This window comes from Canis lupus, chromosome 33 (assembly GCF_011100685.1).
Source record: "Canis lupus familiaris isolate Mischka breed German Shepherd chromosome 33, alternate assembly UU_Cfam_GSD_1.0, whole genome shotgun sequence".
Lineage (NCBI taxonomy): Eukaryota > Metazoa > Chordata > Mammalia > Carnivora > Canidae > Canis > Canis lupus.
Window position 1 is genome coordinate 30,285,181 of NC_049254.1, and position 135,244 is coordinate 30,420,424.

The 135,244-nt window shown below is 44.5% G+C and overlaps 3 protein-coding genes, 2 long non-coding RNA genes and 1 other non-coding gene across 15 annotated transcripts; 4 read left to right on the plus strand and 2 right to left on the minus strand.

Moving 5' to 3' along the window:
- Positions 1 to 28,063: 28,063 nt before the first annotated feature.
- On the minus strand, positions 28,064 to 41,411 carry WDR53 (WD repeat domain 53). Of its 8 annotated transcripts, none has more exons than XM_038583149.1 (3): positions 40,678 to 40,796; positions 33,861 to 34,356; positions 28,064 to 28,694 (listed from the first exon to the last, which is right to left on the minus strand). In XM_038583149.1, the coding sequence occupies exons 2-3, from the start codon at positions 34,338 to 34,340 to the stop codon at positions 28,098 to 28,100; spliced, it is 1,077 nt and encodes a 358-aa protein (XP_038439077.1). In that variant the 5' UTR covers positions 34,341 to 34,356; positions 40,678 to 40,796; the 3' UTR covers positions 28,064 to 28,097. The 8 variants fall into 8 exon arrangements, with proteins under 8 accessions (XP_038439077.1, XP_038439079.1, XP_038439080.1 ...); XM_038583151.1 differs by lacking the exon at positions 40,678 to 40,796 and adding an exon at positions 40,428 to 40,562; XM_038583152.1 differs by lacking the exon at positions 40,678 to 40,796 and adding an exon at positions 40,393 to 40,528.
- FBXO45 (F-box protein 45) lies at positions 41,089 to 55,340 on the plus strand. The gene is made up of 3 exons (XM_038583156.1): positions 41,089 to 41,391; positions 48,776 to 49,132; positions 52,169 to 55,340. The coding sequence occupies exons 1-3, from the start codon at positions 41,089 to 41,091 to the stop codon at positions 52,352 to 52,354; spliced, it is 846 nt and encodes a 281-aa protein (XP_038439084.1). The 3' UTR covers positions 52,355 to 55,340.
- Positions 55,341 to 60,285: 4,945 nt separating this feature from the next.
- LOC111093699 lies at positions 60,286 to 63,521 on the minus strand. Its single transcript, XR_005383088.1, has 3 exons — positions 63,353 to 63,521; positions 61,476 to 61,579; positions 60,286 to 61,284 (listed from the first exon to the last, which is right to left on the minus strand). It is a non-coding gene; the product is annotated as an uncharacterized LOC111093699 (long non-coding RNA).
- Positions 63,522 to 80,190: 16,669 nt separating this feature from the next.
- On the plus strand, positions 80,191 to 86,340 carry LOC119877840. Its single transcript, XR_005383422.1, has 2 exons — positions 80,191 to 85,054; positions 86,063 to 86,340. It is a non-coding gene; the product is annotated as an uncharacterized LOC119877840 (long non-coding RNA).
- On the plus strand, positions 85,250 to 85,394 carry MIR8789 (microRNA mir-8789). Its single transcript, NR_128729.1, has one exon. It is a non-coding gene; the product is annotated as a microRNA mir-8789 (primary transcript).
- Positions 86,341 to 88,989: 2,649 nt separating the features above from the next.
- On the plus strand, positions 88,990 to 112,676 carry NRROS (negative regulator of reactive oxygen species). Of its 3 annotated transcripts, none has more exons than XM_038583158.1 (3): positions 88,990 to 89,128; positions 108,175 to 108,295; positions 110,587 to 112,676. In XM_038583158.1, exons 1-3 carry the CDS (start codon positions 89,025 to 89,027, stop codon positions 112,534 to 112,536), a joined length of 2,175 nt encoding a protein of 724 aa, XP_038439086.1. In that variant the 5' UTR covers positions 88,990 to 89,024; the 3' UTR covers positions 112,537 to 112,676. The 3 variants fall into 3 exon arrangements, with proteins under 3 accessions (XP_038439086.1, XP_038439087.1, XP_038439088.1); XM_038583159.1 differs by lacking the exon at positions 88,990 to 89,128 and adding an exon at positions 92,996 to 96,474; XM_038583160.1 differs by lacking the exon at positions 88,990 to 89,128 and adding an exon at positions 104,847 to 105,012.
- The last annotated feature ends 22,568 nt before the right edge of the window (positions 112,677 to 135,244 follow it).

Below are 135,244 nucleotides of genomic sequence, written 5' to 3' on the forward strand. Positions count from 1 at the left end.
TTTGGCTCAGGGCGTGATCCCGGGTTCCCGGATTCGAGTCCCACATGGGGCTCCTAGCATGGACAAGGAGCCCGCTTCTCCTTCTTCCTATGTCTCTGCCTCTCTGTGTATGTGTGTCTCATGAATAAATAAATAAAAATAAAATCTTAAAAAAAAAAAAAGAGCCTACCAATTCCACCCGCCAGTGTTGTTTCCTCTAGGGGCTGCCTGCCTATGGAGATCCAGTGTTTGTTCCCTTCTCCCCGCTTGCACTTGTCTATGCAGACCTGAACAGTACCTGCTGATCACTCCATCTTTGATTGCCTGATTTCCTTTTCTCTGCCCAAACTCGTAATTTCTTGATCTCATCTGCCAGGCTCATCTTTCAGACCCTCCCCTGTCATACTGCCTTCCAAACTTTTTTTTTTTAATAGTGAACTTTATTTTTTAGAGCAGTTTTAGGTAAAAGTACAGAAGGTATATCCCTGCCCTCATAGAGGCCCCACCTCCCCAGCTACAGACATCCTGCACCACAGTGGTTACATTAGTTATTTCTGATAAACTACACTGTCTTGTCATTATCACCCAAAGTGCACAGTTTACGTTAGGGTTCACTCTTGGCTTTGTCCATGCTACGGGCTTTGACAAATGTATAATAACGTGTATCCACCATTGTAGTATCACACAGAAGAGTTTCACTGTCCTAAAAATCCTCTATGCTCTGTGGATTCATTTCCCCTGTCTGCCTCCCCCCACGCCCAACCTCTGGTAACCACTGATCATTTCACGGCCTCCATAGTCTTGCCTTCTCCAGAATGTCATATAGCTGGAACCATACAGTATGTAGGTTTCTCCGATTGCCTTCTTTCACTCATACTATGCATTTCAGTTTCCTCCATGTCTTTTCATGGTTTGATAGCTCAGTTCTTTTTAAGGCTGAATAATATTTCATTGTTCAGATGTACCAGTTTCTTTACTCACTCACCTACTGAAGGAATCTTGAATATTTCCAAGTTTTGGCAGTTATTAATGAACCTGCTATAAACATTGGAGTGCACATTTTTGTGGGGGCATAAATTTTTGGTCTATTTGAGCGAATAACAAGAAGCATGATTGTTGGATTGCATGGTAAGAGTATGTTTGTAAGAAACTGTCCAACTGTCTTCCAAAGTGGCTGGACCACTTCGCATTTCCACCAGCAGATAATGATAGTTTTTGTTGCTCTGCATCCTTGCCAGCATATTGGTGTTGTCACTGTTTTGGATTTTGGCCATTCAAATAGGTGTATATTGTATCTTATTGTTTTATTTTTTAAAAAATATTTTATTTATTTATTCATGAGAGAGAGAGAGACGCAGAGACACAGGCAGAGGGAGAAGAAGGCTCCACGCAGGGAGCCTGATGTGGGACTTGATCTCAGGTCTCCAGGATCACGCTCTGGGCTGAAGGCGGCGCTAAACCACTGAGCCACCCGGGCTGCCCTATCTTATTGTTTTAATTTGCATTTCCCCAATGACAAATTCATGGCTTACTTGCCATTGTATATCTTCTTTGGTGAAGTATCCGTCCAGCTGTTTTGCCCTTTTTATTTTATTTATTTATTTTTGTTGTTTTGCCCTTTTTAAAATCAGCTTGTTTTTTATTATTGAGTTTCAAGGGTTCTCTACATATTTATCTATTGTCGCTTTTTCAGGTTTTTTTTTTTTTTTTTTTTTTTTTTTTATTAATGAGAGACAGAGAGAGAGAGAGAGAGAGAGAGAGGCAGAGACACAGGCAGAGGGAGAAGCAGGCTCCATGCAGGGAGCCTGATGCGGGACTCCACCAGAACTGCAGGATCAGGCCCTGGGCTGAAAGCAGGTGCTAAACTGCTGAGTCACCTGGGCTGCCTGTTTTTTCAGGTTTTTAAAAAAGATTTTATTTATTTAGGGATCCCTGGGTGGCTCAGCGGTTTAGTGCCTGCCTTTGGCCCTGGGCGTGATCCTGGAGACCCAGGATCGGGTCCCGCATCGGGCTCCCTGCATGGAGCCTGCTTCTCCCTCTGCCTGTGTCTCTGCCTCTCTCTCTGTGTCTATCATGAATGAATAGATAAAATCTTAAAAAAAAAAAAAAAAGATTTTATTTATTTATTTGACAGAGAATAAGAGAGAGAGAGAGAACACAAGCAGGCCAAAGTGGCAGGCAGAGGGAGAAGAAGATACAGACTCCCCACTGAGGAGAAAGCCCAACATGGGGCTCTATTCCAAGACCCTGGGATGATGACTTGAGCTGAAGGCAGACACTTAACTGACTGAGCCATCCAGGCACCCCTGTTACCGATTTTTCAAATATTTTCTCCCATAAACCTTTCATAACAAAGCTGCAGCCTGGATTCCTGCCTGCTTTTTGTTGCAGGGTATTGATCTTTAAAAGAATGCTGTGCTCAAAAGCAGAACAGCGGTGCCAAGAAATAAATGGTACTCTGCTCTGCCGGAACAAACATCTAAAGCAGCAGATATTTGCATTTATTACAGAGCTGAATCAAGTACTAACAATGGAACACTTTGAGCACCATACTTTGAGTGCTGAATTCAAAATACAGGTACTAAGAGAGTAATATTATTTCCAGAGGCTTCTAACTCAGAGAAAAGATCCAGGAGTTTGTGCCAGAGATTACGTTATACACAGAGGGAATTTACTGCTTAATGGTACTCTGGCAGGTTCCTTCCTTTCTCTATCTCATTTTTCTACTTCTGTACTATATGTACTTCCTGGAATGACTTCAATTCTCATTTGCACAATTTTGGAAATTTGTGCAATTCTCATCTTAGGTCCTGCTCTAGGGTAAGCTAAATTAAGACTACACCCTTACTGTCTGTGTCACATTTCTTGTTCAAGTATTAATCTCAGAGAACCTTAGCAGATCCTACCGGATAGATCAGCTATTAATCCCAAAATTTGTGTTAGTTTCGATTTTATTTTACACATATAGGTATAGTCATAGGTAGTGGAGTTCTTATGGAAACTTCCATTAAGGAAATGCTAAACAAAAACAAAAACAAAAACATGCAAATGGCTTACCTACTTCAAATCCACTGAATTTTTAAAAATTAATAGGACATTTTGTTTTTATTTTTTAAAGATTTATTTATTTATTCTAGAAAGAGAGAAGGGAGGTGCAGACAGAGAGAAAATCCTGAAGCCGACTCCCCACTGAGTGTGGAGTCTGTGGACTCTATACCATGACCCTGAGATCATGACCAGAGCTGAAATCAAGAGACAGTTGCTTAACCTACTGAGCCACCCAAGCACTCAATTAATAAGACACTTTAAAAATTGAAGTATAACATATACACAGAAAGCTGTATATCATAAGCTTAATGACTATGATGTGATATAATAAGAGATTTATATTTGATCTTTGTCCCAGTTCTGCACACAGAGCTAATAAAACTCATGTCACTTCCTTTTTTTTTTTTTAAATCTTTTTTTTTTTAATTTTTTTTTTTAATTTTTATTTATGATAGGCACACAGTGAGAGAGAGAGAGGCAGAGACACAGGCAGAGGGAGAAGCAGGCTCCATGCACCGGGAGCCCGATGTGGGATTCGATCCCGGGTCTCCAGGATCGCGCCCTGGGCCAAAGGCAGGCGCTAAACCGCTGCGCCACCCAGGGATCCTTCATGTCACTTCCTAAGTGATAAGAACCATAAGAGCATCTATTACGATTTTATTTTTTGTCCCCAGCTCCTAAAACAGGCGAAAGAAGTAGATTTCATTAAAATATTTGGTTTTTATCTCTAGTTACTGAAATAGCTCCAGAGTGATAAAAGTGAAAGGAGTGCCTTATTGATAACAAGCCCCTTTCAACCACGTCTGAGTTTAGTAATGAGGTAATTTTTAGAAAGCCCCTAAAGATAAGGGCTGGTTGCAACAGGAACCACTAAGTGATTAAGAGAGTTGGAACCTTAACTCCTGGAGAGGGAAGAGGGCTGGAGTTTAAGTTAATCACTAATGGCCAACAATTTAATCAGTTAGCCTACTATAATGAAGCCTCCAAAGAAATCCTGACCAAAAGGATTTGGAGAACTTCTGGGTTGGTTAATAAGAAGACATTCATAAGTCAAGAAAGTGGTGTACCCCAAACTCCACAGGGACAGAAGCTCCTATGCTCAGGACCCTTCTGGACCTCACCTATGTATCTCTCATCTGGCTATTCATTTATATTCCTTAATATGTCTTTTGTAATAAATTAATGATAATAACTAAACTGTTTCTTGGGTTCTATGAACCATTCTAACAAATTATCAAGTTTGAGGAAGAGGTAATGGTAACCTCAGATTTATAGTCAGAAGTACATGCGACAACTTGGGAATTTTTATTGGTTTCTGAAATGGGGACAGTCTTGTGGGACTAAGTCCTTAGTTTGTAGGGTCTGTGCTAACTCTGGGGAATTAGTTTTAGAATTGTATTAAATTGTAGGACACTTAGCCAGAGTCTTCCAAGAATTGGTGAATTGCTTGGTGTGGAAAATCCCACACACATGGTGTCACAAGTATTGAGTATAGAGAGGAAATGGTGTTTTTCCTTTCAATGATTTATCACAAAGTGAATACCCTCATGTAACTTTAACCTAAATCAAGGTCCCAGAACTGGCTGGACCTCATGGCCCTCCCAATAATTGCTTTCCCTCTCTTCCCAAAAGATAATTATTATGTCTCATTATATATTAGTTTTGTCTATCTTTGACCTTTTTATAAATGGAATCATCAGTATGTTCTTAATAGCTTTATTGAGATATAATTCATATATCATACAATAGGCTCATTTTAAATGTGCAATTCAAGAGTTTTAGCATACTCATGGAGTTGTGCAACCCTCATATAACTCATGGTTGAACATTTACATCACCACAAAAAGAAACCCTATACCCTCCAGTAGTCACTCTTAATTCCTTCCTAATCCCTCCACCCCCTGTGCCAATACTAGCAACCATTTATTTACTTTTTGTCGCTATAGATTTGCTTGTTCTGGACATTTCATATAAATGGAATCATACAACATATAGTTTTTTGTGACTATTTCTCTTACTTAGCATAACGTGTCCAAGATTCATCCATATTATAGCATGTACCTGTATTTCATTTCTTTTTATTGCTGAATAATATCCCATTATGTGGTGCCATGAACTGAATTGTATCCCCCCAAATTCATATGCTGAAACTTTTACCCCCAGTGTGACTGTACTTGGAAATAAGGTAATGAGGTAATTACGGTTATATGAGGTCATAGAGTAGGGGCCTAGTCCAATATGACTAGTATCCTTACAAGAAAAGGAGGCACCAGGGATGTACATGCATAAGAGAAAAGGCCATATGAGGACACAATGAGAAGGCAGCCATTAGCAAGCCAAGGATTGAGATCTTGGGAGAAACCAAATCTACATAAACTTTGATATTGGACTTCCAGCCTCCAGAAACGTGACAAATGTATTTTTGTTTTTTAATCCATCCACTCTCTGGTATTCTGTTATGCCAGGCCTAACAAACTAATAAGAACAAATGGAAATTACAGAGCTGAAATTTAAGGAACATCTGAAATTAAAAATGCACTGGATAAATCAGGAGCTAGAGATGAAAAAATAATGAAGGATCTCTGGAAGAATGGCAGGCAGGGATAAGGAGCCCCCTGCCCTAAGAGGAAACCACCCTTAAAAGGATTTTATACTGCTCTGGAAGGAGCCCTCCACACTTTCCCATGTGAAAAGTAGAGGAGAAAAACCTGATTGGATGACAGGCTTATGGAGGGCTAAGCAGATTGAAACAGCCTGCCAATGAGCCCATAAAAGCCCCTATATTTAGAAACGCTGATGGCAACGCTCTTGGGTCTCTTCCCTCTTCCAGATCTTTGTACTATCACTAAACCTTGCTTGGCTGCCCGCCACTCTATCTGGTCTATATCTTCATTCTTCAAAGCAGTGTGGTCAAGAACCAGATGACCACAACCTATAGGCACTAAAGGAAAAGAAATTCTATAACAAAAAGATCAATGAATCTGAACACAGGGCAACAAAAACTCTTTAAACTGAAGCACAGCAAAGTAAGGCTGAAAAATAATTAACAGAACCTCAGCAAACTGTGAGACAATATCAAGAGTTCTTACATACATACATATATATTAGAGTTCTAGAAAGAGAGAGAAGGAAGTAGAAAAAAATATTTGATGAAGAAATGTTTCCAAATTTGATGACACATATAATTCCAAGAAGTTCAAAGAAGCCCAAGCAGCATACACCTAAGAAAAAGCAATGGCAAAGATGGCGGTAGTTGGTAACGCTGTATTGTGTAGTTGAAATTTGCTAAGAGAGTAGAAATTAAATGTTTTCACTGGAAAAAAAAAAAAGGATAAATATGATAAATATGTAAGGTGATGGATGTGATAATTAACTTGATGGGTGGAATCCTTTTACAATGCATGTATATATCAAATCATCACATTGTGCACTTTAAATATCTTAGAATTTTATTTGTCAATAAAGCTAAAAGAAAAAGAGAGAAGCACACCAAAACATTAAAATCAAATGGTTGAAAGATGATGATGAAGAGAACATCATAAAAGCATCAAAGAAAAAAAAGATGCATTAAATACGGGGAAACAAAAATAAACATTCCTTATCAGAAACAATACAAGCCAGAGGAAATTGTATTGTCATTTGAAAACAAGTAAATAAAACAAAAGCAAAAGGAAAAAATTACCAACCTGCCAATGTCTATTGAGCAAAAATATCCTTCAAAACTGAAGGTGAAATAAAAAGAGATTTGCAAATAAGAAAGATAAGATTGCAGTAGGGTGGATCATTAATCCAATATGACTAGTATTACCTTAGTCCTTTGAGGCAGCTATAAAAAAATACCACAGACCTGACAGCTTATAACCACAGGAATTTATTTCTCACAGTTTTTTTTTCTTTTTAAAGATTTTTATTTATTTATTCATGAAAGACACAGAGAGAAAGGCAGAGACACAGGCAGAGGGAGAAGCAGGCTCCATGCAGGGAGCTGGAGCCGGATGCGGGACTTGATCCCAGGGCCCCAGGATCACAACCTGAGCCAAAGGAAGGTGCTCAACCACTGAGCCACCCAGGTGTTCCTATCTCTTACAGTTCTTCACAGGGTGGAAGAGGCTGGGGATCTCTCTAGAGTATCTTTAGTAAGGCACTAATCCCGTTCACAAGGCCTCCACCCTCCTGACCTCAGCACATTACAAAGGATCCACCTCTTAATACCTTTTTTTTTTTTTTTCTAAGATTTATTTACTCATGAGAGACACAGAGAGAGAGAGAGGCAGAGAAGAGGCAGAGGGAGAAGCAGGCTCCATGTGGGGAGCCTGATGCGGGACTCCATCGGGATTGGGGATCATGGCCTGAGCCAAAGGCAGATGCTCAACCGCTGAGCCACCCAGGCGTCCCCTTTGGGGTTACATTTAGGAGGATACATTCAGACTAAAAGTGCCTTTATGAGAAGAGATGAGACTCAGACATATACAAGGGCAGACTGTCATATGATGTAATGCAAATTGTAATCCTAAAAGCTGTAAACTATGGAATGCCAAGGATTGCAAACTAGGAAGATATAAGGAAGGATCTTCCCCTACAGGCTTCAGACCTTGATGATACCTTGTTTGCAGACTTCTAGTCTCCAGAAAATCCTTAAGACATATTCTTTTATGCCTTAAGCCACTCAGTTTATGGGACTTTGTTATGGCAGTCCTAAGAAAGTAATAGGCCATGGTCCCTCAAGAAATGAAAATGTATATCCACAAGTATATTTGTATATGAATATTTGTAGCAGCTTTATTTATAATCGCTTGATCTGGAAGCAAGCTAGGTTTTCATCAATAAGTGGATCGATTGACAAAATGTGGTATATTCATACAATAGAATATTACTTCAGCATTAAAATTGAATATACCATGGATAAATACAACAAAATTTACAAATTTCAAAAATACTTTGCTAGGGATTCTATTTTCTTGAAGCTTGAAAATAGGTTTAACTAATCCATCATGAGAGAATAGTTCTATGATAGTTACGCAGGTAAATAGTTGCAAACATTTGTTAAACTCATTGAGCTATGTACTTAAATTTTTAATTATGTAAATTATACTCAAGATGGTTGATCAAAAATACATACTATAAAAGTTTGTAATAAATGTTCATAGCAGCATTATACATAATAACCAAAACGTTTTAACAACCCAAATGTTGCCAATCAATTGATGAATAGGTAAATAAAATGTGGTTTAGCCAGATATGTTCGTCTTCTGTGGCTACTGATGTGAATTTTTAGAGTATCGTTGGTGTTGGGGCCAGGCGGGAAGGGAAACTCCTCAAGATGGCGGATATGCCAAAATGGCTGAAGTTCCTGTCACCACCTCCACTTGGGATGACAGCTTGAGCAGACCCTTACACCTCTCCTTTGGACTTCCTCAACCGAACCCAATGCCCTTCAAACCCCAGAGGAGGAAGTCACCTTTGACTGGTCGAATTGCAATCCTTCCTATGCATAGTGAGGGTCACTCTGACTGGTTGGATTGCAATCCTTCCTTTGCATATGAGCCAACCAATAGGAAACCGTTCTGCCTTACAACGTTATGTAAACCCCCTACCACCTTGTCTTGGGGCGACTTCTTCGACTCACTCTCTTTCCCCCGTGAGTCGTGGAACCTCGCCCGAGGGTGCCTGCAATAAAATCTGTTCCTGGACCCTCGCTTGCCTTGGCGGTCTCATTTCCGTCTAGTTACTAAAAAAACTTAACAGTTGGGGTCTGGAGGCAAAGCCAAGAAATAATTATTGAGACATCTTGGGTGCAAAAAGGTGGTTTTATTAAATCATGGGGGCTGGACCTGTGGGCAGAAAGAGCTACGGCCACCTCAGGGATTGTGAGGGGTAACTGAATTATATACTTTGGGGTTGGGAAAAGCAAAGATAAGGAAGTTCCAAAAGGACTTTCATATGCTAACAAAGACTACCAGGATCCTGGAGGCCTTGCTTTGTCAAGCTAAGATTGTTTTTCCCTACAGCAAAGAGGGAGTTTCCTGGAGGAATGTTGCATTTTGCCTATCTCAAGTATTTGTCAATAGGATGGAGAAAATACACATAGGCTGGGTGGTATTTCATTTTCTCATAGTTTTGGAGACTGGAAGGCCAAGATCAAGGTGTCCCAGATTGGATTTCTCCTGAAATCTTTCTCTCTATGGCTTGCGGATGTCTATCTGCCTTCTCACTCTGTCCTCCCATAGCTTTTTCTCTTGTATAGCACCTCCCTGGTGTCTCTTCTTATAAGAACTGAAGTCATGGGACACCTGGGTGGCAGTTGAGCATTCGCCTTTGGCCCAGGGCGTGATCCTGGAGTCCCAGGTTTGAGTCCCACATTGGGCTCCTGCAGGGAGCCTGCTTCTCCCTCTGCCTGTGTCTCTGCCTCTCTGTGTGTCTCTCATGAATAAATAAATCTTAAAAAAAAAAAAAAAAAAAAAAAAACAGTAGTCCTATTGGATTAGGGCCCCGCCCTTGTGATTTCACTCAACTTTTATTACGTCTTTAAAGTCTCCACTTCCACATACAGTCACATTGCAAGTTAAGGCTTCCCCATATGAATTTGTGAATGTTGGGGGAACAATTCAATTCATTACAAGTTTTTTTTATTTTTTTTATTTTTTATTTTTTTATTTTTTTTTTAATTTTTTTTTTAATTTTATTTATTTATGATAGTCACATAGAGAGAGAGAGAGAGAGAGGCAGAGACACAGGCAGAGGGAGAAGCAGGCTCCATGCACCAGGAGCCCGACGTGGGACTCGATCCCGGGTCTCCAGGATCTCGCCCTGGGCCAAAGGCAGGCGCCAAACCGCTGCGCCACCCAGGGATCCCTACAAGTTTTTTTTAAATAGTTTTCATTTGTGTACTTACTTGTTCATGTTTTCCTTAAATCCTTGACAACATTTATTTCTATTTTTTAAAAAGGTTTTATTTATTTATTTATGAGAGAGACAGATAGAAGCAGAGACATAAGCAGAGGGAGAAGCAGGCTCCCCACGGGGAGCTGGATGTGAGACTTGACCCAGGACCCCAGGATCATGACCTGAGCTAAAGGCAGAAGCTCAACCCCTGAGCCACAGAGGCACCCCCTTGACGACATTTATAACAGCTCTTTTAAAAACAGTAGGATAGCTGAGTGGTCTAAGGCGCTTGATTCAGGGGAAAAAATGTTGAGTTTTATTTTGGTATGTTGTTTAGTCTGATTAGAGTGGTCCTTTTCAGGCTCGTTAAGTTTTGTGATGATGGCCCTAGAGTACACTTTACAGCAGATCTAACTTAGTTTTACTGAATGAATCAGGTCAACAAAGTCTCTCAACATGTTTCTCCACAAGAACTCTTTTTTTTTTTTTTTTTAATTTTTATTTATTTATGATAGTCACAGAGAGAGAGAGAGAGAGAGAGAGGCGCAGAGACCAGGCAGAGGGAGAAGCAGGCTCCATGCACCGGGAGCCCGATGTGGGATTCGATCCCGAGTCTCCAGGATCGCGCCCTGGGCCAAAGGCAGGCGCCAAACCGCTGCGCCACCCAGGGATCCCTCCACAAGAACTCTTAACACCAAGGTTTCTCTGATGGTTATTCAGCTTACAGTTTTCCAGATTTTCTTTGCTTAGCCTCATGGGGTCTCATCCTGCATTCCCTGCTTTGTATTTGGCCAAAGACACAAGGAAATTCCTATGCAGATTTCTGGATCTCATTCTCTGCATAGTTCCCATCTCTCTGGTGTTCTGCTCTATGGCTTTTAGCTGCTTCAGTTTCTACAGGCTCTGACTTTTCTTTTTCCTCAGCTCTAGTCTGCTATGCCTTACTTGGGATCCTACTTTTTTTTTTTTTTTTTTTTTTTAAGATTTATCTATTGATTTGAGGGGGGAGTGCACACAAGCAAGGAAAGGGAGAGGCAGAGGGAAAGGGAGAGAATCTCAAGCAGCCTCCATGCTGAGTGTGGCATCAACCCTGATGCGAGGCTTCAGTCCAGTACCCTGAGATCAGGACTTGAGTGGAAACCAAGACCCCAACACTTGACTGACTGAGCCACACAGATATCCTGGGATCCTCCTTCTTATGCTGATATTTGGTAAATGTTACCAGCAAGAACACTAGGGAAATTGTAGAGCTCACTATATTTTTCTTCCTTTTCTCATAATTATTGTCCTGTGCTGCCTGTGGTCCAATGACTGAATAACTATTCACATTTGTTGTACAGTTATCTAGTTGTGTATGACAGGAGGTTTAGTCTGATACTAGTTACTCTGTCATGGCTGGATGTATGTATTATTGTCATTATTTTTTGGATGTATGTATTATTTTTTGACTGATTCCTTTTTATCCCATATTATGTTTGTGAGATGCATGCTTTTTTTAATTTAAAAACATATTTTTAAAATTAATTTATTTTTAAGAATTCTCTACCCCCAACATGGTCTTGAACTCACAACCCCAAGACTAAGAATCACATGCTTTACTAAGCCAGCCAGGCACCCCTCATGCTTATTGAATGAAATATTTAGCTCACTTTTTATTTTTTTTTTAAGTTTTTATTTTTTTAAATTTTATTTATTAATGAGAGAGAGACACACACACAGAAGCAGAGACACAGGCAGAGGGAGAAGCAGACTCCATGCAGGGAGCCCGACGTGGGACTCGATCCCAGGTCTCCAGGATCACACCCTGGGCTGAAGGCAGGCGCTAAACCGCTGAGCCACCAGGGCTGCCCTCACTTTTTATTTCTGTATTGTATTCTATAACTGAATATATCACAATTTATTTATACAATCAATCTATTGTTGACATTTGAGTAGTTTCCATTTTAGAGTTATTATAAATAATACTGCTATAAACATTCTTGTACATGTCTTTTGGTATATGAATTACTGTTGGGTATATATCTAGAAATGGAACTGCTGGATAGGTTATGCAGATAGTCGGGTTTACACATACTGCCAATTAGTTAAGCAAAATAGTTATAGCAGTTTTCATGCAGTGAGTCCCAGTGACTCCATGCTTCCTCAACAGTTGGTATTGCCAACTTTTATATGTTAGCCATTCTGGGGAGTGTGTTTTAGCTTGTACTTTCTGGTTTCTAATGCAGTCGATCATTTTTTCATATGCTTATTGCCCTTTTGTATGTCTATTGGCCTATTCATATTTTTGTCCATTTTTCTATTGCATTGTCTGACTTTTTCCTTTTATTAATTGATCAGTTAAACAATTGAGTTATTTTTTCATTCTGGATTTCAGTCCTTTGTCAGTTATACATACTGCACCTATCTTATTCCACTCTGTGGCTTGCCTTTTTACCTTCTTAACAGTGTGTTTTGATGAACAGAGTTTCTTTTTTTTAAATTTTTATTTATTTATGATAGTCACAGAGAGGGAGAGAGAGAGAGAGAGAGGCAGAGGGAGAAGCAGGCTCCATGCACCGGGAGCCTGATGTGGGATTCGATCCCGGGTCTCCAGGATCGCGCCCTGGGCCAAAGGCAGGCGCCAAACCGCTGCGCCACCCAGGGATCCCGAACAGAGGTTCTTAATTTTAATGTAGTCCAATTTATCAGTTTCATTTCATTCATATAGTTTCTTTTTTTTTAAGATTTTATTTATTTATTCATGAGAGACACATAGAGAGAGGCAGAGACACAGGCAGAGGGAGAAGCAAGCTCCATGCAGGAAGCCCGACGTGAGACTTGATCCAGGGTCTCCAGGATCACACCCTGGGCTGAAGGTGGCGCTAAACCGCTGAGCCACCGGGGCTGCCCTATAATTTTATTTTGATGTCTATTTGAAATCTTTCCTACCTCAAGGTTATGAAATATTCTTTTTAAAAATTTATTTAGAAGGTTTATTACTTTATATATATTACATATAGATCCAAAGCACACCTAGAAATAATTTTTGGATTAGTGTAAAGAAAGAATCAATACTCATTTCTTTTCCATATGGATATACAACTGACCAAATCCCATTTATTGCAAAGACAGTCCTTTTCTTTTTCTTTTTTTTTTAAGACTTTATTTATTCATGAGAGACACAGAGAGAGAGGCAGAAACATAGGCAGAGGGAGAAGCAGGCTCCATGCATGGGGCCCCATGTGGGACTTGATCCCAGGACTCCAGGATCACGTCCTGGGCCAAAGGCAGATGCTCAACAGCTCAGCCACCCAGGTGTCCCAGTTATTGTAGCTTTATAATAACTATTATATAGTATGAGTCCTCCACTTCTGTTCTTCAAGTTTATCTGGGATATTATAGACCATTTATATTTCCTTTTTTGTTTTAATATCCATTTATTTATTTGAGAGAAAGAGAGAGAGCAGTAGGAGGGGCAGAGAGAGGGAGAGAGAGAACCCTCAAGCAGGCTCCCTTGGGATGGAGATGTCAGCAGGGAGCTTGTTAGAGGACTTGATCCCAGGACCTTGAGATCATGACCTGAATAGAACAAGAGCTGGCTACTAGACCTTCTGAACCACCAAGGCATCCCTAGACCATTTGCATTTTCTTATATAATATAATAAGCTGCCTTATTTTTACTTAAAAAAAAAAAAAAAAGGCAAAAAAACCCCCTCCTGACAAGACTAATAAAAGAGAGTATTATAAAAAAAACTCGGGCAGCCCCGGTGGCTCAGCGGTTTAGCGCTGCCTTCAGCCCAGGGCCTGATCCTGGAGACTAGGGATCAAGTCCCACGTTCGGGTCCCTGCATGGAGCCTGCTTCTCCCTCTGCCTGTGTCTCTGCCTCTCTCTCTCTCTCTGTGTCTCTCATGCATAAAAAAATAAAATTAAAAAAAGAAAAACTCATGACAATAATTTGAAAATGTAGTTTGCTGTCTGTGTATCAATAACTTGTTCCTTTTTATTCTGAATGGTATTCCACAGTATGGATATGTCACAGATTGTTTAGCCATTCACCTCTTTAAGGAAACTGAGCTAGTTCCAGTTTGGGGCCATCCATGAATAAAGTTGCTATAAACATTCATGTGCAAGTTTTTATGTGAACATATGTTTATTTTTTTAAATAAATTCCTTTTTTAAAAAATATTTTATTTATTTATTCATGAGAGACACAAAGAGAGAGAGAGGCGGAGACAGATAGAGGGAGAAGCAGGCTCCACACAGGGAGTCCAATGTGGGACTCAATCCCAGGTCTCCAGGATCACATCCTGGGCTAAAGGCAGCGCTAAACCACTGAGCCACCCGGGCTGCCCACGAACATGTTTAAATGCCCAGGAGAGCAATTGCTAGGTCATATGGTTCTGGCATATTTTTTGGTAGGAAAATGCCAAACCGTTTTCTACAATAGCTATACCATTTTACATTCCCACCAGTAACAGATGAGATATCTAGTTTCTTCCACATTCTTTACCAGCATTTGGTGTTGTCATTATTTTTTATTTTAGCCATTGTGATAGGTGTGCAAATCAATTTAAAAATATTTCATTCATATTATTTAGTATTTAAATTTTTTAAAAAGATTTTATTTATTTATTCATAGAGAGACAGAGAGAGAGAGGGGCAGAGGCACAGGCAGAGGGAGAAGCAGGCTCCATGCAGGGAGCCCGACGTGGGACTTGATCCAGAGTCCCTAGGATCAAACCCTGGGCTGCAGGCAGTGCTAAACTGCTGCGCCACCGGGGCTGCCCTAAATTTTTTTTTTAAGATTTTTATTTATTTGAGAGAGAGAGAAAAACATGAGCAGGGGTGAGGGGATGGGAGAGAAGGAGTTTCCCTGCTGAGCAGAGGCTCCATCCCAGGACCCCGGGATCAGAACCTGAGCTAAAGGCAAATACTTAACTAACTGAGTTACTCAGGCACCCTGATTATTTAGTATTTTTAAATGATTTTTAGTAATCTCTACACCTGATGTGGGGCTTGAATTCACAACCCTGAGATCAAGAGTCACATGTTCTACTGACTGAAGGAGCCAGCCAGGCAACCCCACATTATTTAGTATTTTTGAAGGGTTAAGCTGATCTGCAACATATTGAACTTCTAATCGGTACTGAGTTGGGTTTTTGAGGGATAGGACTCAGGCATCTAGATATTTTTAAAATCTTCATTGGTGAATCTGATTTGCAGCTACGATTATGGAGACATCTTGGTCTCATAGAAAACAACTTTGAAGGAAAAGTCATCCTTTGAAGATACAGCCATGTCAAATAATGGGAATGTCACAGTGAAAATATGTGATAGGATAGTAGAGCTGAATGACATTTCATAAATACAAACAAGGACTCTGTAACCCTGGAAAATAATATTTTGTGCGAATAATTTTTTGAATTTTTGGGATCCGTGGGTGGCTCAGCGGTTTGGCGCCTGCCTTTGGCCCAAGGTGCGATCCTGCAGTCACGGGATTGAGTCCCGCGTCGGGCTCCTGGCATGGAGCCTGCCTCTCTATGTCTATCATAAATAAATAAATCTTAAAAAAAAAAAAAACAACTTTTGAAAACTTAAAAGACTAATTTTATTTTAATTTCTCTCCATCTCCAAAATGGATTAAAGAGGTCTACTTAGCCCAAAAAATAATTTTAAATATTGGAATCTAAATAATACTTAGAGCCACGAAGAATTCCTTAATAATAAAGAAAAAAAGAAAATTAGCTGATAAGATGTGTAAGTGTCCAACTCACGTAGAAAAGAAAAAAAATAGAAAAAAAGTCAGGTAGGGACTATCGTTATTTGACTAATTTGAGGCCATCAAAATCTGTGAAAGGGATGCCTGGGTGGCTGAGTGGTTGAGTGTCTGCCTTGGGCCCAGGGCGTGATCCTGGAGCCCCAGGATCCAGTCCCACGTCGGGCTCCCTGCATGGAGCCCGCTTCTCTCTCTGCCTGTGTCTCTGCCTCTGTGTGTGTGTGTGTCTCATGAAAAAAAAGTATAAAAAAATATATATTTTTTAATTTATTTATTCATGAGCATACACAGAGAAGAGAGAGAGAGGCAGAGACACAGGCAGAGGGAGAAGCAGGCTCCATGCAGGGAGACTGATGTGGGACTCGATTCCAGGTTTCCAGGATCATGCCCTGGGCTGAAGGCGGCGCTAAACCGCTGAGCCACCTGGGCTGCCCAAAAGCATAAAAATCTTTAAAAAAAAAAAAAAAAAAAAAAATCTGTGAAAACCAGGTAAGTTGTGAATTATGTCTCTAGGGGGCGCTGAACCTCTACAGAGCAATGCAGGAAAAGAAAGCACTGAAAATTCTAAGAACAACAAAAAAAAAGTAATGCCTCATGAATAGCATCAGTTAGCAAATTAGAGTATATTATTAAGAAAGGAGCAAGTCTAAGAGTAAGAGGTTTAAGGGAAATAAAGAGAAAGAGAAATGACTGCCTCGTCCCCAGTCTGGCTTAGTACAGTAAGACTCCAAGTCTCCCCTGCCTCTCCAGTGCAGCCAGACTCCTGACTAATAACAGCTCTGTCCCATTTGGAGAGCTGATGGTAATGACACCAGAACGGTGAGGACCAGTCAGGGCACATACGGTAGGTCTAAGTAGTCAAACCTGCCTGGCCTCTTATGCTTCCTGTCTGGATTTATGGCCCTAGGATCCACCCCATCACTTGAAACCAAAAACCTGGGCTTCATTTTTTAAAAAATTTTATTTATTTATTTATTTATGAGGGGGGGGCGGGGCAGAGACACAGAGAGGAGAAGCAGGCTCCATGCAGGGACTCCAGGATTATGCCCTGAGCCAAAGGCAGGTGCCAAACCGCTGAGCCACCCAGGCTGCCCCTCGGGGCTTCATTCTTGACTCTAATACCTCCTACTGATAAATGTGACTAGTTTTTCTATCTGGCTATTTTAGAATTTATTCTGAACAATCTGTTTCTCCAAAATAGCCTCTTCCACAGCAAACTATTGGTTCCAGCCTTGCTATTTCCCCGCATTTCCCAGGAGCATCACTTTGTCCTAGTCTCACAGGGAGATGCTAATAATAAAATATTTAATAAATAAATAAACCGGACATGTGTTCAACAGAAACATTTTGATTCGCTATTGAGAAACCGGAGCCAATAGAGTCACTATATAAGTGTCAATAAACCTCTTCTCCAATGTTGCATTATCAGCTTTCCACTAACAGCAGTAGCAGAAGTTAACAGGAAGGATTTATCATGTCATAGAGAATCTTTGGCTTGAAAAACTAATAAAATGTAAAAATGTTTTAGGGGTACCTGGCTGGCTCAGTCAGAAGAGTATGCAATTCTTGACCTTAGGGTTGGGAGTTCGAGCCCCATGTGGGGTATAGAGATTGCTTATATATTTTTTTTTTGAGATTGCTTATAAATAAACAAACAAACAAATAAATAAAATGTTTTAAATTAAAAGCTGGTATCAATGTTTAAGTTTTTTGGTTTTTTTTTTTTTTTTACAAAATTCTCTAAATCTAAAATTTATAGAGAATGCATGAACCAAGTGGTGCAAGTAATTCAATTGGAGAAATGTCTTTTTTTTTTTTTTTTGAAGATTTTATTTATTTACTCATGAGAGACACACAGAGAGAGAAAGGCAGAGACACAGGCAGAAGGAGAAGCAGGCTCCATGCTCCCTACGTGGGATTTGATTCCGGGACTCTAGGATCACACCCTGGGCCGAAGGCAGGTGCTAAACCACTGAGCCACCCAGGAATTCCCACACATGCCCAGTTTAAACTCTTGTTTGTATTAATTTCTAACATCGTAACTTTCAATTAGAAAAAGGATGGAAAAAACATTAAATTATGAAACCTAAGGAAAAAAATTCTAATTTTTTTAATACTAATTTTAAGTGAAAAATTAGAGGCGATAAAGACACACATTAACAGTGTGAGAGCTCTAAACTTTCTATATACAAGGGCATTGGGTGGTAATAGATTTGGAAAGAGCCCTAGACACTTGTCTTGAAAATGCACTTTTATAACATGTAGCCTTTTAAAAAAAAAATCCATTTTGAGATTTGATTTACATACAACAAAATTCAGTAATTATAGAAGTATAGCTTGTTGAGTTTTCACAAATATTTAGTCATGTGACCACCCCACAATCATGATAAAGATCTCAGAACATCACCCCTATCACTGCCAAAAGTTCTCTTTTTTGGAATCAATCCTATACCCTACCTCTGACCTCTGGGTAACCTCTGATCTTTCTCCTTTGCCTTTTCTATAATATCTCATAAATAGTAGCATACAATATTTTATGTCCAGCTTCCCTCATGTATCATGTTTTTGAAATTCATCTATGTTGTTGTATATATCAGTTTGTTCCTCTTACTGCTCTGTAGTATTCTATTGTATGCATATACCACAATGTGTTCAGAGTCACCAGTTGATGGACTGGTGACAGTCAATTTAATTTGTCTTCAACTTGCTATTTGTAGCTATAAACCTCTGAGTAAAGATCTTTGTGTGGACATAAGTTTTTGTTTCTTTTGGGTAAATATCCAGGAGTGGAATTGCTGGGTCATATAGTAAGTATATGTTTGACTTTGTAAAAACTGCCAAACTTTTTTCCTAAATGGCTGTTCCATTTTTCACTCTTAACAATATACGAGAGTTCCAATTGCTCTGCATCTTCACCAACATTGTCTTTTAAATTTTTGCCATTCTAATAGATGTGTCTAGATATAACATTGTGATATAGTTTTTAAAGATTTTATTTATTTGAGAGAGAGAGCATGAACAGGGAGGGAGGGCAAGAAGGAGAGGGAGAAGTAGTCTTCCTGTTGAGCAGGGAGCCTGATGCAGGGCTGGATCCCAGGACCTGAAGATCATGACCCAAGCCAAAGGCAGATACTTAACTGACTAAGCCACCCAGGTAGCCCTCTTTCTTTCTTTTAAAGAACAGAACTTTACCACTTTGATGAGATCCAACTTGTCAATGTTTTCCTTTTATGATTCATGCTTTTTATGTCCTTTTTTTTTTTTTTTTTTTTGCTTTTTATCCTAAGCAATCTTTGTCACCCAAGGTCACAAATATTTTTTTCTATGTTTCCTACATTTTATATTACTTTTTATTTTTAGTTCTATGATGTTATTTATGGTGTGAGATAAACGTTGAGGTTCATTTTTTGGCATATGATAGATATCCAATTGTTCCTGTAACATTTGTTGGAAAAGCCATAATTTCTCCCTTTGAATTACCTTGGCACTTTTGCTGAAAATTTGCCATAAATGTTCAAGCCAATAAGCACACGAAAGGATGCTCAAGATCATTAGTCATTAGGGAAATGCAAATCAAAATTATAATGAGATACTCTACACCCACTCAGATGGCTATAATAAAAAGGAAAGAAAATAACAAATGTTGGTGAGAATATGGAAAAATAGTCATCCTCATATTTTGCTGCTGGGAATATAAAACGGTGTAGTCACTCTGAAAAACAAACTAGCAGTTCCTCAAAATATTAAATACATATAGTTACCATGTGACCCAGCAATTCCACTCCTAGGTATACACTTGTTCATAGCAGCATTATACATAATAGTTCCAAAATGTAAACTACCTAAACATCCACTAGCTGATAAGTAAACAAAGGTGATTTATATGTACAATGGAGTATTAAAGGAATATGCCATGAAAGGAATGAAGTACTTATACATAGTATAACATGGATAAATCTTTTTTAAAAACATTTATTTATTTATTTTTCTGAGAGAGAGAGCACAAACATGGTGGGGTAGGGGCAGAGGGAGAAGCAGACCCCCTGCTGGGCAGGGAGCCCGATGCAGGGCTTGATCCTACAATCCTAGGATCATGACCTGAGCCAATGGCAGATGCTCAACCAACTGACCCACCCAGGCATCCCTAACATGGTTAAATCTTGAAAACATGCTAAGTGAAAGAAGCCAGTCACAAAGACCACTTATTATGTGATTCCATTTAAATGAAATGTTCAGAATTGGCAAATCTACAGAGCTGCAAAGCAGATTAAGGGTTGCCTAAAATGGGTGAGGTGTGGTGGTATAAAGGGAAATGTGGAGTAACTGCCAATGGGTATGGGGTTTCCTTTTGTGGAGAGAGAAATTCTCTAAAATTAGGTTGTGGTGATGGTGATACAACACTGTCGATTTCTTAAAACCATTATATACTTTAAGTGAGTGAATTGTATAATACATGAATTATACTTTAATAGTTTTTTTTAAATATAAAAAAAGGTAATTATTGATTTAACATTTTTTTCCCTAAAGCTATACTCTTGTTTCTACCAGCACCATAAAACAACTGTTATTTCCAGTTTAAAACACCAGCTCTCTCTTCTCTGACATTATCAAAGTAAAACCTTTTCTAAAGCCACAAAACACACACAAACAAAGATTTTTAAAAAGTTTAGTAAAGGTTTCTTTTTTGTTTGTTTGGTTTGTTTAGTACATTTTACTGATACTTCAATTGCATAAGAAATAGTAAGCTAAAGTAAAAAAGTATAATGGAGAATTTGCAGACTTACCAGTGAGAATGTGGAGGACTGCTGTTTTGCAAAATCCTTCATGATAAGAACTTCAATCGCATGACCTTCCAAATTTTTCTTGCATATCACTCGGTATTTTTATATTAGAAATAAAATTTTTTTTCCAGGGTGCCTAGGTGGCTCAGTTAGTTAAGCGTCTGCCTTCTGCTCAAGTCATGATCTCTGGGGTCCTGGGATCAAGCCCTGCATTGGGCTTCCTGCTCAGCGGGGAGTCTGCTTCTCTCTCTCTCTCTTTCTCTCTGCCCACTGCTCGTTCTTTCTCTCAAATAAATGAGTAAAATCTTAAAAAAATAAATTTTTTTCATAGGTTTAATTCCTTCTTCCAAATATGAGCTATATAAAAGAATAAAGATATAATCAAGAAGGGAGGAAATTGCCATCTGTGTCTTTATAATTCACAATATCAGCATATGCTCATACTTTTTGCAGCAGTGTCTTTAGCTCCTGAATCTGAGATGTATATTTGAGATGCTTGTGAACACCCAGGGCAGCCCCAGTGCTTGGGCTGATAAAGGATTATGAGCTAAAAAGATCCTGGGCTGTGGGGGGGCACCTATTACTTTGTTTTCAGATGGAGAAACAGAAGTGCAGAGAGGCCCCACAAAATGGCAAAATGAAGGTCCTAGGATCTTGTGCAATGGCTCTGCTTACATACTACTTCAAATATGATCTCAGTTCAAATATCCACTTATTCAACTTTGCTTCCTTCATGAATACACACTAACCAACAGAAAAATGCTCTACTCATCAGTCCACAGTTATATAAGCCCCTGTGTCTGTCATAATATATTCTACTACATCTTAATTTTTTTTTTTACATCTTAATTTTTTAATTGAAATATATTTGATACACAACACTGTAGAAGTTTAAGGTATAAAAAATATGGATACACTTATATGGCAATATGATTGCCATTGCAGCATTAGTGAACATTTCTATCATATCACATAATTACCATTTCTTCTAGTGGTGAGAACAGTTAAGATCCAGTCTCTCAACAACTTCGTTTATAATACAGTTTTGCGATATATAATCACTGTACTGTGTATTAGGTCTCCAGGTCTTATCTACTCATTGCAGGTATGTACCATTCCCCTACTCAACCAACCCCTCATAAACATTTCACTTTCTAAAAAAAATTTTTTTTGGATTCCACATACAAGAGATATTACACAGTATTTTGTCTTCCTCTGACCAATCTCATCTACTGTGTTTTCAAGGTCCACCCATGTTAGTACAAATGTCAGAATTTCTTACCTCATGGCTGAATAGTATTCCATCATTCATTTACATATATATATAAATTCATATATATGTCACATCTCCTTTACCCATTCATCCTTTGACAGACACCTAGGTTGTTTCCACACCCGGACTATTGTGAATAGTGCTGCAATAAACATAGGAGTGCACATGACTCTTCAATAATATATTTTCTTTTCTTTTTTTTTTTTTAATTTTTTTATTTATTTATTATAGTCACAGAGAGAGAAAGAGAGAGAGGCAGAGACATAGGCAGAGGGAGAAGCAGGCTCCATGCACCGGAAGCCCGATGTGGGATTCGATCCCGGGTCTCCCGGATCGCGCCCTGGGCCAAAGGCAGGCGCCAAACCGCTGTGCCACCCAGGGATCCCCAATAATATATTTTCATTTCCCTTGGATATATACCCAGAAGTGAGATAACAAGATTGTATGGTAGTTCTACTTTAATTATTTTTTAAGATTTTATTTATTTATCCACAAGAGACAGAGAGAGAGGGGGGGAGAGAGGCAGAGACACAGGCAGAGGGAGAAGCCGGCTCCACGCAGGGAGCCCGATGCGGGACTCGATCCTGAAACCCCGGGATCATGCCTTGAGCTGAAGGTAGACATTAAACCCGCTGAGCCACCCAGGCGCCCGGGTAGTTCTACTTTTAATTTGGGAGGAATCTCCATGCTGTTCTTCATAGTGGCTGAACCAGTTTACTTATTATAATATCCTAAAAAAAATTTTTTTTAAATTTATTCATGAAAGACACACACAGAGAAAGGCAGAGACACAGGCAGAGGGAGAAGTAGGATCCATGCAGGGACTCGATTCCGCGTCCCCAGGATCACGCCTTGGACTGAAGGCGGCGCTAAACCACTGAGCTACCGGGGCTGCCCATAGCCTAAAAATTTTTAACAAAAGTATTAACATTTGCAGTTATCTGGCTGCACCTTGGCTTATAACACAATTAACAATGTTGTTCATCCCAAACACTTAATAAATCTAATAACTGACAGTACAACATACATTTATGAGTAAGTTCAGGTTTCAGAAGTAGATGTAGATTTTGTTAGTCTATGAACTCAGAAGGCATACAATCTAACAAACTCACTGTATTTTAAAAATGAATCACATATTTGGTGGGGTATTTGTAGAGATTCTAAGATTAAACAAATCAGCTAAATAAATTTTCAAAGATGCACTCAATTTTCAGGCGCACCTGTGACCTACTGCGGCAACATTTATAAGTCATTAAGACTTGTTTTCACTTGACCACTCCACACTCTGGATGCTTCTTCATTCATTGCCTAGGATTACAGAATAATCATGCCGAGAATGGGGGTGGTCACTCCCCCAAATGTATTTTATGGCCATAGAGGAAGACCTGACAGGGGCTCTATTAAACATCAGCACAGCCCCTTCCCCCACTGAGAGTACCAGGCTATGACAGGGGCTCTCCTGGGCATAGGTTAAATCCCGCTCCTCTGGCTGGAGTATGGTCCAAATGATGGAGGTCATAGCACTTTGTTCACCCTGAGACTCCTATCCTCACTCTCTCAGTGTCCCTCTGGCCTGATAGCTTAGTCTCTAAAATGAACTTTAGCCCAGTGGAAGGGGCAATCTTCCTCACTGGGGACACATCACAGGAAGAGGGTAGTATACAAAGGAGACCCACTTCTGCTCAGACCCCAGACTGTACCACAAGGCTCCTCTTGTTTTCAGCCTTTCACCTCTGTAAGTATTACCCAGGGATGAGGGGCCCATCTTCTGCAGCCCTGCCTGCCACCTGCCACTACAAGACTTTAGTGCAGTAAGGATGGTATGAGTCACAACTGACTGGCCAAGAGCAAGAATGTAATTATTGCTAAATTTCCTAGATGTGATATTAGGATTATGGTTCTTTTGGAAAGTGTCTTTTCTAGGAAATGAGTGCTGCTGTATTTTTAGATGAAGCGTTGTGGTATCTCACTTTCAAATAGTTGGGAAAACCAAATGCATACACACACAGCACACGTACAGTGTATTACTCTGTCTTCCACTAATTTTCTAGTTGTAAAACAGAAAAACTGGGGCCCAGGGGGATTTGTTCACAGGTTAAGGCACCGGGATTATACGTAACTCTGCCAGAGGGTAATTGATTCATCCTAAAGGTTTTTTTTTTCCCTAAAGGTATTTTTGCTTCTGGCAGGGAGAATGGCATACCACTGCATCAGCCTCTGCATTGTCCATCCTGGACCACAAACTGATTATAATATGGAGAGGGAACATTAAATATGAAATGAGCATGTCTGGGTGTCTGTAAATAGGGCACTGATTGGAGAGCTATGTGTAGCCCTGATACTGGTCATAAAAAATAACCAGGGGAGCCTGGGTGGCTCAGTTGGTTGGGCATCCAACTCTTGACTTCAACTCAGGTCATGATCTTGGGGTCATAGGATCAAGCCCTGTGTTTGGCTCTGCACCCAGTAAGGAGTCAACTTGAGATTCTCTTCCTCTGCCCCTCCCCCCACTTGCAGGTGCTTTCTTTCTCCCTAAAATAGATTTTAAAAATATTTTTATGCCCCTTTGGGGCTGCGTGAAAAAAATAATAATAAAAAGTAAATTTAAAAAATATTTTAAAAAATTATAACCTGACACACAAAAAAGTTTCAGTCTGGTTACCAGGGAACCCCGCCACACACAGCTCCCTTCAGGTTGATCTTTATCTATCTACATCTTTTAATAGTTCTACCCCCTTTGATTCATTTAATATTTAATATTAATACTATTTGTATGAGTTGGGGGGATCCAGGATAGACTAGACCATAAACTCTGAAATTAAAAGGTCAGAATCCTTGCCCTCAAACATCTTACCCTCTAATAGAAAAGCAGGTACACAATTACCATGACTGTTTAACATAATCCTTTACTACCTGCAACATAATTACATCTGCAAAGATCCTTTTACCAAGGTAACATTTACAGGTTCCAGGGATTAGAACCTGATATCTTTGGGGGACATTTTCAGTCTACTACAGATGAGGGACTTCAGAAAGCCCACTTTTATGGGGTGATCACCAAAGTTATTTGCTGTCTAAGCACCTGGCTAGCTCCTAGAGCTAAGCTATATTCAGAATGGTATGATTCTCTGTAAGCCCATGGTGAGGTGCCTTCTTTTGCTTATTTTACCATTATGTTTCCTCAAACTCTCATTAACTAACCTGGGAATGTCTCTGTTGCTTGCCAATTGAAAGGGTCAAACTGTAACACAATAGCTGACCTAAGAAGAGTTCATTTTACCCAAATATCAGTAGTTGTAGCTCTTTTGGGATCATGGGTGTAGGTCCTTTTTGAAATGTTGATAGTAAATGACAATAGCCTCCTAAACCAGAGATGACTGGATCAAAGATAGGCACTATCTATCTATCTAAGTTGGACCACTCATATTCTCTTCAGAGGCTTGGGACACTGGTCACTTGGTTTCTGGAGTTGAAATCGGTTACTGATATAGCCCGAGAAGCCCATCTTTTGCCGAGTAAAAGCCATGATGTAGAGGGAAGCTGAGACAACGTGACCACAGGAACTCAAGAGACAAAGTGCAGCTGCCTTGATTTTTTAAAAAGATTTTATTTATTTGAGAGAGAAAGAGCCAGCATGTACTAGCGCAAGCAAGGAGAGGGGTAGGAGGGGGAGAAGCAGATTCCCTACTGAGCAGGGAGTCCAACAAACCATGGTGGGATCATGACCTGAGCCAAAGGCAGATGCTTACCCAACTGAGCCACCCAGTTATCCCAGCTGCCTCGATTCTTTTTTTTTTTTTTTTTTTAAGATTTTATTTAGTTATTCATGAGAGTCACACAGAGAGAGGCAGAGACACGGGCAGAGGGAGAAGCAGGCTCCCCACGGGGAGCCTGATGTGGGACTTGATCCTAGGACTTCAGGATCACACCCTGAGCCAAAGGCAGACACTCAACCGCTGAGCCACCCAGGAGTCCCTGCCTCGATTCTTTTTTTTTTTTTTTTAATTTTTATTTATTTATGATAGTCACAGAGAGAGAGAGAGAGAGAGGCAGAGACACACCTGCCTCGATTCTTAATGACTTCCCTCATTAGAAACTCAAGTGAAGCCAAGTTACATTTCTGCTCTAGTAATCTAGAGAATTCTGCTTCCCATGCCCTGAGAGTACATTTCCTTTTTGCTTAGCCAGTCTGAGTGGGCTCATCAGCCACAAAAGCAGCTTAGGACTGATGTTTTAACCCTGGTTTAAGTAGTTCTTACCTTATTCCCATAAATTTATTCAGGCTCAATAGTTAAAATGATGCTATATCTGGTTAATTTTTCAAAAGAGCCCTCTGAAACATACCGAGACTAGCCATGAGCATTAGTCCTTCCTGACATTTTAATATTAGAATCATTGGATAAGAATAATTTTATGATGATGGCATTTTCATTTCATTAAGCAATGGCAGGGCAGGAATTTTCAAGGAAACTAAAGCCCAAATTGGACAAGAGCCTTGCCCAGTGGTGGAATTAGAACCTTGTTTCTGTCAATACTCAAGCCAAGGCTCTTTGTCAATGAAAATTTTTTTTTTTTAAGTAATCTCTATGCCCATGATGGGGATCAAACTTATGACCCCGAGATCAAGAGTTGCATGCTCCATGGATTGAGCCAGCTATGTGCCTCTGTCAATGAATTTTTTAGGGCCAAGATGGTAATTTCCTTTCCTTAAATTTCAAGTGAGATCATTCAACAATAACTATTGACTGCCCATCTAATTGGTCAGGACTCTTAGTTGCAAATTAAAAAAAACAATAAAAGGCTCTAGGAATATATTTGTTTCAGGTATGGTTGTTTCCAGGCTCAAAATCACTGAGTATTCTCTCTCTATCCCTAGGAAAGACTTTCCACAAGGGGGGCACCTGTAGACTCACATCCTATCTGCTAAGCTACCTCAGCAGTACATTTTGGATTATCCTTGGACTTTCGTTATGTGAACCAAAAAATCCTCCTTTCTATTCCCTTAAGCCAATTTGAATGTAGTTTCTTCACTTGCAACAAGTGTTTGGACTAAAATTGTACTTATCAAATGATTCTCCACAAACAAGGATAATGGTAACAATTAGAGTCTCTTCAAAACTTGGAATTTAAGAGCAGTTAGTATAGGGGCACCTGGGTGGCTCAGTTGGCTAAGTGTCTGACTCTTGATTTCAGCTCAGATCATGATCTCAGGGTTGTGAGACTGAGTGTCCCTGATGAAAAGGAACTTACTCTTGATATATATATGCTATGTTGGTTTCTATTATCTACTTTTTTTTAAGATTTTATTTATTTGAGGGATGCCCAGGTGGCTCAGTGGTTGAGCATCTACCTTCAGCTCAGGTCGTGATCCCGACGGTCCTAGGGTCGAGTCCCGCAACAGGCTCACTGCAGGAAGCCTGCTTCTCCCTCTGCCTACATCTCAGCACTTCTCTTTGTGATTCTTATGAATAAATAAAATCTTAAAAAAAAAAAAAAAAGATTTGAGAGAAAGGGAGAAAGATCGCACACAAGCAGGGGGAGGGACAGAGGAAGAGGGAGAACCTCCCAAGCAGACTGCACTAAGCCCAGAGCCCAACACCATGCTTAATCCCATAACCTAAGCCAACACCAAAAATCAGATGCTCAACTTACTGAGCCACCTGAGTGCCCCGTATTTTTTACCCTTTCTCTTTTCTACTTCATACTTCTTAGTCAGAATTTCTTATTTGTAACCTCAAGCTTATTCTAGGTTCTATTAGCACCACAGATTGGATTATCCTAAATTGATTTGACCCTGAAGCCCTTTTCTTAGAAACAACAAAAAGTAATTGCTTCTGGGTTTTACACTGAAAACCTTCTGGGTTTTACACAGAACAAGCAAGAACAGGTTTCCTCTTTCAACTTGGAAAGGCTCCTTATGACGTCCCAGGATCTGAAATAACTAGTTATAACTAATGTGACTACATTTGGACTAGATCACACGTGGGCTTCCCTGAGGCAGGAGGCTTGACAAGACAACCAAGATCCTTAAGTAATCATGCCCACAATTTTCCTGGTTCCTTGTTACTTAATTGCTTGGAGTTTCAATTACTATCGCAATAAAATGAAGGAAATCACCCGTATCATGGATTGGAAGAAATGAAACATGTAAAATGGCTGGCATATGGTCATTACTCAGTGAATCTTAGTAGCAAATTTTAAGAAGTCATTTACTATATAAAGTATTACCCAATTATCTTTCACTCAAATGCCTTATGATTTATACAGTGGAACAGTACTGTTCTATATATGACAAACATTAAGAATGACAAAAATGAAGAAGCAGGATTTTTTTTCAACCTAAAAAAGTTGCTGCAGTTTCAAATGTTTTTATTGGATTTAAAATTCTTTTAAGGGATACACAGATATACAACTAGTTTGATCAGCTACTAATATATTTTGGTACCCCTTTATTTTTGTACTCAAGAGCCAGTTCACCTTTTCTCCATGTTCAATACTTAGCTTTGGTATAATCTTGCCATGTTCTTCTTCACCTGCTACTGGAACATGAGTGTTTCCACTCTGCTTGGTATAAGCTGCTCTTTTAGTTTTCTTCCTGTGGGTAGGTTTTGTAGGACTCTTCTGTTTTTTTTCAACTTCACTGCTTACATCCCATAACATTATCTTCCCATCATTCCCTCCAGTAAGCAGCAAATAGGATTCTGGCAGAAAGCAGACCTGGGATACTCCCAAAGTGTGTCCCTTAAACCCCAGTTCTTGTTCACACTTAACTCCCGTTACCCTAAAGATTCGAACCTTACCGTCTTCTGCACCACAGCTAAAAATATTGCCACATGATGCCACAGACACGGAGTGGGCTAAAGCAGGGTTTAAAAGCTGACCAGGTGATTGAGGGCTTTCCATTTCCTCTGCTTCATCTTCCTGCAAATTTGTAATCCAGACTGGCCGCGCTTTCTGAAGGTTCCACAGCATCACCTTTAAATAAGAGTGAGTTACGTAGTCAAAGAGAGGTCTAGCTATTTTGCTCAACTATTATGGTTATTCCACGTCTAACACAGTCATCAAAGTAGTCTGACAGGGTCTGACAGGGGCGCCTGGGGTGGCTCAGCACTGAGAGTCTGCCTTCAGCTCAGCTGTGATCCCAGGGTCCAGGATCAAGTCCTGTATCAGGCTCCCCCTGCAGGGTGCCTGCTTCTCCCTCTGCCTGTGTCTCTGCCTCTCTCTCTCTCTCCCTGTCTCTGTGTGTCTCTCATGAATAAATAAATAAAGTCTTAAAAAAAAAATAAAGTGTAACCAATATTCTTAAGCAGTTGCCAGTTTCTTTAAGTCATTGTACACTCATCTCTGCAAGTAAAATAGATTATGAAATTTATTAATTTTAGTCTATGCTGGTTACAAGTCAAAAAGCCTGTCAAGTAAATAAATGAAATCTAGATTATTACTGAAATAATTTGTATCTAGAATGCTTTCTCTTTCGCTTCACACTACCTGTATTACCCATTTTAGGGGCTTACCTCAAGTTCCTATCCCTCTAAGGAAGGCTTTCCTAACTATTCTAGCCCACTTCTCTCTTTCCCATATTTAATTTGTATGCTATTAATTAACATATACTACTAGCTTGTCATTTTCTTGAGATTTAACTTTTTTTTTTAAAGATTTTATTTATTTATTCGTGAAATAGATAGATAGACAGAGAGAGAGAGAGAGAGAGGCAGAGACACAGGCAGAGGGAGAAGCAGGCTCCATGCAGGGAGCCTGACGTGGGACTCGATCCCAGGTCCTCAGGATCAGGCCCTGGGCTGAAGGCGGCGCTAAACCGCTGAGCCAGCCAGGCTGCCCTAACTCTTCTTTTTTGAAAATTTTAAGGATACTCCATGCCCAATGTGGGCCCACGACTGCAAGATCAAGAGTAGTGTGCTCCACTGGCTAAGTCAGCCAGGTGCCCCGATATTTAGTTTATCTTTGCTAATGCCTAGAAAAGATAAAAAAAATTCCATACCTATCTGTTGGTTAATTCGACATCCTGGTATATGTAGTTTTTTATTGTTCCATACCACGATTTTGGACCTACTAAGTTAATTTAAATGAAATGCTAGGAGCGCCTGTACGGCTCAGTTGGTTAAGCCTTTGCCTTCAGCTCAGGTCATAATCTCTGGGGCCTGGGATGGAGCCCTGCATCAGGCTTCCTGCTCAGCAGGGAGTCTGCTTCTCTCTCTCTCTCTCCACCTTTGCCCCTTCCCACTGCTCATTCTCTCTCTCTCTCAAGTAAATAAATAAAATCTTTTAAAAGATGAAATAAATGAAATGCTAATTAAAACCTGTTTAAAACAAAACAAAAAGCTTTGTGAATTTACTCTATTAATCTAGTATTTCATTTTCTTCCCACAGCAACTAATCTGAAAAGGAAAATATTCTTCATACTTAAGAGAATAAACAGCTTTATTTTACCATATAGGATTTTTAAAAAAGATTTTATTTATTTATTTGAGAAAGTACACACACAAGTGGGGGGAATGGCAAAGAGAGAAGGAGAGAATCTCAAGCAGACTCTGTATGGAGTCTAGAGCCCAATGTAGGGCTCCATTCCATAACCCTGAGATCATGACCTGAGCCGAAACCAAGAGTCAGATGCTTAACTGACTGAGCCACCCAGGTACTCCATATTTTACTATCTAGTATTAGCCCTTAATTATGACTCACAATTTATTTATTTATTTATTTTAATTTTTTTAAAAAATTTATTTATGATAGTCACAGACAGGGGGAGAGAGAGAGAGAGAGAGAGAGAGAGGCAGAGACACAGGCAGAGGGAGAAGCAGGCTCCATGCACCGGGAGCCTGATGTGGGATTCGATCCCGGGTCTCCAGGATCGCGCCCTGGGCCAAAGGCAGGCGCCAAACCGCTGCGCCACCCAGGGATCCCTATGACTCACAATTTAAAATGGACACTAAGATAAGCATGACTGTGTTCAGTCAAAAGCATAGATCTGAACTGACAAGATTACTACTGCTGATGACATTAAGCATCTGTTTTTTAATTGAAGGTAACTTCCTTCAACTAAGGCTTCCAAAAGAAGTGACATCTAATAACACTTATATTCTATTTCTATCAAGGAAAGCACTGAAACCCCTTTTGGATTAGATTTATTAATACTATACTAAGTGGCTAGCAGTAGCTATTTGGCTAAAGACAAAATAGTATCAAAGACAAAGGAAGGACAAAAAAAAAATAAAAATAAAAATCAATGTGTATGCCACAGAAATATATGATGGTCTTAAAATTCCAAAGGTCTTTACATGAGAAAACTATATTTGAGTGGTGGTTATCCATGTATTTATTTAATGTTATACTTTACACATATATTTAGTAGCTACTTAACAAAAATTAAGCAGTCCCAAATGTCTTAATAACACACCACTTTAGGGATGCCTGGGTGGCTCAGTGGTTGAGCATCTACCTTTGACCCTGGGGTCCTGGGATCAAGTTCTGCGTCAGGTCTTCCATGGAGCCTGCTTTTCCCTCTGCCTCTCTGTGTACTTCATGAATAAATAAATAAAATCTTTTAGAATAAATAAATAAATCACTTTAAGGTCCCTGCTCCACTAAGTGTGCTTTGTCTAATTATTAAACCTATCTAGGTACTGTAATCTTAATAATGACAAAGGTAGGTACACTGAACATATTTATTGTGTATGGCAATAATTCAATTCCTACCTTGAGATAAAATATTTGTTCAGAGAGAAAGTGCTCTCCAAATTAACCTTATAAGAATTCCCTTTCATAATTATGCCTACGTTCTTAGACTCCTCCATAGACTGGCTAGTCTTAAAGTTTAGAAAAATACTGGGTAACCAGGTTTTAAGAAGCAAACTGTGGAAGATATTACTTTCAACCTCAATTAAGGAAAGTAATTTCTTTTTTTTTTTTCTTAGGATTTTATTTATTCATTCATGAGAGACACACAGAGAGGTAGAGACATTGGCAGAGGCAGAAGCAGGCTCCATGCAGGAGCCCGATGTGGGACTTGATCCTGGAACTCTGGGATCACGTCCTGAGCCGAACGTAGACACTCAACTGCTGAGCCACCCAAGTGTCCCAAGGAAAATAATTTTCTAAAAGCAAAGTTGTACTCTCTTATCGCTGTTGTCATAGCACAACCCAATGCAGAAATTAATCTACGGTGAATTTTTAGCACGTCTAATCAAACAAGCAATTACCTAAACCTCCCTTTCACAAAATATTTATATCCTTTTTTTAAAAAATATTTATATCCTATACTATTCTCTAGCAGTTGCCTGCCACTGTGACTTCTCTCCTAGAACTGGAGGCAAAATGATAAATTCTGGATGCCCATTTCTTAGCTAATCTGAAAAGTATATAGGTCTTTTTTTGCACCTAATTGCTTACTGCCATGCCTAGTAAATTAATGAACCAGTGATTGACAATTGGTATAGTTTAAGGATGAAAGAATGATGAGTCAAAGAGATACTGTACAATCTATCTACTTAAAATATTGAGCCACCTGGAGGTGTAGGTCTTTCTGCACAAGCCAGCAGGCAGATTATCACCCATGAGGGTAGAAAATGCGGGTTTGTAAGGCCTTAGTCAAGACATAGGGAGTGGAAAAGGAGTTTATAAGTCGTAGGGTCACCGTGCACCTCCAGTGTAGAATGATTCTCAATAGAGGGACTACAGACATTTTTGGTTAGACAATTCTCTACTGTTTAGGGACTGTCCCAGCACTGTAAGACATCCCCTGATTCTGCCTACTAAATACTAGTAGCTTGGGGGAGGGTAATGGCAGTCATTATGAAAACAACAACCAGCCGTGTTTATTTCTAACTTATGAGGGGGTGCAGAGGGTAGAGAACGGAGTGGTAAAGACTCCTGGCCAAAAAGGTAGAAAGACAAAATCTTTGATGCTATTAATGGAATCAGAGTCTTGAAAGATACTGTACATGGTTAAGAATGTAAATTAAATGCCTAGAACAGTACAGGGCACATAAGTCATTAATAAACAATGGCTCTTTTTCTAGAAGTCGCCTGTTCCCAGACCAAGAACCTTTTCTACCATATTACTATTGATATATACTGCTCAATATCTCTGGTGTCACAGAAAAAACAGGCTTTGGAACCAGAGACTGAAGTTTGGAATCTTAATTCAGACAGCTATGTGGACACTTAATTTAAACCTCAGTTTCATTTCTAAAAAGAAAATAGTAACTATCAGGGTGTGATTAGAGTGGAAACTACTATATAGTGAAGCACTGGCAAGTACTAAGTGCTCACCAAAGAGAAGCCATGATCAGTCTCACTCTAGTGATACAAGATTTACTTTTAAGAAGTACATCTGCTATGGGAAAGTTCAAGCTATCTGAAAGCTTGCTTTCTATTAAACCAAAATCTGCTTCCCTAGGACTTCTATTTAGACTAGCACATTTCACTTTTTCCTCTTACAGAATCCAAGAATTAAACACTTTCATTTCCCCCCAAAAATGGAGTTTCTAGGTATATCTACTCTCCTGATGGTTTTCCTCTGAATTTGGCCTAATTTGTGATGTTACTTTCAAAATTCATTAATGCAATGCTCTGATCTTGGTCACCAATACACAGTACTTCAATTAATTTAACAGAATTTTAAAGTAAAAACAAAAAATTCAGTCCCTCTTTTTAAAACAACAAAACACAATACACAGTTTGTAGAGCGCAGGTGATAAAAGTCTGCCTTCAGCATGCTCCTTTGTGTAAAAGATGTTTCTTTTATTTTTTAAAGATTTTACTTATTCATGAGAGACAGAGAGAGGCAGAGGAAGAAGCAGGCTTCCTGGGGAGAGTCTGATGTGGGACTTGATCCCAGGACCCTGGGATAATGATCTAAGCCAAAGGCAGACACTTAACCAATGAGCCACCCAGACACCCTTAAAAAGATGTTTAGAATCAAATATTTGAATTCCCAGATTTTATGACTCTTAAGCATAAAGAAAGGAGAGCTAACGGAGAAATAGTCACTTTGTGAATGAAACCTACAAGGCTTTGTCAATTTAGTATTAAACATGCAGAAGTAAGGCTTATGATGCAAACGTAGAAAAGACATGTTAGTAGGGAACAGAAATTACCCAAGTACTTTCTGCAAAGCATTACCTGCATATCCAGTCCACATGATACCAGGCTCTGAGGCCTTTGAGGCCGAAAAGCTACAGAGGAACAGATATTGGAATGTCTCTTCAGTGATCTGCTAACTTTCTTATTTTCCAAGTCTAGGATTTTGATGGCCCCAGAGTCATCAGCAGAAGCCAATAGGTTTTCAGTTTCATTCAATGAAAGACAATTGATTTCTTCTTCATTCACATGAAAATGGTCCAAGGAACCTTTGAGGGACCTGACATCCAGTAAGCTAATGGTTTCTCCATGTGAGGCATAGAGCTTGGTGGGACAGGAGGGAGAGAATAAGATACTGGTAACATCATCAGCCCCTTGGAAGCGTGTATGTCCTAAAGGAGTCCCATCTTCACCCCAAGCCATGAGATCACCACCCTCTGCTCCAGAAGCCACTAGCCCTTCTTGACTTGCATTCAGGCAGAGAATAGGAGAAGAATGTCCACCAGTCCACTTGACAGCCATTATGGCCCAGGAGACTCTGTGAAGAGGGGGAAAAAACTATCATCTCTTATTTAAGAACTAGATGGTAGCAAACAAGTGCAATATGCAGTATTTCACTTCAATATTTTTAAAAGACATCTAAAAAAAGACATGTGAAAATCAAGTCTGCAAAAGCCTAATTGGACACAGGATTGTGGGGCACCTGGCTGGCGTATGTATAAATAGGCTTTCTTTATAATCAGAGCCCCAGGCAAACCTGGTCTACCAGCATTTGATGTGAGACCCACATAAGAATAAACATTATTGGGGCACCTGAGTGGCCCAGTTGGTTAAGTGTCTGCCTTTGGCTCAGGTCATGATCCTGGGGTACTGGGATTGAGCCCCATGTTTGGCTCTCTGCTCAGTGGAGAGCCTGCTTTTCTCCCTCTCCTTCTGCCCCTCTCTACCTCCCTTGCTCATTCTCTACCCCCAAAATAAATAAATAAAATATTTTAAAAAATCATCAGGATATATCTCTTATTTGAATAATGTTTTAGAAAATGAGCTCTGGAGCTAGATTCTCTGGGTCTGAATAACTCTACTACCTGTTATTAGCTGGGTGACTTGTATAAAATGAGGGTGGTAATAATAGTACCATTTTATAGGATAGAAAATTAAATAATATATGTAAAGCACATATAATTGTGCCTGGTACATGAGTGCTCAGCAAGTATTACCAGTGTTACTTTTCCTATTATTTTAAAAGATTTTATTTTTAAATAATCTCTACATCCAACATGGGGCTCAAACCCATAACCCTGAGATAAAGAGTTGCATGTTCCACCAATTGAGCCAGTCAGGGGCCCCTCACTTTTCCTATTTTTATTAGGCTGGTCAAAGTAGCATCACAGATCTACACCAATGGTGCTCAAAGTATGGCTTTCAGACCAGCAGCACCACCTAGGAACTAATAAGAACTATAAATTGCCTAATACCCTCTTAGACCAACTGAATCAGAAATGCTGGGGTTGGGGCCCAGCCACATGTTTTAACAAGCCTTCCAGGTGATGCTGATGTATGCTAAAATGTGAGAATGCTTTACCAATAATCATCCAGGGAAATGGTTAAAAATGTAGACCTTTGGTTTACCCCCCAGAGACTAATTCAGTACACTCTGTTTAGTATTATTCCATTTTAAAGATAATGAAACTTGAGTTTCATCGATGTTAAATAATTTGACCAAAGTCATCTGGCCTTTGTACATGGGATCCAATATAAAGGGATCCCAAACTTTTAAATAATAAAGACTGTTTTCTAACAATTCCACTTAACAATACTTTCTAACTAGTTAGTATTCCCTGAAAGTACAGCAAAAAAAACCAAAACCACGAATAATTCATTATTGCTTTTAAATGTACTCACGTATTTTTATTATTATTATTTTTAAAATAAATTTTATTTATTTATGAGACACACACAGAGAGAGAGGCAGAGACACAGGCAGAGGGAGAAACAGGCTCCATGTAGGGAGTCTGACATGGGACTCGATCCCAGGTCTCCAGGATCATTCCCTGGGCTGAAGGTGGCGCTAAACCGCTGAGCCACCGGGGCTGCCCTATTATTATTTTTTTTTTTTATAGTTATAGTTATTTATCTCTACACCCAACATGGGGCTCGAACTCACAACCCTGAGATCGAGAGTGTTCTAATGCTCTAATGACTAAACTAGCCAGGGACTCCATACTCACATCTTTCTAATTACCTTATCACCAATTAACACTTAACAGTAGTACTTAGGTGCACAATTTTGATTCCTGATACACTAGGCATCTCAGATTTATACAATGAAATTGCCACCTAATACTACCCTGCCTCAACCGCCTGTTGGGTAAAGCATGAAAAAGGAAATAAGGGCAATTTACATAACTCCAAATGTTCAGACAAAAGGAAGCAAACAAATCTATATCTGAATAAACATAATGTTTCATTTCATAAGCCAAGGGAGAATTTCCCTAGTGAGAAACTGCCATAGTTGCCTTCATAGTTTCAGATATGATACCTGTATTTAGTCCAATATTTCCTAATACTGTTTTGAAAGATAATTTAAAATACTGGCAATCTGCCTAAAGTTTCTATTCCCAACACAAAAGCTTATTTCCTCCCATTTTTAGGCATTCACACATATACAAAATCACTAAGTAGACTGCTAAAAAGACCTGTAATCTTTCAGTAATCAAAATAACAGAAGGGTTGAGGGGAGGAGGGGAGTAACAGAAACATGGTCACAAAATCATATATAGCAATCTTCAGAAAGATGACAAAATGGGAAAGACAAAAGATAACTTTATTTCAGTAGAAGCACTGAATTAGTTTATAGAGGAAACTAATTAGAGACCAAAGCAAGTAAGTTTTAAAGGAGAGGTTTGGAGAGGAAATGACTCAGAGAGAGGTAAAGACAGGGAACTCTGGAGGTTTGATTTTTGCTGACAAGTAATGAAATAGTAGTTAAATAATTTTCTACCACAAAAGAAGACTTTTGCCAAATATTCAAAATAGGCCAAGAAAAAAGGACAGTTAGCACAATTTAAAATGAAAAGTATTAATATTTTGGCTTAGAGACTTCCACCTGTGGTGACTACCGACGTCACATAATATAGATAATACACTACTTTAAAATAAGTTTGAGGTAACCATTCAAAAGGCCACTTAAGTTACAAATCATTTTAACTCTTGAGACTGATCACTTTTTTCCTACATTAGTTTTAGTTTTTCTACAGTGAATCAACTTTAAAGTCCAGAAGCCCTCTACAGCTTTAGGATTTTGTGTGCAGAGAGGTTTTGGATCCCTACTGGGATTTTAGGTTTTATCTGGGACAAGAATGAGACAGAGTTTCTAGTACTTCCATTTCTCCATCACATATCAACCCACAAGGGGACCTACGTAAATGCTGACTGGCAGACCAAGTTTTAGCAGGTTTTCTTCCTAATATAGTATTTTTTAACGGGAAAGATGAACTCAACTTTAAAGACACATTTGGTAAAGCTTACCCCAAAGTGCGAGAAATTAGGCAATATATGGATCTTGTACTTAAAGGAACTATTATAGGCAAAAGCACTGTTCCTATAAATTTTTCCACAATGGAACCAGTAGTATCTATTAATATCACAAGGCCAAGGTCAGCTCTACCTTAACCTCTATGGACCAGTGTAAAATATAAATTAAACTTCTAATCTCTACATCACATGGATATTTACTGATCACCAACCTAGTCAGAAAAATAAAAAGAGATCTCTAATCTTATCATGTAGACTACTGATCACCAAGCAACCAGAGCCCCTCAAATCACTTGTTTAGTCTACAGAATTATTTATTATTTAAAACATACCCAAAGACCATCATCAAAACATATTAAAAGACTACTGTAGTAGAAGACAGTGGGGAAAAAAAATGTAGTTAAATCTGGGTTAAATCAAAACAATCTTTCAGAAATGAGCTGTCCAGCCACTATTTCTTGTTTTTCTCTTACTGGGAGTGGAAAGCCAGAAAATACATATAAGTGACATTATCTACATATTCAGGTATCAGGTCAACAAGCTGCTCATAGGTAATGTCTAAAAGGTCAAGCACAGCAATTAATCATATCCTATTGTGAATTACTGTAATTAGATAATAGATTCCTTCAACACCTAGTGAGATCATGGAGTGGGCAGGGAAAGGTGGGGTATCTTGAGAGCATTTTTAGAAAGGGTGGAGGGAAACATGGAAACTCTGGTCAGAGGGCAAAAGGGTATTAAATATGGGGGAAGGGCAAGGTCAGGAGGGTGATTTGTAGAAACAAAAGGATCCAGTCCTAAAGAAAATCTTTAGGTGGCTCAGTCAGTGAAGCATCTGACTCTTAATCTCAGGTCAGGAGTTTGAGTCCCGAGTTGGGCTCCACCCTGGGCATGGATCCTACTTAAAAAAAATCTTTTCCTATTTTGAAATTTTGCCTGGGCCACTTGGGAAGGGGGAGTACTTTGCCACAGAGGCACCTCAATGACTGGACTAGATTAATATCTCATCAGATCCTTCCTCACCTATACCGTGACTGGCAGGATAAATGCCAAAGTTGTTAATAACTGATGATCTCCAAATACTGCTTTAGTTATACTTCCATGTGCCCACATATCCTTTTCAAGTGTTATACCTCTAAGTCTGTTGATTTTGCCTGGTTCTTTGTCCCCTTCGCAGATGGACCAATTCTACTTATCCTTTTAGATTTTATTTATTTTTATTTTTTTATTTTTTAAGATTTTATTTATTTATTCATGAGAGACAAAGAGAGAGAGGCAGAGACACAGGCAGAGGGACAAGCAGGCTCCATGGGGAGAGCCTGATGTGGGACTCCATCCCAGGACCCCAGGATCTTGCCCTGGACCAAAGGCAGGCGCTAAACTGCTGAGCCACCCAGGGATCCCCTTCTTCTAGATTTTAAAGAAGGGCACCTGGGTGGCTCAGTCAGTTAAGTAAGACTCTTGATCTCAGCTCAGGTTTTCATCTCAAGGTCATCAGTTTGAGTCTTGCACTCAGTGTGGAGCCTACTTAAAAAAAAAAAAAAAAAAAAAAAAAAGACAAAAAAATTTAAGTGCCTTCCCAGACAAAATTAGGACATCCTTCTTTGGATGTCCTATAGTTAAAAGTTGAAAAATAAATAATGAGGGGCGCCTGGGTGGCTTAGTTGGTTAATAAGCAGCTGCCTTCAGCTGGGGTCATGATCTCAGGGTCCCAGGATGGAGCCCCCACCTTGAGCTCCGTGCTCAGAGGATAGTGTGCTTCTCCCTCTCCCCCTCTGCTCATGCATGCTCATTGTCTCTCAAATAGCTAAAAATCTTAAAAAAACAACAACAACAAAGAGAAAATAATGAATAAAACTCCCAAACTTGAGATTATACTAACATTCAAATAATATAAGGTAGTTACTATCACTATAGCAAGTCTAAGTTAACTTTTCTTCACATGGTTGGATTTTCCAAAGTTGGTTCAGATGTGGAAAAGCTGGATAGCAACCAAAATGATTGAAGGGGGGTCAGCCCGGGTGGCTCAGGGGTTGAGCATCTGCCTTAGGCCCAGGGAGTGATCCTGGAGACCTGGAATCGAGTCCCACATCGGGCTCCCTGCATGGAACCTGCTTCTCCCTCTGCCTGTGTCTCTGTCTCTCATGAATAAAAAAATAAAATCTTAAAAAAAAAAAAAAAAGATTGAAGGGCTGTGGTTATTAGCACTGGTCAAGTAAAGAATCTGGGTTACTAAACTGGGAGAAAAAAAAAAAAAAAAACAACAAAACACCTGGGGGTGAAAAAACATCTGGGAGGAAGGGACTGGCAAATAATCATCAAACACCATTTACCAGAGAGTAGAAAAGGTAGTAGCTGTTCTTTTAAGCGAAGGACTATAAATGTATTATACACGGCAGGGGAACTATTGGAAATATTTCTTATTACATACAGGCAACACAGTGGAGTTCACTACCAAGGGAGTCTGTGGACCCGATACTAATCACTGCAGAGTTGTCTGAGAATTATACAGAAGGGCAGCCCCGGGGGCTCAGCGGTTTAGCACCAGCCTTCGGCCCAGGGCGTGACCCCGGGGTCGCGGGATCGAGTCCCACGTCGGGCTCCCTGCGTGGAGCCTGCTTCTCCCTCTGCCTGTGTCTCTCATGAATAAAGAAATAAAGTCTTAAAAAAACATCATATATAAGACCCAGGTGAAGGAGCCTAACGCAGTGCCCGTCCACAGGATGCTCACTGCTTCCCTAAGCATCCCTTACAGGGCGTCAGACAGCTCTCGGCCGCCTGGAGAACGCAGTGCGACCCAATGATGCTTCAACTCCTCCGCTTCCAGGAGCCATCTAGCACCACAGCCCCCACACCATCCTCCCTCTTGGGATGTCTCATTATATCAAAACACGATTACTTCATCGGCCCACGAATCGGGTTAGCAGGAGAGGCCGGGGAAGGCCCCACTTCGTGCAGAAGAATGAAGCACCTACGGGCTCGCGAGCACTGGGGGCGGGGGCGGGGGGGGGGCAGGGCTCCTAACGACGACCCGACTTGCCGAACACGCGCTGGGACACGTGTCCTGAGAAGTACCGGTGCGAGCCGAGCGCGAAGGGGCCGGACCAGGAGGCGGCTTCAGCGGCTGCGGGTCACGGAGGCGCTCGGACTGCGGCCGACGGCGGCGGGGCCGGGGGCCGGAGGGCGAGGAGAGGGCAGTTCCGCGCGGGAGGGTGGATCTGAGGCAGCGGCCCTCACGGGGACACCTCACGGGGAAAGGGGCCCAGCAAGGCGACTCCAGACCAAAGCGGAGGACAGTCCCGCAGCCACAGCGCGAGCCTCCTACCTGCGCCTCCCGCCTCCGTCCTCGGCGCCCGGAGATGACCTCACTCGCCGGCGCGACAGTCACATCCGGGGCCGACGGGCGCCGCGGAAGAGCTGCGCATGCGCGCTCGCTGCGTGCCCTCAACCAGTATGGCGGAGCCCCGGGCGCGCCGCGGGCAGGCCGTGCGAGTCGGGCGGTGGCGCCGCCCGCGCTGAGCCGGGGAGGAGGGGCGGGGGACGCCGGTGCGGCCGGTGCGTCCGCCCTCAGGGAGGCGGGGCGCGCGGCGGACGCCCCCGGGCAGGGGCGGGAGCGGCGGAGGGCCGGCGGCCGGTTGAGAAAGGGGCGGCGAGCGAGGCGCGGCGTCCGCAGCCGCGACGACGGGGGGGAGCGGCGGCGGCGGCGGCGGCGGCCCCCGGGCCGGCTGGTGAGGCGATGGCGGCGCCGGCCCCGGGCCCTGGGGCAGCCTCCGGCGGCGCGGTGGGCGGCGCGGGCGCGGGCGCGGGCGGCGGCGGCGGGGGCCCGGGGGGCCGGCTGCCCAGCCGGGTGCTGGAGCTGGTGTTCTCCTACCTGGAGCTGTCGGAGCTGCGGAGCTGCGCGCTGGTGTGCAAGCACTGGTACCGCTGCCTGCACGGCGACGAGAACAGCGAGGTGTGGCGGAGCCTCTGCGCGCGCAGCCTGGCCGAGGAGGCTCTGCGCACGGACATCCTCTGCAACCTGCCCAGCTACAAGGCCAAGGTGAGGGCCCGGCCGCCGGCTGCCCGGGGCGGCGCCTCTCCCGCGAGCCCGGGAGCGCTGCGCTCCCCGTCCGCAGAGAGCCTCTTCTCTGCGAACTCGTGCTCCGTAACCCGCCCCACTTCCGCGCTGCACACTTTTTAAAGGGTCGGACAGTTGGCAGTCCCCGGTCCCCATCCATCACTGCTTCCAGCGTCCAGTCCTCTCCCGCGGAGACGGGCAGGCCCTCCCCGCCACCACCGTCCCCCTCAGTGCTCTTACCCCGTTTCTTGTTAGATCATCTCAGCTCCCTGGACACCGGCTTAGTTGCTAAGATCTTTGCTAACACCTCACCTTTTCCAGCCTCTGATTTGTGACTGTTTCCCCTCTCCTCCCTCCCTCCCTCCCTCCCTCCCTCCTCTTTTCGCCCAAGTTTTCTTTAATTCCCTCCATTACGTTTCAGGCTTATAGGTGAGTGTGGTCCTAGACATTCTGCTAACTTTGAAGATACAGGCTTTTTTTTTTTTTTTTTTTTTTTTTTTAAGATTTTATTTAGTTATTCATGAGACGCAGAGGGAGAAGCAGGCCCCATGCGGGGAAGCCCCGACGTGGGACTCGATCCTGGGACCCCGGGGTCACGCTCTGGGCTGAAGCGAAGGCGGCGCTAAACCACTGAGCCACCCAGGGATCCCAAGACACAGGCTTTATTTTTATTTTACTTTTAAAGATTTTATTATTTATTTATTTATTCATGAGAGACACGGGGCGGGGGGGGGGGGTTCGGGCAGAGATACAGGCAGAGGGAGAAGCAGGCTCCATGCAGGGAGCCCGACGTGGGACTCTATCCCCGGACCCTGGGGTCAAGCCCTGGGCAGAAGGCGGCTCTATACCGCTGAGCCACCCAGGGATCCCAAGACACAGGCTTTATTTTTATTTATTTTTTAAAAGATTTTATTTATTTATTAATGAGAGACACACACACAGAGAGAGAGGCAGAGACACAGGCAGAGGGAGAAGCAGGCCCCATGCCGGGAGCGCTATGCGAGTCTCTATCCCGCGACCCCGGGGTCACGCCCAGGGCTGAAGGCGGCCTAAACCGCTGAGCCACCCAGGGGGCTGCCCCACACAGCCTTTAATAAAACGTCCCCTACCGCCCCACGCGCACCACTGAACCGTCCTAATGCTGCCTTGTCCCCATGTTACTGGCTACTTCCCTGCCAACTTTCTCATAGTTTCACCTCTTGCTGCTGTGCCTCTTCTGTTCCATCTGTCTTCTAATGTGCTCATTCTGGTTTTGCTGCCTTTTTTCCTCCTAGATTCTTGGGCATATTCCTGCCTCCTTCATATACAAATAAAAATCTCAAGTAACAGGTTATGGTAGGGCTGAGAAGATTCTTCAGGCAATGTCCTATAAACAAAGGCCTTGAGGTTGAATTCAGTCGGATGGATAACAGCTCTTCAGTGTAGCAGTCACCCAGAGCATATAGGAGAGAGGATGAAGTCTGCCCTAGGATGTGTAAACATAAGAAATAACATTAATAACTAAAAAGGGTAGATACCCTTTTTGAAACTAGACTGCCAAGCAGGGGGGAGTTTTGTTCAGAACATTGCAGTTTTGTCCTATTTTGCCTAAAAACAGGTAGGCTTCATACGATTTATTTATTTATTTATTTATTTATTTATTTATTTATTTATTTATTTATTTATTTATTTATTTTTAAAAGATTTTATTTATTCATGAGAGACCAGAGAGATAGAGAGAGAGGCAGAGACACAGACCGAGGGAGAAGCAGGCTCTATGCAGGGAGCCCGATGCGGGACTCGATCCTGGGTCTCCAGGGTCACGCCCTGGGCGCTAAACCGCTGAGCCACCTGGGCTGCCCCATTTTATTTAGTTTTTATTTTTTCATAAAGCTTACTGTTTTTACTTATTTTGAATTAAGACCTATCTGTAACTGGTCTGTAATAGATATATTTACATGAGTCAAGATTCATTAAACAGTGTGTTAGGTAATGTGTTCATGTGAGTCAACAAGTAAAAGAAGCAAAATAATATCAGCAAAATGTCTTCCTTTTGCCCTTTTTGCCAGCTACCCAGTTTAGTTTCCTTTCTTGGAGGCAACCTGTGTTACCTGTTTATTTTGTATCCTTCCAGAGAGATATTTTGAGTTTCTTAGGTTTTTAACACTGTATATGTCCTTCTACCACACCTGTGATATGTACTAATCATGTGTTCGTTCAGATGTTGGGGAACTTTTCTTGAATGTCTTGAGGATAAAAAGGTTAATTCAAAAGAAGTTAGCCTATTAAGGAAGTCCTCAGTCAAGTAAAGGAGAAGAAAAATGTATAGTAATAACTAACACATGATACAAATTGCTTCTGTTAGAGATGTATATAAATACAGTATCTACTAGAAGTATATATATACACACACTAGAATTTCAGTGAAAGGAGAGATGTACAAGTTGAATGAATCTTGGAGAAGGTTTGAGGTTAGGATTATATTTGAGCTGAATTTTAGGATAGGGAAGGTTTGAACATTTTACTAAGAACTACTACCCAGAACAAGAGCAAGACAAGAAGAAAGCAAAGGCTCTATACAGCATCTATTTTTATTTAAAAAAAATAGTGAGTCCGAGGCACTGTGCTCATTTCTGCAGATGCAATGGTGAATAAAAACAGACATAAAACTCATGGATGCCTTGTTTGTGGAGCTTATAGTTTAATGGAGGGGGAGTGGATAGATATTAATCAAATAATCAGTTATAAAATTGCATCTGTGACAGGTACTATGAAGGAGAGGTGAGCAATACTCTGAATGTTAGTAATGGAGGATTTGACCTAGGTATGCAGGTCAAGAAAGGCTTTCTCTGAGGAAATACGCGTGATCAGAGACTTGAACAATAAGGCCAGGGGTGAGAAGAGAACCTTCCAGGAGGGAGAATGATGAGAATGAGGGACAGAAAATACATCAGTGTGGCTAGATCATAGAGAGCCAAGGTGAGACAAGTTTGAGAGAAGATGAGAGAGGTGGACTGAGGCCAAACTATAGGGAAGCCATTTTAAATTGTAAGCAAGAGGGGGTTTGGTGATGTGATTTTTTTTTTTTTTTTGCATTTTTAAGAGGTTATTTCTGACTTCGATATAGAGAACAGATTGGAGGAGGACCTTAGAAATACAGGTAGATCATTTAGGAAGTGGGTAGTAGAGGAGATGGGGAGAAATTTAGGAAAGATTTAGGAAGTAAAATCTACAGGACTTGGCAATAGATTGGAAATAGGGGTGAGGGATGGGGAGGTGCTAAGAATGACTTCTAGATATCTAGATTATATAATTATGGGAATCACCTGGGCTAGATTTAGGAGGCATAGCAAAGAGTTCAATTTTGGTAGAGTAGAATTTAGTGTTTTTGAGATATCTGGGGGATTTCAGATAGGCAGTTGTTCGGTTTGGAGCTTAGAGGAAGGGCTAAAGATATAAAAGGATCTAGTGAGATTGAATTGAAGAAGTGGGAAATATGATTATAAAGGTAAGTTGAAACTAGATATATCTTGGTTGTTCTTGGCATATAGCCTTCAGTGTATAGTTTGGGCTTTGTTCTACTGTTGTAAACCATAGAAGTTTGAACAGAGGAGTGATAAATAAGAGCTGTGCTTTAGAAAAACTAGGCCATAAGATGAATTGGACAGAGCAGGGGTTAGTACCTATACCAGAGATACTTAAGACCTGAACAAGGGAACCCTGGGTGGCGCAGCGGTTTAGCGCCTGCCTTTGGCCCAGGGCGCGATCCTGGAGACCCGGGATCAAATCCCACGTCGGGCTCCCGGTGCATGGAGCCTGCTTCTCCCTCTGCCTGTGTCTCTGCCTCTCTCTCTCTCTCTCTGTGTGACTATCATAAATAAATAAAAAAAAAAAAAAAAAAAAGAAAAAAGACCTGAACAAGCATGTAGAGGAGAGAAGAGAAAGGCTAGGAAAGCTATCACAAGGTACAAATCTACATAGGTGGACAGCTGACTGGGGGTGAATGAGATGAGGAAGGAGGAAGAGTCAGATAGGATTTCCAGGGAGCTTATGTAACTAAGAGGAAGATGGAAACATGCGTGGGATAGCATAAAACTGGAAAGTATTTGGAGTTGCCAGTCTATTTAGGATTTGTCTTCTTTTTAAAAGTTCATATTTTACATGTCACCAAGGAACATCAATTATTCCAGTCATATTTAGTATCTAAGTATATATAATATGGTCTCTAATTTTCAGACCTAGATTCTGAAGTAGGTCTTTTTTTTTTTTTTTTAAGATTTTGTTTATTTGTTCGTGAGATACCCAAAGAGAGAGATAGAGAGGCAGAGACACAGGCAGAGGGAGAAGCAGGCTCCATGCAGGGAGCCCGATGTGGGACTTGATCCCAGGACTCTAGGATCACGCCCTGGGCTGAAGGCAGGTGCTAAACCACTGAGCCACCCAGGGATCCCCCTGAAGTAGGTCTTAAAGTTGTTTGTTATAAAGTTTAGGTTGTATATGAGACTATGAGACAGGAGCTATGGATTGTTTTTATTTGCTAATTTGTGATTTATTTATTTTTCCATTTCATCTGAAATTTTCAGATGAATATCTGAAAGATAAAGGATATAAGTAAAAAGAAAAATTATCAGAAAGTTAAGGACACTTAACATAATCACAATGTCAGTATCAATAAAATATAAATAAATTAACAATTCCTTAATATAGACAATACAGTGTTCAAATTTCCAATTGTTTCATAAATGTCAAATGTTATATTTTTAATTTTCAGTTTATTTAACCAAGATGTGTATAAGGTTCTCATGGCAAGCAATTGATACATCTCTTAAGGCTATTTTAGCCAACAAATTCAACCTCCATCTCCCCTAACTCCCATTCCTGCAACATCTCTCTTGAAGAAACCAGGTTATTTACCCTCTAGAGTTTTCAAACTTTGTAGATTTTATTCCCATAGTGTTTCTTAACATGCCCTTCTGTCCTAGACTGAGAGAGGTTTGATCAGTTTAGGTAAGATTAGTGTTGGTGTTCTTGTTTTTCAGTATATTTTATACTAGAATCAAGTGGTAGGGTTAGATACAGACTTCAATGTTTTGTGGTGCCAATGATAGTGGATAAGAATTTAGGAAAGAGAAATTGTGGTTTAGGTGGTCCTGTTTAGAATACCTTCATAGAGTTGGCAAGACTAGATCTGGTCTTAGAGGATATTGGATATGTTAGAGGAGGAAAGTAGGTAAGAAGTTAGAAAGGGAAGTACAAGGAATGAGACTTGGAGGAGGGTTTTGAAAGCCAGGAAGAATAATTTACAGTTGATATGGTAGTTGTTAGGGAACCATCAAAGGTTGTTGAACTGGGATGAACTATTATAAAGGTGCTGTTTTAGAAAGATTGGTCTGGAAATAATTTAGGTAGAGAGTTAAGGACTGAGTTCTGGAGTGTTTCAGGGGGCAGAAGTAGGATGGTCACCAAAAAAGAGGACAGTGAAGAAAGATGAGTCCAGAGTAATAGGAAGAAGTCCTAGCAGTTTGAAGAAGAGGCTGGCAACAGTGTCTTTGTGACAAAGAGAAGAAGGATAGAGAAAAACAATGGGTAATTATAAGAATTGGGGACTAGGCATAGGTAAGTATTACTTAAATATTTTATAATGAAGATTTTATAAAGTATATTTTAGTTAAACCCCTGAGTTTTTTAATACTTAATATTTTGGGGACATTTTACTCTCCCATTTGATCTTATGTTCTGATTTGTATGTGCTTAAAAGTGAGTGATATAATTTCCTATCTGTTGAGATAGGAAAAAATGTAGAAAAACTTCAGTATTATAGTCTTCTAAATCAAGCATGGGTTTTGTGTGTTTTTTAATGTCTCTGCTGTGCAGGGCAACAGTGAAGCAGTGAGGTAATGGCTAGTAGTAACTGAACACTGATGAAGGAATACCTGACTTCTTGCTCTGACTAGCTGTTGACTTTTAGGTCTGTGTCCTCCTTCCTGTGTTGCACTGTTTCTTTGAGGCCCTTCCTAATGATGAAATTCTATGATTCTGACGTTGGTGGCTCAGGTTAACTAAAGCAGTAGTCCGCAGCCTTTGATTGCTTTGAGGTAGTTTGAATAAAGTAAATAAGAGATTTTCAGAAAACATACAAATCAGAAACTTAATTTTTTCCCTCCCCCAAATAAAAAACTTTAAATTATTAAAGCATGAGAAGTGTTTAGTATTTGTACAGATAGAAATTTTTATACTGTATTTTGGAAGCTTAAAAAACTGACTAGTGAAGGTCAACTAACCTGTCCTATCAATGGTGGCTACACTTAATGACTATCTCCTTATAAATTCTGGTATTTGAAACTACATGATATTTATGGGGTTATTTGATTTGGTAAAATGAGAGTGGTGCTGCAGCAACGTATGAGTAATAACTAGGAAGGAGGCTGAGGATCTAACATAGTTTGTGGTTCTTAAAATTTTTCATAAACTTTAGAGTTGCTGTGACTAAGTTCTCTATTAAAGTATTTTTTTGATGACAGCATTGCCAATATAAACTGTACTTCCCTTAACTTTTTGATATAAAAATACTAAATATAAACAAGACTAGAGAAAATAGTTTAATGAACCTCCCAAACTGTCACCAAACTTTACCAGTGATTAAATTTCATGGACCGTGTAATTACGTGTTTACCCCACCCACTTTCAAAGCAATTCTGAGATATTGTCATCCATAAACATTTCAGTATTATCTCTAAAACATAAGGATTCTTGTGTATATCTTTTGATATTTTAAGAAGTTGATTTGCAGAAGTTATACTATAGTTCAGAATTTTGATCAATAATGAAACAATGTAGGGCAGCCCAGGTGGCTCAGTGGTTTAGCACCGCCCTCAGCCCAGGGCCTGATCCTGGAGACCTGGGATCAAGTCCCACATGGGGCTTCCTGCATGGAGCCTGCTTCTCCCTCTGCCTGTGTCTCTGCCTCTCTCTTTCTCTCTCTCTCATAAGATATGAATAAATAAATAAATAAAATCTTTAAAATAAAAAAAATGAAACAATGTAAATTTTAAAAATATATATATCCTTTTATTGTTCAAACACATGAAGCCTAAGGTCTGGGTACTTTTTTTGTTAAGAGAGAGAAAGAGCATGCATGAGTGGGAGTGGGGATGGGGAAGGAACAGAGAGGTGGGGAGAGAGAAAATCTTAAGCATGCTCTACCCTGGGCTGGTGGAGCCCAACCCAGGGCTCCATCTCACAACCCTGAGATCATGACCTGAGCTGAAGTCAAGAGTTGGATGCTTAACTGATTGAGCCACTTGAGGTGCCCCTAAAGTTTGGGTACTTTTTAACGTTTAAGAAAAATCAAATTTCTGTTTCTTTGGTGTGTTTTTCGTCTTTTCAGGTACGTGCTTTCCAGCATGCCTTCAGCACTAATGACTGCTCCAGGAATGTCTACATTAAGAAAAATGGCTTTACTTTACATCGAAACCCCATTGCTCAAAGTACTGATGGTGCAAGGACCAAGATTGGTTTCAGTGAGGGCCGCCATGCATGGGAAGTGTGGTGGGAAGGCCCTCTGGGCACTGTGGCAGTGATTGGAATTGCCACAAAACGGGCCCCCATGCAGTGCCAAGGTTATGTGGCATTATTGGGCAGTGATGACCAGAGCTGGGGCTGGAATCTGGTGGACAATAATCTACTACATAATGGAGAAGTGAATGGCAGTTTTCCACAATGCAACAATGCACCAAAATATCAGGTGAGAAACTGGGTAGTTTCTCAATTGTGGGCCTTTGTCAAATCATACCTTGATTTGTTCTAAATTTACACAATTTTATATAGCAGCTTTGTATGTATTTCTTTTAATTTAAAAATAAATAGTGTAACTCGCCTTTCTTTTCTACTCTAATAATCTTTTGGTATTTCCCTGTTTCCTGATACATATTTGACCTTGAGCAATCTGTTGGTCTAAGTTGGGAGTTGGCAAACCTTTCTGTACAGGGCAGGTAGTAAACATTTCAGGACTTGTGGTCACCACTATTCAAGTCTGTTGTTAATAGTACAAAAGCAGCCATAAATGATATGTAAATGAGTGAGCATAGCTGTGTTATAGTAAAACCTTATTTATGGGCCACAGGCAAGACTTGGCCCAATGACCATAGTTTCCCATCTCATGCTCTAGATTGTCATCTTTTCTATATCGTGGCACATCCAAATCTACTTTCTCTAGACTTCTTACTCCCATAAATGCACCTATGCACATGCATACAAATACCCTCTGCTATTCATTAATCTGTTTATGGATTCAAGGCCTCAGGAGGTATCAGTGATTTCTATAAGACAGGCAAATTCATGCAAACCACTGCATTTTTTTATTCTTTTCATCTTAATGTTATACCATATTCATTTGATTCTGGGGTCAAAATTATAGTTCCTATTTGTAAAAGCCATATGATTACCATAGGGTCAACGGAGTTTAAAACACAGAAATCTGATAAGAAATTGAAATTTTTAAGGAATTATAGACTTAAAGGAGTCATTTCATAATGATAAGAGAATCAAATAGGGAGATATAACAACTGTAAATATATCTGCACACAATAATAGAGCCCCAAAACACATGAAGCAAAAACTTACAGAACCGAAAGAAGGAATAGATAAATTACCAAGTATAGTTGGAAATTTCAGTACTCATTGTTTTTAAGTCTGTTTTGTCTGATGTTTTTTTTTTTTTTTTTTTGTCTGATGTTAATATAACTTTAGTTTTCTTAAGCTTACTATTGCAAGGTATCTCTTTTTCTCCATTCTTTTACTTTAATCATCTATCTTTGTCTTTAAAATGGGTCTCCTAGAGGGCATATAACTGGGTCTTCTCTAACCCAATCTTATTATCTCTGCCTATTGATTTGAGTGTTTAACCCATTTATATTCAGTGTAGTTGTTGGACTGCTTGATGTGGTCTGTGTCTTTCTATCACTGAAGCTATGTTCTTGTTTAAGAAATATTTTTTCTCCTTGTTTTTTGGACCAGATTATTTCTCTTGCTCCATCTTCAAATTTATTGATTATTTCTTCTTACCATTTCAGTTCTGCTGTTAAGCCAGGCTAGTGAATTTTGGTTATTGTACTCTTCAGCTCTAAAATTTTCATTTGGTTCTTTATTGTAGTTTTCATTTCTCTATTGAGAATCTGTATCTGTCCATCAATATTAGATTTTTCTTTAATTCTTTGCACATATTTATAATAAGTGCTTTGAATTCTTTGTCTGCCAAATCCAACATGTAGGCCTACTTGGAGTCTGTTTCTGTTGACTCTTTTTCTCCCCCAGAGTATGAATTGCACTTTTCTGTTTCTTTTCATATCCAATCATTTTTAAATTGGAAATTCTAGATAATATGTATTAAATACTGGAATCTTTTATTTCTAGAGATCATTTTATTTTTCTGAAAATTAGATGTTCTAGTTAACTTGCCTACTAGATTTGATTCTTCATCAAACTGTAAACCCTTGTCTGCCCCATGGTGTACAGCAGCTTATGTCTTTGTTCAGATTTGGGGGTTTTAGGGAAAGAGGGGTTGGCTTCTAGCTGCTGTTTTTCCAGCTTGATTCTTTGGAGATTTTCCCTGTGTCAGTGTAAGACTGTGATCACACAATGATTTGGTCAATTTATTCTCAGATTTTGGGGCTCATCCTCTTTGTGGTTCTCTTGCTTCTAGAGTTCTTCCTCTGTTTCCAGTTGCTCTGCCATCTCCCAGGTTTTGACCTCTGACACCTAAAGCTAGTATAATTTCTGCTTTTGCTCTCTGGCATGTGCATGCTGTACGCTCAATCAAAGGTGAAGCAAACTTGCAAATTTCACCAGGAGTGGTTCTGTCATTTTAGTTTCCATCTTCTGTTAAGTAGGGATAAATCTTAGGATAGATGGGAGGATTAAATGAGATAATACACATAAACCGCAAAATGAATACCCAGCAAAATATTAACTTTTCGTTTCTATTTTTTGTTGTTTGTTTTGTTGGTGGCAATAGTGATGATGGTGACGAGGATGTTCTTAGGTCCATAAAATGGGGCGCAAATTAATAAATTAGGCAAAGGGAAGAAAGAAGCAGCTGTTTGTAGTTGTCTGTGACAGAAAATACAGTGAAGGAAAGTAACAACAACAGGAATTAACATAATTGGGAAGTACTAAATTTGATTTTTTTATTGCAAATGTTAGGACTTTCTCCTCCAAGTATATAGATGTACAGCCTTTTGTAGATTCAATTATAAAAATAAAACATCCTTATTTGTCTGCTTAGTTTTCCATGTGGGAAAATATTTGGATATATTGTGCTTCTGCTTTAGTTTAACAATCAGTGCTGCTGTTTTTATAACAAACGGTGTTTCAAAGCAGTGGCCCATAAAATGACTAATACGCTTATTCTACATCTGTAGAATCTATAGTCAGGTTTGACTCTTCATGATTATGTAAGTTCCAAAGTGTATGTAGAACTGCTTTATAAACTTTATGTGTTTTTATTATAGTAATTTTTTATTGTGATAAAATATATACGTTATTTATTGTTTTAATTGTAAGTGTACGATGCAGTGACATTAGTATACTCACAATGTGTTTATCCGTCACCACTATCTATACCTAAGACTTTTTCATCTTCCCCAACACAAACTCTGTGCCCATTAAACAGTAACTTCCCATTTCTCTATTCTTAATGTTTTCAGCTTGTTGATTTGTATCTTATTTCTTCTAGCTATGCACTTGGTGAGTTTCCTTCTGACCTTTTGGTGTCTCTTTGCAGATAGGAGAAAGAATTCGAGTCATCTTGGACATGGAAGATAAGACTTTAGCTTTTGAACGTGGATATGAGTTCCTGGGGGTTGCCTTTAGAGGACTTCCAAAGGTCTGCTTATATCCAGCAGTTTCTGCTGTATATGGCAACACAGAAGTGACTTTGGTTTACCTTGGAAAACCTTTGGATGGATGACAGTGGCTTTTCTGGAATGAAAGACAGAATGGAAGAGATATCTGCTTATGGAAAGTAGAATCATGAAGTGACAGTGTCATACATGCATGCCCAAGAAACATCCTGAAAAACACATGAAATTGTTAACTGGAGAAGCAACTCTACAGCAGAGATTATCTTAGTGTATCCTCTTTCTACTGGGCCAGAAAAATCCTCAGGGTTGCAGTTGGTTGAGTGGGCAGTTGACATATGCATGTTGCAACAGATTTGGTCTCTAAGTTAGCAATGTGTTAATTTCCAACTTTTAAGGTGAGATTTTAGAGATGCTATAAAAGGGATAAGATAAGGAAATAGCAAGATTTTTAAGTAGTGTGTTTGTGAAGAAAGACTGATCCTGTTTTACAACTGCCTGTTTTTTCTCCAGACCCTTTTTCCCAGCCAGCTTGACTAATAGAAAAGTATGAAACTGGTTGGGTTTTATTTAATATTTTTAATATATTGAGAAGCATGGTCTGCCTGGACTGCACTTCTCTAACAGTGAGATGTAAAATTGTGCAGCTATTTTAAAAGTTGTATATATAATAAGTGTGTAAAAAAAACTGTAAAAAAAATAGGACAAAGGGGTTGCTTTGTTCTAGTTCAATTTCTTAAAAACCACTACATGGTACAAAATTAGAATAACATTTAGGGAAAATTAGGTAACTACAAAGAAGAGGATTTTAAGAGGAGATGTGTTATATTGGCTCATTTTTAAATTAGTTTTGTTTACAGTTTCCATAGCTATTACAGTCTGGTTATTTTTCTTTTAATGATCAAAATTATTGTAAAGATCCCTCAGTCTCCTAGTTTAAGATTGAGGCAAGGCAAATCTATTTCTAATTATACATATGTCAGTAGTAGTAATGATAATGTACGTCCTCTAGTATCTGGTTTTATTTTTTGGCCTTTTGAGAAAGTGTCTCATAACAACACAGAACATTGCCATTTGCTCTTACAGGCCTCAAATATGAAAGCTGTTAGTCACAGACCTAAGGAAAAGGATTAATGGTTCTTTTATTTTGTAACTTTATAATGCTGTAGATATTATAATTTTTTTTTAAATTTTATATTGTTTACATCATGGCAACAAAATCTAAGCCTCAAACTCTTCATTGGGGTTATCAAGAAAATGTTTACTCACCCACCTGAAACAGTGCCAGCCTGAACCCAGGTTAAGAATGTTCTTAATCTCATTATAGATAATTGCCCCCATGGGACTTGAAATAAAATACCTTGTGCTGTAAACTTCAGGTTGGCAATGTTTTGAAGGTTTCCTTATAGAAGAGCTTGACATTAATTCCTATTCTGAGTTTTTGACTAATAAATCTGATTTCACTAATACTCTTGAATTAATAACATATATGAGCTGAGATTTTCTTTTATAAGAGAAACAACCATCATCTTTCTGTATGAAAGTATATAAATACATGGTTTCAGATACATCTTTGTGATAAGAATTGACTAAGGCAGGTATAATCTTTGCCTTTGAGCTTATTGCTGTGTGTAATTTTGTTTTAAATCTAATCAAATTAGGGACAGCAAGCAGCTGGCTGGGGCTTTTGGGTTGCTCCTTGAGAGTTAAGATTATCAATATTCTTATGAAGCAGGGAATTTCAGTCATGAACAAAGATCTATTTTTGCCACCTGACAGGTTTACAAATATTTATTGTGTATTTGGTATGTTGCTTAAAAGCAAAATCTGTTAAAGATCCTTTTTAATATCCATGTCAAAAAGAACCCTCCTGGAAACCATATTTAGTAGTACAGAGTGAAATTATATGTTAAATGTATTAGAGAATATAGCTGCTACAGAAATTGATTTTTCTTGGTGTAGAACAACTCAATTTGGCAAAGTTTAAAATTTGAAGAAAAGAACTGATTCAGGATGCAGATTGATAAATGATGAAACAATGAAGTCCCTTATGTGCTTGGTGTTTTTTCAGGGTGTTGTGATATAGCCAATTCCAAGAGCTTTTGCTGAGTTTTGTTTATAACTTCTGTTTTGTCCTATTAGTATAACATTCATTTGTTACAAAGTTTGGAAGGTGCTGAATGGAAAACAGAAACACATGGTTATTGCACATTGAACCTAGAATCAAATAATTGCCTAAGTATTTAACAACAAGCCATTCTTATCTCAAAGACTTAAATTCTCTAATATGCTATTTGCAGATTTTATAAAATGGAGGTTCATATTTAGAATAAACATCAGGGGAATCAAGAGCCTTCATTTATAACCTGATTATTTTATTACTGGAGACCAATAGTAGTTGTATAGAGAATATTAAACTGTTACAATGTTTAAGGAAAAGGAATCTCTTGTTGATACTGAGAGAGCTTTCAAGTAGAATACAGTTGTACCTGAAGGTTAAGTATAAATCTTCTAAACCAGTGATTCTCACACTTAGCTTTGGAGTCATGTGCATTTTGAAAAATATTGATGTATCCTAAAATTCTGATGTTAGTCTGGGGTATGATATGATCATAAGGATTTTTTTAAACTTCCTGGGTGATTTCAGTATGCTGCTAAGGTTGAGTTTTAAATTCACCTTAAGTTTTCTCATCTGCAAAATTAAAAAAAAAAAAATCCTTGCTCCCTCCCTTCACTACCTCACAAGCATATTGAGGGCAAAGGAGAAAATAATGGGAAAAATACTTGTATGCTGGATAAAATGTGCAATTGAAAGGCAAAACAGTATTAGTTGTATTTCAACTAAAACTATGATCAGGAAAGAAAAATGTGTAATTGAATTTACTTTGTTGACTTGGGAAACTGGGAGCATTCTCTTCGGTTCTTTAGCGAAGCATGCAGATGTGTAAACAGACTATTACTATTCATACTATGGTTTTCTGTTAAACTTGAGATAGGCTGTTTTAATTATTTGGTTCTACATAGGGAAGAAATATTGAGGCTTAAAGTCTGTAATGGCCAATGGCTCACAATTCATTAAAACTTTTCGTACAAGGAGTTCTGTGGTTAATATCATTTCATAGTTGCCATTATTTTTTTCATTATCTGACTTGAATGTTAAGCCATTTATTTCATCTTCATTCCTATGTAGGTTTAGGTATAGATTTTATAAAGCACCTAAAGCAAGTCGGTATTGCCTGGTTGAATACTTAAATTCGCGGCTCAGTGATTAGGCATCTTCTGTCTTTTAGATATGATTTGACCTGGGAAAGAGAGTTGAGAAAATAACAGCCCTAAATCATATAAAAGGTATTACAATTACTTTTTAATTTAAGTTCCCAAACTGCTGTTTATATAGACTATAATGCTAATATTTTTTGATCTTTTTAAAAAGATAAAAAGTTTTGAAGAACTAGAAATGTAAAGAGTTTTAAGAATTACTTTCTGGAAACCAAGACTGTCACCATCAGGACCACTCTGAAGCCCTCCTGGAAGGAACAGTCCATAACCAATCCAAATACTACCCTCATAAAGCATTCCTGATTTATCTAGCTGAATGTAATCTTTGCTTCCTTGAAATTTCCCTATTTTTATATTTAACTTAACTCATGCTATATTACTTTATACCTTGTATATATTTATTTATATTTATTATTTGTTGGTGTCTTATCTCCTCTCAACATCTTAGGACAGGATCTCTGATGGACTCATCTTTATGCCCATATCATCTAAGCCCAGTAGGCAGGTGCTCACAAAGATGCTGAAGGAAATTATGTAGGGAGACTAAAGCTGCTCTGAAATTACCATAACAAAAGATAGGTGGGAAAGAAATTCTGTATCGTGTTGAAATGAAGCACGAAGGAACGGAATAGAAATCTAAGGCTAATAAGGAAGAAATAATGACTGTGAATGCATTTTAGCCATTCCCCTTTATTCTTAAATATTGATATACTTATTTAGTTTTTGGTGTAGATTTCATATTTGTTTAGAATTAAAATTAGAATTCTGTATTTTAATTTTTTTGAAATTCTGTCGTTTTGCTTTAGTTTCTTAATAAAAAGTTAAAACATAAACCACCTGTGATTGCTTACATTTAAAACAACTTTAACATTGATTGGTCGGAAAGGAAAACTGGGGTAGCTAAATGTGGTGATGGAATTTACGTATAAATTGCATGTCTTTAATGGAATCCACATTTCCCATGTTTAGAATGGAAGGTGAACAAGGAATAGTAATTCACTGGGATCCTGTTCCCCTGCCATCTCCACCCCAAGTAGTTTGATAATGTTGTTTGCCAAGAGTTACTGGAGGCAGGCATGGCTGAACAAATTGCTCCCATGATCCAAAAGCTTAAGAGAGAATTAGTTGATCATGTTGCTAAAAGTTGCTTAAATTATCAACCTTTTTTAATAGGTTCAAATTTTACAAAGGGTTTTAATTTCCTGAAAAAGAAAAGGAGCTGTAAAATTTCTCTTTTTGTTTAGGGAGAGTTACCAGTCTATTGTCCTCTAAATTTCCTTTTTGGATTCTCCCCCTGAATGATTTGCCTTAAAAAAATTATATATATTCATGAGAGAGAGAAGCAGAGACACAGGCAGAAGGAGAAGCAAGCTCCATGCAGGGAGCCCAATGCAGGACTGGATTCCCGGACCCAGGATCACGCCCTGAGCCAAAGGCAGACACTCAGCCACTTAGCCACCCTGGCATCCCAAAGATTTGCTTTTTATTTAATGTAGTTATTAAAATATTTTTGAGAGCATGTTCTATCCTCTTCAGGTTATGATTCGTTAAAAGAAATAGCTCCTCAGAATTGAAGATTGTCGTTAATTAGCTTGTGTATATAGGATTTCATGAGTGACTTAGGAAGTAAGACTCATTTAGGGAGTTCTTTTTAGGTTGCCCCGTTGACAGTCCTTTAATTTGTTTCTCTTTAGATGAGAAAACATACAAGAAAGTTTAGGGAAATCAAGTCTTGTCTGCATTATGATATTTAGCAAATTGTATTGCGTTTCTGTTGGCTTTTTTCCTCTATAAACAAATAAGGGATAAAATTGAGTAATGGGGATTTTTTTTTTTTTTTTATGGGGATGGGTTTTGAGGTCCTATCTCCCTTGAGAAAGGCTCCTTGAAGTAATATATTAAAATACTAATATCCAAAGTCAGACTAATTAGAGGCATATTATAATGGAAATAGGCCAGAAATCTTTGTTTATTTTAGTGTAGCTAACCTGTTCACATTTTCCAACCAGTGTTTAAAAGGTCTTTCATCTGTGCCCCTTTGTTGGTCCCTTTTACCTTTGAGGGAAAGGCTGCTTTAAAAGTTGGAATTAGAGTGGTCAGTGATTTCTCTCCTCCAACAGCAGGCCAGTGATACAGTTAATGACCAACCTGCCTAGAGCAGTAAAGGGCGTGGACAGATGGCTGCTTGCTGAAAGTCATGTTAGTAGCAGAGACTGATTACACGGATATTTGGGGAGCAGCCAGAGGCATCCACCCTTTTGATTTAAATCAAAAAATTGAAAAAACAATTAAAAAAAATAAAAAAATTGGGATGCCTGGGTGGCTCAGTGGTTGAAAGCATCTGCCTTCGACTCAGGGCGTGATCCCAGAGTCCTGGGATCGAGTCCCACGTCGGGCTCCCCGCATGGAGCCTGCTTCTCCCTCTGCCTGTGTCTCTGCCTCTCTCTGTCTCTCATGAATGAATAAAATCTTTAAAAAAAAGTTATTTTAAAAAATCTAAAATAAAAGTTGTTCACAATCTAGTGGGAAAGCGTCTAGAGATAGACTACCATGAAGGAGTGGAATAATTGTTTTCATGGAGTTAGTATGAGGACAGTGTGGCATGGGGGAGAAGGAATATTTGACTTAACCTGGTGTGATACTTAGACTGAGCCTTAGAAGACGAATGCAATTTAGTGGGGCTAGATCCAGTGTTGCGGGCCCGTGGAATAGCATGTACGTGATACAGAGGCGTCCGTGGATCCAGAAGGTATGAAAACATTGCATACTAGAGGAGTGGTGGGGGAGGATATGGAACAGGGCCCTTGGGGCCGGATCATAACTGCCATCCTAAGGAGCTCGGGTTTCATCCTGTTTATCATGGGGAAGCTGTTTAAAGGTTTTTAAGGGGGCGCACGGCATGACCTGTGTTCTTGGATGATTACTCCAGCTGCAAACGGCAGTGATAGGAAAGTGGGAGATAAGTCAGGAGGCCTAGGCAGGAAATGAGGAGGACCTAAGACCAAAGATAAAGATGTAAATGAAGGGTATGTTTCAGAGACCTTCAGGAAGATAGACACCCGCTTGGGTGTAGAGGATGAGACTCTTTTAGGTGTGGATATTTGGGAGACTCGTGGTACTCTACTAGGAAATTGAAAAGGAGGAATGGATTGGAGCAGGAGGTGATGAGTTCAGTTTTGAACACACTGACTCTGAGGTAGAAATACTCAACAAGCTGTTGGAACTGCCAAGTCTGGACTTAAGGAAAGAGGCGGCCAACCAGCCACTGTATGGCCCGTGGGAGCTGCTGACACGTTGCTTTCCTTGCAGGTTCTACTGGCCCCGCAGGGCCCCACCACCCCGTGGGCAAAGCGAGGCGTGGGACCCCCGGAGTACACGGAGAAGACGGCCGCTGCCCCTCCGGGTGGAGACTCTTACCAGGTAAAGGCTGTGGTGGGTTGAGCTCTGTGTGCCCTGCGCCTCCAGGAACAATCCTAGCACTTCAAATTCTTTAGTGCCTCATTTTAAATTTGTAAAATTCCTATCATTTTGGTTTTCAGGCAAGAACACTGGTGCAATAGACACCAGTGCAATGACATAGGTGCGATGACACCTATGACAGGAGTCCTAGGTTCTAAGTCCCGGCAGTGCTGTTCCCCACGACATGAGGCCTAAGCAGATTTCTTCCGCCTATAGCCATTTCTTTATCTGCTTAACTTAGGAGGTTGTCCCAGTTCAATGGTTTTCATTTTGAGATGCCCACTAGAATCACCTGGAAGGCTTTTAATTTTTTGCACAGCTTTATTGAAATATAATTGACATATAATAGGCTATACATATTAGAGTGTACAATCTTTTTTTATGATCTCTTTTTAAAAAAATATTTATTTATTCATGAGAGACACAGAGAGGGGCAGAGACACAGGCAGAGGGAGAAGCAGGCTCCTCGCAGGGAGCCCAATGTGGGACTCGATCCCAGGACTCGGGGATCACACTCTGAGCCAAAGTTAGATGCTCAACCGCTGAGCCACCCCCCTAAAGCATACAATCTGATTAAGTTTTGACATCTGTATACATTCATCACAATCAAGAGACTGTATACCTGGGAAGCTTTTATTTTTATTTATTTGTAAAAAGATTTGTTTATTTGATACAGAGAGAGAGCACCAGCAGGGGGAGCAGCAGGCAGAGGGAGGAGAAGCCGACCTCTGGCTGAGGATGGAGCCCAATATGGGGCTTGAACCCAGGACCCCAGGATCATAACCTGACCCAAAGCAGACGTTTAACCAACTGAGCCACCCAGGTGCCCCCTGGGAAGCTTTTAAAAAGTAGGGATCCCTGGGTGGCGCAGCGGTTTAGCGCCTGCCTTTGGCCCAGGGCGCGATCCTGGAGACCCAGGATCGAATCCCACATCAGGCTACCGGTGCATGGAGCCTGCTTCTCCCTCTGCCTTTGTCTCTGGTGCTCTCTCTCTCTCTGTCTCTCAGTCTTTCATGAATAAATAAATAAATAAATAATCTAAAAAAATAAAATAAAATAAAATAAAAAAATAAATAAAAAGTAGGATACCCAGGCAAATGAAATTAGATGGCATGGGGGATGCACTTGGGCATCAGTATTCGTTTCATTTTAAGTTCCCAGGAAATCTTCCCTTGAACTAGGAGATCGCCATTCAGGACTGACTTTTGAGGATCCTGAGAGTAGAGGCAAAATCTGTTTTATGACCAGGAAAATATGTACAGAAAAGCAAAAATAAAAACAAAAAAAACAACTAACCACGTGCTGAGAGCAAGTCCCTGGCAGGACCAGAGCTAGTACTGACGGCATTTAATCTCTTCTGTTGGTCTTTCTATGGCCCTTAATGAGCTACATTTATGAGTCATTTAAAAGAGGTCAGTGTCCTTGGGGTGCCTGGGTGGCACAGTCAGTTGGGCATCCAACTCTCGGTTTTGGCTTGGGTCATAGTCTTGGGGTTATGGGATCGAGCCTGGTGTTGGGCTCTGCGCTCTGTGTGGAATCTGCTTGAGAGTCTCTCTCTCTCTCCCTCTGCCCCTCCTGCTCATGCTTTCTCTCTGTCAAATAAATAAATAAATAAATAGATAGACAGATAGATAGATAGATATTTGAAACTAGACGAACACATGGGGAGAGCACCACGTGAAGAGGAAGGCAGAGGGTGGTGTGCTGCAGTAGGCGCCAAGGAATGCCAGAGATCGCCAGCCAGGCCCCAGCTGCTAGGAAAGAGGCACAGGACAGATTCCTCCCTCGCGGCTCCCGGAAGGAACCATCCTCCCCACGCCTGGGTTCAGACTTTTAGCCTCCAGAGAGTGAGCTGTTATATTTGTGTTGTCACAGGCCCCCGGTGTGGGGCATTTTGCTCTAGCAGCCCGAGGAGACTAATAATACACCTGCTGAGTTTTCCCTCTACCGATTCTGCTGTTTCTCTCTGGAGACAACTTGGATGCTGAGCTTGGTGGTTTGTTGTAACAGGCCGGGAGCCGTGGCGGGGGTGTGGCAAGGGCGTGGTGTAGTGAGCAGGGGCGGCCTGGATACCGCTGCTTGGATGTACCGGGTTTCTTAAGGATCCAAGAACAAGGGAAGACGAAGGAGGCTGAAAGGCGGGGAGACGGCCCGCTTCTTGCTGCCAGACTCCTCTGGGCCTGGACGGCGGGGCTGCATCTCAGCAGGAGCTGGTCCACTGCGTCAAGGGCAAAAGCAAAAAGCTCAGGTCTTCTGGATCTTGAAAAAAAGACAGCGTGCGTCTTGCTGAAGCTTCTGTTCCCTTGAGAAAGAGAGAGAGAGAGAAAAGGAGGATGAGTTGGAAATTCAGAGGAAAGGCAGTTCAGTGATTTGCTCTTTGAGTGGCCGATCTTGGTCATCCAGCCCCTCACCAGCTGCTCATTAGGAGCATTAAAAATGAGGGTAATTGCATTGTTAATACGTTGCTCCCCCTCTGGTGGACATTATGCTTACCTACTTCACTGGATTCCTTTCTGAAGACCCCATAGTTTAATTTTCACCCGTACTGCAGTGAATTGAAGGTCACAGTCTGGAGGGGAGTTTGGTGATGGGGTACACTGAGGAAAGATTTTACGGAAAGGACAGCATCTTAGTCAGATGGGGCAATGATGACAAAATACCAGAACAGGGCAACTTAGGAATGACAGTGATGTATTTCTCACAGTTCTGGAGGCTGGAAGTCTGAGATCAGGGCGCCAGCACAGCTGTTTTCTGGGGAGGCCCGTCTTGGGGTTGCAGATTTCAGACTTCCTGTTGTAGGGCAGCCAGGCCAGAGCAGAGAGAGGGAGCGAGTGCTCCCCTGACTCTGAAGGGCACCAATCCCATCCCCAGGGCCCCACCCTCGAGACTCCTCTAATCCTAATCACCTCCCAAAGGCCCCCACCTCCTGGTACTGACACTTGAGGAGGGGGTTAAGGTTACAACACAGGAGTTTTGGTAGAACACGTTCAGTCCATGGGTGCCTGGTGGCTCCCGTTGAGTATCTGCCTTCCGCCCAGGGTGTGACCCCGGGGTCCTGGGATGGAGCCCCATGTCAGGCTCCCCGCACGGAGCCTGCTTCTCCCTGGGCCTGTGTCTATATGCCTGTCTGTGTCTCTCATGAATACATTTTTAAAATCTTTTTAAAAAATTCAAAATAAATTTTAAAGAAAAGAAAGCATTTAGTCCATAACAGACAGCAAGGGAACCTCGTTGGGATCTTCTGCTGCTTCAACCAGACAGAAGCTCCTGCGGCAGGAGGAGCAGGAGGACGGGGGAGGAGGAGGAGGACAGAGGAGGACGGAGGAGGGCCGAGGGCTGGCAGCTGCCCTGGGTGGCTCAGGAGGACCTGCTGTGCTCTCAGGACCCGCCCTGCCCAGACCAGCTGTGGGCCCTGGTTCGCACGACCTGGGGTGGCTGCTGTCCCCAGGGGCCCCAGGGGGATCCAGGCCCTTCCCAGGGCCCTGCCGGCAGCCAGGACGTACTGGGCCCCTCCGTGCCTGGGCTGCACAGGCCCTGCCTCCCCCACCCTTAGCAGCCACCGCTGTGGACAGTGGTGCCGGGGCCGCCGCAGCTCCTTGTCCACCGGGTCATGACCCGCGGTTGAGCCCGAGGGCCGGGCCTGCGCTGCAGTGCGCGGTCCTGGCCGCACCCCCCCCCCCACCTCGGTCCCTCCTCCAGGTCCGCGCCTCTGTCCCTGTGTCGGGCGCCCCGCTGGGGACAAAGGGCAGGGTTGGAAGGAGGCCCCGCGCTCAGGGCCTCGGGCATTGGGCCTCAGGCCTCTGGGCACCTGCCATGTACTTTACCTACAAGATCTTCTTGCCTTACGCGCTTTGATGCTCTTCATTTTACTTTTTATAAGATTTCATTTATCCATTCATGAGAGAGAGAGAGAGAGAGAGACCCAGGCCGAGGGAGAGGCAGGCTCCACGCAGGGAGCCCGATGGGGATTCGATCCCGTGACCCCGGGGGGGGTCACGACCTGAGCCAAAGGCGGATAGATGCTCACCCACTGAGCCACCCAGGTGCGCCCACTTTTCATTTTTTAATAGGAGACAAAACCCGATGTTTTCAGTGCATAAGTGACCTGCTCAAGTCCCACAGCCTTATGTTTCAGGATCCGGATCGGAACCCAGATCTCTGTCTCGAAAGTTGGGTCACTGCCCATTCAAGGGGGACGCAGACGTGTCCCCAGAGGACCTGAAGGATGCCCATGCGACTTGGGGAGCCCGGGGCCCCCGCAGGTGTTTTATTCTCTGGGCTTGGGAGACACGTGGGACACAGGACACACGGTCCTGCCCTGAGGGCACATTCTGGTCAACTAGCGGCTCCCTGGGGGCCGGCCTGCTCACCATCATCAGCGGTTACCGCATGATCCCCGGCCTCTGCTGCCTTCCAACTGCCACCGGGTGCCCCGCGAGATTGGAATTTAGATGCAGGAATATTCTTTTAGGTTAAGTCTGCCCCCCAAGGTCGCATGAGATACAAGGACACAAAAGGATTATTCGGTGCTTTTCTGAAATTCAAATCTCGCTGGGTGTCCTGTAGTTTGATTCCCTAAATCCGGTGACTCTGGGTGCCCTGCCTGCCTGCCCCTTGGCTGCAGCCGCTGGGCTCCGGGGCCCCACGCAGGCGCTCCTGCCCTGGCAGGTGGGGGCCCCCCCGCTGTGGCAGGGGAGGGACTCACAGGAGGCGGTCCAGGGGTATAGGTGTTGAGACAGCAGAGGCCGGGGCCTAAACCCGAGGCACAGCCTGTTACAAGCACCCCTCAGTTTGCATCTGTACTTAGTGACTCTTTCCTTGGGCAGAGCTCTCAGTCTCTGTCCAGGCAGTTTCTAGGGAGCTGCCCGGGCACCACATTCCCAGGCGGGCAGAGACCAGGGATCCCAGGGCCCTGCGAGGAAGTGACACCTGCCCAAACACCTGTAACAGGCAGTAGAAAATGCTACGGCGGGGAGTGTGGGGAGCAGGCTGTGGGACCTCAGAGGAGGAAGAGGGCTTCTTGGAGGGAAGGGAGGGGCTCAATCCCGGCTACCTCATGGAGGAGGTGTCATCTGAACAAAGGAGAGTTATCAAAGGATAAATAGTGTTTAAATATCTTTCAATTTTTTTAAAGATTTTATTTACTTATTCATGAGAGACAGAGAGAGAGAGAGAGAGAGAGAGAGAGAGACTCAGGCAGAGGGAGAAGCAGGCTCCATGCAGGGAGCCTGACGTGGGACTTGATCCCGGGACCCCAGGATCACGCCTTGGGCTGAAGGTGGCGCTAAACTGCTGAGCCACCCGGGCTGCCCAAATGTCTTTCAATTTGTTAAAAATCAGATTGTTGAACACTAACTCATAAATAGCAGTTTAGCCATTCATCAAATGATCAACTCACTAAAACCTTGTTTCTTTTAACTATTTGTAGAATCTATAACAATTTGGATTTTTTTATTCACCAAAGCTTCCAAATAATGAGTTTCTTCTTCTTTCTTCCTTTTTGAAATCTCTGGTGATGGGCAGCACGGGTGGCGCAGCGGTTTAGCGCCGCCTTTGGCCCAGGGCCTGATCCTGGAGACTCGGGATCGAGTCCCACGTTGGGCTCCCTGCATGGAGCCTGCATCTCCCTCTGCTTGTGTCTCTGCCCCTCTCTCTCCCTCTGTCTTTCATGAATAAATAAGTAAGATCTTTAAAAAAAAAGATAGCTTTGGGAAGAACTGTTATCTTTATAGTAAAGTGTATTCTTATCCATGATCATGGTACATCTCACCATCTTTTATATCTTTCAATATTATCTTTGAGGATACAATAATTGAATAGGGTTCCCTGCTTAGATTTGGAGCAAATTGAGAAAAAAAAAAAAAAAAGGAGTAGTACCTGGGAGGCCAGAATATTATCTTCACTGCTGATAGAGACCAGGTTGGAGGATATGGCTTTAGGTTAGATAGCAAGTGCTTGGTAGATCAAGCCAACAAATATTAGTAGGCATTCTAAAGATGTATGCAAACAGTCTAAATTGGGTTAACTATATATAGGGCAGTTTGCTCCCCAAGAAGAAGAAAAGCAGAACTGAACCTGACATACCCAGATTATTCTTCCTAAATGTGTGTCACCCTGTCCTCCAAGGAGCAGAATGAGTAAAGGAACAGAGAGAGAGTGTCCCACCAGTAGAGTTCCTTTCAAATGGATGAAAATCTTACAAGTAGGAAAGAAGTGTTCTTTCTTGCAGGTTATCTAAGGGGTCTGCTTTCTTTAAATTAAGAATAGAATTCTTTTGCCATTACATTTTCTCATTGGTTATTAACAGTATATAGGAATTCTATTGGTTTATCTATGATGGCCTCATTTTCAGCAATGTTAGAACAATCTTATGGGCTATGCACTGTTATTATTTCCCTTCTAAATGGGGAAGCTGAGGCAATGAAGAGTTTAAGTAGCTTGCTCAAGGTCACAAACCTAGAAAGTAATAGAAATTTGCTCTGGTCTAGGCAGTTTGATTCCAGAGTCAACACACTAAATCCCCACACAAAGTTCTTTCACACTAATGTATGGTATCCATCGTATGGATGACCCATCACTTATTTACCCAGTTCCTATTGATGGGCATTTAGCTTATTCCTTGTCTTTCCTTATTATAGGTATGCTGTAATAAATAACCTTGTACATGTGTGGTTTTAAATACACATGGGATATATTTTGGCAGAACAAGATGTCCTAGGTTCATCTTACACATTTCCTGCCCCAAACTGGAGTCAATTGTTTTAACAAGGAGCCCCGGTTTATTTTAGTAGGGAATGGTATTTAGAAAACAAAATCTGGGGATGCCTGAGTGGCTCAATGGTTGAGCATCTACCTTTGGCTCAGGGTATGATCCCAAGGTCCTGGGATCGAGTCCCACTTCAAGCTCCCCACAGGGAGCCTGCTTCTCCCTCTGCCTGTGTCTCTGCCTCTCTCTGTGTCTCTCATGAATAAACAAATAAAATCTTTAAAATAAAACAAAATAAGGTAAATAAAATAAATTACTGTGTTTTATTTCCTACTCCTTGAAGTATTTTAAATGCCCCTGATGTGGAAAGGGGCCACCCTCCCAAGGCACCTCCCTTCCCCGAGTCCAGCAGGGTTCTCCCAGCAGGGGGCAGCAGTGGCACACTTCAGGTGCTCTGGGGAGGGTGAGGTGTTGTAAGGGGCCCTGTGGGGAAGAGCTTGTAGGAGGAAACCCATAGAGTGGAAAAAGTTAACTAGTTCCTCACTCCCACCTCAGAGCCAAACACACACCCTTGTGGTGGGTAAAGCCACAAACACCATGTTTTCTGTAAAGCTGACAGTTTCTTCTAGAGGGAGGAGGATGCTCAATAGTTGTGAAAACCTTTTTGTTCTTTGCTTTTCCCAATTCTTTACCTTCTGCTTTTGCCCATGAAAGTTCTAGTTCCTCAAGCTTTCTTTCCCTGGTTCTTTCATTTCCCCTGCCATGATTATTAACCAAGCTACATAATCACCTATTGACACCCAGTCCCTTGGGTAGTAGAGATGCAGTGAGAGGAAGGGCAAAGCCGGCTGTTCCTCTAGCTTTTCCCCTCCCCCCAGAAGTACCACATTTCTCTTCAAGACTTTAATCACCTCTAATCAAAGACCTTCGACAATCTCTTACACATCTTCACTCACTTGCTGGATCCTCTGCTGAAACAGGATGAGAATGTGGGTAACCCGACTGTCCTTTGGCCTGTAGTTTGGTCTATTCCAATATCCCCGGGGATCCTGGGGAACGGAACATGTGGATTTGGTGAGGGATAGTTTTACAGAGATTCCAAAAGAATATGACCCTAGTGCCTTTTCACTGCTTTCCCCCCAAAGCACTGTTGCAATGCCCTTCTACAGTATCTCTACCCTGGCATATCACAGTAGAGGTATGTGGGGGGAAAGCACATGGGAGTTTATCACCTCGGGCCTGGTGGGACTTGGCCACAAATCATATGTTGATTTTCCCACTGTGGTTTTGGGCAAATCACTTACCTTCAAACCTTGGTTTTCTCATCTGCACATGGCAGCTAATAATGCCCTCCGCAACTACCTCAGAATTGAGATAGTGACGTAAGATAATGATATGCTATGGTTTTATAAACAGTAGGAATCTTTCAAAACATCATTTATCATGACTCTTTCTCAAGAGTTCTTTGGCTCCTGTTTCACAGGCACAGAATTAGATATTGGGACAAATTGGATTCTTGAAGGTTCCAGGGCTATGGAGAGGCAAGGCGGGTCACAGAGCAGAGTGGGACTATTTCTAGGGACTTGGCTTCCAGTCTTTTCTGAGAGAAGGGGTTTCTTTTTTTTGCCCCCTGTGGCCAAGAAAGACTAATAGGGAGACCTACCTCTAGAATTCTGGTCTGGACAAGACCACCACAGAGTCATTAGTCTTAGGCCATTTCCCTGCTCCTTACCTTAGCCTGCACCTCAACTACCCAGATGGCTAAGAAAGAATATGGCAGATAGATAGTCGGTTTGTTAGGTGTTTCTGGGGAAATTCCATATCCTCTCCTGGTAGCTCAGAACTAAGTATGTTTTATAGTGAGTCTGTATATTTTATTTTTGCCCTTTGGCTGCAGTGGAAGGTTTTGAATGCTCTGAGGGAAGGAAAGCTTCTATTCATCTTCATATCCCATTTAAGCCCAGCACAAAATGGCCCTGGGGCCCAGTTTGTTGACCTGGTATGTATTGTTCTGTCCTCACCAGAGCTGGAAAATAGGATGGTCCCTATTCTTTTTTCTTTTTTTAAGATTTTATTTTATTTTATTTTTTAAAAGATTTATTCATGAGAGACAGAGAGAGGCAAAGACAAGGCAGAAGGAGAAGCAGGCTCCCTGCGGGGAGCCCCATGCAGGACTCAATGCTGAACCCCAGGATCACGCCCTGAGCTGAAGGCAGACGCTCAACTGCTGAGCCACCCAGACGTCCCTAAGATTTTGTCTTTTTAGAGAGAGAGCACGCGCGTGTGAGAGAGCATGCAGGTGCACACAGGCGGCGGGGGGGGGGGGGGGGGGGGGTGGTGCAGAGAAAGAGGGAGAAGCAGCCTCCCTGCTAAGCAGGGAGCCCGAGGTGGGGCTCAATTCCAGGGTCTTGGAGTCATGATCTGAGCGAAAGGCAGACACTTAACTGACCGAGCCACCCAAGTCCCATGCTGGTCCCCATTCTTGAAATACAGTTTTTGCAAAGCTCAAAGCAAACCTTGCAATAATTTGGCTTGCAACTTCTCTCCTAACTCTCCCTCCTTTGAGGACCTAGTGGGATGGAAGTAGAAACTGGAAAGGCTGATCTTCCGAGTCTGCCAAAGGACAGCCCCCATGATGCCTTAGCGTGGACTCCCCTCCCTTTCCTTATTAAATGAAATCCGCCGCTGAAGGAAATTGGCCTCTTCAGATTGTGAGAGACAGGAAGCAGCTCTAGGAGAGGCAGGGTCCAGGAGGGAAACCAGAGAATGAGCTCGAGGCCCAGCTGGGCGGGCCTGGCCCCGCCGCTCCTTCCCTATGGGCTCGGCCTTGTTCCCACCACCTCAGCCCTCACACCCCGTCCCTGGGCCCTGGTGAGGGACAGTAGAAGTCAAGGCCCACACTCTCAGGCCTTCCAGCCTGTGCTTGATATGTCCAGAGATGGGAGTTTTGCTGCTTCCCCAAGAAATCCGCTTCATTTTGCCTTTTATCCAGCTGAAATCTGCTTCTTGCTCTCCTTCCTGCCCTCTCTCCATGGGACAGCCCTTGAGGATGCCTCAGTCTCCAGGCCCACCACCCCCAGCCCCGGGAAGATCCTTTTAAGAATATGAGTTTCTCAGAAACTCGCACACCCAAAGGAGACAGGAACCTAAATGGGAAGGAAATGCTGAGAACAATGCCCCTAGTGAGCTCTTTCCTTGCCAGGAGATCTGGGGTTTACCCTGATGTTTGCTACGACCTTGACACACTGCCTTTTCCTTCTCCTGTGTGCCCAGCACTTCTGGGAAGAATATTTTCCATATTCAGCTCACTTTATTCATTTTTTCTAACACTTAAAAATATATTTAAAGGCATCATGGCAGGCTCCCTGGGTGGCTCAGCGGTTTGGTGCCCGCCTTTGGCCCGGGGCGTGGTCCTGGAGTCCTGGGATCAAGTCCCATATCGGTCTCCCTGCATGGAGCCTGCTTCTCCCTCTGCCTGTGTTTCTGCCCACCCCCCTCTCTCTCTGTGTCTCTCATGAATAAATAAATAAAATTTAAAAAAAAATAAAGGCATCATGACATTTTGCTCCTACATACTTCACTATATGCCTTTAAAACATAAGAATAGGATGCCCGGGTGGCTGAAGGGCAAAGTGTCTGCCTTAGTGTCAGGGCATGATCCCAAGGTCCTGGGATCCAGTCCTGCATCGGGCTCCCTGCTCAGCAGGGAGTCTGCTTCTCCCTCTCCCTCACCCTCTCCCCATGTCTTTCATGAATAAATAAATAATATCCTCAAAGAATAAAACATAAGAATATTTTCTGGCAGAGCTGAAATCAAAATATAATACCTAGCAAAACTAATTCCAATGATCTAATACTTAATCTATACTTAAAATCAGACCAATGCTTGGGCCTCTTCATCCTTGCCCTGTTCTTGGGAGGCTACACAGCCCTGAGCCGGGCTACTTGGCCAGTCATTGCTTCTTTTTTTTTTTTTTTTTTTTTTTTAAATATTTTATTTATTTATGACAGATACAGAGAGAGAGAGAGAGGCAGAGACACAGGCAGAGGGAGAAGCAGGCTCCATGCACCGGGAGCCCGATGTGGGATTCGATCCTGGGTCTCCAGGATCACACCCTGGGCCAAAGGCAGGCACCAAACCTCTGCGCCACCCAGGGATCCCGCTTCTTTCTTCATCATATTATCCCTTCAATCCCCACCCAGACTGATGTCCCTGAGGCTTTGGGTCCCTCAGCTGGGTGCTCCCAGTCACTTGGCCCAGGGGCCAAAGCCTCTGCCAAGCCGAGAGTCATACCATATAGTTGTGCTGGGTTCTTGCAAAGAGCACTGAGAAGAGCAGGGGGGTGAAGGCTAAAATCTACCCTCTGTTTTCCTGGGGAGGGGGCGCTGTGTCTGGCTGGAGGGGCATTCCTTCCAGCTCAGACAAAGACATTATTTAGCTGAAGCCCTGGACTGGTGCTGCAGGTGGTATACCAACCCCGTAGTTAATCCCTCCCCCAATATGTCATTGTGCAATTTGACCTTCATAGAATCATGTTCTTAGGGCTGGGATTCTGAAGTTCTGAATACTTAGTCTATCCCCAACACCAATAACATGTTCAAATCCCTTATGAATAAAGAGTTCTCCAACCTCACTCTCCCTACATGCGTTGAGACTTAAAAAAATTTTTTTTTAATTCAATTTAATTAACATATAGTGTATTATTAGTTTCAGGGGTAGAATTTAGTGATTCATCAGTTGCATATAGCACCCAGTGCTCATTACATCACGTGCCCTCCTCAATGCCCGTCACCCAGTTACCCCATCCTCCCACCATCTCCCCTCCAGTGACCCTCAGTTTGTTTCTTAGAGTTAAGAGTCTCTTATGGTTTGTCTCCCTCTCTGATTTCATCTTGTTTTACTTTTCCCTTCCTTCCCCATGCTCCTCTGTTTTGTTTCTTAAATTCCACGTATAGGTGAGATCATATGATAATTGTCTTACTCTGATTGACTTACTTTGCTTAGCATAATACCCTCTAGTTCCACCCACATCATTGCAAAAGGCAAGATTTCTTTTTTTTTTTCTTTTTTTTTTTATGACTGAGCAGTAGTATCCTAGTGTGTATCCTATCCTAGTGTGTATCCTAGTAGTATCCTAGTGTGGTAAATATATATATATCCATTCATCTGTCGATGGACATCTGGGCTCTTTCCACAGTTTGGCTATTGTGAACATTGCTGCTATAAACATTGGGGTGCAGGGACCCCTTCAGATCACTACATTTCTATCCTTTGGATAAATACCTAGTAGTTCAATTGCTGGGTCGTAAGGTAGCTCTATTTTTAACTGTTTGAGGAAACTCTATACTGTTTTCCAGAGTGGTTGCACCAGTTTGCATCCTGACTACTGGTGTAAGAGGGTTCCCCTTTCTCTGCATCCTTGCCAATATCTGTTGTTTGTCTCCCATGCTATTAATTTTAGCCATTCTGGCTGGTGTGCGGTGGTATCTCATTGTGGTTGTTTTTTTTTTTAATGAAGATTTTATTTATTTATTCATGACAGACACAGAAAGAGAGGCAGAGACACAGGCAGAGGGATAAGCAAGTTCCCTGTGGAATCTGATGTGGGACTTGATCCCAGAGTCCCAGGATCACCACCTGAGCCAAAGGCAGATGCTCAGACACTGAGCCCCCCCGCTGCCTCCCCTCCATTGTGGTTTTGATTTGTATTTCCATGATGCCAAGTGATATTGAGCATTTTTTCACATCTGTTGGCCATTTGTATGTCTTCTTTGGTGAAATGTCTGTTCATGTCGCCTGCCCATTTCTTGATAAGATTATTTGTTTCTTGGGTGTTGAGTTTGATAAGTTCTTTCTAGATCTTGGATACTAGCCCTTTATCTGATGTGTCATTTGCAAGTATCTTCTCCCATTCTGTAGGTGGCCTTTTAGTTTTGTTGACTGTTTCCTTTGCTGCATGCATTTAGATTCTTTTTTTTTTCTTTTAAGATTTATTTATTCATTAGAGAGAGAGAGTGCAGGTCAGGAGAGGGCAGGGAGAGAGAAAGAGAGAGTCTCAACCACAGTCCACTCTGAGTGCAAAGCCCGATGTAGAGCTCTGTCTCATGACACTGAGACCAAGACCTGAGCTGAAACCAAGAGTTGGACACTTAACTGCCTGCGTCAGCCAGACACCCTGCATTTAGATTCTTACCGTATGCCCGCAGCACTTACCTCTACCTGTTTCTCTCCCTCTTTCTTTCTGACTCATTGCTTGCAATATCCTCATGAATTCACCAAAAAAATATAAATTGCCTTTAATCTCTTATCCAATTCATATAGACTATCACTGATAAAACTGATAATTCCTTATAATGAAACATTTTAAAAAATTCAACTATACATTGAAAACAAAAATTTTAACAAAATATAGGCCTGCAAAATTTGAGTCAGAACATTTGGACTTGGGATGCCTGGGTAGCTTAGGAGTTTAGCGCCGCCTTCAGCCCAGGGCGTGATCCTGGAGACTCGGATCGAATCCCGCGTTGGGCTTCCTGCATGGAGCCTGCTTCTCCCTCTGCCTGTGTCTCTGCCTCTCTCTCTGTGTCTCTCATGAATAAATAAAATCTTAAAAAAAAAAAAAAAAAAAGAACATTTGGACTTCATAGGAGCACCTGGCTGGCTTAGTCAGAAGAGTATGCAACTCTTGGTCTTGGGGGTGTGTTCAAACCCCTCATTGGGTGTGGAGATTACTAAGAAAAATAAACCTTAAGAAAATGTGGACTTCACATACACAATGGCTGTTTAAACAATTCACAATAGTTGTTAAGGCAGTTTCAGTTGCAAGGAATAGAAAGCTCAACTAAACTGGCTAAAGAAGGGGGAACAGAGAGAGAATGTGATGCCTCTTACAACAGTAAAGCCCATAAATAACTCCTTCAGATTTAGTTTGGTCAGAGTTTCCATGCAGGCCTCCATGTCCTAGTCTCCTCTGTGTGTGATGGCTTAGTCCTTAGCCGGGATTCCTCAGGGCAACAAAATGGCCTCAGTGTTTCTAGGCTTTGCATCTCCCTACCACATTAGGCAGGGAAAAGTAGGGAACTGTTTTCCTAGAAGCCTCCACAAAAAGCTTTTTCAAATCTCATTGGCCTGAACTAAGTCATGTCCTACCTCCTGCCATAATAATATCCCACTGCTTTGGCCAGGAGTGAAGTTAGCTTCCCTCGAAGTTCCCAGATTGCCTGGAGGAGATACGGTTCCTGGACAGAAGTTGGGGTAGTCACTAGGAATAAGGAAATAGGTGTGGCGGGGGGGGGGTGGGTGGTGGTGGTGGTGGTGGTAAGGGAAGACACAATTGCAATGTCATCTAAAATGACATAAACTTTTGTAAAATCTGATACAGATCTGACACCAAGAAGCCAAGCAATGAAACAAAACTGAATTTAAAAATTTAAATGAAGGGGATCCCCGGGTGGCTCGGGGGTTTGGCTCCTGCCTTCGGATCCTGGAGACCCCGGGACCGAGTCCTGCATCGGGCTCCCTGCGTGGAGCCTGCTTCTCCCTCTGCTTGTGTCTCTGCTTCTCTCTCTCTCTCTGTGTCTCTCATGAATAAATAAATAAAATCTTTAAAAAAAATTAGATGAGGAAGAATTGATCCTGGTGAAAAATGTTTCAGTTGACTAAAAATAAAAAAATAAAAACAGATAAAAGGGAAATGTTTCAGTGTCATAGAGAGAAGACCGAAGCATTAAAGTGACTTAGTGTTTGTTCCAGAAAACACTTTCCTGATGAAAATTAATCAATGTTGATATAATTCATTTGAAGTGTGCATGGCACAACATCCTTGGGGACAAGATGGCAAGGATCAAAATGTTCTCTAGTCCCCTGCACTGACTCCTAGCGACCACTGCCCCCTTTCAGGTGCCCACGAACATCTAACTAATAATCCATTTGGGTTCTAGGAATCAAAATGAACACAATGGCTTGGGGTGTGTGGAATTGGATTTTCTCAGTATTTTGTCTGTCCCTTAGATGACGCTTCAAGGGTAGCTCACTCGCAAACCTTCCACGTGCTGGAAGATAATTTGTCCGATCGGGTTCCTGGAATTCATAGGGAGACACTGGTTGACTCTTGCAACTTTTTCTCCCTCCTTGGGTTAACTTTTCCTCTGGGTGTTTCTATTCTAAGAACATTCCCTTTGACAGAGAAAACAGAAGCAAAACATAAATTGAGGAGTTCTGCTTTCTCTTTGTCACCCACCAACATGACAACATTGACCACAAACAGCGTATCCCTTTTTTGCTTTGAATATGACTTTACGGAGCCCGTAAGGGGCCTCCTTCGTGTGAGGCTTTCACTTTCTCAGAAGGATGCTCGGCATCTCTTCCAGGGTCTCGTGTTCACCAACGGTCATGCGCCTCCCTGTTCACCTTGGGCTGCTGTCTCACACGCTCCGACGTGTCGTACCAACGTGCTTTCTTTAGGCTCCTTTCCCTTTGTCATTGACTTGGGGTCTTATGGGTAAAGTGACTGTTCTTAAGAAGTTACTAAATTCTTTTTTTTAAAGGTTTTATTTATTTATTCATGACAGACACAGAGAAAGTGAGAGGCAGAGACACAGGCTGAGGGATAAGCAGGCTCCATGCAGGGAGCCCGATGTGGGACTCGATCCCGGGTCTCCAGGATCACACCCTGGGCTGAACGCGGCACTAAGCCGCTGGGCCGCCGGGGCTGCCCAAAGTTACTAAATTCTTGAGCATCTTTCTAAAATCTCAAGCCATGGATTTTCTTTCAATCATCAAAATCAAAGGAGTGCATCTCCCTTGCTCTGTCACTTTTCTCACCATCACAAACTTCAAGAAGCCATCGTTGCTTCCTGGCAAGGTTCCTGTCACTTCCACTCTGCCAACCAATTCCTCCTTTTGGCCAAATTTAGGCTCAGAGTGGCAGTTCCCCTTCCTACTTCCCCTGCTCTCTGGAAGATGAAAATTGCCAGCAAGCACCAACAACGGCTAAGGGCAGGGGCGAGCGCCCGCTGTGCAAGGGGCGCCCTGGCTGCGGGAGGCCGGAGGCCCGCGACGTGCAGCTGCTCCCCCACAGGTGCCGGGGCACAGACCCAGACCCAGGCCCAGGCCCAGAGCCTGACTCCGGTGCCCAAGTTCCGTCTCTGGTTCAAAGAGCTCGTGGCCCAGCCCGGGTCAGCTGGATGCAGGGCAGCGGCCCGAATGCTGAAGCTCGCCCCAAGGCCTCGGCCGCGTCTGCAGGTTTCTGAGATGGGGCCAGCCTGGCGGCCTGCTTCTGGATCTCTCCTCGCCTTCCACACTCAGCCTCCGATCCTCGACACCTCCAATCTGCTGCCCTTTGCACTTCTGGCCTCCCAGGACGCCTTCCTCCCTTCCCGGGACCAGTCATGCTGAGAGGCTTTTCTTATTTTTATTTTAATTTTTATTATTTATTTATTTATTCATTTATTTTTTTATTGAGAAGCTTTTCTCAAACGCTTTTGCCTCCCCTGCTGATGGAGCATCCTGCCATCAGGGGGCTGTTGGGGGGACACAGGGCCACCCCCGGCCTCTCAGGTCGAGAATGACCGCCCAGGAGAATGCTTATTCATGCGGCTCCTCCTCTACACAGCTCCGCTTTTTTTTTTTTTTTTTTCCTTCTAAAGTTAGGTCAGGGGGTGCCTGGGGGGGTCAGCAGTTGACTGTCAGCCTTTGGCTCAGGGCGTGACCCCGGGGCCCTGGGATCCAATCCTGCGTCGGGCTCCCTGCATGGAGCCTGCTTCTCCCTCTGTCTCTCTGCCTCTCTCCCTGTGACTCTCATGAATGAATAAATAAATAAATAAAATCTTTAAAAAAATAAATAGGTCAGTTTTTCTGTACTATTATCAAGTTTTGGCTAATATTTAACTCTTATTCTTTGATGTGTTTCCAGGCCTAACTTACCTGAAAGTTTACCCACCAAAAACACCATTTCAGAACCCCAGACACAACTCTCTGAAAAGAGTCCTATCCCTCACACAACTCATTTCCTTCTAGGGTGCTGGACTCAGATTTTTCACTTGTGCCAATTGAATTGCAGCCCTGGTTTCCTTGGGAGTCCAGCAGCTCTGTTTAGCTGTATGTAATGTGCTCTTAGTCCTTTTTTTTTTTTTTTTTTTCTTGAGAGAGCGATAAAGAAGGGCGGGAGGGGCAGAGGGAGAGGAAAAGAGAGACGTTCTTTTTTTTTTTTTCTCCAGATTTATGTATTTCTTTTAGAGAGAGAGCAGGGGTGGGTGGGGAGAGGAAGAGGGGTTGCGGGGAGGTCTGCTTTTCCCTCTCTCTCCAGCCCTGCTCTCACTCTCTCACTTACTTGCACTCATCACATGCACTCTCTCTCTCAAATAAATAAAATGTTTTAAAACAAAACAAGACCTTAACCTACTGCGCCACCCAGGTGCCCCAGGAGAGAGAGAATCTGAAGCAGATTCCATACCCAGCATAGAGCCCGACACGGGGCTCGATCTCAACAACCCTGAGATCATGACCTGAGCCATTATGACCTGAGTTGAAATCAAGAGAAAGATACCCAACTGATTAAGCACCCCAGAAGCCCCTCAATGTGCTCTTATTCTAACAAGGGTTGTTGCTGTCATTGTTTTCTGCTAATTCCAGGAAAAACCTTATTTTTACCTTTCTAAGTAGCAATACCTCCTTCCTTCCCCTGCCCATCCTCTCTCCCCCATCAACTTTTCCAACTTTAAGGGTTTTATTATATATTTTTTTCTTCCCATTTGGAGGGGTTCTTGACTACAAAGATTCTTGATTGCACCCAAAGAAACGGAATCTGGCTCCTTTGAGCAGGAAAGGGCTTCTTGAAAGGATAGTAGGTAGGCGTCAATGTGAAGGCCGGAGATCCTGATGAGCAAGTAAGCAGCACCAAGGGGAAGTGGGCAGCCGTAACCACAGCCATGGTCATGCCATGGGGACAGCCTGGTTGGAAAGTTGTGTCACTGTGGCTGCTGAACACTGTTCCTGGCATTACTGCCATCGTTGCCTCAGACATCGGAGGCTGCTCCTATCATCTTGAGCAGTCAGCTTCTTCATGTCACTTACTACAGACCCATGGTTCTTAGCACAGGTTCAGATGGTTGAGCGCGGATCATGCAATCATACCTTAATTTCCAAGGGATGGGGCTCTGTTCCCTACCAACACCAGGCAAAGAAAGACTCTCTTACATAGTAAGGGGGTTTGGATGCTAACCACTCCTCAAACAACCCAGCAAATACTATTATGGATCTAAGCCTGAGATACATAGTCTTTTTTTCCCCAAACAGAAGAAGGGAATAATGGGCACTTGGGTGGCTCAGTGGGTGAGCATCTGCCTTCGGCTCAGGTCGTGATCCCAGGGTCCTGGGATTGAGTCCTGCATCGGGCTACCAGCGGGGAGCCTGCTTCTCCCTCTGCCTGTATCTCTGTCTCTCTCTGTAGATCTCTCATCAATGGATAAATAGAGTCTTGAAAAAAAAAAAAGGAAGAAAGGAGTCATTTCTGCTCTCAGAGGGATGAGTGCCCCTTTCCCTTTAACAAGGAATACCAGCTGCCTGGAGTTTTTTTTTTAATTTTTATTTTATTTTATTATTTTTTAAAGACTTTGTTTATTCATGAGAGACACACACACAGAGGCAGAGAGACATAGGCAGAGGGAGAAGCAGGTTCCCCATGAAGAGCCCGATGTGGGACTCAATGCTGGGAGTCCGGGATCACATCCTGAGCTGGAGGCGGATGCTCAACCACTAAGCCACCCAGGCGTCCCTGGAGTTTTCTTTTTCTTTCTTTCTTTTTTTTTTTAAGATTTTATTTATTTATGCATGAGAGACACAGAGAGAGAGAGAGGCAGAGACACAGGCCTCAGAGGGAGAAGCCGGCTCCATGCAGGGAGCCTGATGTGGGACTGGATCCCAGGTCTCCAGGATTATACCCCAGGCTGAAGGCGGCTCTAAACCGCTGAGCCACCCGGGCTCCCCTCCCTGGAGTTTTCTGATATATAATGATATATAATTAATTTTTACATTAAGTTGTATAATTTAATAAATATTTATGTTTTTAATCTTCATGTTATACTTAAAATAATTGGATAATAAGCCAATATGGTATAATTAATATGCATTAATGATCTCCTTAGCAACCATCTCCAACATAAGATTATGAATAATTGTATTTTAAAGATTTTACTTATTTATTTTAGTGAGAGATAGAGAACACAAGCAGAGGGAGGAGCAGAGGGCGAGGCAGAGAATCTCAAACAGACTACCTGCTGAGCATGGAGCCCCACTCAGGGCTCATTTTCACAACCCTGAGACCATGACCTGAGCCAAAGTCAAGAGTATGACTCTCAACCGACTGAACCACGCAAGTGCCACAAGGATAATTGTATTTTATTTTAATTTTTTTTGATAATTGTATTTTTTAACATTTTCTTTATTTGTTTATTCATAAGAGACACAGAGAGAGGCAGAGACACAGGTGGAGGGAGAAGCAGGCTCCTCACCAGGAGCCCAATGTGGGATTCAATCCTGGACCCCAGGATCACACCCTGAGCTGAAGGCGGCGCTAAACCGCTGAGCCACCTGGGCATCCCTGGATAATTGTATTTTAAATAAGAAATCTATAGCACTCCCTGAGGCAGCACATATACTAACACTGGAATGATAAATAAGAAATCTATAACTTCATAATCTTCAAAATATAACATCTAAAAATATTTAAATAGATTTTAAAGGGAGGGGTCTATAGTAGGGAAATATTTTTACTTTGGAAAGCTGAATATATATACTCAAAATACTCCAGAGTTACGAAGAGAAATTCTGTACGCTTTCAAGATAGTATGGTCAAATACTATGTCACTCTGTCACTTAGTATAATGTATAATGTTCTGAGGATTAAGATGTTGACAGTGGCTGGGGCGCCTGGGTGGCTCACCCGGTTAGGCGTCTGCCTTCAGCTCAGGTCATGGACTCAGGGTCCTGGGGTGGAGCCCCACATTGGGCTCCCTGCTCGGTGGGGAGCTTGCTTCTCCGTCTCACTTTCCCTCTGTACTTTCTCTCTCTCAAATAAATAAATAAAGATCTTAAAAAAAAAAAAAGATGTTGATAGTTGGACTCAGCTATCAAAACTGAAATCTTGCCATTTGCAACGATGTGGATGGAACTAGAGGTTATCAGCTAAGTGAGATAAGTCAATCAGAGAAAGACAATTATATGATCTCACCCTGTCCTTCAGGGTGGAGACAGGCCTGGGGTCGGCCTTGGCGCTCAGTGTTAGGCTAATAATAATTGGTTCTGATATATCAATCATCCCCTGGTGTGCTGGTGTGAAAAAAAAAAGATCCTCTCTGTTTCCGGCTCACCGGCTTCCCCTCCTTTGCAGACCCCACCCTGCCCCCAGCCTGTGGCTAAACTGCCCAACTGCCAATTAAAACCCACACTTCCCAGCATGCCTTGCACAACCCAAAGCCCCAGTCCCCACCATTCATTCTGTTCCCCAGCTGAGAGCAGCTGTAGCAAATCACCTTCCAGCTGCAGGGCGCCCACCCCTGGGCCTCTCGCTCTCTGGGGGCCTCTCCCCACTCCCTCCCTCGACTGTGGCTGAACCTGCTACCACTTGACAGAAAACCACACTTGACACAGGAACAGGGAGGAGATGGGGCCTACTGCTCTGCCCCTCTCTGAAGTCAACAGGTTGCCTTCTCCTCCCACACCAGCCGCTTCTTTGAGGCTCCTGCCCTTCTTTCCTTTTTCCCAGGGCCTCAGGAGGCCTGGCAGGGGCCCCCCCGTGGCAGTTTGCTTTTTGACGTGTGGAACTTCTGGGGGTGTGTGCGTGTGCGTGTGTGTGTGTGAAGTGAATTTGGGGGCTCCTGCACTTTGCCCCACTGCCAAGGCCCCTTTGGCTTCCCTAACCAGCACTTCCTTCCCCCCATGCACTCCCTCACTTCCAGGGCCCTGCTGTGTTCTGCAGCTGACCTCCAGGCCTGCAGCCCTCCCAGTGAGGAGGGCATCCCACCGCCACTTGGGGTTGGGGATTCTCAGCTCCCCGGAGCCTGGCTTCGTGCTCCTGCTCGAGGCCTTCCCTCTGCTGCCGTTCTTTCCTTCTAGCCGGAGCTGCTGGGAAACACCGCCAGGCCATGGAACAAGCCAGACTTCAAATCCTGATGGGTGTCCACCATTCTGAAATCTAAAAAGCTCTGAAAAACCAAAGGTGGTGGGTTTTTTTTTTGTTGTTTTTTTGGTTTTTTGGTTTTTTTTTGGCGAGTTTGGCACCAACTTACTTGGTTGCAAAACCTGACCTGAACTGACAAAAGCCTATTTTGTTCACTTTATCATTTATCCACTTAGTATGAATATTTATTTATGTTTGTTGCCAAAAAAATGTGTTGAGGGGATCCCTGGGTGGCGCAGCGGTTTGGCGCCTGCCTTTGGCCCAGGGCGCGATCCTGGAGACCCGGGATCAAATCCCACGTCAGGCTCCCGGTGCATGGAGCCTGCTTCTCCCTCTGCCTGTGTCTCTGCCTCTCTCTCTCTCTCTCTGTGTGTGACTATCATAAATAAATTAAAAAAAAATTTAAAAAAAATGTGTTGATTTGGGAGTGTGGTCCTAGACCCCATTGAAAGAAGGAGTCAGCACGTGCACCGTGTTACCTTTGTAAATCATGAAAAACTATGATTTTGGAAATACTTTCAGGATACAGTCATTTTGGCCCTGTCCTATAATGCCACACAAAAGAGGACTGGATAATTAATTCTAGACATCCTTGTGACACAGTACTACGGAGCTAATCAAAAGCAAATCCGTGAAAACTTAAGGACATAGGAAAACATCTCCAGCAGATTGTTATAAATTATTTATGTAAATTTGAAAAAGAGCACATGGAATCTGATCTTAAGTTTATATTAAAAGATATTCCTTATGCATAGAAAAAGCTTGGAATGCAGCTTCCCGTAATGTTAATAGGGAGTTGTCTCTGTGGTGCCTCTGGTTTTAGCCTTTCCAGGATCTATGTAATTCTTTTATAACAGAATTTTTTTTTAAACCACTGTTACTAAAAACAACTTGGTACCCACACTTTTGACTGTGTGGTCTCAGACAAAACACGTGATCAACCCGAGCCCGATTTTCTGTTTTGTAAGTTGAGACCATCAGTGCCGACTTGACAGAGTTGCTGAGAGACAAACTCCCCGGGCAGAGGCAGGCTTGGTGGGGGCGGTTTTAATAATAGCACCGGGACCCCACGTACAAGGCTCGTCTTGGGCGGCAGCAGGATGAGTAGATCCCTGGGCCTGCTCCAATCTTAAAAGCCCATGAAGGGGACCTCCCCAGCCTCACATGCCCTGCAGGGGTTTTCAACATCGTGGAGCCACTCAAGGCCGAGTCCCCAGGGCAGCCTCTGGGGGCGGAAAGGCAAGAGGAACCCACGTGCCCAGGACAGCGGCGGCGGCAAGGAGCCCGGGGTCCCTAGGTCCAGCTCGCAGACCAGTCTGTGGTCATGTCTTTTTTCCATCGCCTTCCCCAGTGGGACCAGATCATGCGAGGCCTTGAGCCCCTGGTAAGGACTCAGATTTGTATTCATCAATTATGAAAAAAGGATTCCTCAATGACCCACGAGTGGTCGTTCTCAAAACTTCAACCTCTCCAACTACTCCAGAGCAAAGGACACTTTAACCTTCATTCATTTAAGAAATTGTTGTTGCTAAAAAAACAAAACAAACAGACAGAAAACAGCCTAGCGGTTGCCAGAGGAAGGGGTTGGGGGAGATGGGTAACATTAAAGGGCACAAACTTCCAGGTTTAAGATAAACTAACCAAGGAGATGTCGTATACAGCGTAGGGAATGTCGGTAACAATATCCACAACCTGTGCGAAGACAGACGCTAGCTGGGCCTGGGCCTATCACCGTGACCACTTTTTTTCCTCTTGGGGGTGAGAGGAAGGAGAGAAGGAGGGAGCAGGAGCAGGGCAGTGGGAGCAGCGGGAGAGGCAGGGGGAGAGGGAGAGGCAGACTCCCCACTGAGCCTGGAGCCAGGAGCCGGACTTGGGGTCCCACCTGGGTTTCCTTCAGCTCAGGACCCTGAGATCATGACCCGAGCTGAAGGCAGGCGCTTAACCAATTGAGCCAGGGTCTAGGCGGCCCTCACAGTGGTCACTTCTTAACGTATACACACGTTGAACCGGACGTTGTACCCCTGAAACGAATACAATATTGCATGCGGGTCCCCCGGGGTGCTGGGACGGGCCTCACTGGGCGCACAGCAGTGAGGCTGGGCCGAGGCCCTGCGGCCAGGTCCCCGCCGGGAGTGCAGAGCCGGAACAGGAACAGGAGCGAGATCGGGGTCCTGTGGGGACACAGAGGTGACGCCACCGCCCCTCTGGCCTCTCCTGGCCGCGGCTTCATCCGAGCATCATCTTCCTCGTCTCTTCTTCAGTCTGTGGCCCCAGCGCAGTCCCGTCTTGGAAGGACGGAGCTCGGACCCTGCCTCTTCCACAGCTTCCCTCAGGGTCACCCCCTGGTCGTGGGTGCCTCTCGTGTGACTCTCCCAGCACCTCACTCCTGTCTTTCCAGGATCCCCCCAGTTCTTTTTTAATTCATGAGAGACCCAGGGAGAGAGGCAGAGGCGCAGGCCGAGGGAGAGGCAGGCCCCCTGCAGGGACTGACCGGGCTCACGGCCTGGCCCGAGGCAGACGCCCCACCGCTGAGCCCCCGGGCGCCCCAATTCTCCCGGTTCTGGCCTGAACCGCGCGTGCCCTTGTGTGCATGGTCCGTCCCGTCATCGCCCCAGTGCTCCCCGCCGGCACTGGCAGGACACTTCGGCAGAATCTTTTTATTTTTTTAAAGATTTCACCTGTCCGTTCATGAAAGACACGGGGAGAGGCCGAAGGAGAGGCCGAGGGAGAGGCAGGCTCCACGCAGGGACCCGAGGTCATGCCCCGGGCCCAAGGCAGGTGCCAAACCGTTGAGCCCCCCGGGGATCTTGTCCAGAATCTTGTCGTCTTTGCCCCACACGGAATCTTTGATCAGATGTCGCTCGTGTCAGTGTTTCCAGAAAGGAAGGGGCGGCGTCCACACTGAGCCGGACACCGGAGTAGCAGCTGAGGGAGGCCGCGGCTTCCTGGTCCCGGGAGGGGGGTGAGCCGGCCCCCCGAGGAGCGCACGGGCCGGCCCCTCCCTGCCCTGTGTCCTTGCATTGACCCCTGAGCTTGTCCAGGGGCGGCCGAGGCCTGAGCGGGCCCAGCGGGCCGTGGCCTCTCGTCTTTCGGTCTTTGACTTTGGGTTCCTAAAACCTAGGGAGGGAAATGAGCTCGTTCCCCAGGAGGGAAATGAAACTCCTGAAGACTCCCCCAGCCGCCAGCTGACGTGGGGCAAGAGGACGATTCCCAGTTCGGGCCCCAAAGGAAATCCCCTCCGGGTCATGTGCTGAGGCCGAAGGGGGGGCGGCGGGGTGAAGGGGGAGCCACCCCAGGCGGAGGTCGCTCGGGAGCCTTCCCCGAAGGGGGGCCCAAGACACCCTGGGGATGGGGATGGGGTGGGAGGGCTGCGGCGCCGAGGAGAGACCTTGCAAGTAAGGGAGGTCGGAGGGGCCAACACTCGCTCTGTGTTTAGGGAAACTGAGCGGATCGGCCTGGATGGAGCCGCCGTCTCCCCAGCCCCAGCCGTGCAGACGCCAGCCCCAGCCGTGCAGACGCCGAGAGGAGGGAAGGCCGAGGGACAGGAGGCGGCCCGGCCCTGACGCCATGAACAAGCAGGAGGCCGAGAAGGCGGCCAGTCCCCTGTTGGAGAAAAGGCCCGAGAGTCTTGGCCTGGGACAGGACTGCGGCCCAAGAGGGCCTTGCCTGCCTCGCCAACTGGCCTCACGACGGGAGCTGCGGCGCCAGAGGGCTGGTCTCCAGACGCGTCCACAAGCGTCTCCCGTGAGTCCACCCGGGCCGTGCACCGCCAACGGCCACTCAGCTGCCTCAGCCGGGCCCGACTGCAGACGAGGCGAGGAAGAAGCAGAGGTCGTTGGCCTGGGCTGAGAAGAAAGTTGTGGGCAAAGACATTGCTCCACTCAGAGGCTGCCGTCCTCCAGGCTGGGATCCAACTGTCGCTAGAAGGTTCAGCTGGTAGTGATTGCACGTGACGTGGATCCCATCGAGCTGGTGTCCTCCTGTCTGTCCTGCGTGGTGGGATGGGGTCCCCATCGCGTTAGCAAGGGGAGCGCCGGGAAGGGGCGCCTGGTCCCCGTGAAGACCTGCCCCTCTGTCGCCCTCACACAGGTTAACTCGGAAGACGGAGGAGCTCTGGCTAAGCTGATGAAGCCGTCGGCACCAAGCACGACAGATACGATGTCCACCCTCACCGGGGTGGCTCACACGGCCAAGCTGGAAAAGACAAAGGCTAAAGAACTGGCCTCCAAACTGGGCTGAGCGGACGCTGGTTGAATCTTCTGTGCAGAAAAGTAATGAGAAGTTCTCTTTCAAATAAGAAAAAAAAGACTGGATGAAACCCGCGTGTAGATGCACGTCGAAGAATGGAAGGTAACACTGAGGAGAGGCCACGGGCGAGACCAGGCTCCATGAGGCATCTGGACTTTCTCCTCCAGTTGAGAAGTACCCAGGTCCTTGCTTTTACCTCAGGCTCCTCGGAAATCCTGGTGTCCTGCTTGACACAAAACTTGGCTTTGTCACGGTTGAGGAGATGAGCACAGGCCCCGCACACGGAGAGGGCTCAAGGCAAAAGGCACGTGGTCCCCCGACTCCCAGCACCCCAAGGAGGGATGAGCCTGGCCGGGCAGGGGGTTCGCAGCCGGGGTGGATTCCGGGGGAGGCACCCTCACCTGCTCTGCCCTGAGCGGCCTGCTCGGGAGGGGGTCCGGCCCTGGGCTGTGCAGCCGGGCTCACGGCCTTCTGGAAGGAAAACAGTGTCGTTTTCATTGATGTCAGCTCTCGTCGTCGTAGGTCCGTTCAGCTTGCTCCCGACTGGACGGAGACGTTGGTGCTGTTTGCCCACAGCCTGGCTTGTCCCCGCTCATCCATCAAGACCGTTTTTTTTTTTTTTTTTTTTTATGATAGTCACACAGAGAGAGAGAGAGAGAGAGAGGCAGAGACACAGGCAGAGGGAGAAGCAGGCTCCATGCACCGGGAGCCCGACGTGGGATTCGATCCCGGGTCTCCAGGATCGCGCCCTGGGCCAAAGGCAGTCGCCAAACCACTGCGCCACCCAGGGATCCCCAGGACCATTTATTTTCTAAGGACTTTTTTGAGGGGCAGCAGCTCCCGTCCTCAGAAGAGATTCTGTGAAGATCCTAAACGTATAAAACATTTACAAGTGGAATTGCTTGGGGTAAGGAGGGGACGGATTGCCTGGAGTCCCACGGGTAAGTCTTTAGGTACCTAAGGACCCCCCAAACCTGTTGAACCTGGTTTTCAGGTAAGAAAGGCAACGGCAAGCCATGAAAGGGCGATCCTATATACACTTGAGAAAGATGCCCGTGGCTGCCGGGTGGGACCTACATTGGAGATAGCCCCGTTGAAGGTGGCTACCGGAACAGTCCAGATGTGGGCCGAGGGTTCTAGACCCAGGGCAGCGGCAGAAAGCATGAAGACCTGGTTTGGATTCAAGAAACGTTCCCGAGCTCAGGTGCCTGGGTGGCTCAGGCAGCTAAGCGAACGACTCTCCATTTCAGTTCGGGGTGTGATCTCTGGGTTGTGGGATCGAGCCCTGTGTCGGGCTCCACACTCAGTGGGAAGTCTGCTAGGGTTCCTCTCCCGCTCCCTCAGCCCCGTGCCCCCGGCTCACAAGAGTGTGTGTATGTGTACAAAAACACCTACACACTCTCTCCCTAAAATAAATAAATAAAAATCTTTTTTTTTTTTTTTTTAAGAAAAGATTTCTGAATTAGAATCAGCAGGAATGGGTGACCAATTGGATGTGAGTGGTGGAGTCTTCAGGGGCTGGACGTCCTGGACGCAGGCAGGATGTTAATACCATTAACAGTGATAACCATACAGGGAGAGACACTGGCTAGGAATTAAATTTAGGATACATTGTGTTGCAGCCACTCTGGGAGGAGTTGATTCAACAGCAGACAGTTAAGAATATAAGTCTGGATCTTCCTGGGAAGGTCTTGGGAGAGAATGTCGGAGCTAGAGATTATAATCCAGGAGTTATCAAGATGTAGGTAGACACAAAAGACATAGGAGTAGAAAATGCATACCACACAAAGAAAAAGGCCTGGAAGAGAGTCTTTGTTCTCTTTCATTTGACTTTTATTTAGTTTTTTCATCAACATCATCATTATTACCATTATGAATAAATATTTGGGGGGAGCAAAGACAATCTGCTGGGTGTTTGGAGCAGGAAGGACTTGCTCTTGTTTTCTTAGGATGGACATTCCAAGGATAATAATGCCATACGGAATCACAAATCAACAGGCTCCAAGCGATGCAAGCCAGCCCTCCAGGATACTTCAGCCCTCTCGCTCTGATGGGAAAGAACAGAACTGGAGATGCCTTCTCTGCCCCTCCGAGGGTGGCTGCCTGCATTTCTCACTTGGGAGGCAGCAGACGCTGTAAATATTTTGCCTTCTCCACTGGATTCAAGCTCCTTGAGAACAGGAGCTGTGAGATAATGCACATAAAGCTCTTACCATAGTGCCTGGCACCCCTGTGATGGCGGCTATTATTAATTCTATTACTCTATTGACCCCTTGTCAAGAGCTGGCAGGGAATGTTGTACATCTCAGGTGCAAAAAAACTCATCCATGAACCTAAGATCAAGAGTTCATGGCACTCTGAAAGTCCACCACAGAGCAATATCTCTTCTTTCTTCTTTCTTCTTCTTTTCTTTTCTTTTTTTTCTTTTCTTTTCTTTTCTTTTTTTTCTTTTCTTTTCTTTTCTTTCTTTTCTTTTCTTCTTTCTTTCTTTCTTTCTTTCTTTCTTTCTTTCTTTCTTTCTTTCTTTCTTTCTTCTTCAACATGCAGGACACATAAAAGGAGATTATTAGTAAAGATTATCTGAGTGATGACTCATCCAAAGGTGGACTCTCTCCTGTTTGGAAAAATGCATGTCTTACCCACTCCCTAAGTCTGCTCCCCCTTAATCTTTAGAGTAGAGTTTCTGGATCAGCAGAGCTCAGAGGAAACGGTTCGTCACCCCTCAAAATGTCCAAGACCAGAAATTCAAAATGGATTAAAGACCTAAATATGAGACCTGAAACAATAAAAATCGTAGAAGGGAGCATAGGCAGTAACTTCTCTGATATTGGCCCTAGCAACATTTTTCTAGTTAGGTCCCCTGATGCAAAGGAAACAGAAGTACAATAAACTGTTGGGACAACGTCAAAATAAAAAGCTTCTGCATAGCAAAGGAAACAATCGACAAAACTAAAACCCAGCCTCCTGGATGGGAGAAGATATTTGCAAATGACATCTGAAAAAGGTTAGCACCCAAAATATATAAAGAGCTTACCCAACTCAACAACAAAAAAGCAAAGAATCCAATTAAAATTGCGCAAAACACACAAACAGACACTTCTCCAAGGAATACACGCGATGGAGGTGGCTGGTGGCTCAGTAGGTTAAGCGTCTGACTCTTGGTTTCAGCTCAGGTCATAATCTCAGGGTTGTGACATTGAGCCCTTTGTCAGGCTTCGTGCTCAGCACAGAGTCTGCTAGAGGGGCTCCGTGTCCATCTGCCCCTCCCTCTGCCAGCGCTCTCTACAGTAAGTAAGTAAATAAATAAATAAATAAATAAATAAATAAATAAAATCTTCAAAAAAAGAAGCCGGCATACCAAGGGCCAACAGACACATGAAAAGATGCTCATCATCACTTCTCATCAGAGAACCGGCATCAATACCGCAGTGAGACGCTGCCCACACCTGCCAGAACAGCTAAAATAAAAAACATAGGCAACAGCAAGTGTCGGTGAGGATGGGGAGACAAAGGAAGCCCTGGGGGCTGCTGCAGCCACTGTGGCAAACGGTATGGAGGCTCCTCAAAAAGTTAGAGAAGAAAAAGTAGGGCTCCCCTATGATCCTGCAATCCCAGTACAAGAGTCCAAAACACTATTTCAAAGGGATGCCGCGTCCCTACTGCACAGCGGGGTTACTGGGCCAGAGGTGGAAGGAGCCCAGGTGCCCCCACGAGTGGAGGCGGCAGGTGGGAACCCGCTCTCTGCTCCTTGCCCCAAGAGAGCGGGGATCTGGGGTTTGCAGCCACACGGAGGGAGCTGGAGAGTGTGGGGCTGAGCCCGTCAGTCAGAAGACAAATACCATGTGATCTCGTCCATATGTGGGATTTCAGGGAAAAACAGATGAGCAGGGCAGCCCCGGTGGCGCAGCGGTTTGGCGCTGCCTGCAGCCTGGGGCGTGATCCTGGAGACCGGGGATCGAGTCCCACATTGGGCTCCCTGTGTGGAGCCTGCTTCTCCCTCTGCCTGTGTCTCTGCCCCTCTCAGTCTCTCTCTCTCTCTCTCACTGTCTATGAATAAATAAATAAAATCTTTAAAAATAAATAAATAAATAATATTTTAAAAAAACAGATGAGCAAAGGGACAAAGAGAAAGAGAGAGAAGCGAACCAGGGAACATGCTCTTAACAAACTGACTCTTAACAAACTGAGGGTTACCAGAGGGAGGGGTGTGTGGAGGGGATCAAACAGGTCATGGGGATTGGGGGGATTGGGGGATTCAGGACTGGGGGATTCGGGATTGGGGGATTCAGGATTGGGGACTGGGGGTTGGGGGAATTGGGGGATGGGGGATTTGGAGGCATTGGGGGCATTGGGGGATTGGGGGACTGGGGGATGGGGGGTGGGAGGGTTGGGGGAATTGGATTGGGGGATTGAGGGACTGGGGGATTGGGGGATTCAGGATTGGGGGATTGGGGGCATTGGGGGACTGGGGGATTAGGGGATAAGGGATTGGGGAATTGGGGGACTGGTGGATTCGGGATTGGGGGATTCAGGATTGGGGGATTGGTGGGATTGGGGGCATTGGGGGACTGGGGAATTAGGGGATGAGGGATTGGGGAATTGGAGGGCTGGGGGACTGGGGGATTGGTGGATTCGGGATTGGGGGATTCAGGATTGGGAGATTGGGGGGATTGAGGGATTGGGGATTCGGGGATTCAGGATGGGGGTATTGGGGGACTGGGGGGCTGGGGGGCTGGGGAGCGCGCTCGGCGGGAGGCCGGGGCGCCGGGGGTGTGTGTGTGTGTGTGGGGGGAGCCCCCCGCCCCCGCCCCCCAGTGCTGCCCCCGCCCCCCAGTGCTGCCCCCGCCCCCGCCCGCGCTCCATGTGACCTCAGCTTCCGTCCGTCCCTTCCGCACGCGCTAAAATAAGCCGATGCCCGGCGAGGAGGGGCGCAGCCCCGCGGCCCGCGCTGTCGAGGAGGGAGGCGGCGGCCCGAGAGGATGCGCCCCGCGGAGCCGCCTGCGCCCGCGGGAGCCGTGAGTGGGGCCCGCGGGGGGGGCTGGGGGCGCCCGGAGCTGCGGAGGGCGCTGGGGGCGGGGGGTCCGGAGCCTCGGCGTCTTCATCTGTGAAATGGGCCGCGGGGCGCTGCGGGCAGCGCGAGCCTGCACCTGCCGGCCTGCACCTGCCGGGCCTGCCGCCGCCTTCCCCGAGCTTCCCCGGGTCCCGCCAGGCACCGATGGCGCGTGTGTTCGCGGTGCTGGGGGCCAAGTGGGGCGAGACCCGCGAAGCCCCCTCCCCGGAGCGCCCCGGGACCTCGTGGGGCCCGATCCTGCTCGGACCCGCCGGACGGACCGACGGACGTGGGGGCCGCCGCCGGGCGGACAGGTGGCCACGTGGCCGGACATGCAGGGGCGGGGGGGGGGGGGGGGGAGGGGCCGAAGCCGCCTCCCCCGACGGCCCTGCAGCCCCCCCACACCGACTGTCCCCTCCGCACACACCAGGGCTTCGGGGCGTAGGTCTAAGAGTTCCTAGAGGTCATTAGGCCATCCCGGGCCAAGGGGGGGAAAAAACCCCAATAGAACAAAACAAAACCCTGATTCCTGCCTTTAGGTCAAAAACAAACCAAAACAAAAGCCTGTTTCACAGGAGGTTGCTTTCATCTAGTAGGTGCCCTCCTAGAATGTCAGGAAAACCCATGCAAACCTGATCCCACAGACTGCGTGCCCGCCTCCTCCAAAAGCAGGAATATCCCAAACAGAGAGCAGGGCCTGCGGGCTTTGGCCTTGGCCCCGGGTGGGTCAGGAATGCAGGACCTCGTCTGTCCGGCCTCCTTCTTCATCCCAGAAGAGTGATGCCCGGATGGATGATAACCTTCATTCTGGCTGCAGTGTGCATTCAGGCCACACGGTGTAAGCTAGACTCTGGATGGACACCTAGATGTGCCTCACACTGTCCCCTGACCCACATTATAACCACGTAAGTCAGAGGACACTGGGCTTTCAACCACGACCAACAAATGTCATCTTTCTCGGGACATGCTGTGTGCTCAGTGATGCTTACAGACACGTGTGCAGATTAGTGACAAATATGTTTGCCTTTGATAGAACTTCTTTATTATGCTCATTTCCCACCCGACAAACTATTCTCAACATCGTTGAACAAATGTTATGTGTCCATTGTTTTTGTGGGGGAGGCTTCTGGGCTAGGTTACACTGTGATCTCTGAAAGCTCAGAGAGGTGAGGAGAGCAGAAAAGGACACTGGTACTTGGATCTTATCAAGCTTCACAAGCAACTGTAAACCTGAGGTCAGGGGTCTTTTAGTTGCAAATGACAAAAACCCAACTCATCCTGGCTTCAGGAAAAAAAAAGATTTATTGTTTTAGATAACCGGAAAGTCTATGTGGAATAACTTCAGGCATGGCTGGATCTAGGTTCTCAAACATTGCCAGCTTTGCCTCTTTTTCTGTTATGAGGCAGGTCCTAAAGCTGGTGAAAAAGATACTCCCATTTCTCTATGAATTCAAAGAACTGCAGCTCCAATCTTAGTTCCCACTAGTTTGGCATCCGGAACAGGAACAGAAAGCTTCTTTCCCAATAGTTCTAATAACAGTCCTTCTGTTGATTCTCAGGGCTTGTGGTCTGTGATGTACCCATTATAAGCCAGTCACGTGATCGGGGAAATAAAAGGCTCTGATGGGCCCAGCCAGGTGCTTAGGCCCCTCCTTGGAGCCAGGGATTGAGGTCAAACCCAAACAAACATGGACTTCTTAAGAAAGGAAGGGGGTTGGTTGTGTGACAGTGTAAATGTACTTCACAATACTGTGCTTTATGCTTAAAAATGGAGAAGATAGTAAATTTTATGTTATGTGTATTTTACAATTAAAAATTAATAAAAAATAAGGGCACCCAGGTAGTGTAGTTAGTCAAGCATCCAACTCTTGGTTTCGGCTTGGATCATGGTCTCAGGGGGGTGAGATGGAGCCTCGCGCCGGGCCTGGCACTCTGCACAGAGTCTGCTTGGGAGTCTCTTTCCTCTCCCTCTGTCCCCCCTTCCCCCGTGCTGGTTTGCACACTGTCTCTAAATAAATAAATAATTTTTTTTTTAAATCAAAAAAAGAGATAAAGAAAAAGGAAGGGTTGTTTCCTTAAAGGGGAATTGAGGAGTTGTTACCAGAAGGAGAAATGCATGTGGGTAGGAAAAACCAACTTGATTTCCAGAGCAAACCGCATGTGCCTTCTCACCGTAATGCATGAGTGATTTCAGACCGAACAAAGGGAATGAAGGAGGAAGTAGAACCCTGTCATGTTCTCAGTAGCAAGGTGGACGCGAGGAGCAGGCTGGTACCTGCGATGGCCTGAATGTGGCCGCAAAGCCCTGAGAGGACCCAGGGACACCTCCATCCAGCCCCAGCCCAGAACGTCGCTGTGCTCAGGTGCTAGCTGCGTGCCCCAAGAAACTCGGCTGTGCCCCCAAGAAAGAAGAGAATTGGGAGGAGGCTTCTCCACAGAAGTTAGCCCTTGGGCTCTTTTTTACCTTGACTCTGATCAAGCAGGACCTAAGTATCTGAGGCAGCCCCGCACCCACAGTGCCAGCAGGGGCTCGTCTTGGGGTACATACACATCATGTTCTCCAGTAACCTCATGTGACCCCTTTTTAGATGTCAGGCTGGACACTGGCCCCTCCTGGTCCACCTATCATAGTCCTTGGGTCTCTCTTGCCTTCCTGATGTTTCCCTGCGGGTCCCACCCGATGCCAAGGCTGGGCTCTCCTCCTCAGGTCATTCCATGCTTGGCCCTGGGTCACCTTCTTCAGCTTCAGATACGTTAATGGTCTCCCTATCACTGCCCAGACTGACACCTGAGACCTCCTCCTGGGACTTGCCTGGTGGCCTTTCTCTTGTTCTAGTTTCTCAAGCCCCTCCTCCAATCCCTAATTACTCTCTTTAATAATACTGGCTTCTTACTTCTTCTAAATACCCAGATTTTTTTAGGCTTTCTAGCTCCTTTTGCAGAACCTCATCTTTGTCATAGGTACACTCCATGGCATTGACACAGGTTACCTCATCCCCACCGAAGACCATGGCCCCATGAACACTCAGGGGTGCCATTCAGAACATCAAACACCGCGTGTACAGACACTGTCCAATCGGAATGGACATTGTCATTAGAAGCAGGGTCCGGAATCCCTGGGTGGCTCAGCGGTTTAGCGCCGCCTTCAGCCCAGGCCGTGATCCCGGGGTCCCGAGATCGAGTTCCGCGTCGGGCTCCCTGCATGGAGCCTGCTTCTCCCTCTGTCTACGTCTCTGCCTCTCTCTCTATGTGTGTCTCTCATGAATAAATAAGCAAAATCTTTAAAAAAATTTTTTTTAAAAAGAAGCAGGGTCCTGGGGCCCCTGCTGGGTCAGGTGGGTACCTCCTTGGTTGCTGGATCATGGTGGGGGTCTGGCAGTTCCAAGAGAGGGGCCAGGCTCATGGGATACCTATTTACCAACAAATACAAACCTGTGCAACCCAGCTGAGCTTTCACTCAACATATATTCCTCCCAGGCAGGTGCATATCCAGCACTCCCTATCTGGGCCAAAACTCATCTCTGGTTTTGGTGTTGCTGAGCAATTAGTGAAGCCTTGAATTGCCTATCTGTAAAATGGAGAAAATGGATTTGAACATAGATGTTTTATACCCATGTTCACAGCAGCATTCTTCACAATGGGCAAAAGGTGGAAATAGCCCAAGATCACACTGATAGGTGAATGGGACAAACAGAACATGATCTATACATAAAATGGGACCATTATTCAGCCATAAACAGGAATGAAGTTCTGATACATGCTGCAACATGGAGAGACTTTTTTTTTTTTTAAGATTTTATTTATTTATTCATGAGAGATAGAGAGAGGCAGAGACACAGGCAGATAGAGAAGCAGGCTCCCTGCAGGGAGCCCATGTGGGACTCGATTCTGGGACTCTAGGACTACGCCCTGGGCCAAAGGCAGATGCTCAACCGCTGAGCCATCCAGGGATCCCCATGGAGGGATTTTGGAAACATGAAATAAGCTGCATGAAATAAGCCAGGCACAAAAGGACCAATATGACACGATTCCACTTACAGGAGGTGCCTAAATAGGAGAATGTATAGAGAAAGAAAGACGGTGGCTACTAGGAATTGAGGGGAGTGGATGCAGAGAGTTACTGTTGTTTAGTGGCAGAGTTTCAGTTTGGGATACTGGAAAGTTTCTTTAAAAAACTTTTTTTATGTATTATTCATGAGAGATAGACGCAGAGAGAGAAGCAGGCTCCATGCAGGGAGCCCGATGTGGGACTCGATCCCAGGTCTATAGCATCAGGCCCTGGGTTGAAGGTGGCGCTAAACCACTGAGCCACTCAGGCACCCTGGGATGCTGGAAAGTTCTAGAGAAGAATGATGGTGAGATTGCATGGCAGTGTGACTGTATTTAATGCTACTGAGTGGTACACTCAAAAAGGGTTGAAATGGCAGATTATATGTGTATTTTAACCCAGTAAAAACTGGAGGTAATAATGCCTATTCTGTAAAAATGTTGCAGAGTCCTGAGATCAAAGGTCTGTGAGAAACCTTTGCAACCTCAAGTGCTATTATTACCCAATAGCAATAAGCTATGATCCACTTGTTTTGGCTTTATCCAAGAATTCCCTAAAAATCATTGTTCTTTTGGGAGGGAAGTTTTTGTTGTTGTTGTTGTTGTTTAAATCATATTGCTCCCTTTCCTCCGTGAATTCAAATAGGTTTTAAAGGAAAAAAAAAAAGCAGCTTTAGAACATGCTGCCATCCTTAAACTGTACCATGAAAACTTTATTACTTTTCACCATTACCTATCCAAATACCTATTACAGAGCAGTGCGTTAAAGAGGGTATCAGCCACTCACACTGCAGTGTAAGCTACTTTCTTCCTAATTCTGGCTGAGAACAGTAAGGCAGTGATGATCAAATCTTTTTTTTTTTTTTTTTAAACAAGACAAACTTTTCCCCAAATAGCTGACTTTGCAATCTCAATAAATTGACATTAAATTAACTAAACCGATCCAGAAGATTGAACAAGGAGTAACTTTATTTTTAGTTAAATCACTTGATGTGCATTCTAAAATATTTAGGGGGAAGAATGGCGATGACTGCAATCTATTTCTAAATGCATCAAAAACTAAGATGGTTTGAAGAATGGATAGAAGGATAGGTAGATGGACAGCTGTGTGGAAAAAGCAAGAGTAGTAAATTTTTTTTTTTTTTTGTAAAATGTTAATAGTAGAATCTCGGTGGTAGATATACCAGCAATCACTGCCACATTCTTTCAACTATGTTGTGTGTTTAAAATGTTCCTAATAAAATATTGGGGGAAAATTAAATCGCTAACAATACCTAGTAACTGCTCATATTCCTTTTCATAAACATAAAAAGCAAATAATAAAAAGATAAAAAGAACTTCCATAAGAGCTGCAACTTTCTATGCTATTATATGGATCATTGCTCATCTGAACTATTAGGATGTGATGAGGAGGTGGCACATGCACTGGGCCTTGAAGGATGAATAGGAGGTTGGCAGCTGGAGAAGACCAGAGAAAGGGCCTTTCCCACAGAGGAACCAGTATGTGAGAATACACGATTTAGTCATGGGTAGCAAGTGTCCGCGGGCGGCTGGGGCTTGTGGTTGAGGTTGAGTTTTGCTGGATTCACAGACTGGGTTTCAACTGCAGCAGCTCTGACATTCTCTGGCTCCATCACCTGAGCCTTTGTGAGCCTCGATTCACCATGTGTGAAATGGAGATAACATTTACCTGCTGGGATTCGGGGAGGACTGTTACATGTCGAGCACCTGGCACAGCACTTACCCCTAGGTGAGCGCTCAATGAACATTAGCTGTTGCCACTGAGAGCCTGGGAAGCAATTTGGGAGCTTGACTACTACCCTGTCGCGCAGGTCAGCTATCTGGATGCTGTGTCATCTCATTCCCCCGTTGAGCCCCTTCTCAAGGGAACCCAGGTTGGAGGGGCGGCAGTAAGGCCTTGGTTCTCACTCTAACCCCTTCCCTGCCCAGAGTCTCCCACAGACTGAGTGGTGTGTCCTCCTCCCAACGTCCCCAGGTCACACCCCACAGCGCAGACGGATGGGGGAATGTACTGCTGCTCTTCTGTCTTCTTCTTTTTTTTTTTTTAATATTTTTTATTTATTTATTCATGAGAGACAGAGAGAAAGAGAGGCAGAGACACAGGCAGAGGGAGAAGCAGGCTCCATGCAGGGAGCCCGATGTGGGACTCGATCCCGGGACTCCAGGATCACACACTGGGCCAAAGGCAGGTGCCAAACCGCTGAGCCACCCAGGGATCCCCTCTTCTGTCTTCTTTATTCCGATACCAGCTCCCTATTTGCACAGAGGAACTGTGCCTCCCCTTTAGTCCCAACACTACTTTTGTCTTACCAGTGAAGTCCCCACATTCCCTTATATCGAGCTTTCTTGCACCCATTCTCTCATTCATTCGTGACACAACCCACAACCCTGTGAGGTCAGCGAGGCACCTCCGGCCCCACTGCGGTGTGAGAGAGAACAAACCTGTGATACTGAAAGGAAATGACAGGTTTGAAAGTAATGCATCATTGGTTGGGCGCCTGTCCACAGAGATTGTGTGGGTCTCTCGTAAACAAAGGTGACAACACACTCATTCCCACCACCAGCCCCGTAAGAGCAAGGTGTTGCCGCCCCAGAGGGAGCATATTTGCATTTTTAAAAACCTGTGACCTTGGAACAGTACAGAGTGAACTGACTGACCTCCATTGTTTGTTTGTTTGTTTTTTTTTTAGATTTTATTTATTTATTCTTGAGAGACACAGAGAGAGGCAGAGACACAGGCAGAGGGAGAAGCAGGCTCCCTGCGGGGAGCCCGATGTGGGACTCGATCCAGGGACCCCAGGATCACAACCTGAGCCCAAGGCAGCCGCTCAACCGCTGAGCCCCCCAGGCGTCCCCTCCCGCTGGTTCTAGGGGGCTGACCCTGAGCACCTAGGGAAGCCGGCGGGCTCATTCGCAGCCCTGAGACGAAGTCTGGCAGGATAGAGTTCAGCATCACTCCACACTCTGGCTGCCCCGAGTTGTCATAGGAAGAGCCCAAGAGAAGAAAATCTGCTGTGGCCTGCAGCCTCCGCGCAGGTGCAGCCGGACCTCAGCCCCTCCCAGGTGAAGGCTCTTCTCCCAAGGTCAGGTGGAGTCTAGCTGGTCAGGTGTGCTGGGCTGCGGTGGGAACAAGGCCTCTGCATTTGAAACCAGTGCCTGGAAGCCGTTGCACCGCGTTCCCGGCGGCGCCTTGTACGTACCATCTCCTCTCCATGGCCTGCGTGTTCGCACCTCCAAATACTGGTGGGTAGTCCCTTCAGAAATGCTGCAGTTCTTGGGGCGCCTGGGTGGCCCCAAATCTAAATCCCTTGGACCCTGAAAAAGAAAAATAATGTCATTAAACAACTTACTTTAGTTACTAGTCAATATTTTTTTCTTCCATTAACTCCAAATATGGTCATTTTAAGCACACTCAAAATAATTTCAATTCTAAGTACCTATAAGAAATTTTCTCTTTTAGGGGCACCTGCGTGGCTCAGTCGGTTAAGCGTCTGCTTTCAGTTCAGGTCATGATCCCGGGGTCCTGGGATTGAGCTCAGCATCAGGCTCCCTGCTCAGCGGGAGGTCTGCTACTCCCTCTGCCCCTCCCCCACTCATGCTCGGACTCGTGCTCTCTCTCTCTCTCTCTCTCCCTCTCAAATAAAATCTTTAAAAAATTCTCTATTTTAGTGATATTTATTAGGCTCTGATTATAACATATTTTAATTAATAATAGATTAATTTCATTCTTTAAAAACTTGTCTTAATATAGTAATTAAAGTTGATTGTTGGAAAATTAGAAAACACAAGGAAAAAAGAAAAAAAAAAGAAAACACAAGGAAGCAAAAATACAGATTTGATAAAAGTAAATATCAGGTGGACTTCTCCCCCACTGTTGAGATTCAGGTGTGGATTCAACTGTTTTCTGTGCACATGCAGATGAACACATATTCTTTGCAAACTTGGGATTATACTGTGCATTCTCTTTTTGCATCTTTCTCTTTTTCTTAGTATTTTATTATGAACATCTTTCTTTTTTAAAAAAGATTTTATTCATTTGAGAAGAGAGAGAGCATGAGCTGGGGTTGGGAAGATGGAGAAGCAGACTCCCCACTAAGCAGGGAGCCTGGCACAGGACTTGATCCCAGGACCCTGAGATCATGATCTGAGCCAAAGGTATGCTTAACTGACTGGGCCTCCCAGGTGCTCCTGAACATCTTTCCATGTGGCTAAATACATTGCCACTGAAGCATTTTTAATTGCAGCACATTATCCCCATCATATGGTTGTATCATAACATATTTAGCCAATCCTTTCATTGTTGGACTTGTAGATGGTTTCTGCTTTTTAAAATTATTACTAATATTGTACTGAATATCTCTGTAAAAATATTTTTGCATACATTATAATTCCTTAGGATAAACCCCTAGGAATGGAATTATTCAATCAAAAGTAATTTACGGTTTCAGTCTTTGATAAATTTTGTAAAATTGTCTTTAATAAAAAGTGTGCCAATTTTCTCTCCCATCTTCGGGGTATAAGACAGTTCTGGGGGTGAAGGGTCCTTAAAAGCCATTGTTGCCTATGTTTTAACAAGTTAAAAGAGAGAAAGCCAGAGAAGCAAATTATGAGGTCTGAATTCATACATCAAAATTCTAAATGCCATGTTACCCCAATCCTCAGTATGCAAGTTCTTTTAATTTTTAAAAAATTTATTTGAGAGAGAGAGAGAGCATGAGTAGGGAGGAGCAGCAGAGGGAGAGGGAGAAGCAGACTCCCCACTGAGCAGGGAGCCCGATGCAGGGGCTCGATCCTAGGACCCCGGGATAATGACCTGAGCCAAAGGCAGACACTCAATTGACTGAGCCACCCAGGCGACCCTGCAAGTTCTTTTTGGATGTATTCACCATGTGAACATTGATTCTTTGCAAAATATAGGAATATACTAATTCAACCAAATATTACAACTGGTTCTTTACTTTTATAACTATTCTTCATTTTCTTTCACATATGAAACCAAAATCAAATTTTAAAAATCTTTGGATTTAAAAGTATACATTTTGAACATTTATCCAAAGAAGATGTGGAAATAGGCCAATAAAAACATGTAAATACTCAACATTACTAGTCATTGGGGAAATGCAAATCAGAATCCCAGAGATAGCACTTCATACCTGGTAGGATGGTTGGACTAAAAATGACAGGAAATAACCAGTGTTGATGAGGATGAGGAGAAACTGGAACCCTCATACACTGCCAGTGAGAATGTAAAATGATGTAGAAACTGGAAAGCAGTCTGGCAGTCTTTCAATATCAAATAGAATTATGCTACAACCCAGCAATTTCATTCCCAGGATGTATACTCAAGAGAATTGAAAACATGGCTACACAACAACTCGTATGAGAATGTTCATAGACGCATTATTCATAATAACCAAAAGGTGGTAACAATCCAAATGTTCATCAATTAGTGAATTCATAAAGAAATGTGGTAAATTTTTCCATACAACACAATATTATGAAGCCATAAAAGGAAATACTGATACATGCTACAACATGGATGAACTTTGAAAGCATGAGGCTAAGTGAAAGAAGCCAGACATAAAAAAGCCATATGTTGTACAATTCAATATATATAAAATGTCCAGAATAGGCAAATCCATAGGAATGGGAAGTAGATTGGTGGTTGCCAAGGGATGGGATAAGTGACTACCAATGGGTATAGGGTCTCATTGTGGGGTGACGCAGATGTTCTGGAATTAATGGTGATGGTTGTACAACTTTGTGAATATACTAAAAACACTGAATTGTACATTTTAAAAGGGTGAATTAGATGCTTTGTGAATTATATACCAATTTGAAAAGTACATCTTGTGTCTTATTTATACGAAAACATAAAGTGTCTTTAAATTTTTTAGGCATTTTTCTTTGATTTCATAGCTAGTTATCAAAGTAATCCTAAACTCACTATTCAAGAGTTGAATAGTTTTATTTATTTATTTATTTATTCATTCATTCATTCATTTTTCTTTAGGGCCTCAGTCAGAGGATTTGAGCCCCTCTCGTCTTGAATTTAAAGTTTGACCCAAAATGTCATTCTGACTTTTCTTTTTTTTCCTTCCCTCTCTCCCTCCCTTTCTTCTTTCCTTTTCCAGACTACATTTTAAGCAATAAATATACCTTGATAAACCATTTGCTTGGTGTCAGTACAATTTCTCCAAGCAAAAACTTGCAAATCAAGTTAGTTTTATGTGCAGATAAAACAGAAATGATGTCTACAGTTATCTAACACGATGATTTGTCAGTATGCAAATAGGTCAATTTTCCTGTTATAAGAATCTCGTTAGAGTGCACTTTTTATTTTTTATTTTTCTTTTAAATTTTTTTTTTTTTTTTTTTATGATAGTCGCACAGAGAGAGAGAGAGAGAGGCAGAGACACAGGCAGAGGGAGAAGCAGGCTCCATGCACCGGGAGCCGGATGTGGGATTCGATCCTGGGTCTCCAGGATCGCACCCTGGGCCAAAGGCAGGCGCTAAACCGCTGCGCCACCCAGGGATCCCCTTTATTTTTCTTTTTTTTTTTTTCTTTTTTTTTTTTTTGTTTTTTTTTATTTTTTTTTATTTTTATTTTTTTTATTTATGACAGTCACAGAGAGAGAGAGAGAGAGGCAGAGACACAGGCAGAGGGAGAAGCAGGCTCCATGCACCGGGAGCCCGATGTGGGATTCGATCCCGGGCCTCCAGGATCGCGCCCTGGGCCAAAGGCAGGTGCCAAACCGCTGCGCCACTCAGGGATCCCTTTATTTTTCTTTTATTTGTTTACAGAGGGTGCAGGTGGGGAGTGTAGAGAGAGAATCTTTTTTTTTTTTTAGAGAGATTTTATTTATTTATTCATGAGAGACACAGAGAGAGGGGCAGAGACACAGGCAGAGGGAGAAGCAGGCCCCTTGCAAGGAGCCTGATGCGGGACTTGATCCCGGGACCCCAGGATCACACCCTGGGTGGAAGGTAGGGTCTCAACCATTGAGCCACCCAGGCATCCCTGTTTGTGCGTTTATGTGTTAATTTTTCATAATTTTAATTTTTTTTAAATTGTAGAACAACTTCAGTTCTTTTTTTTTTTTTTTTAATTTTTATTTATTTATGATAGTCACAGAGAGAGAGAGAGAGAGGCGCAGAGACACAGGCAGAGGGAGAAGCAGGCTCCATGCACCGGGAGCCTGACGTGGGATTCGATCCCGGGTCTCCAGGATCGCGCCCTGGGCCAAAGGCAGGCGCCAAACCGCTGCGCCACCCAGGGATCCCAATTTTAAATTTTGAAACCATTTTGAACTTGCAGAAATGTTGCAAAAATAACTAAAAGAATTCCCATAAATTCTTCACCTCTGTTCACCAGCTGTTAACATTTGTCATATTTGTTTCCTCTCTTTCTCTCAGGCCATGTGAAAGGAGATTACATAACTTATAGACATCATGAAACTTCACCCCTAAATACTTCAATATGCATTTCTCCAGAATAAGGGCACTCTCCTACATAACCAAAAAGTCATTTTCATACCTAAGAAAATTAGCAATAATCTGATAATATCATTTCTACGTAATACCATCTGAAAACACATCATTCAGTACCCATGTAAATTTACCTCAGTTGTCTCAAATTTTTCTCTTAGAGATTTTTAAAAATCCAAAATCCACTCAAGGTACATTCATTACACTTGGTTATTATGCTTCTTAGTCACTTGTAACCAGATCTCCTTTTTTTCTTCCTAACTGCCTTTCTTTGTGTTTCAAGACTTTGACTTCTTTGAAGAGCCCAAGCTAGGGCTTATAGGACAATGTACAGCCTGGGTCTGTCTGATTGTTTCCCTATGACTGGATCCGGGGCAAACATTTCCAGCAAAGGTATCTGCCGACATGGGGCTCTATGTTTCCCAAGGTGCCACACCTGGAAGCTCAGAGTGTCAGGTGGTCTCACCGTGGGAGATGCTAAGTTTGAACATTTGGTGAAGGCTAAAGTCACTCTAATTTTTTTGCTGTGGATCAAAGAGACCAAAGCTATTTGTCTGGGGCTTTCAAATACTTCTTGGTAGTAGGAATTATTTGAAGTGGTCACAGACTGGGGTTTCTGTTCTTTATTATCTAGTCTCTGTGGTGTGTGACCAGCTGCCCTTCCCTTTCTCCCAGGATCCCAGGTGGGATTTGCTCTTTTATTTTTAAACAAAGGCAGATTCCCTTTGTATGGAGACCTCTCACTAGCACCCGTACCTTTGACAGTTCACTGGGGTGTGTCAACCTCACACATTCACACCCCGCACTTCTCTGCTTCTAGAGATTAATTCCCCTCAGACCGGTCTACAAAGATTTGTTTCTGACATAGCACCTCTGAGAGTTACTAGCTTTCTCCAAGACCCCTTTGTTTACAGCTTGTTCAGCTTATCTGATTATTTAGAGGAGAAAATTCTCAATTACATGCTAATGTATGTATGACGCTCTTAACACTCACATGCTAATGTATTTTAACACTCTTAATACTTAGCAATAGCGCCTTTAGCAAAGAGGGTGCAGTCCCAGCTCTGTAGTAGCAGGGGTGAGAGGGGGTGGGCAGGTGACGATGTGGGAGTGAGCTGATATTCAGGGTGCCCCTGAATACTATAAATCCAGCATCCTTTCCTGAAAAGGAATTAAAACCTTCCCACACAACAAAATCAAAACTCAAGTCAGACTTACTACTTAGTATTCCCAAACTTTTAGTTTGAGGAGATATATATATATATATTTATTTATTTTAGATTTATTTGTTTATTTATTTATGATAGTCACACAGAGAGAGAGAGAGAGGCAGAGACACAGGCAGAGAGAGAAGCAGGCTCCATGCACCAGGAGCCCGATGTGGGATTCGATCCCGGGTCTCCAGGATCGTGCCCTGGGCCAAAGGCAGGCGCCAAACCGCTGCGCCACCCAGGGATCCCTGAGGAGATCTTTTTATGGACAAAAATACCTGTAGATTGGCCTTTCCATATGGTTGTGTTTTACTACCCACTGATTAAGAATATTTGGAATGAGTTACCCTTTAAAAAAAAAGTTTTATTTTATTAATACAGGAAAATCTACATGCGTTTGGGGGAAAAAAGTAGTATACGTATATGTTTAAGTGTTAGATGATCTAACAAAACTAGGGATGCTGCTGCACCCCCTGAACAATTTTGAATTTTGTGATGGTGGGAACATGGAAATTTCAGGACTTCAAGAAGCAGAGACCTGTTTAAAGATTGCACTCACAACTTTCTTCCCTATCCATTGCAAAAGCAAGCAAAACCCGCATGTCCCCTCACTGAAGCCATTCCTTGGCCTGCATGTTGCCATCTTCTTCCATTCAAGTGGTCCTGAGCCCAGAACTGATGTGGTCATGGGGATGCATATGGAAAGTGCTCACCCAGCATACAGCTAAGCTGCTGCTGGCCAGATCTGGGCACCCTGTCCAAAAGGAGTAAATGTCCCCATCCCTGTCAGTCTGCAAGGACCATCCACTCGGTCTTCCTTCCCCTTCTGTGGCTCGGTGAAGCAGAAGCTTCTCCTACTATTTTGTGGAAAGAGAAAAGGCAAACAAGCATACATTCTATAACAAAGAGGAATTTTTATGGCTGATATGCATTCTTCCTCACTATTAGTGTTCTCTTATTCTATAAAGCCTTGATTCATATTGTTTTTATGAAATAAATCTGTTTTCACCACTTATTTATTATAACTAGGTGTGAACAGAGAAGAACCAGATAAAAAGCTATATTGTATTTCTGACTAAAAAGGAACACTGGTGGGGGGGGTGGGGGGCGGAATCCCTGGGTGGCTCAGCGGTTTAGTGCCGCCTTTAGCCCAGGGCCTGATCCTGGAGACCCCGGATCGAGTTCCACATCGGGCTCCCTGCATGGAGCCTGCTTCTCCCTCTGCCTGTGTCTCTGCCTCTGTGTGTGTGTGTGTCTCTCATGAATAAATAGATAAAATCTTTAAAAATATATAATAAAATAAAATAAAAAATAAAAAGGAACACTGTATAGGGGGACCTGGCTGGCTCCGTTGGTAGAGTGTGCGGCTCTTGATCTTAGGGTCCAAAGTTTGAGCCTTACGTTGGGCATGGAGCTCCCTTAAAATAAATACATTAACTTTTTGGGATCCCTGGGTGGCGCAGCGGAAATACATTAACTTTTTAAAAAGAAACACTGTATAGACATGGGATTGATGTGGGTCAAATCACAGGTTTCCATGATAGCCAGTTAGAATGCTTAGTCTCAAGACTAATGACTGCATAGGGGATGCCATGAAGCATTGGAGGTCCTGATATTGCAAGGAATTCGTAGAGAAGAACCGACAAGAACATTTTGTGATGACTGAACACAGAGTAGTTAGAAGATGAAGAAGAAATATAAATGTAATACTAAGAGAACGTGACTCTCCCAGAAGGTAGGATTTATAATCTTAATATCTCCAAGTGAGATGTGTTTACAGACATGCTACAGTGCTTGTCCTGCTAGCACCTGGCTCCATAGTGCCTTGTCTTTCAAAGCTTCTCATTAATCAGAAGCTCGCAGTCTCTGGCATTAGCCATGATCATGAAAACCATGACTGGATAAAATATAGAGACCATATAGAAATTGTCAACTGAATAAAAGAATATAGAATTGTCGATTGTGTATAAAAGAGAGCAGGACTTACCATTTTTTTGCCTTCACACTTGGAAGGAACTCTTCGATCTTGTTACCTGGTTTAAGAAGATACAAGCAGAGTCTGTTAATGCCATCTGCTTCTCGTGTCAGGACCTCAGCTTTTATACGGGGGACTTTCCCAGTGGTCACCCAGACCAGGAGGAGACGTGATACTTATTCAAGCCCTACTTGGGTTGATTCGCAGTTCCTTGTAGCTACAGTTCCTCTGTGGCTCCTGCAATGATTCACAGTCCATGAAATGGGATCCATGGATCCAGGCCCTTTTAATTATAGTGAGGGGAGGTTTCAGGTTATCTCATTTAAATTATTAATGTAATACTGCCATGTATGCCCTCCATTATAATTATTTTCCTTTCACTTCTCTTTCTCTACCAAATATGTAGTTAAGATGATTTGACTTTATAAAAGATGTATTTTCTAGAAGATGTCAGAGAGATTGAAGTGGGGCAGTTATTATTGCCACAAGCTTAGATTCTCTGTTAATAGCTAGAGACTCTGTTGAGTGATCCTCACCCAAAGGAAGTTAATTTTGGGTGTGTGTGTGGGGAAGCAGTTGTATGCACACAGTAGAAGGTTCATGTGATTTTCAGTGACATTTGGCATCCAAGCTCATCTTGTACTCTTTGCAGTGCAATGGCTTCGAGGAATCCTATATACTCCTGAAATAGTGTTTCTCAACCTGAATGGTTATTAATTTTGAAAGCTTTTTATTCTTTTCAGAGTCATTGTATGCCTTTTTGTTTAGGACTGATCCAAAGCCATTCTCACTTACATCATTGTATCTGTTAGGGTCCAACCAGGAAACAGAAACACCTAGATTATTTTTTAAAGAGGAAATTTATTATTTTTTTTATTTTTTAAAGATTTTATTTATTTTTTCATGAGAGACACAGAGAGAGAGGCAGAGACAGGAAGAGGGAGAAGCAGGCTCCCTGCAGGGAGCTCGATGTGGGACTCGATTCCAGGACCCCCGGGATCACGACCGCAGCCGAAGCAGATGCTCAACCACTGAGCCACCCAGGCGTCTCTAAAGAGAAAATTTAATACAGGAACTTGGCTTCACCTGATAGAAAAGGCCGAGAAGGTAACTGGCAAGTAGTCAACTCAGAGGTTAGCAATTTCAGGAAGTTGTGATCTGCCCTAGGTAGGGGAAGGGTAAAGGCAGGAAGATGTTACTGGAGTCTAGGAGTCACCAGTAAAAGCTCAAGGACGGGGACGCCTGGGTGGCTTAGTGGTTGAGCGGCTGCATTTGGCTCAGGGCGTGACCCCGAGGTCCTGGGATCAAGTCCCACGTCAGGCTCCCTGCGTGGAGCCTGCTTCTCCCTCTGCCTGTGTCTCTGCCTCTCTCTGTGTCTCATGAATAAATAAATAAATTCTTAAAAAAAAAAAAAGTCAGCTCCCTGTGATACAGAGCAGGGTAAGACATCTATCTGAGGACAAACAGCTCTCAACAGCATACTCATCTGTTACTGGGATTAACCTTGTTATAGAATTTATTAACATAGAAAATAATTTATTAACAGAATTGAAATGCAATCTTTCTGCTTACTTTTCACACATTCAGTTGGTATAATGATATATTTATTCTTCCATCCAAATTTTTCATTCTTTTCCCTTCTTTGTGCAACTGTTAAATAACCCTGGAGATTACACATAACAACCAGTCAACGGGCTCAATGGTGTTTAAAACTCATAAATGGTAATTATGTTATTAACTACCTTCATAGTTAATGAAGCACTTTCACATATACTGCTTGATCTTATAAAAACTCTGAATAGTTATTATTATCCCCACTTTATAGAAGGATTATCTGAGTCTTGGAGACTTTAAATGAATTGCTCAAGGACAAAAAAACAAATACTGGAGCCAGAATTCAAACCCTGGTCTGTCTGATTCTAAATCCCATAATTTTCCCATGCTGCCTCATGAGAGAAAGAGTTGCCCAGAGGGAAGGGCAATAATTTTTCTTTGCTGGTTGGCTAAGTTTAGGAGGAAGGAGAAAATAGATTTTAAATTTGCAGAAATTTTCTCATTGACCCAGAAATTAAAATCATACTCTGGGCATGACATCAGGCCTATCTAGCATTCCAGTCTTCAGTATAAATTGAAATTGTCTGTTCTGGAAGGGTCATTGTCACAGTAGCATGTACCATCCCAAGCCTGACAGAGAGTGTGAGGGAGGAAGGAAGGGGACAAGTCTATGATTCCCTGTATTTTTTTTTAAGATTTTATTTATTTATTCATGACACACAGAGAGAGAGAGAGAGAGAGAGAGACACCAGGATCATGCCCTGAGCCGAAGGCAGGTGTTCAACCACTGAGCCACCCAGGCGTCCCTGTCTGTCTTCAATAAAATACAGGACACCCAGTGAGGTTTGAATGTCATATAAACATTGAATTTCTTTAGTATAAGTATGACCGAAATATTGCATGGGACATATTTACACTAAGAAGTTATTTGGGGCAGCCCAGGTGGCTCAGCGGTTTAGCGCCACCTTCAGCCCGGGGATGTGATCTTGGAGAACTGGGATCGAGTCCGGCGTCGGGCTCCCTGCATGGAGCCTGCTTGTGTCTCTGCCTCTCTCTCTCTCTGTGTGTATCTCATGAATAAATAAAATCTTAAAAAAAAAAAAAGTTGTTATCTTACATCCAAATGGCATCCTGTAATTTGCTAAATCTGGCAACCTTATCTCAAGGTGGGCAGTGATCCCAAGGTTGTTTCCTGTGCCTGTGTGTGTTTCCTGGGATGATCCTAAGGACAGAGCCCATATGGCTCTCCTTTTGCCATCTGTGCCCTGTACATGCCCTGAGGTAGTAGTTCCTGCACAGGTGCAGAAGCGGAAGGAGGGCTAGGAAGGGGATTCCCAGTGTCCGGCACAGACTGATGCATTCTGAATTAGAGGTTCCCTCTGTGGTAAGGAGAGCTGACCTGACCTGAAGTGAAGGCTAAAGTTGATTTACCTGGTTTCACTTTGTTTTTCTGCTAGTCTGTTTTCACTGCTGAGTATTCAGATCTGACTAGGAAGTTAAAGTTAGCCTCAGAGATGTGTAAACTCATTCAAAGAAAGAGAAAGAGGAAGGGGCCCAAGGTGGCCTGGATGTGGGTCCCCTGGAATAGGTGAGGAGGTTCAGATTAGTGCTCGTGCTGCTGGCTTCAGAGACTAGGAAACAGGCCCTGTGGTCCCTCCAGAGGCGGATGGCAAGGAGAGGACGGGGCAGATGAAATCCTGGGCCAGGCACTTGCCTCTGATTGTGAGGAACGCAGAGCTGAGACGGAAATGCCACTGGGCTATAAGCCCTCCCAACAGGAGGGCAGTCAGTTCAACAGCACTTTCAGGGAGAGAAACTATGCTGGTTCCTCATCCTGGAGCTCAGAGGGGGGACCCTGGGGTCTGCTCTCAGCCCTGCTCCTAAGTTGATCTGGAGCCTTGAATAAGACCCTATTGTCTCTGGGCCTTTGAATGTTCTCCTCTAGAGCTGCGATGGCAGAGGGTATAGATTTCCATCATGGTTTCTCTCAGTTCTAAAATTGTTGCTATATGTGTAATTTTAAGCCTTCTCATGGTTCCTGTTTTGTATTTACTGGCCAGGTAAGAGGGCTGGTGACCAAAGTTCATCAATAATACTTACTATATCTGAAGATTACCTTTCATTTGCCCCTCAGTGTTTTCTTTTATTCAGGCAAAATACCAAAGTCCTTTTTTTTTTTTTTTTTCCAGAGGGCTGTATCCAAATGAGATCTACCCTCCTAAAAACCTCATGTCAACATAGTAATTACTAACTCTACGGGACCAGAAGCTACAATTAATGTTTCAATCCCATTTCAGCATTCTTTCACTCATTTATTCATTTGGCAAATATTTATGGAGCTCAGAAAACGCTTCAGGCAGATTTGAGGTCTGGGAGGAAAACTTCAGCAGAACTACAAAACATGACAAGCTCCAGGTGACCTCAGACCTGGTTCCTCAAGTCCTTTGCCTCTCTCTTCTGTTGGTGGGATCTTAAAGTTTCAGTGTTCAGCCACCTGTACATCAAATGTAGAGGCAAAACAAAAATAAGTTGCCATGAAAGCTTGAAAGTGTTGGCTAACGAGGTATTTGAATAATCTGTGGGTTTCCACCTCCTTATAGCTGTGGGCCTCCAAGACCAGACATAGCTGGGAACTGGCTCTTTCTACCAAGAGCGCAAAGCAGCCTTTGAGCATGTCCTTCTCTTACCCATTTTTTCCTTGCCCTCTGTCCACAGTGCTGCACTTGAGATGGAGTTACTGCCCCTCTGGCTCTGCCTGGGTTTTCACTTCTTGACCTTGGAATGGAGAAATCAAAGTGGAATGGCCATAGCAGCTTCCCAAGGCGGCTGCGAGTTGGTGAGTTTTCCAGGGAACTCTGAGCTGTCTGTTGCTTCTGTCCTGACAAGGATTGGTCCGTTTGGAAAACCGGTGGATTGTCCATCAAAGAGGGCAGGGAATAAAGAAACCTGAAATCACTCTGTAGCTGGCTGGCACGATGCTGTGTGCAAGCTGCTCCTTAACCAAAGGTTAAGATGATACCTGGGAAGGGCCAGGCCTAGGTCAGATATTCAGAACAAGAACACCTTGTTAAAAATCTGGATGATTGAGCTCCACTAATGGTATCAGAATCCCTGTCTAGGGCGTAGTAGTAAAGTTGGGTAAACCCTGACTCAGAGCTTGTCTATGAGCCAACAGCAGACGCGCAAACAGCTGCCCTCACTGTGCTGCAGACCAACATCCTTGATCACATTCAGGCTTAAAATGATTCAGGGAGTGGAGAGCTGAGCTTTTCCAGTTTACCCTCTCCGGGGCTTTCAGCCTATATGTGGAAACAGACTTGGCTCATAACAACTGAGCACATTTCTGGAAAATTTCTCCCTTGCCTATAAGTCCATGATATCAAAAGTCTGCTTGGGAGACATACATTTAATAAACATTTCTCAGGTAGGTCCTGTTATATATTAGGCACTAGAAAGACAAATTGAATGTTGGGGTTAATACCTACGTTCGAAAATATGTTCTTAAAGCTGATAAATCTGAAAAACCCAGCTGGTCATGATTCTTAGCTAGTTTTAGTAACCTCTAACCACTATGCTGTGTGGTATTTTCCAGTATGGAGTGGGGGTTATGAGCCAGACCAGGTTTGAACCCCAGCTTATTGGCTGGTGACAGTGGCAGGAGGGGTACTCTGTGTCTCAGTTTCCTCCTCTGTGAGATATGGAGTAGTGGTACCAACCAATGATACCCTAACACTGCATTGTCATGATGATGAAATGGGTTAGTGTATATAAAGCTCCCAGAACAGGGCCTTGTATGTAGTAGCAGCTGCGTGTCTTATCTGTTATTCTTGTTGTTAGGCTGCGCTACTACAGTCTTCCATTATTCCCTTACAGAAGCAATGGAAGATTAACTCTCCTGAAGGGAGGCTAATTCGGGAAAGAGAAAAAAAAAAAAAAAGAGAAAAAAAAAATTCGGGAAAGAGGAGGGAATAAAGTGTGAGTTCTTGGAAAGCCTTTTAGGGTTCAGGCTAGACCCCCTGCCTGACCCTCTCCAGCCTGGCACGCAGGAGCAGGGGTCAGGGGTCCGCTGGCAGGGAGCTCCAGGAGTGGATTAGGTGAGGCTCTTTGAAGGCTGAGAGTTTGAGAGCTCAGGTGCCTCCCTTGCCTAAGCCCCATGTTATCAGAGAATGAACACGGTGAGGTCTCAGGCTCTGACAGCCATTCCGTGGGGGTGCAGGGAATCGCAAAGGTGTGACGCCATAGCTGCAGCAGCTGTGGTGAGGATCTCACAGGGTCTCACAGCTTGAAGAAAGCCCCTGACCGCAACATTCTCCAGAGAGTCCCTGTTAGGAGGAGGCCAGCACTTCCTCAAAGAAAGAAATACACCTTATTTCTGCGTGGGGAGATGGAGCTTTGTAAAGATGGCAGTTATCCCCCCAATTCACCCATAGTTATAATGCGATTCCAATCAAGATGCCCAAGACATTGGAGGGGAGGGGAAGTGTGAAAGGAAGTTGACACATTCTTTCCGATGTTCCTCTGGAAATCAGAAACCGCTCAAACGCTCAACAATAGATTAATCGAGTCATGCTAACCATCGGAGCTAACGTTTATCAAGCACTTAGGGGCCGGGTTCTGTATTGTTTGACATAAACAATCACACTGAGTCCTCAAGGAAAAAAAAAAAAAAAAGCCTCTATGAGAAAACCATAATTTCCATTTTAGTGGAGTAACAAAGGTCCCAACGGTTAGGGAACCAGCCCGAAGTCACCCGTTTGATGAAAAGCAGAGCCGAAAGGGGCTGCCGCTAGGATGCTTGCTCTCGAGCGCGGCGCTAGCCCTCCTACTGGCGCAGGGGGCGCTGAGAGCCGGGCGCCTAGTAGGATGGGATGGGGTTTATTTCCGTTGCCCTGGCGGTGTGTCTGTGGGCACTTCGGGGGGCGTGGAGGTAGGTTACTGGACGGCTTGCCGAGCTGACCGTCTGTCTGCACAAAGCAAAGCTCCCCTTTCGTTCTGCATTTCCCCGTCCTTTTTCCCGAGAAGCAAAGAGGGTGTCTAGGGCCGCTGGCAGCGGTGCCGCGCGGGTCCCTGCGGGAGGCGCGCGCCCCGGGGCCTCCTCCGCGCTGACCGCTGTGTCCGGGGACCTAGGTTGACGGAGGGGCCGACTGCCGCGGGCGGAACCTCGAGGCCGTGCCCGCCGACCTGCCGGCCTCCTCCCGGCGCCTCCTCCTGGACGCCAACCCGCTCGGGACCCTGTGGAACCACTCGCTGGGCCGCTACCCGGCGCTCGAGAGCCTCAGCCTGCGCGGCTGCCGCCTGGAGCGCATCGGCCGCGCCGCCTTCCGAGGCCAGGCCCGCGTGCGCAGCCTGGCGCTGCCCGACAACCGCCTGGGCGAGAGCTACCGGGACGCGGCGGCCGCCTTCCGGGGCCTGCGCGCTCTGCGGACGCTCGACCTGTCGGGGAACGCCCTGACGGAGGACATGGTGGCCGCCCTGCTGCGCCCCGTGGCGTCGCTGGAGTCGCTGGCGCTGGCGCGGAACGCCATCATGCGGCTCGACGAGTCGGTGTTCGAGGGCCTGCGGCGCCTCCGGGAGCTCGACCTGCAGCGCAACTACATCTTCGAGATCGAGGCGGGCGCCTTCGACGGCCTGGCGGGGCTGCGGCGCCTCAACCTGGCCTACAACAACCTGCCGTGCATCGTGGACTTCCGCCTCACGCAGCTGCGGGTGCTCAACGTCAGCTACAACGCGCTGGAGTGGTTCCTGGCGGCGGGCGGCGCGGCCTTCCAGCTCGAGACGCTCGACCTGTCGCACAACCAGCTGCTCTTCTTCCCGCTGCTGCCCGGCTGCGGCCGCCTGCGCACGCTGCTGCTGCGCGACAACCTGCTGGGCTTCTACGCGCGCCTGGACAACGCGTCGGCGCCGCGCGAGGCGGTGGCGCAGTTCGTCCTGCTGGACGGCAACGAGACGCGCGTGCGCACCGTGCGCCTGTGGGACGAGGCGGCGGCCGGCGACCTGGGCGGGCTGCGCGTCCTCGACCTGAGCCACAACCGCTTCCGGTACCTGCCCGACGGCTTCCTGCGCGCCATGCCGGCCCTGGCCCGCCTCAGCCTCCGCCGGAACTGCCTGGCGTCGCTGCACTTCCGGCCGCGCGAGCCGCCCGCGGCGCTCGCGGAGCTGGACCTGAGCCACAACCTGCTGGCCGAGCTGCGCGTGGCGCCGGGCCTCCGCGGCCGCCTGCCGGGCCTCCGCGCCTTCAACCTCAGCTCCAACCGGCTCGCGGGCGTCCCCGCCGGCCTCTTCGCCGCCGCCGCCAACCTCAGCGCCGTGGACCTGAGCCACAACCGCATCGCGCTGTGCCCCGCGCCCCGCGGCCGCGCGGCCTGCGTGGACCTGCGCAACGCGGCGGCGCTGCGGAGCCTGGCGCTGGAGGGCTGCGGGCTGCCGCCGCTGCAGGAGCAAGCGCTGCGGGGCACGGCGCTCACGCACCTGGACCTGTCGGGCAACCGCGGCGTGCTCAACGGCTCCGTGGGCGCGCTGCGGGCCGTGGCCGCCACCCTCCAGGTGCTGGCGCTCAGGAACGTGGGCCTGGGCCGCGGCCTCCCGGAGCTGGACCTGACGGGCTTCGGGAGCCTCCGGGACCTGGACCTGTCGGGGAACGCGCTGCGCGCCTTCCCGCGGCTCGGCGGCCCGGCCCTGCGGCGCCTCGACCTGCGCGGGAACCGCCTCACGGCGCTGCCGCGGAGCGCGGTGGCCGAGCGGCTGGCGCGGGGCCTGCGCACCGTCTACCTCAGCCAGAACCCCTACGACTGCTGCGGCCTGGACGGCTGGGCCGCCCTGCAGCGCCTGCACGCCGTCGCCGACCTGGCCGCCGTCACCTGCAGCCTGTCCTCCAAGGTGCTGCGCCTCGCCGAGCTGCCCGGGGGCCCGCCCCGCGACTGCCGGTGGGAGCGCGTGGACACGGGCCTGCTGTACCTCGTGCTCGTCCTCCCCAGCGGCCTCACCCTGCTCGTGGCCGGCACCGTGCTCTCCCTCACCTTCAGGAAGCCTCTGCTGCGCCTCATCAAGAGCCGCTGCCGCTGGCCGTCCGTCTACTGAGCCGGCCCGGTGCAGGCCACAGGCCCCGCGAACCGAGGTTTCAGTCGCCGCCCCTGGTGGCCCCCGGGCGGTCCCCGGGCGCGCCTTCCCACACTGTGCGCCACCCTCGTCGCCCTGGGAAGATATTTATTAAGCGGTGCCCCGCGACAATAAAACAGCGTCTCTCGTAAATGTTTTTCAAGTGAGACTCGGCTTGTGTTTTCTTTCTTCTTTTAAAGATGTTGTTCGTTCATGAGAGACACACACAGAGAGGGGCGGAGACCCAGGCAGAGGGAGAAGCAGGCTCCATGCAGGGAGCCCGACGCGGGACTCGATCCAGGGACTCCAGGATCACGCCCTGGGCCACCCAGGCACCCCTAGACCCTATTTTACAGATGAGGAAACTGAGGTTTAGGGATGTTAAGTTGCCCACAGTCACAGACCGCTAACATGGTAAACCTAGAAATAGAAACCGCTCGTCCCATATGGTAACAGAGAGCTAGGATTCTGCGTGTCTTCAAAGTCCCTTATATGGTAAATTGCTTAACTTCCCTGATCTCCATCATCTTCCAGCTGTTTTTCTTTCTTATAAAGATTTTATTTATTTACTCACGAGAGACACAGAGAGGCAGAGGGACAAGCAGGCTCCGTGCAGGGGGGGGCCCGATGTGGGACTCGATCTCAGGACCCCGGGTCACACCCAGAGCCAAAGGCAGATGCTCAACCACTGAGCCACTCGGGCTGCCTCCCTCCCTCCCTTCCTTCCTTCCCTTCCTTCTTTCCTCCCTTCCCTTCCCTTCCTTCCCTCCCTTCCTCCATTCCTTCCTTCCTTCCTTCCTTCCTTCCTTCCTTCCTTCCTTCCTTCCTTCCTTCCTTCCTTCCTTCCTTCCAGGGGGGCAGTTTGGAGCCATCCTAGGGCAAGAACCACTCCAAGAGCATGTCCTGTGGAGGCGAGAGACAGTGCCCTGAGGGGTCACCAAGGATGGCAAATGCAGAGCAGGGCAGGAGCACCGAGATGAGAGTCCTCCTGGCCTCCGGTGGCCTCCTGTCACTGCCCGTGTTGCCAAGTGCAGCCTGAGTGGCCTCGGGCACCGCCCTCTCGGAGTGCCCTGCACTCACACCTGCAGTCTCACCCCCTCACCCCCCTGCATGGAAAAGTTAAGATAACCCGACCGAGATTATTCATGCAAGGAACCGAGCACCAGGCACAGTCGTTGTTCTGAGGGAAAGGAAAGAGCGATGGAGGAAGGAGTGGCTTCTGCTAACCTGTGTACCCCCACTCTTCCCCAAAACCACAACTCCCCCGAGGCTGAGCAGCCACCCCCAGGACATCCCTGCCTTCCTTCTCCTTCCACGGTGAGTAGAGAGCAATTGCTGGGCTCCTCGGGGAAAGGCGACGAAGACACAGGCCTTGCCCTTTCCTTAGCTCAATCTCTGCTGGCCTTGCACTTTCTATCCTTGTTTCTCAACCCAGAGAGGGGCCGATTGCAGGGGGAGCGTGGGGGGAGGGGAGGGTGGGGACGGGAAGCCCACATTACCATGGAGACTAGATGTCAGCAGAAATGTTTAGGCAAATCAGAGAGATATGAACAGTGGTCTTAATTTGACAAAGCAGAAACTTCCCTGGGCTGCCCTGCAAGGGCAGAAGGGCCACTCGGCGAGGCCCACCCTCCACCCCTCCTGCCGGCGCGGCTCTCCCCGGCCAGCGCTGCCCTGGCCCCAGGCCTTGCACGTCCCTCGGGTTCCCTTGGAGCCTCTGTCCAGTGTCGCTCTGGGAGACCCCGTCAGCCCGTGCCCATAAGACCAGACTCCCCTGAACCTCTGTCCCCATCAATACAAACACACTTTTCTGGGGTCCTGCTGTTTCCCGAGGTAACAACCAGCTAATTCGACGAACAAATCTATGTGTGGTTTGTACATTTATGGCTTTCCTTGAGTTCATTTGTGCCTCTCCCCCCCCCCCCCCCCCCCCGTAGAGGTAACAGTCTTAGGTTCTTGCAACTGAGGATGACTCTTAGGCAGCGTGAGGCTTTAGTAAGAGGCTAGTGAGAAGCTCCAGACTCTCCAGGAAGGCTGAGGAAGAGAGCTGGGAAACGGGCAGGAGCCAGGATGCTACCCAGCAGTTGGGACCGCAGCCCAAATCATCCCATAGACGATAATCATGAGGACGTGACTGCAGCCACCCCCTTCCTGCTGGACACCACGGTTTGCCCTGTGCCGTGGACAGCTCTGGACAGGGCCACTGCCGCTGCTGCCACCCACTGCCAAAATAAATGGCCTCCCAAATTCCGCCGTCTTGTATCACTAGCTCCTGACACAGTCTGGGGCAAGTGGACCCGGTCGGTTGACCCTAGGTCATGTGCCCCTGCCCTGGCAGTAGAAAATGGGTTCTGCTTCCTATAAATACTTACAAGGGGTGGAGTTCTTAAAACAGGAAGGGAAGTTCAATGTTGAGAAGGCAAAAAGAAAGACAAATGTGCAGCACACCCTTTCAGGCAGCATGTGCATGAGCAGAGGACTCCTTGAAGCACATTCTTAGCCTAGAGGAGTGACTCTAGTGATGGGAACTTGAGACACACCCTCACACCTAGTCTGGGGTCGGCAGGCCTTTCAGAACCACTCAGGTCACAGCGTGTAGCTCACCACCCACTCCACCTGTGCTTAGGGCCTACCCTTGCAGAGTGGCAAATTGCAAAGATGTTGGGACAGAGCCCGACTCTTGCCCGTGGTAGTGACTGTGGAAGGCTGTGGCCTTTCCTAAATTGATCGTCTGTCACGAGAGTCCAAAGGTGATTGCCTAGGTTTCTTTCAGTATGGTGAGAAGAATGAGAGCAGCAGGTGGATTTCTGCATCCAGTCCTGAGCTACGGTTCACCAGCAAATTCTGTACCTTTGTCCTCCTTTGCCCACCCCTCCCTCCGCCTACAGGAGAAGAGTGTACTCTACCATCCACTCTGAGCAGGCCACAGGCACAAGGACCCACACAGCCTGTTTCAGGTTCCCTGGCAGGACCAGATGGTGTCTGCCTAAGGCCTCCCAGACAGCCAGATTGGGCAGCAAGTAGTTCTTCCTCAGTGGGTGGGAAGTGGAGTCCACCTCCAGTTGCCACATGCCAGGATATTCAGAATCAAAAATAATGTCAGCGATTGAACTGTTAACCTGAGTGATAATAATCCAGATTTTGAAAATCCAGTCCTAAAACAAGAGTTAAGATTTTCCTGGAGGTCCAAAATAGGTTACTAGGGTCAACTGATTTTTTTTAAGGCCCCTGTTGAAAAAAAAACAAAAAACAAAAAACGATAGGGCAGCCCAGGTGGCTCAGCGGTTTAATGCCGCCTTCAGCCCAGGGCCTGATCCTGGAGACCCAGGATCAAGTCCCACGTCAGGCTCCTTACATGGAGCCTGCTTCTCCCTCTGCCTGTGTCTCTGCCTCTGTCTCTCTCTGTGCCTCTCATGAATAAATAAATAAAATCTTAAAAAAAAAAAAAAGGATAAACTATAATCCTTGTTTCATATTACCGGTCATCTTTTGTCTTCACAGATCCATACAGGGCCCACTTTTGTTCCAAGTGCCAAGTATCTTCCATTTACCCCCGCAGACCCACTCTCCACGCTTCTCTGTCCTGCTCCAGGAGGCTGACCTCAATGGGCCCCCCTTACTCTCTGGTTTCCAATTGTAACTGGCTAAGAAGGGCCCTTGGCAGACCAGAGGGAAGAAGGGTGGTGAGGTCAGGGTGTATTTTTCTCCCACTGCTCCCTCTAGATTTGTCTCAAACTGGCAGCACTTACAACCAAAGTTCACACTCCCCTTAAGGTGCCCCTTTCTACACAAACCTCTGCCTCGAGGTTCCAGGAGCCACTAAAGATGGGTAACAGCTCCGTCATTACCAGCCCCAGGTCATTGCATCAGGCCTGTGGTTTGCATTTCCCTGCCCATCCCTTTATACACAGTCTCCTTCTAAATCCTCCTCGAGCCATCCTTGGGTTAATATGATTCCCACATTCACCATCTGTTTCCTGTTGGGACCCTGAGCAAGGCAGTTGGCTACTTGTTTAGTAATTCTGAACCAGAGAAGTCTCGGTACTTGTGTCGGAAAACCACAGAAGGCTAAGGATCCAGCCAGAGGTACAGAGGCAAGTGCCCGGGACATGGTTGTCTCTGCGGTCCATTGTGAATGGGCATGAGGAAGATGGCACCCCTCATCATATTACAGATATATTCAGATGTGACCCAAATTGGAGAGGGAGATGTTCTCAGGCGTGGTGACCCTCTTTTAAAAAGTGTGGGTATCGTGGGGCACCTGGGTGGCTCAGTCTGTTAAGGTCTGACTCTTGATTTCGGCTCAGGTCATGATCTTGAGCTCTCTGGTCTGCGCTGAGTGTGGAGTCTGCTTGAGGTTCTCTCTCTCCTTCTCCCTCTGCCCCTTCCCCAAATCCTCCTGCTTGCACTAAATAAATACATAAATAGGATATGTTAAAAGTATGGGTATTGTGATGGCATGGCACCAACGAAAACAGGCAATAGGGCTAGGGAAAACGGTGGCTGTTTTGTTTTTGTTTTTAAAGGTTTATTTATTTATTCATGAGAGACACAGAGAGAGGCAGAGACACAGGCAGAGGGAGGAGCAGGCTCCATGCAGGAAGCCCGACGTGGGACTCGATCCTGGGACTCCAGGATCACACCCTGGGCTGAAGGCAGACGCTCAACCGCTGAGCCACCCAGGCGTCCCCAAAAAGTGTTGTAAAGAAAAGAAAAAGGAAAATACTACTCACTAACTAGGTTATTTTTTACTCCATCCTTATCATCAATTACTAAGCACTTAGTTTTGGACTAAGCTTTTATATGGAGAATTTCACTTAATTTGGGAAAAGCTCAGGCTGAGAGCCTTCAGATTGGCCCAAGTCATTAGGGGGAGAGAAGAGCTCTGGCAGGTTGACTGTCAAGTCCACACACCGTCCGTGGACAGCACCCCCACAGGCGGCCCCGCAGGACCAGGCCAGCGGCTAGGGGCTTGCAGGGGGCCCAGGGGAGCGCGTCCTCCCTCCTGGAGGTCTCTGGGAGGTCACGCAGCTCTTGATCCCAGCGCTACCAAGCGTGGTGACAAGGGCCACCAAACCCCAGAAAAGACCAACGGGGGGCAGGGGTCCTGGGTGGCCCAGTGGGTCTCGCATCTGCCTCTGGCCCAGATCATGATCCCGGGGCCCTGGGATGGAGCCCCGAATAGGGCTCCCTGCTCAGGGGGCGCCTTGCTTCTCCCTCTCTCTCTGCCCCTCCTCCCCCCCCAAATAAGTAAAATCTTTAAAAAAATAAAGAACATGCAGAGGGGAACTGCCACACGCAGTCCTTCACCTCCTGCTGGAGGCTCGCCCTGTACTTCTCAGGGCTCCTCAAACTCTCCTTAGCGCCTGGTCCCAAGAGCTGCGTGGGGCTTTCCCACTTTGCCAATCGTCCCATCTCCCTGTCAGTGCGATGATGTCCTCAGCAGCCTCCCACCGCCCTCGGTCGGTGGACATTTCTCAGGACTCGGCCTCACCCCGGCCGCCCTCAGATCTCTTAATGTGGGAAATATGGAAAACTAGATCCCAAACCCCTGTCATATTTAAAACTCTTATGAGGGCCCCTGGGTGGCTCAGTCGGTTAAGCAGCTGCCTTGGGCTCAGGTCGTGATCCCAGGGTCCGGGGGTCGAGCCCTGCTTCGGGCTCCCTGCTCCATGGGGAGCCGGCTTCTCCCTGCCTCTGCCTCCTTTTCTCTGTCTCTCATGAATAAATAAAATCTTTAAAAAATAAAATAAAAAATAAAACTCTTATCCCGGGACATGACAGTCTCTCTCTTTGCTTATTTCAAGAGTGTGTAGCTGATAAAGGGCAACGCCAACCATTGTACGTACAAGACCCTGCACTGCAGCATTGATGCCAGCTGAGTCTGTGTCACAATGATTAACCACTACTTACTTGAGGCCCCCCCCCCCCCGCCCCATGTCGCTGAGACTGAAAGAAGCTTCTCATATCATCTCAAAGCCTTAGGGGAAGGGGCATTAGCAGATCCAAACTGATCACAGGTCCAAATCCAGATCACAGTTCGGATCTGCTAATGCCTTTCCCAGAGATCTCCAAAAAAACATGATCTAAGAGGAGGGCTTGGGGAAGGTACTTGGCCAAGCCAAATTTAAGTGGAGGTAAAATTGGCTTGAACACTGGACTGGCCTGAAAAGTGCAACCCCAAAGGGGCCTCTGGGCCTCCAAGGGAGAAGTAGGGCCAAACTTGGGGAGGGCACAGAGAGTGAGCAGGAGGGTCATGCTTTCTGGAGGGTGGGTGTGTTTCTTTCTTTTCCGGCTACTGGGCTACTGTTATCGATGCGGTAAGCACATCCCTTCAGCTGAATGCCCTGGAGAGGAAGCCCCAAGCTTCCTGTTGTCTTACCAATGCTGCAAAATGCAAGTTAGAAATTTTTAAAAATGGGGAAAAGAGGAAGAAATAGGAAGCTCCTCTGGCTAGGTCGGGGCTACCAGTCCCCAGGAGGAAACACCGCTCACCTTTTCCTGGAGACGTAAAGGAAAAGGCACATCCCAGATGTCAGCTGCATCTCACATCAACCAGGACCCAGAAAATAATCTCTCTCTATGAAAAGGACCTTTTTGAAAACCAACAGAGTAGCCAACAAAGAAGATCTTAAAAAGAAGAATAAAGAAATGTGTGTGGGGAGATGCTGCCAAAGACCTACACCTACCCCGTGCCTTAGTGCCCTCATGTTTGTCAGACTTCATCCCCAGTGTTTTGCAATGTTGGAAAGGATCGGATTCTGTTTTGTTTTGCTGCCGTGAGCATCTTAGCCAACTATGAGATACTTGATGAGATTTAGCTGAAATAACAGCCTGGCCCTGGAGGTAAAAAGAGGTGGTGCCAGCAGGTGGCCATACACATACATTTATTTTTTTATTTGTATCATCAGATAACTTATCACTTAGCAAAATAGCCTATCCTCACCTGGCTTTTTCACTGGTCAGCTTTTTGGTTCAATTCTTCACAAAGCCAGTCCAGTTTTATTCCCATTAAAATCTGCTTTGGCCACGTACCTTCCAAGCCCTCCTCTTAGATCATGTTTTTTGGAGATCTGAGGGAAAGGCTTTTCTCAAACTGGGGTCTGCTAATACCACCTCCCCTAAGACTTTGAGAGATGATGTGAGAAGCTTCTCTTAAATGTTCAAGCCAACCCTGACTTTCCTGAACTAGATTTTTTAAACATTATCTTCCTCTACCGCCTGTGCTTCACATCACAGAACATCCTTCCTCCGAAAGAGATAAAAACAACAAAAATTCCACCATGATCATAACAGTCGATTAGAAAAGGAAACTCCCTCTGACTTTCTAACTTTTCAAAATTGTCATACTTTCCCCTTGAAATATGACTAAGTTTGTAATCCCCCAACTGCATGTCCTGCAGTTTTCCTAACAGGCCAAGTATTGGCTGCCTGGGATGTGATGATGGAGGCAGAGACACAGACATCCTGACTGCCAGCATCATTTTGCTTTCTTTTTTTGTTACATGCAACTTGGTTTCTAAAGAGAATGTTTTTCTACCTTACTCTACTCTTCTTTACCAGAAACTCCAACGGTATTTAAATTATCTTCTGGGCTGACGGTTCCGAAAGATTATCGGCTGTTGTGCAATATGTATCATATCCCAGAGAAAAGGCCTGATGTTCCTATCAAGGGACAACCTGAAGTGCAGAAGGTCTGCAGAGGGAGGCGCCCGGCTCTCTCAGCCCGCTCTCCTTGGGAGTGAGCAGCACTGTGACAAAGACCAAGTTAAGTTTTCTTTCCCTTTTTTGCTATTGAAACAAAAAACTGTCATTAATTGCAAAAATGGCTACAAATTCTACTAACGCATTAATTGAAACAAATACAATGCAAGTAGTTCATTAAGAAAGGAAAACCTAGGGCAGTCCTGGTGGTGCAGCGGTTTAGCACCGCCTGCAGATCCTGGAGACCCGGGATCGAGTCCCACATCAGGCTCCCTGCCCTTGCATGGTGCCTGCTGCTCCCTCTGCCTGGGTCTCTGCCTCTCTCTCTAGCTGTGTCTCTATGAATAAATAAATAAAAAATCTTTTAAAAAGAAAGGAAAACCTAGGGGTACTTGAGTGGCCCAGTAGGTTAAGCATCTGACTCTGCTCTCAGCTCAGGCCTTTTTTTTTTTTTTTTTTTCCCAAGATTTTATTTATTTATTCATGAGAGATAGAGAGAGGCAGAGACACAGGCAGAGGGAGAAGCAGGCTCCGTGCAGGGAGCCTGATGTGGGACTCGATTCCGGGTCTCCAGGATCACGCACTAGACCAAAGGCAGGTGCTAACCTGCTGAGCCACCAGGTCTGCCCTCAACTCAGGTCTCGATCTCAGGGTTCAAGTCCCACACTGGGCTCCGCGCTGAGCGTGGAGACTACTGAAGAAAGAAAGAAATAAAGAGAGAGAGAGAGAGAGAGAAAAGAGAAATACTATATAGGGAAAAAAAGAGAGAGAGAGAGAGAGAGAGAGAGAGAGAGAGAGATGCTATATAGGGCAGCCCAGGTGGCTCAACGGTTTAAGGCTGCCTTCGGCCCAGGGTGTAACCCTGGAGACCCGGGATCGAGTCCCACATCAGGCTCCCTTCACGGAACCTGCTTCTCCCTCTGCCTGTGTCTCTGCCTCTCTCTCTCTCTCTGTGTCTCTCATGAATAAATAAATAAAATCTTAAAAAAAAGAAAGAAATACTATATAGATATAGTCCAGGGATTGAAAGCTTAAATGATTATGATGTTAAAAAAAAAAAAGGTTTAAGGTTGTGTGGATTGGGTAGAAATGAAAACACACTGCAGCTCGTGTGACAAATTGTTGAGCAAGATCAATGTGTCTAACGGATCTAGGCAAAGCAGTTGCCCGAGATAAGGTGGACACAGAGACCTTTACCTAAGTTCCAATTTCATATGGATTATAATGCCAATTGGATATTGTATGAGGTTAGACTGATGAAGAAATTATATGTGAAGGGGAGACAAAAGAGGGTCCAAAAATGGAAAAAAGAATGCACTTGGGACGCGTGGGTGACTCAGCGGGTGAGCATCTGCTTTGGCCCAGGTCGTGATCCTGGAGTCCCAGGATATCCCGGGATCGAGTCCCATGGAGCCTGCTTCTCCCTCTGCCTGGGTCTCTGCCTCTCTCTCTCTCTTTGTGTCTCTCATGAATAAATAAATAAATAAAATCTTAAAAAAAAAAAAGAAAGAAAAGAAGGTATATCACCATTTTATAAATATTAAAGGATAAAAGTTTAACAGAACAGTAGAAATACAAAAGGCACAGTAATAGGAAATAGTGCAGTGGAGATATTAATAGGACAAACTGATAACTAAAAAAAACTTAGAAGGGGAAGAAAATAAAGATCTTGGATTTCATAAAGATAGTTGCTTTAAAAAACAAAAGGACTGGGATCCCTGGGTGGCGCAGTGGTTTATCGCCTGCCTTTGGCCCAGGGCGTGATCCTGGAGACCCGGGATCGAATCCCATGTCGGGCTCCCGGTGCATGGAGCCTGCTTCTCCCTCTGCCTGTGTCTCTCCCTCTCTCTCTCTCTCTCTCTGTGACTATCATAAAAAAATAATAATAATAAAAATAATAAAAAGGACTGTTTGCATAGTGTGTTCACAACGGAGAGACTGGTTATTTGTGAAGTCACTCCTGGAATAGAATCATGTACATGAAAGGAATGAAGGCACAGATTCTTTAAAATATACTTTGTCTGGGGGCACCTGGGTGGTGGCTTAGCCAGATAAGCACCTGCCTTCACTCAGGTCATGATCCCAGGGTCCTGGGATGGAGCCCCGCACTGGGCTCCCTGCTTCTCCCTCTCCTTCCACCTGCCGCTCCCCCCGCTTGTGCTCTCTCTCTCTGTGTCAAATAAATAAATAAAATCTTTTTTTAAAAAATGCTCACATTATAAAAAATAAAATAAAATATACTTTGTCTACTTTTGGCTGCTGGTACTTTTATTCAGGTTCTCAAGGGGAGAGGATTTCCTGCAACTGTTCAGCTTTCTCTGAATTGTGAGGGTTCCTACACCCCACCGCCCTCCCCTAAGAGGTACCACTTAGTACTTTCTAAGTTAATTCAGACAAATGGTGAAATCTCTTAACGACTCAATTTTATTTTCTTCGGATGACTATTAACTTGAGTACTCTCCCCTTTTTTGGCATTTAAGACCCTGTAGACAGGTACAGTTTCTCAGTCCCCAAAGGAAGAATATTGCTGATACTTTATTTGAGCTCAGCCTCTGCTGGCTGGCATTGAATTCTGTTGGGTTTTTTCAGAATTTATCATCTTTTCCCTTCCTGATTTATTTAATCTTTCCCCACCAGTCTGAACCCACTCACCTCCCTTTTCTTACATTTTTTAGGTGCTCTCCTTGGGTGTATTTTTGTGAGCTCAAGATCAAATTTTGCTTCTTTTGGGGGGCTTAGCTCTCCATTGATTTATTTGTCCCATAAATGTAAGTCTCTGTACCCTTGCAAAATGTTGGACTTCTTACTGTTTATTTTTGTATTTTGTTCGTAGTTTTAATCACTGAGTCATTTAGGGAGATGTATTTCTGTTGCTTGGTAACCAAGATGGTGACTGTCATGGCTCGTTTGTTAAGACTTAACTGATGCCTGAACTTTCATCTCCGTAAGGTTTGCTCATTTTTAGAGGACAACTTAAGTTTGAGTTGCTAGCTGAAACTACTAGGTACTCATATTACTGGGTTTCAATATTAAATTCTAGATCCTGCTTAGTTTCTGGTGGTGAATGATGATGCTTGCTCATCACCTCCTGTGAGATGACTGAGTATGGTCTCTTCTGGGGGCTTGTATCAAATGAGGGAGGGTTGCTGTTTGGATGATCCTGCTCCCTTGAGTCCTCAATGACTAACAATTTCTACCTTTCATGGGACATAGTCTTCTTCCCAAGCCCAAGCTATTCTTTTCTACACAAATGACTTTTTTTTTTTAACTTAACCTTTTTTTTTTTTTTTTTTAACTTAACCTTTTAATGATAAAGTTTTCCACCTCAGTTCCTGAGCACTGATAGTAGGAAAGCAGGACAGTCTCGGGTCTGGCTGTTGAATCTATTCCGAGGTTACTCATGGCAGAGGAGCAGCAGCAGGGCAAGAGTTTTAGACAGGGAGATATAGCTGAGGCTGTAGTCCCAGTGTGGCTTCTAACTCATGTGTCCCCTTGAATCCATACATTGCTCTCCTGGACTTCGCCTTCCTCACCTACAAAAGCAGGAGGGGGGATCCCTGGGTGGCGCAGCGGTTTAGCGCCTGCCTTTGGCCCAGGGCACGTTCCTGGAGACCCGGGATTGAATCCCACAATGTGGCTCCCGATGCATGGAGCCTGCTTCTCCCTCTGCCTGTGTCTCTGCCTCTCTCTCTCTCTCACTGTGTGCCTATCATAAATTAAAAAAAAAAAACAAAAGCAGGAGGTGTTCTGCTCTGCAGGGTAGTGCTCTGCAAATCCAACCTTCCATGGTTCTGACCTTGTGAATGAAGCAAGCAACTATTATAACTATTTATAAATAAAATACTAATTTAATTTTATTTTTTAAAAAAGAGTTTATTTATTCATGAGAGACACAGAGAGAGGCAGAGACACAGGCAGAGGGAGAAGCAGGCTCTATGCAGGGAGCCCGACGTGGGACTCGATCCCAGGACCCGGATCACGTCCTGGGCCGAAAGGCAGATGCTCCACCGCTGAGTCACCCAGGCGCCCCTAAAATATTAATTTAAAAAACAAAATTAGGAAGATTTGAAGGGTCAGCTTAGGTAAGAAATGAAATGGTATAAAGTTACCTGATTTGCTGATAACCCAAAGATGATCATGAAGCAGCTTTAGCTTCTGCTACACGCTTTATCTTGTGTATAACTGAGTTTCTGGGTTTTTGAGAACACTTATATGGATTTTTTGTTTGTTGTCTGTGAAGCTTTTAGCCAATTTTGGCCCAGTAACCCTTAGACTGGTGTGTCTGAGCTCTACCATTCTTTTCATAATCCCAGGATTTACCTAATGGATAGTGACCAGAAACCTCTCTCTTAATGCCCCTAAAATGGGTTGGAATTCCCCTCTGCCACAAACCAACTGACAGCAACTGAAGAGAACAGGGCAAGAGGAAGGTTAGAAGTTACCAAGCATGACAAGGGGTGCTCTGCTGGAGGACTGCCCACAAGTTTCTTGGTATCAGTCAACTGGAGCTTAAAAAAAAAAAAAAAAAAAAGAAAGAAAGAAAGAGAGAGGGAAAGCAAGCAAGCAAGCGAGCTTCATCACCCCACTGTCACATCCTCAAATCTGATGTCCTAATCAGGGAATTAGCTCAGTGTCTTCCCTATGATTTCAACAACATAGACATTTTAGTTTCATTTAACTTTTCATAATAGTCATTCATTTGCTTGGGGCTTGTACCAAGTTCAAATGCCCAGAAACACCTAACTCTTTGTTCCATGCCCCTCACTGCTGTACAATGAGGAAATGGGCATGGATCCTGAGACATTCATTTATTCAGTAGGTATTTAGTGAGCTCTGCTATGTGCCAGGCAGTACGTGGCTCTGGGGATACATACAGTTATTTTTCTTCTCATTGGTTGCTGTTTATAATTACTTGTCTTCACTTCCCTCTCCTCAGCCTTCCACTGCTCTTTTTTTTTTCTCAAAGATTTTATTTACTTATGAGAGACACAAAGACAGAGGCAGAGACACAGGCAGAGGGAGAAGCAGGCTCCCTGCAGGGAGCCGTATGTGGGACTCGATCCCAGGACCCCAGGGTCATGCCCTGAGCTGAAGGGAGATGCTGAAGCACTGAGCCACCAGGTGCCCCCTTCCACTGTTCTTGATTCTCCTCAATATCCCGGAGACCTGAGTCCTGAACAACTCTGGTGAGTACAGGGCTGAGGTGCTCCTTCCCATATTTGGGGGGTTACAAAAAGAGTGTGTCACAAGTATAACATATGCTCTTTTCTGTGTCTTCATTTTTCTCACTGTACTCCTGAAAGATGAAAGAGTTTCTGTTCCTGTGTCAACCATGCATTTGCCACATAATACAAATCTTCACAGTGGCCTGTTTCCATTCTTGATCCTGAAGCTGGGTGACACCGACATCAGCTTATCTCAGTCCCTCACAGGTCCAGTCATCCAAAAGATACTTTAGTCCTGGCTCTGAGCCTCAGAATCTCAAAGAAACTAGGAAACAAGTAATACTGGCTTGAGCCTTGGTGCCAGTCAGCTGCCTGTCTATACTACTTGGAAATCCCTTGACTTTTACCTGCTTTGCTCTGGATCCATCTACGCTAACATAAGGAAATGATTGAGTAAATAAATAAATGAAGAAGAAGAGACAAATATTCCCTACAGAAGGATTCTAAATAATGTATGTGGATATCTCCCACTCTAACAGGCAAAACTCAGCCTCCTCCCATCCCCACTTGGTTGTTTTTTTTTTTTTTTTTTTAATATGGAGAGAGAAAAGTAGCAGCTTTACAGTGGAGAGATATAGCGGGTATTGCTTTAACCAAGTGATCAAGACTAACATCACCAGGCGTGTCATGTGGATATTATGCACCCGCTGATATGATGTGATGAGATGGGCACTTCGTCTCCATGGTGTTCTTTCCAAAAGCCCATAACTTTAGTCTAATCATGAGAAAAACAGAAGACAAACCCAACTTGAGGGACATTCTATAAATACTCCTCAAGACCTCCTGGTCATGAAAAACAAAGAAAGACTAAGAAACTAATAATTAAACACAACATATTTCCCTGGTTTGATTTCCAAAAAAGACAAAGGTCATTAATGACAGAATCTGGTGAAATATGAGTGTTTAGAGTTTAGCTAATAGTAATATGCCACTGTCAGTTTCTTAGTTTTGACAAATTGGGAAGGGTATAAGAACTTTCTGTGCTGTCTCCACAACTTTTCTATAAATCTAAAATTATTCTAAAACAAAAATTTCATGTAAGAAGTTTTTTAGCAAGACTCATTAGGAGAAAACCCACAAATTATCAATATCAGGAATATAAATAAGAATATTGCTACAGGGGCAGCACGGGTGGCTCAGCGGTTGAGCATCTGCCTTCCGCCCAGGGTGTGACTCCGGGGTCCCGGGATGGAGTCCCACGTCGGGCTCCCTGCATGGAGCCTGCGTCTCCCTCTGCCTGTGTCTCTGCTTCTCTCTCTGTGTCTCTCACAAATAAATAAATAAAATCTAAAACAACAAAAAATATTGCTACAGATCCTACAACATTCAAAAGATAGTAAGATGATAACTATCTTTGTACAATAGATTTAATAATTTAGCTGAAATTAGCAAAGTCCTTAAAAATACAAATAAATGAAACTGGTACAGCAGAAAGAAAAAAATCTGAATAGTCATATAAATTAATTCTGTAATTAAAATCTTCCCACAGGGGGTGCTTGGGTGGCTCAGTCAGTTAAGCGTCTGCCTTTGGCTCAGGTCATGATCCCTGGGTCCTGGGATCTATCCCAGCATCGGGCTTCCTGCTCAGTGTGGAATCTTCTCTCTCTCTCTCTCTTTCCCTCTGCCCCTCCCCACTACTCGTTCTCTATCTCATATAAATAAATAAAATCTTTAAGGATAAAATTAAAAATAAAATCTTCTCACAAAGAAAATTCCCAGTCTAGATGGCTTCATTGGTGAGTTACTCAAAATATTTAAGAAAGATACAATATAAATATTGCTCAAATACTTTCAAAGAGTAAAAGAGAATTCTTTCCAATCTGTTTTACGATGCCCTGATATCAAAAAAGAAAAATTAGGGATGCCTGCGTGGCTCAGCTGCTGAGCATCTGCCTTCAGCTCAGGACCAGAGCCTGAAGTTCCCGGATCAAGTGCCAAGTCGGGCTCCCTGCATGGAGCCTACTTCACCCTCTGCCTGTGTCTCTGCTTCTCTCATGAATAAATAAATAAAATCTTTAAAAAAAAGATTTAAAAAAAGAAACATGACTAATTGGTGGTGTTGTCACCACCAATATTTAATATTGTACCAGAGGTTCTAGCAATTACTATACAGCATAAGAACAGAGGAATAAAATGAGAAATAAAGAACTAAAAGTGTCATTATTCACAGATGATATGATAATATATGTAGAAAATAAAAAAGAATCTGCAAATGAACTATTAGAATTCATAAATAGATTAAAATTGCTAGATAGAAGCTCAATATGCAAAAATTAACTGTATTCTTATATGCTTTACAATAGAAAGTGAAAATCTTAAAGATGGAACTTATAATAATATAAAAACACCAAATATAGAAATGAATATAATGAAGGATGCACAAGAGCCCTATACTAAAACCTACAAAACTGCTAAGAGAAATTAAAGACCCATATCAATGGAGAAATATACCATGTTCATGGATTGGAAAGCTCATACTGCTATGATATTGCATCTTACCAAATTGATCTATAGATTCAATGCAATCCCAATCAAAATCCTAGCAAGAATTTTTTGGTAGAAATTGATGGAAAGATTCCAAAATTCATACAGAAATCCAAAGGAACTAGAAGACTCTAGATATATTCAAAAAGAGGGACGCCTGAGTGGCTCATTTGCCTTCAGCTCAGGGCGTGATCCCGGGATCTGGGATCGAGTCCTGCATGGGGCTCCCTTTGGAGAGCCTGCTTCTCCCTCTGCCTGTGTCTCTGCCTCTCTCTGTGTGTCTGTCATGAATAAATAAATAAAATCTTTATTATATATATTGAATATATATATGAATATATATATATTAATATATATATATATATATATTCAAGAAGAACAAAGCTGGAGGAACTACACTACCAGATTTTAAGACTTAGTATAAAGCTACAGTTAATTAAGACTGCATTTTATGGGGGTAAACACAAGCAAATACATCCATAGAAGAGGACAGAGAATTCAGAAATAAACTTAACACATACTGTCACTTGATGTATAACAAGGACACTACTGAAATTCAATGGGGAAAGGATGGTCTTTTCAATAAATGGGGCTAGAGCAATTGGATATTCTCACAGAAAAAAAAATCGATCCTCTAACTCATATCATCTGCATTTCACTTGAAATAGATCATAGACCTGAACATTAAAACTAAAACAATAAAATTTCTAAAAGAAAGGAGAGCATGTCATTATGATTTGGGGGTAGGCAGAGATTTTTTATGCAGACATACATGGTAATACACAAAAGAAGAAAATTGATACTTTATTTTTTTTAAGACTTTATTTATTCATGAGAGACACAGAGAGAGAGGCAGAGACACAGGCAGAGGGAGAAGCCGGCTCCATGCCGGGAGCCTGATGCGGGACTCCATCTCAGGACTCCGGGATCACAACCTGAGCCAAAAAAGTCAGACGCTCAACTGCTGAGCCAGCCAGGTGTCCAGAAAATTGATACTTTAGATTGATTAAAATTAAGACTGGTCATCAAAGAAACACTATTGAGGGGATCCCTGCGTAGCTCAGTGGTTTGGCACCTGCCTTCAGCCCAGGGTGTGATCCTGGAGACCCGGGATCAAGTCCCACGTCAGGCTCCCTGCATGGAGCCTGCTTCTCCCTCTGCCTGTGTCTCTGCCTCTCTCTGTGTCTCTCATGAATAAAATAAAATAAAATAAATAAAATAGATGCACTTGAGGAGCGCCTGGGTGGCTCAGTTGGTGGGATCAAGCCTTGCATTGGGCTGCTGCTCAGTGGGGAGTCTGCTTCTCTCCCTCACTCGGCCTGCTGCTCCTTCTGCTTGTGTTCTCTCTCTCTCTCTCTCTCTGTGCCAAATAAATAAATAAAATCTAAAAAAATAAAATAAAATTGATGTACTTGGGGTATATGCTGGGCTGGATGCAACTCTTGATCTCAGGGTTGTGAGTTCTAGCACCACATTGGGTGTAGAGATTACTTAAAATTAAAGATTTTTCTTTAAAAAAAACATTGACTCGGTATGCCTGGGTGGCTGATCAGTTGAGCATCTGCCTTGGGCCCAGGGCGTGACCCCGGGGTCCTGGGATCGAGTCCCACGTCGGGCTCCCTGCAGGGAGCCTGCTTCTCCCTCTGCCTGGGTCTCTGCCTCTCTCTGTGTGTCTCTCATGAATAAATAAATAAAATATTAAAAAAAATTTTTTTAAAGTCTGCTTTGTAAAGGGGGAAATGCAGAAATCATAGCTACAAGGTCAGGTGAGTTCTAAAAGAGCCTCTTGGGTGGATCACTGAGACCAGTGTTCAAATCCCGCCGCTGCCACCCCGAGGCTAGGTTGCCTACTGTAGGCCTCACTCGGCCTTGGTCCCTTAATCTGCAAAATCTGAACAGAAACTCCTCTGTGAGGAACCTCTCTGAAATCTAATCCCCCAGACTGAAGCAGCCGGCGTTGGCACACTCCTGCCCCCTGGTGGTCGTTCTGGAACCATGCTGGTTGTGGCAAAGGCCCAAATAAAACGTGGAAACCGTGAAAACCCGAGCAGCCTCCCTTGTAATGCACATTAGCTTTTTGATTGTTAATTTTCTTGCTCCTCGGTGCTTTTTCCCTCCTACTGCTCGAAGTCCACACACTGCAGGGAAGCTGGGGAGCCGGGCCCTACCCCACTGGAGCTGAGTACATTCCTTGGGTTTGGGTGTTTCCTTCTCCTCCAGCTCGCAGGCCTTGGTGGAACAGAGCCCTGTCTTTGGGTCATTAGCATGGCCTTTGTAGGAGGTGTGGCCAAGAGTCCAACAGAACCCTGGGAGATAGAATCCATCTGGAGCTCATTTAAATATATAAAGCTCTGGTAGCACTAGCAGGTAGAGAGACTATGAGAAAAATTCAAGATTGAACAAAGCAGTAAATCGGTTAATTGAATTTAATCAAAAAGTGAAGCAATTGAGTTATGGAACTTTACCCATCCTAATTAGGTGACTAAGTGGAAAGAAGTTCAAAGAATTATTAGGGCTTTTAACTGGGATCAAGGAAATAGGATTACAAATCCAACCCCATTGGTAGAACAAATTCCTTTCTTAAAAATATGTATTTTCCTGCTTTTCACGACTGTGTATGTGAATTTGGGGTTGAGGAAGGACAGGAAGCAAAGGCAGAAGGGAAAGGAGTAGGAGGAAAATCTCAGAAATGGGGGTGCTGTGCTGGAAGGGGTGAGAGCAAAGACCTTGGCACCCTCACCTCTTGGTTGACCAGGGCTCCTGTTCCGTCACCGCACCTGGAAACCCCCCGGCAGGTCCTGGTTGGGACCCTATCACGACCTAAACATCTAGAGCTTTTATGGACTAGACTGTCTTTCACTAATGCTGACTCGGGCCTAGCCCTGGATACGATGTGGCTGAGGCATCTGGGTGTGATTCAAGAGTCCTTGAAGGACAATTAGGAGTTTGGGACTCCAGCACCAATTTGATAATTTGCCAAGCCACAACCTCCTGGAGCCTTGATTTCTTTATCTGTAAAATGGGTAGATCTTTTGTCTCTAGTGCATAGGAAGCTGTAAAGATCAAATGTGTAAAGTACATGGGCAAGTACTTATAAAAAGCAAGGCTCTTATCACTGTAAAGTAGTGGCATTAAAAATAGTATATGGGTGCCTGGGTGGCTCAGTTGGTTAAGCGTCTGCCTTTGGCTCAGGTCATGACCCCAGGGTTCTGGGATGGAGGCCTGCATCAGGCTCCCTGCTCGTCGGGGAGTCTGCTTCTCCCTCTACCCCTGCCCTGACTTGTGCTCTCCCTCTCTCATACTCTCTCTCTCTCAAATAAAGAAAATCTTAAAAAAAAACAACAAAAAAATAGTACAGATAATCTGCTGCCTCTAGCCTCCCTATATCAACCTACAGTGCTCTCAGATTCGTCTTCCTGTCTTTCAAACCCTTACCTTATCACTACCTGCTCTTTATATATAATTGCTATACACACCTAAGTAGTATTAAATCTGAGATTTATACAATTAAATTTGAAATGGTTACATCTTGCTGAGAAATATTTGCATATTAAACCTTATCTCTATTTGAGTAGTAAAAGTATTTGGCCCTTATTCAATAAATGTTAACCAATAGTTTGTGGTAGGGAAGAGAAGCAAGGCTTTCCCATGCTCTGAAATCTCTTATTTTATGCCTGGATTATCCTATCTAAGCCGGAATTCAGAATGAATCTTTGGATCAGTATTTTAAAAGGACAGCTTTGGAGAACCTAAATTCCATTTTTTTTCTATATGTATAGTTTGTTTTTTAGTTAGTATCCTATTACACATAGGGTTTTTGTTTTTGTTTTAAGGATTTTATTTATTTATTTGAGAGAAAAACCGTGCATGTGCATGAGCAGGGGAGAGGGGCAGAGGGAGAAGCTGACTCCCCGCGGAGCAGGGAGCCCTGGGATCCTGACCTGAACTGAAGGTGCCGCTTAGCTGACTGAGCCACCAGGCCCCCTGCAGGTATAGCTAGTGGTCCGATGAGAAATGTACTGGTGAGCAGGTTTAGCGCACAAATCCTGCAGCCAGCTGACCTCGGTTCTCATCCCACTTCTTCCATTTATTACCGGTGTGGCCTTGGTAGCCATTGAAACGCTTCATCTGTAACAAGGGGGAAATTAATAATACCTCCCTCCATAGATTTATGGGAAAGATTAAATAAATTCATAGGTCTAAAACAGTGCCTGTCCCTTAGTAAGCATTAGCTAGTATCTATTCAACTTACATGTAAAAAAATTCAAACCATTCAGAAACTCAATTTTAAAAATTAAAAATCCCACCTCAACTCCCAAGCTCCTCACCTCCCATGTGAACCTCCCTCCCCTCTTCACAGGCAACCGTTAACGTTCCCCTGTGATCATCCTTCACAGGGCACCATGGGATTATAGTATATATTTTTCAAATCATGGGATCATAGTAAACTCCCTTTGCCGGCTTGTTGTTCTCACTCAACTGTGTAAGTAGGAGATTTTTCCAGGTCACTGCATCCAGCTCTACGTCCTTTATCCTATGCACGTCACAATATGCCACAGCATGGACAACTCTACAATTTACTTAACCAACATTGTTGTTGTTTGGCACCCTGAACAGAGACATAAATAGACAATGTCTTCCTTTTTTTTGGTAAAGATTTATTCATGAGAGACACAGAGAGAGGGAGAGGCAGGCTCCATGCCGGGAGCCAACGTGGGACTCGATCCCTGGACTCCAGGGTCACACCCTGGGCCTAAGCGCAACCGCTGAGCCACCCAGGGATCCCCAACCAATGTCTTCCTGATGGATGCTTGGGTCACTTGCATTTTTCCACTCTCAGGTTCACTTTTTACACATTCTTTTCTTTTTGTAATTCAACACCGTCCAGCTGAAGCCCAGCAGGGCTTCCGCATTTCAACACAGGAGCTCATTTCCTATTGAGCAAACCTTCTTCCTCAGGTCTGCTCTTGCCACACCCTGCAGGGGTGGGGGCTTTTCCACGGAAAGGAGAAGTGCAGTTCTCTCTCCTGGGCCTCAGGAGTAAACAGGCTCACTGACGCCTGGCCTCACAGCACCCCTGCCCCTGAGGCTCCTCAACGGCTCAGCAACGTGATTCAACAAAATCAACCTCACCTGGCCTCGGTGCAGGTGACTGCACTTCCTAAGCTCTAACAGCTCAAGCCGCGGGCCTGTACCCTCCCATAGGGATACCTCACCGCTCTGTCCAGGGTCGGCCTGTCTGTCAGGGTCATCCCAACAAAGGTGTCTGTTTTCAGGGGTCATTAGCTATTGCTTCACTTGTCGGGAATCATCTTTCCAATCCACTCTAGTTTGGTTTTATGGGGGTTTTCTTGAGAGAGGAGAGAGCATGGGCACTCGAGTGGGTGGGGGTAGGGGCAGGGGGCAGAGGGAGAGGGAGAAGCAGACTCCCCCTGAGCAGGGAGCCCGACTGGGGGTCCACCCCAGGGCCCCGGGATCATGGCCTGTAGCCGAAAGCAGACGCTTAACCAACTGAGCCACCCAGCCTCCCCTTCAGCCTCCCATCCAATCCACTCTATTTTTATTTTTATTTTTTAATATTTGATTTGTTTATTCATGAGAGACACAGGTGGAGGGAGAAGCAGGCTCCCTGCAGGGAGCCTGATGTGGGACTCGATCCTGGGGCTCCGGGGTCATGACCTGGGCCCAAGGCAGACGCCCAACCGCTGAGCCCCAGGCGTCCCTCCTCCAACCCACTCTAAACGGACGAATCTCCCTTTGAGGATGACCTGAACTCTGAGCTTTCCCAGGTGCTCCGGCTAATCCTCCCCTTCTCTGAATCTCTTCATCAAGAAGACCTAAGCGCACAGCCCCTTGTGAAGGGGAGCCCCTGGCTGCTGAACCAGGGATTGTGGGAGGGCTCCGGAGAGAAGGCCACAGGGCACGTGAACCCCAGAGAGGTTGTGTTCCTGCACGAGGAGAGGCCAACAGGCAGAGAGACACTTTGGAATATACTGGAGTTAATCTGAGCCACAGGGAATCAGAGATTAGACACAGGAACATCCACGACGAAAAAGAAGGAAAGCAAGTCTCAAGAAGTCTCTCCAGGAGCCGTCCGGGGGATTGGTTAGAAACGCGAATTCTCAGGCCTACCCCGACCCAGTGAATCAGAAACAATAGAACGGGCCCAGCAATCGGTGTTTTAGCAAACTCTCCAGGTAAGTCTGATGCACCTGGCAGTTTGAGGAGCCTTGTGGCCAAAAAGAGACTTCGATCCAGGGTCCTGTGAGTCTAAAGCCAGCGAACAGATGTTACCTGCGCTCCCCGCGGCCTCCAGCGGCTGCATTCGGGACCTGGTGGGGGACGTGGGGGAATAAATCCAAGTGACACAGGGTCCTTCATGTTAAGGGAAGACACGATGCAGAACAGGGTAGCAATCGTCACGCAGGGTCAGATGCGCTCCGTGCTAAGGAGGGTGATAGATTCCACTGGTTCCCAAATGGGATCCCTTGGGAGCAGCTTATTGCAAACACAGGTTCCGGGGTACTTGTGTGGCTCAGTGGTGGAGCATCTGCCTTTGATCGTGACCCCGGGGTCCTGGGATCAGGTCCCACATTGAGGTCCCCGCAGGGAGCCTGCTTCTCCCTCTGCCTGTGTCTCTGCCTCTCCCTCTCTCTGTGTCTCTCATGAATAAATAAATAACATCTAAAAGACTAAACAAAACAAAAAACATAGGTTCCTAGATTCCAGCTAATGTAGGAAAAGACATTAAGGTTCGAAGCCGATGGTCAAGAAAGAATTCTTGAGACATCTTTAGTGCAAAAAGGTGATTTTATTAAAGCGTGGGGACAGGAGCTGTGGGCAGGAAGAGCTTACCAGGGTCATGAGGGGAGGCCCATTATATACTCTCAAGTTCGGAGGGGTTAGGGGATAGCATAAGTCTCTAAGGAATTTGGAAGCAAGATTTCTGGGACCTTGAGGGGGTAGCTATTGTGTGGAAAAGGTCATTTATTGCCATCTAATCAAACCTGAGTCATGAGACCCTTCAGATGTATATCGGGTTATGTGCTTGGGGGACATGCCAAGATGTATGTTGGAGGGTTTAGAGATAAAGGAAATTTCTAAAGGAAATTTTGGGTTTATGGTAGACTTACAGGCTCCTGGGGATCAGGCTAAAATTGCCTTTTGTCCTTAGCAAAGTATTAACATCGAGACAGAAGAGTCCCTAGGGGAAGGCCACTCTGCCTGTTTCAAGGACTTGTCAATGGGCTGTGGGCAGTAAGGAAATTCAATAATTT

Excerpts from the sequence above, each read along its gene's own strand:
- WDR53 (XM_038583148.1), bottom strand. Across the intron at positions 28,695-33,860 it reads CATGTGGACTGGATATGCAG|GTGATGCTGTGGAACCTTCA; the intron begins GTAATGCTTTGC and ends TCTTATTTAAAG.
- FBXO45 (XM_038583156.1), top strand. The coding sequence starts at position 41,089 with ATGGCGGCGCCGGCCCCGGGCCCTGGGGCAGCCTCCGGCGGCGCGGTG. Across the intron at positions 41,392-48,775 it reads TGCCCAGCTACAAGGCCAAG|GTACGTGCTTTCCAGCATGC; the intron begins GTGAGGGCCCGG and ends TCGTCTTTTCAG. Across the intron at positions 49,133-52,168 it reads ACAATGCACCAAAATATCAG|ATAGGAGAAAGAATTCGAGT; the intron begins GTGAGAAACTGG and ends GTCTCTTTGCAG.
- NRROS (XM_038583158.1), top strand. The coding sequence starts at position 89,025 with ATGCCCGGCGAGGAGGGGCGCAGCCCCGCGGCCCGCGCTGTCGAGGAG. Across the intron at positions 89,129-108,174 it reads CGCCTGCGCCCGCGGGAGCC|TGCTGCACTTGAGATGGAGT; the intron begins GTGAGTGGGGCC and ends CTCTGTCCACAG. Across the intron at positions 108,296-110,586 it reads CCCAAGGCGGCTGCGAGTTG|GTTGACGGAGGGGCCGACTG; the intron begins GTGAGTTTTCCA and ends CCGGGGACCTAG.